The sequence below is a fragment of the Myotis daubentonii genome, chromosome 20 (genome assembly GCF_963259705.1).
Source record: "Myotis daubentonii chromosome 20, mMyoDau2.1, whole genome shotgun sequence".
In the NCBI taxonomy this organism is placed as follows: Eukaryota; Metazoa; Chordata; class Mammalia; order Chiroptera; family Vespertilionidae; genus Myotis; species Myotis daubentonii.
In genome coordinates, this window is record NC_081859.1 from 8,973,422 (window position 1) to 9,117,600 (window position 144,179).

General features: G+C 41.4%; 1 protein-coding gene across 3 annotated transcripts; it reads left to right on the plus strand.

Moving 5' to 3' along the window:
- The first annotated feature begins 7,618 nt into the window (after window positions 1-7,618).
- Window positions 7,619-101,997, plus strand: GPATCH2 (G-patch domain containing 2). Of its 3 annotated transcripts, XM_059677526.1 has the most exons (11): window positions 7,667-7,801; window positions 9,174-9,347; window positions 14,996-15,706; window positions 19,345-19,406; window positions 21,652-21,834; window positions 22,214-22,293; window positions 66,915-66,982; window positions 70,415-70,454; window positions 74,850-74,920; window positions 89,760-89,848; window positions 97,364-101,997. In XM_059677526.1, the coding sequence occupies exons 3-11, from the start codon at window positions 15,012-15,014 to the stop codon at window positions 97,591-97,593; spliced, it is 1,518 nt and encodes a 505-aa protein (XP_059533509.1). In that variant the 5' UTR covers window positions 7,667-7,801; window positions 9,174-9,347; window positions 14,996-15,011; the 3' UTR covers window positions 97,594-101,997. The 3 variants fall into 3 exon arrangements, with proteins under 3 accessions (XP_059533508.1, XP_059533510.1, XP_059533509.1); XM_059677525.1 differs by lacking the exon at window positions 9,174-9,347 and having other exon boundaries at window positions 7,619-7,801; window positions 97,364-101,995; XM_059677527.1 differs by lacking the exons at window positions 9,174-9,347; window positions 66,915-66,982; window positions 70,415-70,454; ... (1 more) ...; window positions 89,760-89,848; window positions 97,364-101,997 and adding an exon at window positions 22,424-24,658 and having other exon boundaries at window positions 7,619-7,801.
- Window positions 101,998-144,179: the final 42,182 nt, after the last annotated feature.

Below are 144,179 nucleotides of genomic sequence, written 5' to 3' on the forward strand. Positions count from 1 at the left end.
GGGTGCTAAGTGTTGACTTATTAACTTATAACTTATTTGGAAGTTCTATAAAGAAGTTTATTTTTAAAATTGGGCATTTTCTCATGTATAGAAGAAACACTTACCTACCTAATGAACAGAAATAAAAATGCCTGTAGAAGCAACCACGTCAATCTCATCAGATAAAGGGGCCTGGGACACAGTGACGGTCATTATGGGAGGGATCTCTTAGCCAAAACTAAAAACAGTGAGCAAGCCCAGCCTGTGTGGATCAGTGGTTGAGCATCGACTTATGAACCAGGAGGTCAGGGTTCAATTCCTGGTCAGGGCACATGCCTGGGTTGTGGGCTTGATCCCCAGTAGGGGGCAGGCAGGAGGCAGCCTATCCATGATTCTCTCTCATCATTGATGTTTCTATCTCTCTCTCTCCCTCTCCCTTCCTCTCTGAGATAAATAAAAACATTTTTTTTAAAAAAAGAAAATTTTAAAAATCAAAAGCAATAGGCATCCAGGAAACAAGAAAGAGACAAAGCACAGAAGAAGATTAGAACTGGGCTGTGAAACTGTGGGTTAATGCGGGCGTGGGAGTGGAGGATGTGCGGCACTTCAGGGCGAGGGAAGCTAGCTGGTGCCACTGTGAGGATGCTGTAGAACAGGGGTCCTCAGGCTTTTTAAACAGGGGGCCAGTTCACTGTCCCTCAGACCATTGGAGGGCCGGACTATAGTTTAAAAAGAAACTATGAACAAATTCCTCTGCACACTGCACATATCTTATTTTGAAGTAAAAAAATCAAAACGGGAACAAATGCAATATTTGTATTTGCATGTGGCCCGCGGGCCGTAGTTTGAGGACCCCTGCTGTAGAAGCTGGAGAGAAATACCCAGATATGGTAGAGTTTGGAGGGGGGCTGTCTAAGGAGACCCAGGACTTCGGTCGTTGCACGGCCCACTGGCTATTTGAGCTTGGCCACATTTGAGAATGTTGACACTCTGCTTTCTAACGGTTTTCACCCCTGATTCCTGTGACATTGTGTCTCTGCTTTCCTATTTATTATCTTCCTCGGATTCTTGCCTCTGCCCAAACCCCACCACTAGGGGCGGGGGGGGGGGGGGGAGAGAAACATCAATGATGAGAGAGAATCACTGATTGCCTCCTGCAGACCCCACACTGGGGATCGAGCCCGCAACTGGGGCATGTGCCCTGACTGGGTATTAAACCGTGACCTCCTGGTTCATAGGCTGATGCTCAATCACTGAGCCACACCACCCAGGCTCAGTTGATGTTTATTGACTGTGTTATGGGCCAGAGATTAGTCTAAATGTTGGTGATCCAAAAATGAACAAGCTAGTGTCTATTCACCATCTAAAAAGTAGAGAAAAATCATCAACAAATAAGCACGTATAGGTATATATTCTGTGAAAGGTTCTTTTACAAAAATAAAGCCTCTGGTGTCATTTGGGTGCAAAGAAACAAGTCATCACTTCTCCACTGGAAAATCAGGAATGGCCTCTCAGAAGAGGACTCACACTAAAAATTAAATCCAATTTTGTTTGTACGTAAATATTGACCACAAATAACTTTGAAATTACCTCTAAATCTGACTGAAGTGAATGAGTTATGGTATATTGCATAATTTTAATGCTACCATATATAAGTTGTGTAATATTTACCTTTATCTTGTGTTGATAACATTTCTTTCCTAAGTAACTTCTCCACCATTTCTGAATAACTGTTACAACTCTGTGTAAATACCTGAGTGAAAAATATACTTATTAATACGCTTTCACTGGAACAAAAATAGCTCTTACAACCTGCTTAGAATATACCTTCCCACAATACAAAAGATCAAATTCAAAGCCAAGTGAATGTGTACTTTCAAAAAGTGGAGAGTTGCCATTCTGGGATATAATTCATAATTTCTAGAAGTAGAAAAAGAAAGGTATAGATAACGACTCTATTTCTTTTGGGGCTGCTGATTAAATAATTTCTTTAAAATTTCAAATTATTCTTCAATATTTTACTCTCTAAAATATTTTTTAATTCTAAGACAATAAAACCAGTCATGGTGACATGTTGAGAGATAAGCCAGGCACTGTTGCTGTGAATCAAAGAATTTAGAAATAATTCTTGAGGTCAGGAAACGGTTCCCCTCTCCATTCTTTCCTTCTATTACTCAGTCTGTCCAGGTGAATGTTGTGTTCGTCTGCTGAATTCAAAAGACTCTTTGCTGCCATGTTTCTAGTTTACTGTGATCAAAGATGAAAACTTCACACTTTAAAATATATTTTTACTGATTTCAGAGAGGAAGTGAGAGGGAGAGAGAGATGGAAGCATCAATGATGAGAGAGAATCATTGATCTACTGCCTCCTGCATGCCCCCTACTGGGGATCCAGCCTGCAACCCAGGCATGTGCCCTGACCTGGAATCGAACCATGACCTCCTGGTTCATGGGGCAATGCTCAACCACTGAGCCACACCGGCCAGGCAAAACATCACACTTTAATTTGCATGTCTGGTTCCTACTAGCTAATAACTTAAGGACATACACAGTATGATCTCCACCTGAATTCTGAATTATTACTGATGAGGCATATTCGTCCTTCACCTTATCCAGGAAAATATTTTTTTTCAGGATGGAAGGGAAGCTGAAGGACAGTTTGAGCACTGAAGAAAAAGTGGACCAGTTAAGGATCAACTTCAATCCCTTTGTAATAGGAATGGTATCGTTCTGGTATCATTTACCAAATGTTGGAAAAAATTGGAATAGCGTTCTTTTTGTTTTGTTTTTCTTCTTTCTTAACCAGTCAATGAATTAATTGCTATTAATACCAGTCATTTGTCACATCCAGTGGAATTTGAAGAAAAGAATTTTGTCAAGTATGTTTACAATATTGAGAATAGTTGCAAGTCAAGAAATGGTCAATATAATTTAGTTTTCTGATATGCAGGAAAAATGACCAAAATATTTATATTTTTAAAAAGGACATTATAGCCCTAACCAGTTTGGCTCAGTGGATAGAGCGTTGGCCTGGGGATGCAAGGGTTCCAGGTTCGATTCCGGTCAAGGGCATGTACCTTGGTTGTGGGCACATCCCCAGTAGGGAGTGTGCAGGAGGCAGCTGATTGATGTTTCTCTCTCATCCATGTTTCTAACTCTCTATCCCTCTCCCTTCCTCTCTGAAGAAAATCAATAAAATATATTTTTAAAAAAGAACATCATATAATTCATTAAGCTTCATTGCAGTAACATAAAAGATTACTTGAAGTGAGCACTACATGCATGTTACATTTTGTAAGGAGTATATTTTTATGGTATATCTGAATTTTCAATGACAAAATCAATATACCTGATATACGTCCGAACTTGACATCCTCGATACCAGCTCTGGATTTTAACTGCTGCCTCATTCTCTTTTTTTCTAAATGCATCCACAACACTTAAAAAAAAAAAAAAAAGAAACTTTTCATTAGTGATAAATATGACTCTAAAGCAAGCCAATCAGTTAAAATTAATATTTAATTTCTTCCAAAATGGTCATGATCATTCAAACGTCATTTTAAATAAAATTAAAAAGGGGGGCGGGGGCATCTGTAATATTTTCAACAATAAAGATAAATTTTAAAAAAACTAAATAGGAAAAAAGCATTTCAGAAATCAAAAGCTACGTTTAGAAAAATGAACCTTTCTCTGAGGGACCATGTGCTTTCAACAGGCTTACTTTTTTAAAAATATATTTTATTGATTTTTTACAGAGAAGGGAGAGAGATAGAGAGTTTAGAAACATCGATGAGAGAGAAACATCGATCAGCCGCCTACTGCACATCTCCTACTGGGGATGTGCCCGCAACCCAGGTACATGCCCTTAACCGGAATCAAACCTGGGACCTTTCAGTCTGCAGGCCGACGCTCTATTCACTGAGCCAAACAGGTTTCGGCAACAGGCTTACTTTTTAAAAATTTTTTATGATCACTTACTTTGCAACTAACTAATTTGCAACTGATGTTATAAGAAAATAAAGAAACGGTGTGGTAGTTTTTATTTTATTTTTTTTTAAACCTATCACGCAGGATTAAAATGTCTGCATATTTCAGTCAATGCATCAGTTACATGAATCGCCTCTAAGTAAAATAAATCTATCACAGAATGCCAATTCTAGATAGAATTCTCAGAAAGTCCATTTCAGTTAAAGGAGGCAGGGGAGAGGGCCATGGGGGTTAAAAAGAGATAAAGAGATACAAAATGCACTCATCAGATCTATTAACTTACAGCCCGAAGAGGTTCAATGAAGACACACTTCCATCTGCATTTTAGCGATCATTACCATTCCCCCTCTCCCCTCTCCATTTGATGCAGTGATATTGCTGAGGGCAACTACTGTGGGCCACAGAGGGATTTCCCTCCCAGAATGCTGCTGGGCACATAATTAGCACTTTATGTTTGCTGAATGAATGAAGAATGGCCAGTCATTTATTTCTTGATTTTAAAAGCAATTCCCTCAGAATTATGTTTTTTGGAGAGAGGTTATTTTTTTGTTGTCATTATAGGTTATGTTAAATATATAGACTTCGTTACGTTTATTCATCATAATTCGAAGAAAAACAGAATAGAAAGTAAAAAGACATGAAACAATAAAAATTCTTAGACAATACTATGATGTTGGCTGTCAGAAAGAAAAATAGGATGAGCTGTTAAGCTGTCAGTGACAAATAGTTGGAGAAACAAGTAGGTGGATGAGAGTTCTAGGTAAGCAGGAGAGTTACTCAGAAAATCTGACTGAAAAGGACCCACAAAAGCAGAGGGAGGGACCAAAATTTGCATCAAAGGTAGTGATCCAGATGTGCAAGAGTGCAGCATGCCGGTGTGGCTCAGTGGTAGAGCGTGAACCTATTAATCAGGTCACGGTTCGATTCCTGGGCAGAACACATACCTGGGTTGTGGGCTCGATCCCCAGTGCAGGGCCTGCAGAAGGCAGCCATGTTTCTATCTCCCCCTCCCCCTCTCTCTCTTTCTCTTTTCTTTCTTTCTTTCTTTCTTTCTTTCTTTCTTTCTTTCTTTCTTTCTTTCTTTCTTTCTTTCTTTCTTTCTTTCTTTCTTCCTTCCTTCCTTCCTTCCTTCCTTCCTTCCTTCCTTCCTTCCTTCCTTCCTTCCTTCCTTCCTTCCTTCCTTCCTTTCTTTCTTTCTTTTTCTTTCTTTCTTCTTTCTTTCTTTCTTTCTTTCTTTCTTTCTTTCTTTCTTTCTTTCTTTCTTTCTTTCTTTCTTTCTCTTTCTTCTTCTTTCTCTCTCCCCCTCCCTCCCTTTCTCTCTCTCTCTTTCCCTCTCTCTCTCTCTCTCTCTCCCCCTCCCTCCCTCCCTCCCTCCCTCCTTCATCAATAAAACCATATTTTAAAAAGACAACAACAAAGAAGAGCATGAGGAAGATAAGGAAAGAATAACTTCACTCAATAGGCTGATGAGAAGTGAAAGTCATGATAACAGGATTAAATGGTTTCTTAAGGTTATTTAACCCACTGTTGCCATCAACATTTAATATCACAGTAGATCTATTTTCCTTCTTCCTAATGGTCTCTATTTAAATGACTGAGCACAGCTGTCTCTTCTTTTCCACCAATAATTAGCACTGACTACCTTTGCAGAAGAGGGTGAAAAAGTATGAATAGGTGTATAGATACAGTTATATGTCCTTTGAACTAATGTGTAGTTTGAACTTATCCTTTACTTATAATTGTTGTTAGACATGCAAAAGATAAGCAATCAAATTATCTACTTTGAGTTTATGTATTCTAATATCTCCTGGTAATAATGTTAACATATAATACATAGTCAAGAGCAAAATTAGTTTCATTTTGGAGTTATAAATAATAATGTATATAAATCCAAGCACAAGTATTGTACTATACTTATTAGAACTATATATCTTAAAGGGCAACATTTAAAAAATATCTAGTAGTTCACTTACTACTAAGTTTTAACTTATGTGCTGAAATTTGACTTCTATACACATTTATCTGTTGCTCCTATTTTAAAAACTGCTTAAAAATGAAATTTACAGATACTTGGATTACCACTGGGCTGCTGAATACTCATACAATATGTCATGAACTGCTAGACATTTTATGTTTAAAATGAAAAATGTGGGTAACACTTTATTTTAATGGTATATTAATTAGTTCCAAATTATGATGAAAATCCTATAGCAGTGAATAAAATATGACATCTGCATGAATTTGAAATAAATTTATTATGATCAGTATTATCACAATGAATACTAAATGAATTATTAATGACGAAAGACCAAAAGTATTAATGGGAATGTAATAAAACATCGAGAAAAAAGCTGGAAGTTCCTAGACACTTCATCATCAACTAGAAATAAGCACTATAACCCTGGATAACACTATATTACCGTGCATCATCAGTGGCCACAAATTAACTGACAATAAATAGGAAATGAAAAAATGTGTGGTTAAATATGTTAATATGCAAAAACTATGCATTTTGCACATTAACATACTGTGCTCACTCTGAATTCCATGTATTAGCTACTGAATAAATACTAGCTTAAAAACCCAATGGTTTTTCCTTCTCATTATCATATACCTTGTAACTATTTTAGATACCGGGAATAAAATTCCAATATTAGCTGTCCTCTATTATAAGATATATTGATGTGTAAAATTATTAGTTTTTGAATATCATTTCACTCTTAGGTCTCAAGGATGTCAACCTCCTTAAAGGCAGACACTATGCCTAATCTATATACTTTGTGCTGTGATGATCGCCCACGTGCCCAGTAAACCCTCTCCTATTAATTAATATACCGATACTAATTATCCCAAATAGTTTAGATACTGTCCACTTACGGAGACAAACGAGTCACAGTACAGAGTTCAATGATGTTTTTGAAATAATGGAGGCACAAATTCCCAGGTATGGGGGACACACTAGCTCACCCAGAGAGGGGAGCCCAGGTGACCTCCATCAGGTTATTAAAGCTCTTTTCATCAAACTGCGGAGTGACGGTGTAAAAAAACACCAACACTCCATTTTACAATTTTATTTACGCCGGGATTTTACTTAAATCATCTCAAGCTGATAATCTACGCCCCCCTCCACTCCCTAAGGATAATCCCCTGTATGGTAATACTACTTTTAAACTTGTGATTATGTTCGCAGCCAACAAATGAAGGGCAGGCTTCTACTTCTTGAAGGAGAAAAGTTGTTGTTAGGAAACCTCTGCTGAAAAACAGCTAAAGTCCAAGCCAGCGCTGAGCGGTCCCCGTGGATGGCTTACCTGTTTCTAAAGTAGTACTGATGTCCCAAGAGCGCGGACCGCGCCTGCAACCGGGCTAGCGAGGCCATCGCCTCTGGCATCGGCTTTCCTACTGATGTTGCTACCGGTATCCAAGGCAACCGGGTCAAACTATCAGGCAGATCCCGGGGGGTCCAACTTTGGTTTACTCCATTTTTCCCCCCCCTATGTGTTTCTAAAATATTAGAAAATAAAACAGTATATTTTGAGTAGAATAAAAATTTACTTTCGTTGCCTCTCTGAGTAAAATCAGGCGATTCCAGGTGAGGCAGATAGCGTGGTGATGGGGGGGAGAGGACGAGTGGTTGCTTCCGACTTCCGGTTTCCGCCTCCATCGGGTTCCCGGAAGCTCCGCTCAAAATGCTGAACCGCTCGGCGCCAGTCGCTGGGGTTGCGCCGATTGGAGTCAGTTCTCGGGCCTGAGCCTCGAGGCCAGGCTCCTGGGTGTCGTTAATGTTCGGGGCCGCCGGGCGCCCACCGATCGGAGCTCCAGCCGCCGGGAACCGCTGGTGAGGCGGGCGGCGCTGGGGAGGAGACCCAGGACGGGGGTGGCGGCCCGAGGCCGCCGTACCTGGCGTGGCAGGGGGCGGGAGCAGGGGCGGGTGAGCCGCAGGCAGGGATGCACGCGGCCCGCGGGGGGTGTACTGGAGCTCGGGGAGGGCATTCGGCAGACTCCGGCTGGTGGCTCGCCTGACACGCCGCGGCATTTTAGGAGCCAAGCTTTCCGTACCCCTGGGCAGGTCACTTCCCAGTGATGGTTGACACGCTTAGGGACCGGAAGCATGGGTCTGAGCCAGGCCCAACGCCCGCATCTCCCTTTTAAAATGGACTAGGTCACAGCAGATCACATTCCAGGGATCTAGAGTTCTGGAAGTTTGGTAGAGGAAGCGACCCCACCCACCCAGCGCCCCGCCCCCCCACCCCCCCTTTTTGGAGTGGGAGTAACCTGTTTCTGTCCCTTGAACATTCTATTCCAGTTCAAATGAGATAGATACGGAGTTCCCTAAGGACATGTACTTGCCAGGATGAAGTCTGGGGCTCGACTACCGCTACAGTCTTGTCAACCCATGTCACTTACAGCGGTTCTCAACCTGTGGGTCGCGACCCCTTTGGCGGTCGAACGACCCTTTCACAGGGGTCGCCTCAGACCATCCTGCCTATCAGATATTTACATGACGATTCATCACAGTAGCCACATGACAGTGATGAAGTAGCCACGAAAATAATGTTATGGTTGGGTCACAGCATGAGGAGCTGTATTGAAAGGGCCGGAAGGTTGAGAACCACTGCGTGATATATTGCTTGGACTCTTCCAAGTGCTCCCACTGTGTCCTTCGGACAGCCCTGTGGTAGGAGGTTATTACTGGCGCAGGATCCTGGAGTGACCTGTCCAACATCGCCCTGCACTTTCCAGTCCTAGAGCTGGGGACTGGGGGCCGGATTTCTAGTTGAAAACGCCAATGCCTGTCCTGTTTCCTCCCGCGATCTTTTCCTCCGAGCGTACCCAAGGCGAGCAGTGAAACAAACAAGCAGATTTCCCACTGACAATTCTCAAACAGGCAGTGTTGAACAACAGGTGAAATGTGGCTAAAAAAAAAATGTATGTCCATTCCTAGATCAGGCAACAATCGAGAGCACAGGGAATCCCAGTAATTTCTCATCTGAAAAGTTAGAAGAATATCTTGTTTGGAAAGTGATCAGATCATCCTGTAGTTCATTTTATAATGAATTATAGATTGTTTATGCTCCTTGTAAATTCTCACATTTCCCATTCAGAAAAGCAGGGAGCACATTTTATTTTATTTTTTTACAATGGTGATGTGATTTAGCTTAGAGTAAGACATATATTTCTTATGTGTTTAGTATTTTTTGTTTTGGCAGTGGATATACTGTGCACACCCCACAAAATATAAGACACTTCCATCACCCGGAATAACATCTCCAGGGTATCTTTCTTAATGTTTCACTATTCAAGCTCTGTGTTAAGGAAGGGAGACAAAATGTGCTGTGTAGACTGGTCTGCTCTTGCTGTGTGAATACTGACTTGTGGGACAGGTGACTATTTAATTGAAAAATATGACTCAATTCCTTCCTCTCCCACCTTCTACCTAAACCCTGGTTAGGCACCTCTTTATAATACAGTTCTCTTTGAAAGAGCCTACCTTGTTTTCATCTGGCAGCATACAACTCACCCTATGACGCCAGAGTATCAAATAGTGCCTAGCACTTAATCGGTGTTTTTGAATGAAATTCTTAAAATCATGCTTGATTTGGCAGAATGAATGTGTTCCAGACAACTGGAACCTTTATTTTCTAGTTTACCTGCACAGCCATCCTGTCATTCATCATTTCTTACTGGACTTTTTTTTTATTCATTGATGGGACATTTACTATACTGTGCATGTAAGTTTCATGCCAGTGATGAGATCCCAGTGCCTGTGGGGATGGTATTACCACGTTGTTACTTGTTGGGAGGTTTTACATACATATCATATCATCTTATGTAAAATCTTTTGAGATTTTATTTTTTTTATTGCATTTTATAGATGGTGAGAGGGGCAAATATAACTTAAGTAACATGCCCAAGTGTCATATTTGCAGTATGATTCCAGTATATTTACAAAAATTCTTAAATAAGCCACATATACTGCCTATGTAATGTATAATACCTTAAGGAATAATGTACAATATCTTAAGGAATATGTGAACTGGAAAGAATATGCCTGGATTTGTTAACCAACCTGGAATTCCTGATGTATTTAACTCTCATTTTGACTACTGCTTTTAGGCACCAATTGGGTAATTTATCTCTTTGTTAACAATTTGCAAAGTAGAATAACTATATTTTATAGTAAAGAAGTCTAAAGAAGAAAAGTTTTATACAATTAAATAATAAAGATCCTGTGACTTTTTATGTGTCGGGAAAGGGATATATACGTTTTGTTCAAGTTAATCTTATAAGTGATTCATATTATGTTTTTATAAAGAAAGTTATAATAGCTTGAGTGTCTACTACTTCCTGCCTCATCACTCACATACATTTTTGAAATTAGGATCCAAAGTATATCTAAATTGGTTAATCTAATGTTAACTTTTTAAAATTTGATTCATTTGGTGGACAAATAACATTTAGTATTAAGATACACTTTTCTTTATTTTTACATTATTAATAATTTATAATTAAAGTCAATTTCTGGAGTTTTGGAGGAAGTATGTTTAAAGATTGAACTAAAATTTTAAAATTAAGTCCTTGATAATTAGCATATTGAACAATACTATCTAACTTGATGTGGCTTTGTTTTTAAAAAACATTAAAGTAAACTGTTGATTCGGTACCTTTGTTTCTATAGTTTCATTCCTATTTGGTATTTTTATTATATATATATATTTTTCGGTCTGCAAAACTGCATACTGAAAAATGTTCATTTTTAAATAACGACTCTTTTTTATTGTCTTTAATTTCATGTTGTCAGGTTTGTTTGAGTCAAGTTTCTATTTCAGCAATTAGAAATCAAAGCAATGGCTGGTATGATTTTGGGCATATGACTCATTGATCTTGCTATAGCTTCTTAGCATCCATATTCATGGAAACCTTTAAACCATCTTCAATAGTATGCCCTTACCTGACACACTTATTAACTAACCACTTAGAGCAGTGGTCGGCAAACTGCGGCTCGCGAGCCACATGTTTCTCTTTGGCCCCTTGAGTGTGGCTCTTCCACAAAATACCACGTGGGTGCACACGTACAGTGCGAAGTTGACTTACAACTTTAAGTAAAGTTTATTAAGTTAATTTTAGGGAACGTTGTGGAGTGAAAGAAGATGTAGCGTCGAGGATGGAGAAGGGCATGTTGAGATGGTTTGGGCATATAGAGAGGATGAACGAAAGGAGATAGACAAAACAAGTATCCAAGACGAGTGTGGATGGGAGAGTTGGAAGGGGTCGACCTCAGCGAACGTACCTCAATCAGATTGAGGACGTTTTTTTTGTTTTGTTTTGTTTTTTTAAATGTATTTTTTTAAAAATATATTTTATTGATTTTTTACAGAGAGGAAGGGAGAGAGATAGAGAGTTAGAAACATCGATGAGAGAGAAACATCGATCAGCTGCCTCCTGCACATCTCCTACTGGGGATGTGCCCGCAACCCAGGTACATGCCCTTGACCGGAATCGAACCTGGGACCTTTCAGTCCGCAGGCCGAAGCTCTATCCACTGAGCCAAACCGGTTCCGGCAGATTGAGGACGTTTTTAGCAAAGGCCAGCTTAGGAGTACTCTAACTAAGTTAATAACAACGTACCTACCTATATAGTTTAAGTTTAAAAAAAATTTGGCTCTCAAAAGGAATTTCAATCGTTTGTACTGTTGATATTTGGCTCTGTTGACTAATGACCACTGACTTAGAGTGTCTCGTTAATGTGGCAGAAGTTTTGAAACCTGGGTTGCTAAATTTGTAGTCAAGTCATATTTTTCCTTGGCTGTTTGTTCATTTATTTGGTCATTCATTAGTTTGCTCACCCAACAGTTTTTGGTTTTTTTCACATCTATGATTTGTCAAGCATCTGTGGTTTGTCAAGCATTGTGTATGCGCTGCCTCATAGGTGGTAGGTCCAGTTGGATCACAAGATGTTTGTTTTTAGGTTCTCATTAAAATGAATAGACAAAGTTGAAAGTTATTATCGGGAACTTGCGAGTGTCTGAAATTATGAACTACAGAGAGTCTTTAAAGCTGGAGTCAGCAAACCATGGCCTGCCATCACCTGGTTTGTAACTAAATTTAATTAGAGCACAGCCACACCCATTCGCTCACGTATGGCCTGAGGTATTTTCCCCCTTATGATGGTGAAGGTTGATAGTTTCGACAGAAACCCACCAACCTTCAGGGCCTAAAAGGTTTACCATCAGGCCCTTTATGGAAAAGTGTGCCGACCCCTCCCTGCTATAGACGGTAGAAATTGTGCAATCTACAATTAGAATATGTTGATCCCTAAGTACTTCTAGAACACTTCCATCTTATATCCTCTTCTGTGGACCTTTCTTAAAATGTTTCACTCTGCAATATCTTGTTAAGGAAGGGAGGCAAAATGTGCTGGGTGTACTGATGTGCTCTTGCTATGTTCATACTAACTTGTGGGACCGGTGACTATTTAATTTTAAAATGTGACTCTTTCAAACTCCTTTTTTCCTCTACCACCTTCTACCTAAATCCTGGTTAGGCACCTCATTGATCTTGCTATAGCGTCTTAGCATCCATATGTATGGAAACCTTTAAACCACCTTCAATAGTATGCCCTTACCTGACACATTCACTTAACTAAATCCTGAGTATCTTGTTAATGTGATTGTTCATGATCTTCGTATTTGCATTACCTGTCATGTTTAAGAAATAAAATCAGAGTCCTGGGCCCTCTGTCACATCGGCTGATCTAGAATCTGCCAGAGTTGGTTCCAGAAGGACCAGTGTAATTTCTAAACATTCCCAAAGAATACAGATGTCTATCCTTGCCGGCTAGTGGATCATTTCCTCACTGATGACACAGTTCAACGGTTTCTGTTTATTTTTATTAAAATAACTAGGGGCCCGGTGCATGAAATTCGTGCACTGGGTGTGTGTGTGGGGGGGGGGGGGAGTGTCCCTCAGCCCAGCCTGCCCCCTCTCACATACTGGGAGCCCTCAGGTGTTGAACCCCATCACCCTCCAATCGCAGGATCGGCCCCTTGCCCAGGCCTGACGCCTCTGACAGAGGCGTCAGGCCTGGGCAGGGGACCCTCATTTCCCCCCCATCACTGGTTCTGCCCCCAGACCAGGCCTGATGCCTCGGCCAGAGGCGTAGACCCCCATCACCCTCCGATCGCCTGATCAGCCCCTTGTCCAGGCCTGACGCCTCCACCAGAGGTGTCAGGCTTGGACAGGGGACCCCCATCTCACCCCGATCACTGGCTCTGGCCCCCGCCCAGGCCTGAGGCCTCTGGCCCAGGAATCATGCCTGGGCAGGGGATCCCCATCTCCCTCTGATCGCTTGCTCCACCCCCCGCCCAAGCCTGATGCCTCTGACCCAGGCTTCAGGCCTGGGCAAGGGGACCATCATATCCCCCCAATCCCCGGCTCCGCCCCCACCCAGGCCTGATGCCTCGGCCAGAGGAGTTGACCCTCATCACCCTCCGATCACCAATCACCAGATCGGCCCCTTGACCAGGCCTGAGGCCTCTGGCAGAGGTGTCAGGCCTGGGCGGGGGGTGCCCAGCTCCCCGCGGTTGCAGGCTCCACCCCTGCCCAGGCCTAACACCTCTGGCTGAGGCATCCGGCCCGGGCAGCGGGAACCCACAGCTGCAGCGGCCCTGCGATCGTGGGCTTCGCTTTAGGCCCAGGCAAGAGACCCCTAGCTCCCGGCACTGCCAGCTTCGACCGGCTGTGCCCAGCTCCCATCGCTGGCTCCACCCCTACTTCCTGCTATCACTGGCCAGGGCGGCAAAGGCACCTGATTCTCCGAACATGGCTGGGGGGCAGGGCAAAGGCGGCCCCAGGGCCGCCTTTGCCCTGCCCCCCAGCTCTTAGCTCCCCCCTGGGTTTCCGATCACTGTCAGTGGCAGGGGGCTTCTTCCTGCTTTCCCTTTCGCCTCCCTGCATTGTGCCTACATATGCAAATTAACCGCCATCTTGTTGGCAGTTAATTTGCATATAGCCCTGATTAGCCAATGAAAAGGGTATCGTCGTACGCCAATTACCATTTTTCTCTTTTATTAGATAGGAGGATAATTTAAAAAGGCCAAGAGACTTTCAGATGAACTCTAAGGAAAATGATGGGCCATTTTAGAACAGCGAGGTTCCCGTTGAATTTGAACATAGTTTCTGTGTCCCTGGGTTCTGAGATGAGTGTGGTGTGAATATATGCCTTGCGTCTGATTAAACTCTTTTCACATATAGTGGGGCCTTGACTTACGAGTGTCTCAACTAAGGAGTTTTTCGAGATACGAGCTGTCTCTCGGCCGATTTTTTTGCTTTGAGTTGCGAGCTAAAATTTGGGTTACGAGCCAGCTTCAGATACCCCACTGCTAGTTGGCGCAGCGAACGTCACAGTGAACGCCACAACATCATCCCAGCATCACGTGTCTCACTCGCTCACTTTTGATTTGACATACGAGTAATTTGAGTTACGAGCTCCATCACGGAACGAATTAAACTCGTAAGTCAAGGCCCCACTGTATTACAAACCTTAAAGGCCCATCAGTCTCTCCATCTCCCTGGCCTGTCCTGGCGGGGACTGTAGGGTGTGTGGGGAGCAGAGGCCTGTGTGGGGTGGGGACTGAGAAAGTTCTCTCTGTTTCCATCCCGGAAAGCTGGCCCTAGGCAAGGCCAGGCATACACTAAAGCTCAGCTTCCGAAGCAGAAGTAACTTCTCCATAGTCACCCAGGAAAGACATACAATTCCTGAGACCTTTCATTGCTGATAGGCTCACTCTGTCTTGACCTAATTCCTGTGTTTAATCAAAGAACTTCTACAAGAAAAAGGAGTTTAACACGAGTCAGTATGTTTAAAACTCTCATACCTTGGAGAGGAACATTCAATCGCTTTTAAACATTCCTTTGTCATAACTATTAATTATGGTCAGATGTAGACCGAGCCGTCAGCGGTCACATGCCAGGTTAACATGGCTCATGCTGACTGTTTTGTTGATCCCTTTTTCTTTCTTGAACAACCCAGGCATTTCAGCCGGACGATGGAAGAACTGGTGCACGACCTGGTGTCGGCCCTGGAGGAGAGCTCAGAGCAGGCCCGCGGCGGCTTTGCGGAGACGGGGGACCACGCCCGGAGCCTGTCCTGCCCCCTGAAACGCCAGGCCCGGAAAAGGAGAGGGAGGAAGCGCAGGTCCTACAACGCGCATCACCCCTGGGAGGCCGGCCACGGCCTGAGCGAGGGCTCCGACTCCAGCTTGGAGGAGCCGAGCAAGGACTACAGGGAGAACCCCGCCAGCCATAAGCAAGATCACAGCGACTCCGACGACCAGATGCTGGTGGCCAAGCGCAGGCCGGCGTCCACCCTGAACAACAGTGTGCGGGGCAAGCGGCCGCTGTGGCACGAGGCGGACTTGGCCTTGGACGGCCTGGGGAGCCGCAGCCTGCGGCGCCGGAGGAAGGTGAAGCGCATGGCCCTGGACCTGCCGCAGGACACGTGCAAGCGCCCCATGACCCAGCCCCCCGACAGCTGCAGGGACCAGGACATGGACCAGGACCGGGCATACCAGTACCCGGAGTTTGCCAAAAGCAAAGTCAAGAAGCGGAAACTGAGGGTCCCCAGGCAGGGACCCAAAACCCAAGACGAAGGCGTGGTTTTAGACAGCGAGGAGCTGAGCCAGACCAAGGACAAGATGGAATACGAAGAGCAGAAGGTGTCCGACGAGCTCATGAGTGAAAGGTGGCTTTCCTGTTTGCTACATAGAAGGGTGGGTGGGTACGGGGTTGTGGTTGGATGTGCTTTGTATTTTAATTCTCTTTTTTTAGAATAATGATAATTTATAATAATGGTAGTGACATTCCTGTTGAACCATGGTCATAGTTGCTTATAATTTATGATGTTCAGCCCAAAGCAGAATTGCTTATTTGATTTTACACGGCCTTTTGATTGTGTCATAATGACTTAATTTTCAGCTACAAAGAGAAAAGGGAATAGATTTTCAATGGGAAAGGATGTACATTTGGATAATAGCACATTGGTAATTCTTAGAATTGGGTTTATAATTATTTAATTAAAGAATTTTAGTATTGGTTCTCTTTAGTTTCACAATTTATCAGCTTATTCTTTTTTTTTTAAGATTTTTTTGTTTTGCTGCTGTTGTTGTTTTGTTTTGGTGGGTTTTTTTAGAGAGAGAGGAAGGGAGAGGAAGAGAGCGAAACATCCATAGGCTGCCTCCTGCCTGCACACCCCCTACCGGGAAGCCAGCCCGAAGCCAGGGCATGTGTCCTGACTGGGAATCAAACCGGCGGCCTTTCAGTGCACAAGACGACGCCCAACCGCCTGAGCCGCACTGGCCAGGGCTTTCAGTTTTTTCTGATTACTGAGAATCAAGAGTTAATAGCACTTCAACCCGTGTGGCTTGGAATTTGAAGTCTAACTTGCTAGGGATTCTGACCACTTGTGAATTGTAAAGCCCACCTCACTGTCTGGAACCCCTGAACTTGTCATTAGACAAAGGAGAAAAGCAGTGATCCTCTGATGGTCAGTCTAACCCAAGCATGTAACCCAGCAAATAAAGAAGGCATGTGGCCCGTGGGCTGCGAGTTTGACATGCTTGGTCTAAACCAGTGGTCGGCAAACTGTGGCTCATAAGCCACATGCGGCTCTTTGGCCCCTTGAGTGTGGCTCTTCCACAAAATATTGACTTCTGTGCATGGGCCAGGAAGTTTCAATCGCACTGTATGTGCGCGCCCGCATGTGGTATTTTGTGGAAGAGCCACATGCAAGGGTCCAAAAAGCCGCATGTGGCTCGCGAGCTGCAGTTTGCCGACTACTGGTCTAAACCATCCGTTCTGGAAAGCAGGTAAAGCACAGCGCTAAGTCCTGTTTTAACAGCATCCAAAGGTAAGTGGTCGTTTTTCTGTGACACAGAACTAATGCTACTTGCAGGAAATGAGAAAGTATTGACACTGTTCACCCTTTCAGTTGTGTCCTTAAAACCAAATGCGGGATTGTGATGCAGAAAAAACATTCCTTACAAGTGGTCTGGGCAAGAGTATTTGATTTTTTAATTTGTAGGACTGGCATTATTATCATGTGGATTGTGAGCTATGGAATATATATTAGTACTGTATTAGCATGTATATAATATATATTTGTCTGTAAATATGATTACGATTGCAGATATGAGTAGGACCTGGTAAAACTTTATAGAATGGGCCTTTTATTACAGATGGTTTGCCATGTATGCAGTTTTTCTAAAGAAGTAAAAATTACTTTAAAAAAATGTTTCAGGAAGGCTTTGAGAAATTTACAGCACCTGCTTTTCTTCCAAGAAAGTTGTCACTTTTATACCAGAGCGAGAATTATTTGTATGCTTTGTATGTCAGCATTGGGCAACTGTGACTGGGGGGGCACTTAGCTTGGCTTGAGAGTAATTATCTTGCTCAATGGCTGGGAGGGAGGGTGTGTGGCAAAGGAGATAAATACTCGGTTCTGGATTATTCATAGATTGCTGGCTTTCTGGATTGATTGTGCAAGCCCCTCCTTTTATTGATGTCCGCCTTCTATTGACAGACATCTACCCTGGGAGAGAAATGAGATGAAACTCTCTTTCTTTTCATTATAAAAAGCATGTGAGTTCCTAAGGTGTGATAAGGCCACCCAGCCATCCACAGTCAAGGTACACATTTTCATGGAGGATGTGCCCACTCTTGAATAAATTAAAACAATTTTTTTCTTTTAATTTGAACTTTCTTCTATAACTGTTTTCTTGTTACTTAAAAGCTAGTTTTTTTCTGAAACTACTTCCAAAGCGTTTCAAGCTGTATATGTCCTTGGAATGAATTTATAAATAAGAATTGAGCCCAGCCTGTGTGACTCAGTGGTTTAGCATCGACCCATGAACCAGGAGGTCACAGTTTGATTCCAGGTCAGGGCACAGGCCCGGGATTGCCGGTTTGATCCCCAGTAGGGGGCGTGTAGGAGGCAGCCGATCAATGATTCTCTCTCATCACTGATGTTTCTATCTCTCTCCCTCTCCCTTCCCCTCTGAATCAGTAAGAATATATTTTAAAAAGAGAGAGAGAGAGAGAGAGAGAGAGAGAGAGAGAAGAGTATATATGTTTGTAAATAAGAAAACATGCATTTGATGCTCTTAGAAAGTCGTATTTTCTTTCATTAAAACTTGTGCAATACAGGGAACTCCATAGATTCTCTTAATTTGAAGAAAGTTAGAAGGAAAGGTACTAATTCAGAGTTCCTTGGGAAAATGTGTCACTTATATATTTTTTATGTTTATTTTTTTAAATCAAAAACTGAAATATTTTCTATTCAGAAAATATATTTGGATGTAAATATCATCTATAATTTTAACCCTAAAATATGAATTTATTTTAAAACTGGTTGGGATGTTTGTTTTTTTAAGTAAGTTAGGTTACTGGAGTTATACATGTTACTGGATCAGCTGAGGTAATTTTCTGATTGGAAAATTAAGAATTATAGTCAGAGGGGAGAACATGAGAGTTTTTAAAGAACATATTCAATTTACTTTAGAAGCTGAACCTCTGTTATCATGTGACTTATTTTGTATGTTTTTTAAACTATAGTATCACATAAGCATTGTTGCTATTGGGACAAACAGTGACAGTTGATTCGGGTCATTTGAATGTCCACTGTCCGTTGTAATTTGTATGTTCGTTTTGACTCTGTCATATGCTCAAACTTCAGTGGAAGTCATGAGCACCTGTTATTTTTGCCTGCTCCCTCCTTTACGTTGGAAATATTCCTTTTTGCTCAGTGTTTGCTCAGAGGGACCTTGACGTTGATATCAGGGATTGTTTCCGTTGTAATTTTTTTCTTCCTTGCCAAGTAAGAGAGTTGTTGTGAACTCTTCAGTGATGCCTTCTCAGGCTATTTGCAGATGTGGCTGCGAAAAGTCATTTCAGCCCCGGCCCTTGCATGTCAGGTGCTGGGGAGAGGCTCGGGCTGCCTTTGAGTGAGACTTGCGCGTTCTGTTGAGCACTGGTGTTCTGGCTCAGGCCGAATCACATGGCGTGAGAAGGCAGTGGTGAGCATTTGATGAAAGCAGATAATAAAACACATCCATTATGTCAGCACCTCGTTGCAGTCACATCTGGCTTACTGACAGGGTCCCATTAGATTCCTGGGGTTTTATGTGCCAAAAATAATATGCCCTGTTGTGAATGGAACCAGGATAGTTGCAGTTGGATATTTTAAAAAACCATCTCGTTTCCTTTCAGATCTTTGTCAGGCTCCATCCAGTTCCACCCCTGAGCTGCCTCGTCTCTTTAAAATGTTACAACGGGGAGATCAATTGTCCTTTTGATCTTTTTTTTTTCTCTCTTTCCTCCTTGCAGCGATTCCAGCAGCCTCAGCAGCACGGATGCCGGCTTGTTTACCAACGATGAGGGAAGGCAAGGTACTGAAATGTCATTTTTTCTCTCGGGGGTGGGGTGGGGTGGAGGGTGGGGGGTGGGGGGGCGGGCGTGGGTGGGGGGACGTCTTCATTGTAAAGTTTCACTTCTTACTAGTCATTTCGTAAGTTGAGGACTGCAATCCTTTTACCTTACACACGCTACTGAGTGGAGTGGGGTTGTTCTCTGGCGTTCGAGGAGAGCATCCTGTCTTCATGACCTGAAGTAATTGATTATCCCCCAAAGCGAGGATGTGGAGCTAATGGCGTTATGGGAGGATTGTCTTCCTTGGGAAGGCCTACAGTCTTTCCGCTGTGTCTCTTGTAGCAAGTTCACAAGACACTGGTCCCCACTCTCCTCCTGATTCAAATGTATTTCGGTCTGTTTAAGCATTTCTGAAGTTGGATGTGCAAGTCATCTGTCATTTTTATTCAGCTGTGACATTTAGGCGTCCTGTCTAGTCTGTGATTAGACAATTTTCATAAGCTCAATATTGTAACCTGTTCAACAGTAATGTTTCACCACTTAGATGGTTTTTATTTTTGAAACTTCCTGGAGATGTTCCTACTTTAGCATAGCCTTATTGTGAAACTACCTGTTCTGGAAGGAAAATATCAGCAGGTGTACATGCAAATACTTAATCATGAATGTTTCATTTCCTGAGAGTCTTTAGAGGAAATTAGTAAGTTCCAAGGAAAACAACGAAATTTATTGCTTTAAATTATTATTACATAATCATGGTTTGCTTACTTATGAACCATTAGTCCTGGATAAATAGATATATAACTGTTTTAAAAACCATAGACTTTTTAAACTTGAGATTCTGCTGAAATATGGTAGGACCTTGGGACTAAGATATACCTAAATTATTATTAAAATACATGTCTCCCCAAAGTTATATTTCAAATGTTGACTTTGGTAATGAAATTAAATTAAAAACTTTTTAAAGTAACATTTTGATAAGCCTACCAATCTTTGAAAAATATTGAGTGGCTTAGAATACTATGCTAGTATTTATTGTCTTTTTATACATCTCTCTATTGTCCTTAAAACACACACACACACAAAATACTGTTGATTCACACCTTTGGCACATTTCAAATTGAATTTTACATTGATCCACCAATATCTTCCCGGATGTTCTCGAATATACTGTGAATAGTGTTGTGTTTTAAAAATCCATCGCTGTAGTCATTTGTAGTTTTATTGTAAACTCTGGGGCATTGTCACTTTTCATTTAAAATCAACTTTTTCACAACCATTTCTTAATGAACTTAATTAGATTAATTTCACTTAGTCACATCTGTTCATGACTGTTTCCCCCTTTTACACTCCATAGAAATCATGAAATTAAGCTAATATATACCATTATCTGCTGCAGAGAACAAACTCTGTAGTCTTACATCTTTTCATTCCCAGCAGGCGATTAAGGCTTGTTTTTCCCTAACGTGGGGAGGGTAGTCACTGCCTTGGATTTCCCTACAGTTTTGCCAAACGATTAGCTTTTCACATTGGTTCTAACACATAACATTTTATCTTTTTGTTAATGGAAATTCTTGTTATAGTGTTAAAGACATTTTTTAAGTAGGGCTGTGGGTAGAATGAAAAGTTTTTTTATGGACTATTTATATGCTTGCCAGTTGAAATACAGGATCTCCGGTTAAATTTGAATTTTAGATAAATAACAAATTATTTTTTTAAATAAGTATGTCCCATGCAGTATTTTGACTAAAAATTCTGTAGAAGTACTATATTCAGGGTGGGCAAAAGTAGGTTTACAGTTTATGTGGACAATAATACACTAATAAATAATAATACAAGAATAAACTGTTTTTGTGTACTCACAACTATAACACTACTTTTGCCACACCCTGTATTTATATTAAAAAGTAATTGTTGTCTGGCCGGCATGGCTCAGTGGTTGAGTGTCGACCTGTGAACCAGGAGGTCAGGGTTCAGGGTTGAATTCCCAGGCAGGGCACATGTCCAGGTTGCAGGATCGATCCCAGTAGCGGAGGTACAGGAGGCAGCCCATCAATGATTCTCTCTCATCATTGATGTTTCTCTCTCTCTCCCTCTCACTAACGCTCTGAAATCAATAAAAAAAACCCCCACATATTTTAAAAAAGTAACCATTTATCTGAAATTCACATTTAATTGATGTCTTGTGCTTTTGAAACATTAACCTGACCCCTGTGCTTGTTGGGATGACACAGCTGAGTCCTGGGGGCATTTCTCGTGTTTGCACAGGGGACGACGAGCAGAGTGACTGGTTTTACGAAAAGGACTCGGGCGGAGCGTGTGGCATCACGGGGGTCATTCCCTGGTGGGAGAAGGAAGATCCCAGCGAGCTGGACAGACACTTGCCAGACCCCGTCTTTGAAAGTATCCTAACGGGTTCCTTCCCCCTCATGTCGCATCCCGCGAGAAGAGGTCAGTAGCATGTCGCATCCGATGGGCTTGATCAGTCTAGGGATAGTCGTTGAGGGAGGACAGGCTGAAATGGGCATGAAAGAACCTCAAGCTACACTTTCATGCTTCCAGAATGTTAGAAAGGCCCATCGTGACCACACTGGGATGACAGAAAGGGGATCGAGGGGAAAGAAATGTAAATAGTCGGTAGTTGTGTGCTGACCACACTGGAACCCGACCCGCCATTCATTCAGATCTTTTAAGTACGAGTTTTGCCTTTTCCCTGCTACCATTCGAGATGTTTTCTCTCCTCCAACTTTCTTACTTCTGTAATTGACAGGATCTTGTCCTATGCTCCCGTGATCATAGGATCTCCTAAATTGGGTCTTTGATTTTCCAGGTTTCCAAGCTAGACTCAGTCGCCTCCGTGGAATGCCTTCCAAGAATATTAAAAAGTCTGGAGGGACCCCACCTTCAATGGTAGGCATGCCTTTCTGTCTGAGTTTTGTTATGTTTGGAAACGTATCCATTTCTGTGGAATAAAAAGCCACATCCTCATCCCCTATTCGTATCCCAATGTTATACTTAAAAACAATCCATTTTCTTGTAGGCTCCAAACTGGACCAGTGAGATTCCCCTATAAACCAAATCTGCTCATGCTCATAAGTTAGTTACGTTTTGAGCATCTGGGGAATGGCACTCGAGGGACCCTGGCTCCTGTCCTCTCCCCTGGAGGAGTTCCAGTGAGTGGGAGCCTCCCTGATGGAAGATGGGCCTGTTTGCTGGAGGCCTGGGATCTTCCTTTAGTCAGAAGCGAACCTGGCTGGGCGGCTTTCTAGGGACCTAGGTGGGCCCGGGGTGGGTAGAAACTACTGTACATTTTATATATTTTTCTCTTTTATGACTTTTAAAATATTGAAACCATTTATGTATCTATCATCTGTTTTGCTAAACTGCTGACAAAAGCTAGAGAATTTAAAATGTCCAGATGTCACATAAGTATTCCTCAATGTTTATATCGTGACCGGTTAAGAGCTCGTTTCTACATTATCTGACTGTTGTAAATAAAAAATGGTGACACATTCACATTTAAGGCTCGTTTTTAGAGAAATCTTCTATAACCAGCATTGTTTAAAGTATTTGCCTTTTACTCAGGGTATTTTAACAAGGGCTAGGATGAGTAGTAGGTGAGGTTGCTTGTTTTTGCCAGAGTTTGTATTTTGTTTAAGTTTGCTGCCTACGTGGATAATGTGCTCTGTATGGAAAACGCATTGTATTTTATACTATGGTATTCATTGTACTGCAAGCATCATCCTAGTGTTAAGCCAGCCGCTGTGATAACTAGTGTGTGCTAGAATTATTTACTATTACCTTTTAAACTATGCGCTTTGCCCAATACTTGAAAGCAATCCCAATGATCCTTTCAGCTTAGAGCATATTGAAATCATGTGAAAGCTGATATTTCAGCAAATGCTGTACGACTCTGAATCATGTTGTCACGCTCAAAAGTGAGAGCTGCGTGCATGCCCTTAGAATGACAGACCACATGTGTCACTGTGTCAGAAGTACTTGCATGAGCTCGCTGTCACCGTGCAGAGGGGCAGTGTCACAGCTCTGCCGATGGTGGAATTTAGAACATTACACAAAATGTTCGGGACATTGCGTTTTTCTGCACGGTTATTAGTAAAATGATGACTATTTTTTGTTACATTCCAATAATTGATGAAAACTGTGATTTAATACATGTATTTTTATATTACTGTGTGGATTGTTAATTCAGCATTTAATGGCTAACTTCAATATGATGATGGAAAAGAAACTGAAAGTTGGCATCTCCTTTACCCAGAGTTGTTACACTCTGAAACGTGTGGCATCTTTTAGATTATTTGTCTAAACTGGGGAGATCGCAAGTGATCAAGTGCACCTTTGCGTCTCTTTACCTTCGCATATTTAATGTGATGTTTTAGGGCAGTGGTTCTCAACCTTGGCTGCACATTAGAATCACCTGGGAATCCTTTTAAAATCCTGATTTTTGGGCCTCATCCTCCGGAAATTCTTTTTCTTTGTTACTAATGTTGTGGCCTCACCCCATAACAAAGAAACAGAATTTCCGGAGGATGGGGCCCAGAAATCAGGATTTTAAGAAGATTCCCAGGTGACTGTAATGTGCAGCCAAGGTTGAGAACCACTATTTTAGAGGGACAATGTTGTGTTTCGTAATTGTAAGTAAGCTTTCTGTGCTATGTCCTGTGCCCTGAGAATTTACGATCCCCCCCGCCCAGAATTACATAAATGCTTTTATTTTGTATAGTGACTGTCTTTTGGATCTGAACACGTCACTTTAAAACCTTGGCCTGTGAACTCTGCCTTCCCAGTCATGAATCGGGATGAATGCTCTCCAGTTCTTGGTTCAGTTTTACCTATTTTTATTTTTGCTTCACTGCCTGCCCGAGCATCGCTGGGATTTGTAGCCCATTTTCTAGGCTTATTGCAGTCTCACTGTGGTATTTTATAGAAGCTATTACAAGTGATAGGCTAGCTTCATGGTATTGATGATACATGGCTTAGCCATAGTAAGAGCGCCTCTCCTCTCTAAATTGTAAAAAGGTGATTGAGTTTCACTTGATGGAGATGTGCTCTGTGTGTGTGTTTATCATGAAACTAGTGCATTCGGCCATAAACTGTTTCCCGGGTCTCCCTTTTTTGTATTCAGAATTTTACTGAAGACAATGGGCTTTTTCAGGTTTTCATTCTCTCAACCCTGAATTGTCCTTGTGTTTGAATTTTTAAGTACTGTAATCTCTCTCTTTTTTTTTTCAATAAAATATCTGACTTGGGCAAGAAAGGTAAGAGTTCCAATTTGTGCTGCTATGTTAAAATTCCTATGCCGCGTTTTTATTGTCATTGCTCGTACTGTCCATGTTATTTTAAACAATGCAGTTTTCAAAAATCATAATCCCACAAAAGAGTCATGTGTAAACAAACAGTGCCCCCTTAGACTTTCACATTGAAAAGCCGATTGCTTTCAAGAGAGATTACTTTTCTGTGCGAAGAGAAACACACGTGGCTGTGACCTGTTAGAGTGGAGGCAAAGGGTTTCTGTCTCAAGCTGCACAAATCTATTGATGATATTTGAAGGAAATGACAGAAGGAAGAGTTTTTTACTGAAACATTAATGCAAACATTTTGATTGGGATTTTTATTATTCACCATAGTTGTGTTCTGCAAAGTTTTTGCAAACACTGAATTAGCGAATGCTGAACTTGCTCCCAAGGGAGAAACAGGCTTAGGTTGCTGCGAGCCTCTGATCGCGACATTTTCATCAGTCCATGGACACATAATCCTGTCTTCTGTACACTTGTGTTTTAAAGCACCTATGTAATCTATATGGTCGATTCATTAACATGGAACTCACGGCCGACACCCTGTAACTCAGGCCTGAACAAAGTGCACCAACACACGTATTTTCGCCATCAGGCACGTCACAGCCCCACATTCTAGGGACCCTAGACCGCACACAGCTCTGTGCTCGGGGGCATGTAGCACAGTGAGTCACCAACAAGAAGTACAACAGTGCCCTGGCTAGTAGCTAAGTGGTTAGAGCAGCGGTTCTCAACCTGTGGGTCGCGACCCCTTTGGGGGTCGAACGACCCTTTCACAGGGGTCGCCTAAGACCCTCGAAAAACACATATATAATTATGTATTGTTTTTGTGATTCATCACTATGCTTTAATTATGTTCAGTTTGTAACAATGAAATTGGGGTCACCACAACATGAGGAACTGTATTAAAGGTTCGCGGCCTTAGGAAGGTTGAGAACCACTGGGTTAGAGCATCGGACTGTGCATGGAGGGGTCTGGGGTTTGATGTCCGTCAAGGGCACTTACCTGGGTTCGCACCCCGCTCCAGTCAGGGCTCCTGTGGGAGGCAACCAGTCGATGTGTCTAACATCCATGTTTCTCTCACTCCCTGTGTCCCTTCTACTAGTACTCTCTCTGAAAAGCAATGGAAAAAAATATTCTTGGATGAGGATAAAAAAGAAAAGCACAAAAGTGTGAAAAACATGGCACTAAATAAACCACAAAAAGGCCACTTGTTTATAACATCAGAGCTAAAGCAAGAAGACAGCTGCCAAATATTTATACAGTGGGGCCTTGACTTACGAGTTTAATTCGTTCCGTGATGGAGCTCATAACTCAAATTACTTGTATGTCAAATCAAAAAGTGAACGAGTGAGACATGTGATGCTGGGCTGATGTGGCGTTCACTGTGACGTTCGCTGCGTCAACTAGCAGTGGGGTATCTGAAGCTGACTCGTAACCCGAATTTTAGCTCGCAACTCAAAGCAAAACATTGGCCGAGAGATGGCTCGGATCTTGAAAAACTTGTTAGTCAGGACACTCGTAAGTCAAGGCCCCACTGTATACTGTTTTGGTTTCCCCCCTTACATTTAATCATAATGTATGTCCCGAAATTAACATTATAATATTGTATTAGTCATCCTGTTTTTGTGGCTACTTCTTGTATAGGGCAACCAGTCTTTCTATTACATTTTTTAAAAATTCATTTTCTTTTTATTTTAATATGGTTTTAAAAAAAGAGACTTTTAGAGAAAGAGGAAGGGAAAGGAAGAGAGAAAGAGAAACGAAACATGGATGTGAGAGAGAAACACCAATCAGCCGCCTCCAGTGAGCACCCTGATCGGGGATCGCACCTGCAACCTGGGCATGCACCCTGACTGGGTATCGAACCAGTGACCTTTCCGTGCAAGAGACTAAGCTCAACCAGCTGAGCCACACCGGTCAGGACTTTATTACATTTTTTAAAATGCATGAAATGCCATGTTTTCTTTTCTTTTTTTTTTACTTTGGTATTTGCATGCAAATTCTTAGGTTATTAGTAAAGAAATGGCTTGTTTTAAGATTTTTTTCTTTTTTAGGAAATAATTTATGGACTTTTAAATGAATCTCTTTAAAAACATTGAATTTGCAAACATTTGAGGTTTTTAAAAAAATATCTCTAATAAAGATTATGCTTATCATTTAAAAACATTTTGCATCCTGCCCTAACCGGTTTGGCTCAGTGGATAGAGCACTGGTCTGTGGACTGAAGGGTCCCAGGTTCGATTCCGGTCAAGGGCATGTATCTTGGTTGCGGGTACATCCCCAGTAGGGAGTGTGCAGGAGGCAGCTGATCGATGTTTCTCTCTCATCGATGTTTCTAACTCTCTATCCCTCTCCCTTCCTCTCTGTAAAAAACCAATAAAATATATTTTAAAAAAAACACATTTTTGCATCCTAAGAAACCTCTGAAATATGTTCTAAAATGCTGTTTTTATTAAGACTGCTCATGGTCACCGTTTGACTCCACCGATGGATACTGAAGATCCCTTTTCCCTTTTGTGTCTTAAAAGGGTGGTGACATCACTAGGGGCCCCATTCTTTTTCTTTCCTTCTTTTTTCTCCCATCAAAATTGAGGAAATGGAAATGCTGCAAACATTTCACTTTTTTCGGAGCCTCGAGTCAGGTTTTCTGCCTTTTATGTTGCTGATGGAATTCTTCTGATGGTCTATAAAACTCAGCTTTCTAATTTGCCTTCAGTTCTGTCAGATAGCGAATATCAGAAAAGTTCAAAATCAATGATGGGTAGCACACTTCCAAATAGTGTTTAACAAGTGCTTTCTATATGGAAGTCACCCGCAAATCCTCCAGCTGAAGGTCAGTTTGAACAACGGAGAATTCACAATCAAGTAAATGGAAGGGGTTCCGTGCGCTACAGGTAGCGAATGCCAACCAGGCGCCTGTTGTCTGTTTGTCCATGACAAACCAGAGATACATGCCAACAGGTATTTATACACATTCGAAGCCAATAAAACTTGTGAAGTTTTTGTTAAGTCTCAGTTGTCTAATATTGACTACCACTTAATGAAGGAGTAGGTAGAAATTTGATGATTTCTTTATATACCAAAGAAGTGATGACTTGTGTTAAATAACAGTATTATATATGGCATCTTGTTCTTAGAACTTCTCATTTAAATCAGACAATTGGTGATAGGCAATTCACCATAATAGTGCTCCAGGTCAGTACAGTGCTGAACTTGTAGGCGTGTTTCTCTCTAAGTTGCAGTATTATCGTGGTAATCGTTAATAGTGTGTACTTGGTGTTTTTGAGGTCTTTCAGATTTGTAGAGATTTTGGTATATGTAATCTACAAATAATCTTTAAAAACGATATAGTACCACTGAGATTTCATCTCATTCCGTGTCATTTACATATATCTCTGATAGACTCTTCTGATGTCTTAGAAGAAATTATTTTAAAGGAGTATTTTACGTCATCTTGTGGGTGGATGAAGGTGACTGCGACATTGATGTCCTGCTTAACTGTGTTTTCAGCCATAGATTTCTCGGGTCAGTTGGACCACACACAGGTAATGATGTTATGATGTCTTCGGTGGGGGAAGAGCTGGGAACACAAACTGAGTACAGTCTGTCTTTGTTCCCCGGTACCTTTCCGTGTGGTTAGTAAAAATTAATTGGGAAAGGGAGCGAGAAAAGAGACTAATAGTTGTGAACTGATCCTAGGAGGATTTCCACTCTTCACTTCTCATGTTAGTTGTCTGTGTTCTCTGTCCTCCGGCACTGAGTCCTGTTTCCTTCCCGATCTGTCGTATGAGCCCCTTCTTTCCAGTTCCATCCATCGCTGCCCTGGAGTAGTTACTCATGAGCTGACTACGCCTCCTGCAGCGGTTCCGTATTTAGCCGTAGTCCTTCCTCCTGTGCCTTTGCTCACAACCTCTTCCTACTGTGCGATTCTTCTCCTTCCAGGAGCAGTTCAAGTTCTGTACCTTTTCTTCAAAACCTTCCCTGACTCCTCACACATCCCCTGAAATTACATCACACCTACCCGCCCTGCCTCTTTGGAACTCATGCATGGGTAACCTTCCTATTTGATACTGTTATTCCTCTGCTCATGTTTATACAGTAACCCCAAGAACATGTCATACCCCGTGGTTCCTAGCACATGGTATGTGCTGAATATTCATTAGCATTATAACTTTTTCCTAATTCTTCTTCCTCATAGAGCTTCTTAAAAACACTGGTGTATGCCCAGCCTTTGGAATTGACTGTTTTAGGAAATACAAATTAATCGAACTCATTCCTTGATTGAACGAAATTTCAGTCATCCTGTTTCTTCAAAAAATTATTGTATGTGTTACATACAGAGTGTCTCCAAAACGTGTATACACACTTTAACTGCTGATAGCTCAATTTTGAAAATGTAATGTATTTCTTCAAATATATTTTTATTGATTTGAGAGAGGAAGGGAAAGGGGGAGAGATAGAAATATCAATGATGAGAGAGAATCATTGATCGGCTGCCTCCCGCATGCCCCACACTGGGGATTGAGACCTCAACCCAGGCATGTGCCCTGACCAGGAATCGAACCGAGACCTCCTGGTTCATAGGTCGACAACGACTGAGCCACGCCAGCTGGGAGAAAATGCAATATATTTTAATAAACACTGTTCTTATAATTATTCACAGTTTGTGTATACATTTTGGGGGGCCCCCTATATGTTACTAGTATACTATGAACACCTTATTGTGTAGTTGTGGCCGATGTTTGCTATTAAAATGTCTTGACTTCCCATTGGAGTGCTTCCTAAAGAGGCTGGCTGTCTAGCTGAGAGGATGAGCGCTTGCTCTTCCTGAGTCTCCCCATATCGTTCTCAGCTCCCAGTGCAGCACTGTGAAGGGCAAAGCAGGCACTTGATTGAAAAGGGGCCTTTACACGCGTGTGCGCGCGCACGCACATACACACACACATCATTTTAGATTGTACGTCTTATTTCTGGTAGGTAATCATTGCATTTAGACGGTATGAGGACCTACACTAATTTTCACAACAGTTGTAATCATAAACTTGATTAAAAGTGAGGATGAAGATACGCATATGTGTGAAGAAATTAGATGTTCTAACCATTAATGTATGGCATCCATGTGTCTTGAGTGAATTACAGACTTTACTCATTTCTCGGCCATTGGTTTTATCTATAGATTAAATATAGGTAATTATTCATTTGACAGGTTACTTTATTACCTTGCTATATCTCAGACTACTGAATGCAGTTATAATGTCATTATTGTAATAATTGGGATTCATTAATAACTAATTAATTAACATTTCATGTACATTAAAATTAAAAAAGAATTGGAATTTGATTTTGTTTGAAGTCCGTTTTCTGGTAGTTATTTTGATTTAATAACAATAGACTTTTTAATTACAGTTATCCTAAGCTCACGTGTAAATAGCAAAATGTTTTACAATTAATCGGAATTATAGTTAGAAATATTAACTTCAGTAGGTTAATCAGTTCATTATATTTGGTGCCTCCCTTTATGAAAAAATTACGAGTTAAATTTGTTTGTTGGGAGCAAGTGTGCATACATGAGGTACTAAACTTAAACTTTATTTTTACATTCATGGAGCACTTAACCAAGTACCTAGTATATTCAGATGTTCAATACTTGTTTTCCTGCATAACTAATTTTTTGCCTTGCAATAGTATGTGATTTCAGTGGATATTAAATGGTTAAACTGCTTAGAAATTTATTTGCACACTTACTAAGATCTGTTACCGGAAGGAATAAAATTAAAAGAGTCTAATCAAGTATCATGTTATAATCCGTATTTTTTATTTATTTATTTCTTTGGGTCTGTTTCTCAATAAGGACTGTTACATTTCCGATTCAAAGTAATTTTTACCTGCCCTTTCAGGTTAATGCCATTCTTTAGAAAAGCCCATCTATTCTGGCAATGTAATGCATTTTATTTAATTTTATAGTTTTTATGATATCATATATTAGAGGTTGCCAAAAATATAGGAAAATTTTAGAGAACATTTTTGGATTTGATGGATTACCACTCTTGAAAGGGAAACAAAACACTAAATATTTCTAATCCGGCATTATTTACCGCATGGGTGGTTAAACGCTACTTTAAGCCTCATAAAATTAAAAGGGAGAAGTCTGCCAAGTGGAGCAGGAATTGGATTTAAGAAGAGTGGTACAGAGCCAAAATATTGCTACAGAATTAAATGTCAAAAATCTTCTTTAATAGTAGATATATAGTTCACAGTGCCTGGTTATGATTACTACATTTAATCTAAATCCCTGAAAGTTGCTCTCTCCTTTTCCATAAAATACAATAGGACACAAATCAGTTTTACTGGAGATGGATAACAATTGGAAAATAATGCATCTTCCCGCCCAATAAATTGTCAGTTATACCTTTTAACTAAAATCAATTCATCTTTCCGAAATTTATTGCAATTCCTAATAATAAATCTCCTCAAATGTTTATTCATTTGGTTTTTGATACATTTGCGCCACTTTCGCTATGGTCGAATGTTTTCTCTCTTGATTCATTGTAAATTAGAAAATCTATTTTGAGTCAGTCTTCTAGTTAAGAAGTTGAAATCTATAACCGAGCACCTTTTTCACTCTCCTCTGTACATTTTAATACCCTTGAACTTAAGTGCAATGCAGTCAGTTCTTTCCAGAAGGAGCTTAAAAGACTTTTCGGCGTCCCTTCTTGAGAAAGGGCCGGATTCATAAAACAAGTACTTAGAGGCTGTTAGGTGATTATTGCCAGAGATACATGGGTAGCGCCATCATTTCATGTGCTTGTTACAAGGTAAGTACTCATTTGAATTAGGATCCGCTATCGATCCTATTGGGAGCCCGCTTTTATTTTCTGTTGATAGTGACATTCAAAGGAAACACAAATATTCCATCCATTCTGTCTTCCACACAGGTCTCTCCCTTATTAATCTCCAGCTCCACTATTAATTTTTAAACCTCTCTCTGTACCTTTGCAGGCTGTTCTTTTCAAATGTATCCTAAGTGTGAAACCAGATGGGCTTTTTACCACACACTATGATATGGAATGCAGTTATTATTTTTTAGTTAAATGAATCACACGTGAGCATTTCTCTGTCTTGGTTCTTAATTATGATCATTAGAATTAAAAGACATTTTTTCAAGTACTGTATGATGAGCACTGACTCTTGTCATTTTCATTTTATACCTTTCTTTACTTATTCCACAGTGAAGTCAGATTGGTATTTTTTCCCCCATCTCCACCTCTACTGTGCCTTTAGGAAATGAACGTGAGAATCAGTTTACTTTCCGACAAATTTAATAAAAATGCGTTTGCAGTCAACACGTGTTAAGACTTGGTTTTAAGTCTACACTTTTTATATTATAGCAACTGAAATTCTAAGATTGATTTTCAGAATGGATACTGTTAGAAATGAAGGTGGCCTTAATTTGAATCAAATCTGTAACTCATGGGCAAATTTGTGTTGCTGCTACTATATAATGCCATATGATTAATTTAGCAGTTAAAAGGGGCAATTTATATAGCTAGAATAGCCAATATGGAATTCATTAATAGGGCTAGCTGCTCAGTGAAGAAAACAGATGTTTTCTAAGGCAAAGATCAGACATGAATTACGGGTCTTACTTGTTCATCTAAAAATAGTGTTTCTTTTTATGAAACTGAACTTAATAATTTTTTTGATCTATGGATTCTTGAATATAAAGTATATTACTCATTTGTACTTAGCAAATTAATTTCTATATTAACAAATTATAGGCTTTAATAAATTTAGCTAGCTGTAAAAACGTTAAAAACAATCTCTGACTTAACGTGTACTTTCTAATTTGGTTTTCCTATCACACTGACTATGAAAGTAAATCAAATCATGCTCTTTTAAATAAATAAAAATGATCAACCACATGCTTATGCCTTTTTTTAAAAATACTGATAAAGCGTTTTAGAAATATTCCTCTAGTGGTTTTGTAAACATTGCTTAGTGATACAGTCAATTTATTACTTAAGTGTTTAGGGTTTTTCTCTATTCCTGTCGGTTAGGAGGCCTTTTTAAAAAATATATTTTTATTGATTTCAGAGAGGAAGGGAGAGGGAGAGAGAGAGAGAAACATCAATGATGAGAATCATTGATCAGCTTCCTCCTGCACACCCCACATTGGGGACTGAGCCCACAAGCTGGGCATGTGCCCTGACCAGGAATCCAACTGTGGCCTCCTGGTTCATAGGTCAATCCTTAACCACTGAGCCACGCTGGCCAGGCTGTTAGGAGGAATTGTAACAATAACTGTATATCACAGTTGTCACCTTGGCCTGGCAGTGTTCAGTTTGGGAAGGACAGCGGGCTTGTCATACCCACCTTTCAAAGGAGGAAATGTGGGTTCTGACAAGATGAGTAACTGACATACCGAGAGGCTGAGGCAGGATCAGGGCCGATCCTGGTCCAGTGTGTCTGTCTGTCCCCCCTGCCTCTCTAATCTTTCTAGTCGAATATTAATTCATTCTAGAGACTGAATCTTTGTTAATGTTTTTAACTAGTTTTAGGGGTTGCCAGGTCAAGTTTACTATTTTTCAATCCAAATGGATATTTTTAAGGAGATCAATTAGTAATCTACATTTCCCTCTCTCCCCCCCCCCCCCCACCCTCAGTGCTCTAAGCCATCAACAAAACCTATTGTTCAGTCTTCCTCTCTCTACTTCCTTTCACACCCTCATCAATTCTAATGTGATTCTCCTCACCCTCTTGACCTCTAACTTTGTCTATTGGTGCCCTTGCTTGGTTCACCAGAGAAGATTCAACCTGTTCTTCCTGCTCCAGGTCTTGCCACTTCCTTCCTCGTGGCCTGGCTCTCACCGGTCCGTGCATCCTGAGTGTGCCTGGCACTCCCAGCCTCTGCCCCGTTGCCCCCACGATTTTCACCTTTGGAAACATCACACTTCATGTCAGTCTGTGGAAACCTTGTCCATTCATCAGAATGCATCTCAGTTAATCCCTTATGTGAAAACCTCCAGGCCCAAAGGCCTCGCTCCCATCACTCCACTCCTCCCAGAACCCTGCTTGAGCCTCTCCCAGTGTTGTGCAAGCAAAAGGCTCCGACCGGAAGTCAGAGCAGCTGGTCACAAAGCCATGACTTCCCAGCGGTGTCCCCTTGGAGGAGTCCCTCACTGAGCTTCCGTTTCCTCATCCCTAAGGCAGGGACAGTGAAGGATGAGGTGGACGAAGGTATGTACTAGGACTTGAGAACTGTAAAGGAACTGTTAGTTCTCATTTGCTTCAGGAACTCAGAGCTCATGACCAAGCTGGTAATGTGTATGCATGCGTGTGTGTGTGTGTGTGTGTGTGTGTGTGTGAGAGAGAGAGAGAGAGAGAGAGAGAGAGAGCGGTATCTTGGTGTTGGGGATGTAGCTGCAAATTAGAGAAGGCATTCCCTAGCTGCAGGCATTCAAATTCAAAACATCTGAAGATCCTATGATGCCCAAATGAAACACTTGGTTACTTCTGGTTTTATACCTTAAAAATGTGTATGTAATAGTAAACTTATTGTAGCAAAAATGATTGAGATATTGTACACTTTGTTTGTACTTAAAGTCTTCTGTGGGTTTTTATACTTTGCATACATCCTAATTTAACACCACATTGGCTGGTGACTACCATGTCGGGTAGCGTCTCCACTGCATGGAAAGGCGCTGAGATGAGGGGTACCTGCATTTCTTTTTCTCATTGCATTTGGGAAGATCACACTTGCTTGCTAGTTGTATATAAAAATAGGACTTTTTATAAACAGCAGGTAGGTGGTGCCCTGGTTGCAGGCTTTGATGGATTCTCAGTGAAATTCAGCTTATGTGGTGCTGAGAAATATTCTTCAGTAAATTTTGTAAAGATGGCCTTACAAGTACCATGAAAAAATTAAAAAAAAAATTGATGAAAATTTAGTATTTGGCATTCCCCTTTAAATGTTGGTTAGCCCCAATATTATGTCTCAACATTCAAACCCTTGATGATTTCTATGTGCTAGGTGCATAGATTTTACAGCTGCAGTCTGAACATTTTTAAATTAAAATATATCTTTCATTCTGATTGTATTGATTTACACGTCTCTGTGTCAATATTAAGTCAAGTGAATTTTTCAATAAGTTGAAAAGATCTGGCAGGGTGAGTTAAATTTATTAGATTTGCTAGAGCTATTTTCTTGTCTGTGTTTGGGCATCTCTCTGCTTTTCTATTGCTGATTAGAATTTTACTTTGAAAATAGCACTACAATTTCAGTAACACATTTTCATACCTCTTAGTGATTTTTTTTCTCTTGAATAAATTGCCATTGGAAACCTTGTCACTACTTATTACATTCTTGGCATCTTTTGCTGTTTTTCAAAACAATGTATTTTTAGTTTTCTTATATTATAAAATATAGTATTGTTTGAATTTTATTTGAATCACAAAACTAAGTCATGTTCCTTTATAAACCTTTTTTTTTGGTAAATTTTAAGTAGAAAAAAAAATATATATATATATATATACATACATACATATATATATCTTTTAAAAAATCAGTCTGTGAAGCTAAGTTAACTCAGTTTATTGGAAATACAAAATTTCATGAGGGTTTAAAAGCTTTAGGCATAATTCACCATAATTTCCAAGTGTGCATATAAAAAAAGCACTTTTTGCTATTATAAGTGAAAACTTAGTACATTTTGACTAACCCAGAATATCAGTTATCATGTACATAGGATGCAGGAGAGGGTCACTCATTCTACATTCACACACGCAGAATACAGAAATTAGTAGCCCCAGGTGAAGCCAATCCAAGTTCATTGATTGTCTCAGTAGATTGTAATTTCACGTAGATATTTTAGGCTGGCATATATATACTCGTGTCAATTATTTATTATCTAAAGTTGACTTTAAAAGACAAAAGCTCTGATGAATATACTTAATATCAAAATATGTGAATTGTGTGATAAGAGGAAGGTGACAGTGTTTTTCAATCAGTGAAACACAATCATTGTGTAAATGGATGAAACTTGGATACAAGAAGAAAATGGCAAAAAATGGTGCTAGAAACTTTAACCAGGATTTAATGAACTAATCAAGCTGTGGAGGAAATATTTCTATTTTTTGTGTCTTGATGGTATTGTGTCATGATGGTAATTCTCCCACTGTTAAATTAAATCTGCTGGATGTTTTGTAATTATTTTTTTCTGGGCAGAGTGGGGCTGTAGTGTAAAGTAAAACCAGCTTTTATGTAGTACTTGGGCACTGATAACTGGTACTTTTATGGGATCCTTAACTTTGACCACTTAGTACCTCCAAATCACCATGAAACAAAACAGTTTTATCTGTAGACAAAATATCTGGCTCACTTCAATAGAAATATAGCACTAATATTTTACAGTAACAAAAACTAATAATTGAATACTATGCTAAGTTTCTTCCACAAGCATTCTCATTTACTCCTCACAATAACCATACGGTGTGGGCATTATATCTCACTTCTATAGATTGGGAATTTAAGACATAAGTTAAGTAATTTCTTCAAGGTCATGGAGCTACATCAAATGGCAGAGCCCAGCCTTGAAAGTAAGTCTCTCTAGAGTCAAAGGTCATGCTCTCAGCTACATCATCATACTGCCTCCTTGAGCAAGAGAAGTCTTTTAGTGTCATGATCAGTCGAGTTTTATTACATTACTTTTTAAGAGAAGATATCGTTTTCAAAATGTAGTTGGGAAATTTTCTGCCTTAAAATATTAACAAAAAACCATTTTATTTAATCTTCCAGGGGAACTTTATTTATAGACAGGTGCAAATTTCTATTAAATCTGTGCTAAGCTGTTGAATATATACTTGTGTAAAGTAGTACGTTATGTGAAAATATGTGTGCATTATCCAATTAGCAAATATATTATTTGTATCTTCTCAGGCATGATATTAATAGTAATTAATCTTCTTTGCACATTTCTATTTTAGAATTTTTTAAAACTGTGTGCGGCATAAAACAAAACAGTGCTAAAACAACCAAGCTCTGATCACCACTGCTTGCGATATATTCAGTCATCTGCTTAATCCTTATCCCCTTCGCATTGTCAATACCCATCTAATTCCACTTTAACAACAGTAATTGGCTGATGGAGTAGAAGATATAGATTTGTTTTCTTGATGACTCCTTGACTTTTTTTCCTCTGGTAATACTAATAGAATTCCAAATCCGTCCTGGTGTGATCATGTCATGAGTAGGTCAACAATCATGTCAAGGTCCTATTGGAAACCTCATAGCCAACATCTTAATTTAGACTTAGCTCTCTTCGTCACCTGTCTGTGCAATTGTAAGCAATTTTTTCGAGTCTCATCTCTCCATTATAACAGAATTCATTTAGTTCACAGGGGTAGAGTTCTGCATCTGAATTATGTGCCTGGTCTCAACGGAGTAAATGGAATATATAAAACTCCGGGAACCCCATTAGCATGGGTATATTTATATATGTGTATGTGTCTTTTTTTAAGTTACAAATGTTGAACAAAACTCAGAAAACTCTTACCCTATTTTTTTTTTTTTGCAATCAGTATATCATCTGTGTTCATGAAATATGAGTGGTTTTGTGGTACTAAGTTCTAGGAAAGTATACTTTCACTTTAAATAGATTATTGAGTTATTACCAGCTGGTTTGTCATCACTGTTCTAATTTTATTTCATTACTGTGACAGGAACAATATGTATTCATAATAAGAAAATGCTCTTTAAAATTATTACGCTACTTTGATTTTAAGTGGATGGGAGATATAGAATACAGGCAAAAGCATTTCAGATGTTGAAGTATGTTATATGAATGTGTATATATATATATATATGTTTATCTATGTGTTATCTATATATTTTTTATACATTTCTATTATCTCTGCTTGATTAATAAACATGTCCCTATCAGCTGTACTATTTTCTATCTATAAAAGAATGCACCGTACTCCCTATGTTTTGGATAGTAATAAATGATAATAACCAGAAGTTCATTAGATTTGGATGTTAAAAAATTGGAATACTGAATAAAAACTTAAATCAAAATAGGAACAATGGGTTAAAAAATAGGAGCTGTCAGCCTTTCAAATGGATAAAAAGAGATTTCTGTAGAGACATAGAGAAACCAAAAGCAATCTGATTATTCTGAAATTCTTTAAAATTTTACATTTTATAATTAATTCAAATGATCTTTTATTGAAATATAAAGTAGATCTTAACAGGGATGTTTGTTTGTTTGTTTGTTTGTTTGTTGGCTCTCCTCCAATCAGAGATTGTACACTTCCAGGAGCAAGCTTTATTATCATACTAATAGGTTTCTGGAACTTCCATTTATTTGTTTGGAGGCCAAAGCAATCAAATTGGAGGCACATAAAGAATCAGTAACAGTTTTCTCATGTCATGATGTATTGATCTTTTATATCAGATATATTTTAAATCTGGGCACCTAGAATTTTTACCAATAAATCCAAATTTTACTTTGCTTAAATAAGCTCACCTAACTTTGTCTTTTCCTTGGAGCCATTTGTTTATTTTTTAAAACAAAACTGGTATAAACTCATACAGTGGCTTTCCCATTTAAGGTGAGATTGAATGTGCTAATATTTGAGAGGATTTTAATGACATTCTCATAGTCGTACAATGTTCTTACGATAACTAATAGTTAACAGCCTTTTCCAGAACCGGGGTGGGGGACCCAGCATTTTGTAATGGAAAGAACAGTAGATCATGGGTCAGATCTTAGGGCAAATGCTGGCTTTGCAGAAATCTCACACTGGGACTTTGGGCAGGACATTTAAGCCTTTTATGTGTTTGGTTCCTCATTTGTAAGAATCAAGAAGCCTTAAAGCTGTTTCTTTTTATAAACCTATAAATGCTAGGGTTGTAAGTGCCAAATCACTCCTCAGGCCTAGAGAAAACATGTATTCACCAGATTCCCAAACCAGAGTGTACATTTATCAGGAACTAAAGGGCACTGAAAGGGACCTCTTACATTTCAAGTCTGAGTGTGTGAGGCTGAATTTTATATTTTTCCTTATCATTGCATTTATCTTGAAGTGTGCCTTTCTGTATAGTTTACTAGATAAGCATGCTCTTTGGAGCCAAAAAGACCCGGATTCAGATCCTGATTGGACCTGCCATTTTCTGACTGAGTGATTTTGGACAATTTACCTAGCCTTTCTGCACCTCCGTTTCTCCTTTTGCAAATGGCAATAGTGTTCACCTGCAAGGGCTTGTGGGAGAAGAGAGGTTGAATGAATATAATATATGGCTCATGTAGGTGCTCAGAAATGTCTGCTTTTCCCCTTCCCTCTTTTCAGGTCTACGATGACTCCATTTACCATCTTGCCTCACTTTGATAAATGACAAGCCAGCCCTCTGCAGGCAGATAAACCATCCAGAAACTACTAGTAGATACAGTCCCTGAATGTCACTCCACATCATGGGCATCAGAAGGCCACTTCCCAGACTTAGACAGTGTTGGAGCTCAGGGGGTTGGCAGTCAGCTGAGCACCAGGCTCTGCCCAGGGCTGGGATGCAGGTTGGGATGTGTTTCTTGTGTGACTACCATGTAGTGAACTTCCAAGGCAGCTGCTGGGGCGAGGTCTGGGGTGGGGCTCGGGGAAGTGGGCTCCCCCCCCCCCCCCAGAAGACAAGACCATCGTAACTGAATATTTAAATATGTTCAAAAGGCACACTACTTTTCAAAAGACTTTTTCTTGGTCACTGTATTTCTCTCATTTGCCCATTTTCTGAGCATCTGGGATGCCCTGTAAGAAATATTTTAGTGTTACATATTTTAGTAGATGTCCTGTATTCGTGTCAAGACTGTACGTATTTCTTCTCTTTTAAAAATCACCTCTTCCGGTATCATTTTTACAAATCATCCTTATGTTCTTTGCAAAATAATTAGGTAAACATATTTAGCTAAGTCATTAATTGAGCCCTCCTTATAACGTGCTCTGTGAGCATCAGAATCGGGCCGTTAACGTAATTCGAACGTATTTCTGTAATCTAATTAACAGCCAGGGTAGGCTGATTCTGAAAAGGACATCTAGCAATTTTGACACTGAGAATTAATTATAAGAGAGAAGACAGATTTGTGCTCGGGCTAGAATTAACTAGCAGTTCAAAACATACGCAGTCACCTTGGGCTCTTGTAACACAAGATGATACTCTTCTTAATATCCAGCTTGTAAAGTTTATTTAGATAACTCATCTACCTGTCAGCTCTGTTGTTGTTGTTTTTTCTGTTTCATTTAATTTAGAAAATAGTTCTTTTCTTCGACCACTCCAAATTCATGTTTGTTGAATTTTTAAAAAGTCACATTTGATGTGAGTCTGTGTTTGAATGGTTCAGATACTTATCAGAGGTCATTCATTCCAGGAGGAAGGAGATGACATTCAACGTCACATTTCCTCCCAATTTCAAAGAATATCTCTTTAATTAAAGAGCTGGAGACGGCCTTAGTTGTTTGCGAGGTATAGCCCCACATAAAAAGCTGGCACTGTATTTTGCGGATTTTCCCCTCCCCCAAGCGACCACAATTATTTTAATGCTTCTGATGCAACTTTTCTCATTTGACAACAACAAAGACCCTCTTCAAAAACCTTTCATTGGTTAATGCAAGAAACACTGCGATAGTGGGTTAATTTTGAGTGCACAAAGGGCTACTGGAGGGTAGAGAGGGCATCTGTGGGATAAGCTTTCAATGTGATGAGGACGATAAGAGATCTGCCACTTGTGCAAAAGACAGCATTTGACTTTAAAAAGTGTCATTTACTTGTCTAAAAAGCATATTTTAGATGAGTGGACGATGAACCTGAGTGTCACACTGCCTTTCTTCTTGCACTTCTAGCGTTTCGGGTCTTGGGGTGTCTGATTTTGTTTGCATGTATCTCAAGTAGGTACAAAATTGCACTTGGGGTTTATTTTCATAGAGATGCTTGGTTCACATTCTATTGACTGAAACATCTTCTTTCTCTTCGCTGTCCCCCATCCCCCAGAAGAGTAGCTTTTCTCTCCTGTGTAGCCATGATTGTACCCCGTTTTGGGGGAAGTCCTATCCAGGTCTTAACAACTGGCCTCATCTCAGACCAATTATATCAGAACAGAACCTCTCGAAGTAGAACCCCGACCAAGGATACTTGGGTGACTTCATGGGCAGCCGGGTGAGGGAATTACAGCAAAAAGGACCAAGCAGACCTGTGATTGAATTCTGCTGCTTAATTTCTTCGCTTTGAGACCCTGGGTGAGTTATTTTAGTGAGTTATTAATGTTCTGTTGTGCAGGTTAAGGGATGATAGAACCCCTGGCATAAGGGTTGTCCAAAACATACAAGGTGCCCATGAAGTCTGGGAACATCAATAACTTGATTTTTCAACTGAAGTTGTTCTTGATAACATTACATATGGCCTGTGTGTCCAGACCTCTGGGAATTCTGAAAATTGTTAAATAAGTTTTTAAGTGGTTGTTTTTTTAATATTTTTTTCTTTCTAATGATCGGAAACCTGGCATCACAGTGCAACTGGCTCTAGTTCTCCCCTGTGAATGACACAGAATACCTCATTTAAGTTCTCATTCTGCTTGCTATTTGTGTTACCTCTCCTGGCCTCACTTTTTTTTTTTCCACCTGTAAAATAGGTATAAAACTATTACGGAAAGGAAAGGAATTAACAATTGCTACATGGTAGTCCCACAAATAATTGGACAGTTTTGGATCTTTTTTATACTAGATCAGCTCATTTCTTTCCAGTTATTTTTCACATTTTCCAAACACCTTTCTGGTTGCTTTTTAAATGTGTCTGTGGATTAGTGTCCTTCAAATATGGTACCCGGAAGTGATTTCTTTTTAGTCAAAGGCTGAATTTCACATTGTTCATGTTTTCTTTTGAATTTTGATTCTGCTACCTAAAGTGGTCTCTGTGTTATTAAGCTTCAGAAGCATACTTTCTGTTTTTTCATTCCAATACTTGATATAATGTTGATTAAACTGAAGGAGCCAAGAATGCCTGCCATTGGAAATTTCTTAGTAAATTGATTTCAGTTTGTTAATGTTCTTTGCCTAAGGTGGCTTTGCTGTCTATAATTCCACCTACCTGAACTCTAGGCCAGCCTTAGTTCACCCTCATCATGGCAAATAATTCTATTATATTGCAGCCTTTGTTAGATACCCTTTTAAGGCTCTAATAGAACGTGTGTTTACCATCTTCCTTTCAGGGTAGTAACCTTGCCAATAAAAGTAAATGCCATTTCTCTGGCAAAACATCCTTAGCGGCTCTGTGCTAGCGCGTAGTGACTGTTGTTTTTCCTCTGGTGCCTGATAAACTCTGTTTAGCAAGTGACACAGAATTTTACCCCCACTTGTCTTCACTGTGTTGTCTATAGTTGTGTAAATCTCCTGGCATTTTATAGGTACAAAGAAAATGCAGTTCCAGGATTACATTTAAAATATCTTTGAATATTTATATAACTCGAGAGATTTAAACTTAAAAACAGTGACTGTTCTCTCTTCTGCGTCTTGGCTGAAGTAGCTAGGGAAGGGCTCGGAGTAGAGGTGGTGTTTGAGCTGGCGAAGGGGACAGGAAGGGACACCCATCCCTTCCAGGTACCTATGCTGAGTGGTATTTTTTTTATCTACGTTATTGCTCAAAATACCTTCTTAAGGTCAGTATTGTTACCTATACATTTATGATTAAGAGTGAGTCCTAGAGAGACTAAATAACTTATTAAAATAACATAACTAAATTTAACACCTAAAATTCTTACCAAATAGTGTTGTGAGTTATTAAGATTCTGGTCCCAGAGATTATGTTCATTCTCCTAGATAATCCTGTTTTGTTTTGTTTTTCTTTATCTATTGTCTCCATACTTTAATTGCATTACTTAGGTATTTAAATATTTAAAGCCAAACATCTTACACCAATTTGTTAGTAGTATCTAAATAAATCTGTTTCATTAGTTCCTCCTAATCATTACACTGGGGCATTTTTAGAGTTGAACATGAAATTTAATGATGTGCCTATTCATCACGTACAGGGGCCCGCCCACCACTTCCTGTTTCCTGTGCCCTTGACCCTGTCATCAGGCTGCTCTTTCTTTCTAAATCTCCTTCAACCATCCCCCCAGTTTCAGGGGGACAGAGTAGCTTTTAAGTCCATGCTAATAAGAACAAGTTTTAGTGTAAAATGTGGAAAGGCAGATCAGCGAGATGAATCTGTTTAGGCTAAGTGTGCTGGCTATAAACACTTAGCATTTGTAGCCAGCACATTTTATTTTTAAAAAATGTTTCTCTCCTAAAATGTCATTTGGAAATAAATTAATAACTTAATATGTGATTGTACCCAGGTTAGGACTTGGCTAGTATTTGTTTTCTTCCTTGATTTTTCTTTCTTTTTTTTTTTAAAATATATTTTATTGATTTTTTACAGAGAGGAAGGGAGAGAGATAGAGAGTTAGAAACATCGATGAGAGAGAAACATCGATCAGCTGCCTCCTGCACATCTCCTACTGGGGATGTGCCCGCAACCCAGGTACATGCCCTTGACCGGAATCGAACCCGGGACCCTTCAGTCCGCAAGCCGACGCTCTATCCACTGAGCCAAACCGGTTTCGGCCCTTGATTTTTCTTTATGAAAGGACACAGTCCTCTGAAATCGATGGGAGGCATAGGGAACTTCATGTCCTTGATTGTTCAACACAGTCACACCCTAAACCAGAGAAAAGTTGTAGCTGAAATGGACAAACGGATGTCGCATCACACTCTGGATGTGCCTTCAGAGTTGCCGGGAGGTAGGCGGTGCCTCCGTGATGCAATATGTGTGGAGTCAAGCTGAGTGTTTGCCATGCTACAGCAAGCGAATGGAGACATTCACTTGGGTTAAGACAAATGGCATTAAACGAGAAAACACACCATGAATTGCAAATGGAGCTGAGTTAATTTGTTGCTACAGTCGTGTTGCCCTACTGTTAAATGAAGGCTGTGTAATTATCTTGCTGGCAGAGATAATGTCAAAACCTCATTTCTCCTTACATGCCTCGTTTTTACATGGGGGCTAATTGAGCTGCAAGGTGACAACTGATTATATATGGCTATCACCGCGTCCTCTTGCTCAATTTGCCAATAACGTTACCTTTTTTTTAAGTGCGGATGCTTGTCAGATGTTAAGGAATTAAAACAACTTTCGGAACTGTTTGAGTCATTTGCAACATTCTTTTCTATCTGTACATTATTTGGGAGGAAATTATCTTTTTCATATCTACTTTAAAACTTTCTCTTCATTCTTCTGACAGTTTATACACTGTAGTTAAAGGAGACAGCAATACCAGTTCACTTCGTATTTTGTAGAACATTTTAGTTGTGTTCAGGTGAAAGGTATTTGTTCTCTATTTTTTCATTTCTGGGAATTTAGGCTTGTTTAGGTATCGAAAATAGATTGTCAGAAGTTCAAATAATAGGAGAAAAGTACTTTGTTCATCAAAGTCAATTAATTAAAATTGAGCTTTCTTTCTTTTAGATATTTAGGACTAAACTCACTATTAGCACTATTAGCCTGTACATCTCTTCTTTTTTTAAAAAAAAATATATTTTATTGATTTTTCACCCAGAGGAAGGGAAAGGGATAGAGAGTTAGAAACATCGATGAGAGAGAAACATCGATCAGCTGCCTCCTGCGCACCCCCTACTGGGGATGTGCCTTCAACCAGGTACATGCCCTCAACCGGAATCGAACCCGGGACCCTTCAGTCCTCAGGCTGACGCTCTATCCACTGAACCAAACCGGTTAGGGCAGCCTGTACATCTCTTCTATCTCACTACCATGACTACCATGGTAGATCTTTTTATTTTTTAGGTGAAAAGACAGTGCTTTGTTTAAATATGTTTTTAATGATTTCGGAGAGGGAGAAAAAGAAAGAGAGAGAGGAACATTAATGATGAGAGAGAATCATGCCTTCTACATGCCCCCCCACTTGGGATTGAGCCCGCAACTCTGGGCATGTGCCCTGACCTGGAATTGAACCATGACCTCCTGGTTCATAGGTTGAGGCTCAACCATTGAGCCACACTGGCTGGGCTGCTGTATCTTTCCAGTGATCAAAGGAAGCAGGTGTGACATGGGTTAAGTTTAAAAGCCTCATCCAGAAGTTTTGGGGTCTGGTATTAGTTTGGGAGTCTTAGGTATAGATTACCTCAGCAATTCTTAACCTTTGGGCGGGGCCTGAGAATTTGCATTTTCTTTCTTTCTTTTCTTCCTTTTTTTTTTTTTTTTTTTTTTTACCTTGGCAGGTCTTCCTGGAAATAAAGATGCTTGTTTAGCTTAGATCCAGTGTCATCAAGTGTGGCTCGGCCCACGAGGAGGCAGCATCTTGTACAGTGACATTTTCTACTTATTAAAAATCTGAAGGATTGACCAGTTTTTCTGGTTGTTGATGTCCCCTGGATACACACTTGACACAATTCGTTATCTCAAGGAAAACACGAATTGATAGTGGCCGGAGAACTGTAGCTCACATGCTGGGGGCAAGCACTGCCCTGTTGGGGAGTCTTGCAGCTGAGTGCTCAAACCCCAAAGCAATGAGGGTTTCTAAAAATGCCTGGGAGGGAAACGAAAAGATGTCTCTCTCTCTGAGAAGATCTCTTCTGCCAGTTCTACCAAAGCACCGAGGTGGTCTGTTACTTCTGTTGGATTTATACTTCACCCGCTTCCCAAACGGACGTGCAGCTACGCAAGTAGACTTCTCAAGATTGGAAGATTGTATCGGATTAAGTAAAAGGAATGAGTCCTGTGAATGGGTTTCCATATTTCTGAATCACACACAGTAACTAGAGCATTGACAATAATAATAATAATAATAATAATAATAATAATAATGCTGCTCAGATGGTGGCAGCTCGAAGAGTTCCGTGATTTCTCTCCTGTAGCTGTCACCTTTCAGTGTTCCCAGAGAGCGGGCTGTACTGTAGATACGGTGCAATCAGTCGCCAGGCATGTGGCTTTATTAACAGGAGCTCACAGATGCTCAAGTGAACACAGGGCCTGGCTCTTTTGTACCAGAGGCTGCTGTGACTTTTGGGGCGCAGGGAAGACTGGGCTGCCCCGGCCGATGACCTCATAATTTCCAGAAGCAGGTGGAGGTGACAATTATAGCCACGGCCACTCTCTTGAACTTTCTGTAGTCAAGTGATGAATTGCAAATGGCTGGACCCTGTGCACAACAATAAACTCAAATAAATCTTCAATGTGTAATAATGACAAGACGGAGAGAGTGGCAGCTATAACAAGGCTTCTGTTGTCACCCACGTTGCTGCAGCCTTGAGATCCATCATTATCGGCCCGGGCTCGCTCCGGAGCTGGACAAGAAGGTCCGAAGAAGGATGAGTTGTTTGCGCTGAAGCGTCCAGTTGGTCCCATCTGGACGAGAGTAAATGGGTTTTTTTTTTGCCTGCTCACTAGGCCAGAGCTGTCCATCATTTCAGGCAGGTATCTGATCACTTCCTGCTGGGGGACAATATGGGTTTGCGCTGCTTGGTTCTCGCCCGGCAGTGCAGTGTAGCATTTGTGAAAGCTTTTGCGTACTTTTCAGTGACATACAAATGCAGTCCTGTCTTACAGAACCCAGCTAGTGATATTTTTCAGTGCGGACGAATGACATCCCAAATGAGAACATAATTTTAATACAGCCTGTGTCAAGTTGAAATCTGTGCCTTGAATCATGACATTATGTTGAATAATAAGGTATATTTTCTTCAGCTTAATATAACCCACTATTAATTTTGAAAAGACATGTAGACAATACAAAAAATTGTAGGACCTTTAAAATTATTTTTAAAGTATTACCTAAATTCCCTGAATACTTTACTATATATATACATATACATATACACACACACACACATACACACATATGTATATACATATATATATATTCTTGATAATAATAATGTGCCCGTGACATTTCTGTTAAAATTAACTGAATACTGTTTGATTTAAAATAAGCCATATTCACTTGAATGGCAGTGATCAGATAAAATACAATATTATTCTTGGATTGATTATTCTCCCCCTTAGAGGCATATCAAGTTTTTAAAAATAGAGTTGGAACATTCACTCATGAAGACCATATATTTCTGTATTTTGTATGTTGTCTCTATTGTGATTATGATGTTTTTAAAATGAATATTTAGTAGCTGACAGGTGACTGACTTCCTTTTCTATTAGCCACAGACATCTTTAATAAATATCATGAACATTAGTGTGTTTAGTATTACTATTTATTTCTATTTATTTTCTATCGTTTAAAGGAGATCCTATAGCACAGAGGTTCTCAACCTGTGGGTTGCGACCCCTTTGGCAGTTGAACGGCCCTTTCACAGGGGTCGCCTAAGACCATCCTGCATATCAGATATTTACATGACGATTCATAACAGTAGCAACATGACAGTGATGAAGCAGCAACGAAAATAATTTTATGGCTGGGTCACCACGTGAGGAACTGTATTTAAAGGGCCAGAAGGTTGAAACCACTGCTATAGCGATTTCCTTACATTTTAGATCTGGTGTTGGTCTTTAAGAAAAGCGCACTCAATAGTAACAGACAGTGGGACCCTTTGGTCCTAGTTGCTTTTGATTTATGAGACTCCTATGGCTATTATCACCTAAATATATATTCTTAGCGAAACCGATAATTCCATCATTCAGATTCACTTGAACTCCCACGATGATGAGAAGGAAAGACCACTGAGGTTTCGCTTTCTCCAAGAGCAGGCTCACCCTCGGTTTAGGCAGCCAATACGCCATCATTCCTCACGTCTTCCCTTCCATCTACACCGTCTGGCCTCCGGGCGTGGGACGCATGGACATGCCCGTGCATTTTGGTGTCTTGATGGAATAACCGCTTCCAGCTTCCAAGCCAAAGCACATTGTTCTCCGTCTCTGCAGACCTCGCATCCCCGTAGTGGCCGCATGTCAAGAACACTGTTCTCTCACGGTGAGATTCAGGCCATTTGTTTTCGACCGTGGGCAGCTTCCACCTATTTTTGGAAACCCCTTTGTGGCCTGACCATCGGCGGTGACATAATTGATGGTGGCGCCGGAACATGGGATGCTCCATCACTGTCCGGCAAAACCCTCGCTGTCCACGGACTCCTCCCCTCGGCCCCCGGGGGCTCCCGTCACTCCCTGCCGGCCTGTGGAACAGGTAAACCATACGAAATTCGTATAAGGCCACGTACACCTTCAGCGAGATGTGTTCCTAAATTCAATGATGTAACTTCGCTTTGAATAGTGTCCGTATGCCTGTGGACTTGTCACATGCAGCTGCTTACGAATCTAACGAATAGCCATCGGTTGAGGTGTCTCCCGCATATGAGAAGGCTGAGGGTTCATTGGGGTTTCAGTAGCTAAAAGTAAGGTATATGAGGTTTTACTCATATACATTAGGTTGAGCTATTAGTACGTCAGTATTTTCTGTAGATATTTCACATCTAGACGTACGACTTGTAGTTATGTTAGAATGAGATATTATTGAAGGATTTATCCGAATCTCTTAATAAAGCTCTTGGCATTTAATGCTGAGAAATAATACTAATGGCATCTAAGACTGTGATGACTGAAAATTTGTTTAAGTGAAAATGGATGATATAAATGATTGTAGTTATTTTGTAGCCTTCAAGCATTCAAGTTATTGTACTTACTCGCCTTTGACCCTGTACAAGTTGAATAACTCCTAACTGAATCCTAGCCTGCCCCTGGTAAAGTGGATTCATAATAGGACTGTTCTTGCAGTATTTTACCGGGTTAATGAGTATAAACTGTTACATGATCTCTGGCACACTGTTTCTAAGAAGTATTAGACATTATTGTTCAAACACAACAGTTGTGTTCCTGTTTCCCACTTTTCAGACCAGATTGCTAATCTGGTTGGCAGAGGGAACTTTTGGGGCACTGTTTTCAGGGTTACAATGGAAAGGAATAGTCTTGAGTCTCTGAATGCAGTGACCTAGAGCAGTGGTCCTCAAAGAACCATCCGCGGGCTTCTTACACTGGAGCAGTGATGGCGAACCTTTTGAGCTCGGTGTGTCAGCATTTTGAAAAACCCTAACTTAACTCTGGTGCTGTGTCACATATAGAAATTTTTTGATATTTGCAACCATAGTAAAACAAAGACGTATATTTTTGATATTTATTTTATATATTTAAATGCCATTTAACAAAGAAGGATCAGCCAAAAAAATGAGTTTGCGTGTCACCTCTGACACGCGTGTCACAGGTTCGCCATCACTGCACTAGAGGTTGCTGGGCTCCCCACTCATTCAGAGGGGCTGGGGTAGGTCTGAGAATGTGCAGTTCTAGCAAGTTCCCGAGTGATGTTAATGCTTCCAGGGACACGGACCAGCGAGACTGCCCTTGGCGGACATGGGAGTGAGATGAACTAGTCTGTGGGACCCCCTGCCACCTGCTGACGGTGACATCGGCGCCAAGTAGAATGCCCATGTGCCTGCAGAGAGCTGAGGCTGTTTACTGCCCAGAATCCCTTCTCTGTTTCTGACCTGTTTATACTCCGGACTGGTCCAGGCATCCCATGTTTTATTTATGATTAATGAAAATGTCAGGTTTTGTTTTCTTAAGAAGTTGGGGGTACTAGAATGATTTTGATGAAAATAAAATGTTATTTCAAATTATGAACTTTTTAGAGATTTGTAATATAGTGTATGTGTGTGAAACATTACCTGTCCATGTAAGCAAAAAATTACCCATAACGTCAATGTATGCTATGTGATTACACTTTCCTAATCATGTAATTGCATATCTTAATTGTCACCTATCTTACTTGCTTCCCTACATGTATTTAAATAATTATACTAATATAACATATCACTATAAAAATGCAGTCCAGCCCTAGCCCGTTTGGCTTAGTGGATAGATCATTGGCCTGCAGACTGAAAGGTCCCAGGTTCGATTCCGGTCTAGGGCACATGCCTGGGTTGTGGGCTCAATCCCCAATAGGGAGTGTGCAGGAGGCAGCCAATCAATGATTCTCACCATTGATGTTTCTCTCTCTCCCTCTCCCTTCCTCTCTGAAATCAATAAAAATATATTTTTAAAAATGCAGTCCATTATCACAGACATCTGATTGCTCATACTGAAAATATTTGTTCATTAAGATTATATAAAGCAAACGGTCATTTTTGACTGGCTAATAGAAGCAAAAAATAGTTTCAAGTCACATTTAAAAAATTATTTCCAGTTCTAAGTCAGCTACTTTATTTTTGGAAATAAATTTAACTCTGTGAGTTTATGTTTCTGAAGCAAGTTATTAAACACTTTTATTTAGCGATAGATTTTTGCTCAGTTTTTTGTTGTTGTTTTTTAAACCAAGAAGGTAACAAGAAGATATGACTTTCAGTTGTGGATGATGATCCATCACAGAAAAACTTAACAATTAATGACGGTAACATTATCAGTGTGTGTTTAACACTGACTTAGATGGTGTTATTTTTTCACTTGGTGATAATTGGTCTTTCTTCATGGAAATCACAACTTTGAGGGCAGTGACTGTCTACTTTATCACGACTGTGTCCCTGCGGTCAAATCACTGGCCAGCCCTGAACAGGTGTCCCTGAGTATTTGGTGAATAAATAACTAATAGCAGTTGTTGTTTTGAGCAGCTAGTATAGGGTAGGTCTTTGGCTAGGTATTTATGTTGTCAATCCTCATCACAGACTATAGAAATATATATTCTTTTTTTATTATTATTAGTTAAGGTATTACAAATGTGTCCTGATCCCCCCCATTAACCCCAACCTCTCCCCCCACCCCGCACACTCATGCTCCCATCCCCCTGTTGTCCATGTCCATTGGTTTGGCTTATAAACATGTATACAAGTCCTTTGGTTGATCTCTTCCCCTTACCCCCGCCCTCCCCTACTTTCCTTCTGGGGATTGATAGCCTGATCGCTGTTTCTCAGTCTTTGGGTCTGTCCTTTTTCATCAGTCTATGTTGTTCTCTATAATCCACAAATGAGTGAGATCATGTGCTATTTATCTATCTCTGACTGGCTTATTTCACTTAGCATAATGCTCTCCAGTTCCATCCATGCTGTTGCAAAAGGCAGAAATATATATTCTTAATCACCGAGGAGCCTGAGGCTTGGGGAGATTAGCCTCGTCACAGCTCACAAACGGGGGGGGGGGGCCCTTGTCGTTGCCACAGACCCTAGGTTCTGGCCACTAAAGCAGGCTGCCTCTGAGTCTCATATTCTGGGGGGTAGGATAGGGACGCTCAAGGGAAGAAGAATGCAGCACTTACGAGACTGGCATTTATGAAGGTAGGAAATGGAATTATGCTACTCAGTTTTGAATTGATTGGTCTTTTGTGCAAAATATGGCTCTGCTAGTGTATATTTGACACAGAAATAAACTATACATCAACTCCAAAAGAGAAGAAAGGAAACTGAAAGTGGGAAGTAGACAGTTATTCCTTGCAGAGCTCTCCTGTTCGAGAAGCAATTAGAAGGGAATGAGGTTTGATTTTGTTTGCACATTTAGAGCAATCGGCATCCAAGTAAAGCGTGATTTTTGCACGCGACTAACCTGTGAACCTAAGTGCAGTGACAGTTTTCAGTCATTAAAGTTTCCTGTTTTCTAGCTGCCATGAATTTGCATAGGACCAGTTAGCTTTTAGATTCACTGGCCGATTCAGAAATCCTCGTGACTTGTATATATCCCTCTCCTTAATGATTTCTCTAAACTGGCTCTTTTTTTATTCTCCTGCCTCGCTCCATCTGCGTAGATGTATCTTCCACAGGAGTGTGAGCGACCAGTAAGTGCTGATTGCATAAAGAATGAACGAACAGATTAATGAACGAATGACTAGAGGCCATGCGCACTTGACGATTTCTCTTTGAGCAGCGCTGTGGGCGCTGTAATTCAGAGGCCAGGGAAGCAGTCCTTTGTATCGTTAGGGCGAAGACAGGAAAGGAAGACATCGAATCAAAATAAACTTCTCGTGGGAGGCGGATCTTTCTTTACTCAGTAGCCGGAATATCGTAAATGCTCCGGGAGCTTTTGCATCCCGAAGGCAGCATCTCCCATCTGCATTTCCCAAATGTTCGCCGTGACTGACAGTCTTTAAGTACCTAGTTTAATATCGGAGGCAAGAGATATGGGATGGGGGGGGGGGGGGAAGGGGGAGGGGAGCCCATAACCTGGAGGGAGATAGAAATGTGTATTAAATTGGAAAAATATCTTGAAGTGTGTATCTGAGTTACCAGCTATCATTTGGTCATTAACTGAGATGGATTAAAACAAACCTCGCACGGTGCCTGGTTCATAATGGGGGCTCAGTAAATGGTGCTGTTAGTGGGACTCACGAGATGGGGGGCCTCAGCCAAACTTAAGGATTTTGAAAAGAAAGTGTGTAGCCGTAGCCGGTTTGGCTCAGTGGATAGAGCGTCAGCCTGCGGACTGAAAGGTCCCAGGTTTGATTCCGGTCAAAGGCATGTACCTGGGTTGCGGGCACATCCCCAGTAGGGGATGTGCAGGAGGCAGCTGATCGATGTTTCTCTCTCATCGATGTTTCTGACTCTCTATCCCTCTCCCTTCCTCTCTGTAAAAAATCAATAAAATATATTTAAAAAATGAAAAAGAAAAAAAGGTGTGTAGATACTATTAGACAGAGCTTGTGCAGAGGGAGAAAAGGAACAGGCCATTGTGTACTTGCTTAGGACAAATGATCAGGAGAGGGTTCTAAGACGAGTAAAGGAAGGGGGCAGCCTGAAGCCATGTCTGCTGCCCACCTGCACCCAGCAGACAGCACAGGGCTGGCCTGGCCGCTGGGCTCTGTGCTTCCTGTGCACCTGTCTGTTTCCTTCCGCTGTTCTGTCCCTCCCCTCCTCCCTCCCTCCTTCCCTCCTCTCCCCTTTCCTTAAATTGCAATTTAAAGCGCTCTGGAACCCTTCTGTGATTGGACCTTAATCATTGTGCTTTCCCTATCAGTCATGCAGTTGAAGTATACTAGTTCTTTTTTAAAGTTTAAACTCCAGAAACTTTTTAATTAAAAAAAACCCAAAACCCTCCAAAGGAATGTAATTTTAATTTTGATATTGAGCAATTTTAGTTTGTATCTGATATGCAAATATTTATCCTAAAGTATTGTTATGTCCAATGTATTAACCAAAACTAGGTGATTATAATAAAAGTAGTGACTATTTAAAAAAACGCAGTCGGCATAGATGTGTCTGCATTTAGTGTTTATAGATAAATTGTGGAAACAATCCCAGAAATCAAGCCTTTCTGGTTATCTATTGCCATTGTTTCCTATGCATTGGAGCCCTCGCCATGGCCATTACTATAAAATGTTCCCTAAGTACATAAAGGCTCTGATCGTTAAGATTTTTATTGCCAGCCACACATACAGAGCTGCAAATTGCCTTGTTTCAGATTTATTATGTATTACTCCAGAAATTCTATAAAGATCAAAAGAACTGATTACAATGTTGACCTTTGCATTAACTCATCTGAATTTAAATTCAAGTGTTTGATTTGGGAAAATAAGTCCATTTATCATAGGTCTGCTACTGAGGGGATTGTGCCGCCCTGATTGGGAGTGCTGAGACCAAATTTATTTATTGAGCGTGGGCCTGAAAATTGTTTGTAGGACAAGAGGAACAGAAGTCTGACCTGCCATTGCAGAGCGCTCAGGGACCAATGGGGACATTGCCCTTTTCAGATTTCAAGTAGTCAGTCTCTTTCAGTCTCGTTAATCTCCGGGTAGTAAATTGAACAAATATATACTCTTTTTCTTTGACTTAAAATTAACGGTCCTCCTTTTATTGAGAAAATAACCATTTTCAACCTAAACTTGACATTTTGGAGGGATATTGCAATGCTTCTCATTCTGAAATTAAATTAGTCTTTGTATTATGAATTTGGTGAATTTGAACTTACATTTGTCAATGTGTGTTTTTTTCTGGATTACTAAGGAAAAACAGTTTGTAGTAACATCTTCCTCTGTAGAATTACAGGTTTAATTAATGTCCACTTATTTAACGCTTCCATTTTCACCACACAAAAATTGAAATGTAAGCCCTTGCACTATACCCACATCCACCCCCCAAATTGCATATCTCGTCCACCCTGATAAACCTTCTCATCTACCTGCAGGTGGGCAGAGAGTTCTAGAAAGTGACTTGATAAAGCAGGGTCCATGGCAGTTAGCACAAGGCACGGATGTATCCCTGAACGGCCATGCCTTTTTAAATTAGGGTCCAACACTGTGGCATGAAGAGATGAGGGGCATATGTTGGCCCGCAGTCACCTGAAGAGCCTGTGGGTGAGAAAGCATGCATCCTGGGCTAGGATTTATGCTCCTCTTAACATGTCAGGTTCAGCGCTTCTCCGTATTGTGATTAACCCTCTAACTCAAGTCCCGGTCTCAGTGGAGAAGCCAGGGAATCACCCATTTGCTGGGTTTCAACAGACAGATTGAAAAATTACCTAGACCAGCTGTGGGCAAACTACGGCCTGCCGGCCGGATCCAGCCCGTTTGAAATGAATAAAACTAAAAAAAAAAAAGACCGTACCCTTTTATGTAATGATGTTTACTTTGAATTTATATTAGTTCACACAAACACTCCATCCATGCTTTTGTTCCGGCCCTCCGGTCCAGTTTAAGAACCCATTGTGGCCCTTGAGTCAAAAAGTTTGCCGACCCCTGACCTAGAAACCCTTGAACAACGGGTTCTAGAAACTTGGCAACGGTTTGTCCGGAGACATGCATTGCTACAAATGGGAAAATGTAACATGTAACAAATGTAACAAATTCTTTACCCCGTGAAATCCGGTAAAATAAAACTAAAAAAATTAAGTAACCCTTTAGGCCATTAGTGAGTGATTCTATGAATACAAGACCAGAGTATTTCTCAAGCTAATAAAGTGAATCCTGCCTCCAAAATAAACTCCAGACCACATAACAACATTATTTTACTAACCCAGATGATGACTATAGGATGAAATTCCTATATTATGGTCCATTGAAATTTTTGGAATAACCCAAATTATTGAGTAGGAAAGTTGTATTTCCCAAATTAATGTAAATATCTCCTTTTTCTCTAATTTGGTGTAAATGTGCATTGAAGTTCTAAATGATTTGGTTGTTCTTTGATGAATTTGATTCTCTTGTGCCTGTACCACCATCCTTAGTATGTAAGTTTGAAGTGGTTTCATTTATTGTAATGATGATTCTTTCACTTCTTGTATTTTAATACTTTGAGTCGCATCAAGATATTATAGTAGTGTCCGGTCGATGTGGCTCCATGGTTGAGTATCGACCTATGTATGAACCAGGAGGACACGGTTCAGTTCCTGGTTGGAGCACATGCCCTGGTTGCAGACTCGGTCTACAGTGTGGGGCATGCAGGAGGCAGCTGATCAATGATTCTCTCTCATCACTGATGTTTCTCTCTCTCTCTCTCTCTCTCTCTCTCTCTCTCTCTCCTTCTCCTTTCCTCTCTGAAATTAATTTAAAAAGTATTTATTTTTTTTAAAAAAGATATTATAGTAGCGAGAGGGTGGGGTGGGTGGCAGTGGATGGAGTTTTGTATAGAGAGTACCCGTGTTCACTTGATAGCCACTGCTTTTGAGGAAACTATGTTCTTAGGGATAAACATGTACATGTAACTATCATAGGACAGTCTGGTATGTGATAGAAGAGAAATACAGGAATTCAAAGTGGAGAGAGAAATTACCTCTGTTGTGTGTGGCCATAGAAGCCTTCAAGGTTTTTAATGTTATTTTGTGTAAAATCAAAGAAAGCAAGTGTGTGTGTGTACATGGGAAGAGGTGCGCTCATTCTCTATATGACTTCAATACCAAGCATTCGCATGGTCTGCTAATTCAAGTTTCTTTTAGGCTCTCAGAATTGGCAAATCAGCTGTAAAACATTCAATTTAGAGACCATTATTACAGATAAGATACTTAACTCTATTTTATTTAAACTCATGACCTTTACACTAATTGAAAAGCATCAGGAAAGCAGCAGCCTGTGTAGTCACTAATAATGTCTTTGTGGAAATTACTGACTTCGGTTTTGTGAGGTAGCCTGGCTACCATGTAGTTTCAACTTAATCTGTAAAGTAACTCTTCTTTGTAATCCAGGGTGTTGCGAATATTAAATATGCATCTGCATTTCTGATATGCGCGTGAGAAGCAACTGCTCAGATTTTTATAAGCCCTAACCAAGACTGTTTCGAGGAATTCACTGCAAGGGTAATAATGGCTCCAGGAATCAACTTTTCCGATGGCTCCATTCCTCCGTTTGCACACCCGCCCAATTTCCAGATTCCACCAACCCTACAAAAGCCCTTATTCCTGCTACATCTACTGTAATAGTTATTCTCATGTCATTACTGAGATTATATCTTGCATCAAACGTTAAGACAATACATACACAACATGATAGTTGACACTGACCTATGTACCTTACAGGTTGTCTCATTTAATTCTCATAGCACCTATAAAATAGGTCTCATTTTTACTCCCATTTTATAGACGAGGCAGTTGAGTTTGCCGTAGGACTAACTGAAGAGTGGACGAATCGTGGTTTGGACTCAGGCGAGCTGGCCCCAGTACCCACACCTTTAACCATTATGCTCTTCTGTGCCTATGAATAACATTATATGGGAGAAAAGGAGAAAATTGAGGAACGTTCTGAGTTCCAGTCTATGTTGTTAAACCTGGGGGATGGTCTCCCCTCTGTGATCACTGGACAGCAGAAATCGCTGCTGGGACTCCTTGTTGATTTGTTTTCTAACCTTAGCAAGACAATGATGTCTTTGTCACAATCGATCTTACAACGTGCAGATTGAAAAACGTGATAGACATTATGCGGAACTTTGCTGTGAAACTGTGGAAAAGCTTAAACTAGTAAAGTTTGGAATGCTTCACTTTTTATTTTGGATCAATTGGAAAGGTGTTTATGTATTCCAAGGGGAGGATAAGTCTTCTGTTTGTGAGTGTCTTCTAAGGGCTGTTGCCATTTCGTAAATGTAGTGAGGCACAAGACAACGTGGCTTCTTTATTTACTATATTTTATATCTCATAAGTTTCCACAATTGGAAAAGCAGGAAAAATAAATATGCAGTTCAGAAAGGTATATGCACAGCTGATAATGCTCTGATAAAGTGTCAAATAATGAATACAGAGAGAAAGGTGTTTTAGCTACTGAAATGTTGATCATGTAATTCCGAGTAATTTAAGCAATTTATCACTAAGTGCTTAGTATTCCTAGTCTGCTTACTTTCTTCAAGTTTTTAATGTACACTATAGAATTTTTGCCCAAGAGCTATGTTAATAAGTTTATGGTATCAGTTGTGATTGCTGAATATCATAATTATCTTCACTGCCATGTAACCCCCTGACCTCTTTGACTACAAAAAAAAAAAAAAAAAAATTCACACGCACCAAGCTTTTCCCTGTGTTGAAATTCTCATTAGGAATGTGAACTGTTGAGTATCTTTTTTGTTTGTTGTTAAGTCCCATCCTTAATAGAACAGATTCTGAATAAGCTGAGCTCCGACAAGAAAACATTTTCTAGATTCTGTTCTATATATGTGACTTTTTTTTTTTTAACTTCTGCAGAATTGTGAAAAATTGGAGGGGAGGCTTCAAAACACTCATTAGAGTTTTTCTTTATTATCTGAAATTCCTTTAAGTAGTTGAACGTTGCCTTTAAAAAACGGTTTGAGTGTCCAGGGAGCTGAGAGGGTTTTTATAAACAAGTTCCCGGCAGTGGCTGCGTCCTGTGCGATACGTTTCAGGCCAGTAACCAGGGCCCCTGCGGGTCAGGGTGGCAGTCCCAGTGGTGTCCCGCGTGCTGGGGGTTATCTAGGATGTCAGCCAGCTCACCCCGGGAACAGTGGTGAGCAGGCGAGATAATGGGACGGAATTCTGAAATGAGGGTTGAAATAGACTGGAAATGGTCACAGGTGAGAACAATAATTTTTAAAAATAAATGTAGTCACCTTTTGACATCATTAGGCATATTTAATAATAACTTTTAATGGGGTATATTTTTTAAGTGGCTAGATTGGGTAGCATACAAAGTGAATCGTATGTAATTTTATGTTGGAATAGATAAACAAGAAGTTACAAATTCTATCACACACACGAGATTTTTATTCATAGAGAGCTACTGAGCAAAAAATGGGAAAAAATTTTTTTTCTCTTCTCTATTATGATTACTGAATAAAGATTACCTAACACTACTAAGGTATCAACTTCTTAAGGTTTGGATATAAAATTACTTCTACCCAAACACAGGTGCAATAATGTAGAAATCTTTAAAAATGCTTTGCTACACTATATATCCAGGATAGTACCTTCATAAACAATTATTCATTCATGCCGTTTTTAAAGTCACGCATGCTTTAAAAGACTTTTTTTAATTCAGTCTTTCTTTGTACTTCTCTGCAGAGTCAGTTTGCCATACCTAACTATACTCTTAATTTGAGAAAAAGTGTGTTTTGTGTGATGAGCCTCCAGAAAGTGTATTTTTAAATATAATTGTGAATTGCTTGATATGAATTAAGATAATTCAACTATCATGGCATATAAATTAGAATTTTGGAAGTGGTGTGGATTTTGAGTGTAAAGAAGTAGGTCGCAGTGGGATGAAATTGTAAAGTATTTCAGACCATCGTTTGCACAGTGTGTTTATTACTTTGCATGGCCTGTGTCCACAGTGGGCTTTATATACATACGTGGACATTCCTTATTTTCCTGAAGCCCACAGCCCTGCGAGCATCATCGATGAGTGAGTTAGGAAACCGTGGTCAGCCAGCAGAGGCCACTCACAGCTCGCTGCTAACGCTGGGAAAGTGAAACTCCTACTTCAGTCACTATGGGCCCTCACTCTGAGCCGGTTCATTTTTACTCTCTTACTCCAGAAGAAATTATGGCATGGGGGCAGTATGACAAAACGGTGTTGCCGTATTTGATTCTGAATTATGTAGATTATTCTTTCCTACGAATGCATTTAGATCATTATTTGTGTATAACGGAAATGAGAATATATGCACTTATTAGAGGTATTATTATCCTAAGAGGCCAATAAATCTAAATTCTTCATTATTAATGCTCACTTATTTTAACTTGGAAAACAGCTGTTTGAAGATTTAAAATAATCACATTGTTTACTCTTAGATGGAAAACACGATTGTTAATGTTATGTTGCATGTATGTGTCTGCATATTTCTCAACCGTCACCAGTTTAGTCCCCTTTGCATTTGGACGATTGTTTGAGAGAGAGAGGTGAGCTACTGTCACGTGAGAATGTCCTAAGGCCACTCCAGATCCCCCAGTCTGTCTTCACTGGCTGCTTCCCGGAGGCCCGCAGCTGCAAGGTTAGCATCTTCCAGGCAGGACTCCTGCTGCGAAGGCTAATCCCCAGGCGACAGGAGAGAGAGCCCTGTGTTCGCTGGGCTCCATTCCCTCTGATTCTTTCTTTTTGGTTCTTTAGGAAACCCTCTGGTATAAGGTGTAATCTCACACTGGCACGGATGCCTGCTTCTGAAGGAAAACATGGCCCTCGTTCTCTAACGTTCAAGTTCCTGCGCGTACTCGCATTAGGAACATGTTGACTCCTCTCTGGCTCCGTTTTTCCGTGTTTCACTGCTTCGGCCTCAATGACGAGTAGCGGCGCCATCGGTCATTCTCGTCAGTGTGTCCCTAACACGGGCTGACAGCCCTGTTTGAGCCACCAGCTCGCTATGCTTACCACCGCCCCGGGCCACCCTAGGGTCACAGGGAAGCAGCAGTGTTCTAGGCTGGAGATCTCCCGGGAGCATAAAGTTGCCCCCCCCCCCCGCCCCTATCCGCAGGGGACATGTTCTAAGACCCCTGGTGGGTGCCTGAACCCGCAGATAGTACCAAACCCAATACATACTGTACATCCCTACCTATGATGAAGTTTAAATTATAAATTAGGCACAGGGCGAGATTGACAACAACCACTAATAGTAAAATTGAGCAATTAAAATACACTGTGATAAAAGTTAATGTGAATGTGGCCTCTTTTTCAATACCTTACTGTCCTGTACTCACCCTTCCTATTGTGATGATGTGAGATGATACATAAGGGCGTGTGATGAGCATAGGGCGGGAAGTGATGTGGGCGTGGTGATGTAGGTGTGGGCATGTAGCTTAGGCTGCTGTAAGAGGGACTGAACACAAGCACTTAGACCCCCTGACAGCCCATCCAAAGGGCAAAGGGATGGTGACTCACATCCACCCTGGACGGGTCAGCCCCAGATTTCCTCCCGCTGCTCAGATCAGGGCGCGATTTAAAACTTATGAATTGCTTATTCCTGGAATTTTCCTGGAATTATTTTTGGTCCACGAGAGTGAAACTATGATAAGGGAGATTCAGCCTGCATCTCCTGTGGCCGGTCCCCAAACACAGAACACATGTGTTCAGGGTAATTGTCTCTGGTGTGTGGTGCCCTGTAGGGGGATGGTAGTGGGCTATGAGCAGGACAACTGAGGTTCAAGTCCAGCTCTGTGCAGTGCTGTGATCCGGGCACGTGCCCTCACTCCAGGGAGCATCAGTTTCTGCATCTAGTATTTGAGAGTCATTGTCTGTGCACTGTAGCCACCTTGCCTGTGAACACTCCTTATAGGTAGGCTAGAGCTATAAAGAATAGCAGCAGTGTCGTTATCATTAATGACAATAATATTTCTACTAACTACATGCACTCTTGATGGCCATAGTGGTCATTATCACACTTTTTGCTGTTGGTTCATTTATGCTTACATCCCTCCACGGAGTGATTAAAGATTGCTTAATAAACATATAACTACACAATTTGGAGCCCTTAACCTTGACTCAGGTTAAAAATCATCAGATTCACCTCCTGTGTTATATCCAATTCAGCATAATTTAGATAACACGAAGGCCATGAATATAAGATGCCGCATAGATCCTAGGAAGAGGTTTCTTCCCTCAAAGTCTTACCAGTGTGAGCTCTGCTGATAAGAGCAAGATTGCTGGTCAATATTGGTATATTAAAAAAAATAGGAATGATGATGGAAACTTTGTATACTTTTCTGTAATGTTATTCAATCTTAGAAAATTCCAAACACTGAGGCATTTTCTTAATTGGAAAACCAACTTACAGGGTATAAATTTAGTCATTTAGTGGGACCGTTTTTGGAATCTCAGGAAATTCACTTGTCCTTAGAAATGATCGTCTTCCTGAATATTCCTTCTCGGAGGACGCTATCTGTCGCCAAAGCTCCTGGTAAGTGAGGCTTTACGGTGGCCCTTCCCTGGCGTCCTGCACCTCACACGCACGCACACCATCACGCTGCAGGCACCTAGGACAGTCTCTTGAAGCTGGTGAGGGGGATTGTCCTGGTGCACTGTGTAAACCCACATTTTACTTTAACAGAGATCTAGACAAAGGAAGTTAAAGTACGAATTTCTACGTGAATTCTTTACTGATATTTTATTCTTAAAAAATACCTTGGAATTAGAGGGGTTCCTTAACATAAAACTTTATCATGACATCAAAAAGTTTAAGCCTGGCTGGTGTGGATCAGTGGGTGAGCATGAACCTATGAACCAGGAGGTCACCATTCGATTCCCGGTCAGGGCACATGCCCGGGTTTTAGGCTCGACCCCCATTAGGGGGCGTGCAGGAGGCAGCCGATCAATGATTCCCCCTCATCATGGATGTTTCTTTCTTTTTAAAAAAAATATATTTTATTGATTTTTTAAAAGAAAGGAAGGGAGAGGGATAGAGAGTTAGAAACATCAATGAGAGAGAAACATCGATCAGCTGCCTCCTGCACACCCCCTACTGGGGATGTGCCCGCAACCAAGGTACATGCCCTTGACCAGAATCAAACCTGGGACCCTTCAGTCCGCAGGCCGACGCTCTATCCACTGAGCCAAACCGGTTAGGGCCATCATGGATGTTTTTATCTCTCCCTCTCCCTTCTTCTCTCTGAAATCAAGAAAAAACATATTTTTAAAAAGAAAGATTAGTTCAATGTAACAGTGTAACTAAGATGAGCCCTATTTACCACATAGTGCTTGTTATATAGTAAATTAGAACGTAATTTTACTCACACAGTAGGTAACTAGTAAGCACCTGCTGAATTGTACCAAGTGGGGCCATTTTGGCTTTAGAACAAGGAGAGTTACTGTCTAAGGAGCTAGAGTAGAGAGAAGGATTGCGTTGGAAAGCAGGGATTCGACTAGGGCAGGGGTGGGCAAACTTTTTGACTCGAGGGCCACAATGGGTTCTTAAACTGGACCGGAGGGCCGGAACAAAAGCATGGATGGAGTGTTTGTGTGAACTAATATAAATTCAAAGTAAACATCATTACATAAAAGGGTACGGTCTTTTTTTTTTTTTTAGTTTTATTCATTTCAAACGGGCCGGATCCGGCCTGCGGGCCGTAGTTTGCCCACGAATGGACTAGGGAGTGCTTTGTGTGCATCTCTCGCTTGTTTTAATTTGACTCCCAGGGTCGAGCCTGGACGGCTCTGGAATGGGAACCCTGTCACGTGGACAGCAGAGTCGGGTTTGGCGAGCTGGTTCCGATGGACTGAGCTGGGAGAGTGCATGCGCCTCCCTGCTCGGAGGGGGTTCTGTCTCCTTGTTCCCCTACATCAGATACCTGCTTCGTTTCCCTGTAATCTCATAAGTGGGACCCCTTTATGCTCCCTGAGTCGTTGGGTTTTTTGCATTTGCCTGAACAGCCATTCTAAAGGAATTTTTACGTTTTTGTATGTTGCTTTAAAGGGAATTCTACTGTTATTTTCTTGAACATCCCCAGAGATTGTGCCTGTTGTGAATTGTGACCATTCTGCAATATTATATGTGCGACTAGACGACATGGGAAATATTTTATTCATTTTCCCAGCTACCACATAACAGAACCTTTTCACCAACTTATAAAACTCAGGGGCCCTCATTTGAAATACTTTAGCGAAATCTTTCTACTTGTGTATGGGGTTAAATAGGTTAACTATTTCACGCCTTCATTTTAGCAGTTATTATCATTTACTGCAAAATATTTATCCGATTACCTTCTCAGGCTTTAATGGCGACCTGTGTGCAGGCAGCCGAGCAACTCCAGTTTCTCTGCCTCTGCTCTCTTCCCCTTGCTCCCAGCCCCGGGGTTGAAAGTCCTATTTTTAAGCCTGTTTCCTTTGAGTTATTTTCCTTCGTATCTGTCACTTGCGTTTGACTGACACGTTTGTCGAAGGCACCAGGGGGCCTTCATTGTGGAGCCCTCTAAACTTTAAAGGCTGGTTTCTCTCTTCAAAGGAATGGAGTCAAATGAATGATGGTCCCCCCAGGAGCCGGGGACTGTGGGGCTTGGCCACCTGGCAGGGCTGGGGCCTGTCTCCCTCTGGCCTGGAGGCCCAGGCCTCTCAAAACTGAAAGCTCCCTGCTGAGTGGCAGCCGCTGCCCCAGTGTTCGTCAGTGTGGACACCGAAGCAGGATGAAATGCAAATGGAAACAAGAACAGTGTTGAAGAAAGGCTTCTGCCAAATATATGGAGACATAGCACTTCATTAGTTTACAGAGGGATTCTTAATTGTCGAGAATATGAGTGGAATATCCCCCATATTGAAGAAGAATATGAGTGAAGTATCCCCATATTGAAGAAGAATATGAGTACAGAATCACCCATATTGAAGAATATGAGTGGAATATCCCCCATATTGAAGAATATGAGTGAAGTATCCCCATATTGAAGAAGAATATGAGTACAGAATCACCCATATTGAAGAATATGAGTGGAATATCCCCCATATTGAAGAAGAATATGAGTGGAGTATCCCCATATTGAAGAAGAATGAGTAGAGTACCCCCCATATTGAAGAAGAATATGAGTGGAATATCCCCCATATTGAAGAAGAATATGAGTGGAGTATCCCCCATATTGAAGAAAAATATGAGTGGAGTACCCCCATACTGAAGAAGAATATGAGTGGAATATCCCCATATTGAGGAAGAATATGAGTGGAGTATCCTCATATTGAAGAATATGAGTAGAGAATCACCCATATTGAAGAATATGAATGGAGTAGCCCCATATTGAAGAAGAATATGAGTACAGAATCACCCATATTGAAGAATATGAGTGGAATATCCCCCATATTGAAGAAGAATATGAGCGGAGTACCCCCATATTGAAGAAGCTTTTTATTAATCCCAGAAGTCCACTGGGGTTCAGTTGCCTGATTTGGGAAGTCAGATATTCAGCTATCTAATTGTAGAAGAATGGGATGGGATGCAGTGGATTCAATAATTATAAAGTGAAAGTGAGATAAAGGCAACTGTTCTGTTTATCTTTTGGTGAAAATCCTGAAATTGGTGTTAATAATTTAGTGCTAGAAAGAATAAGAAATTTCTTTTAATGTCTCTTATAAAATTGAAAAAAGTTATTATTTATATCATATAACTAAATTTCCCACATTGGTACTTATGGACTTTATGAATTTTTATGGTACTTGTACACTGGTTATTACATTTTCATCTATCACTACTACATTCCTACTTTCTAAGGTTGATAACTTGATTGTAAATAACAATAGCAAAAACTTAAGACCCAGATGGTCTTTGAGCATTACAGTTTATTTCACCATCTAAAAAGGCTGGAAGTTGACCTAAACGTTATGTTATCTAGAGACCATCCATCCCTTTCTAGCTTTGAGTTATGTTTGTTTTTCTATTTAATAATTTGTGTAATAAACATAGGTAATGAAAAGAAATAGACCTACTTTATTTAGCATTGTAGTCACTATTGATGTAGCAATATTTAACAAATGAATCATAAGAATTCAGGGCACACAGTGTGGTGTCTAAGATCATCATCAGTAAATATTAGCTAATTATATAAATGATTGTCTCCAGTGTTTTAACAAATAACAAGAATTGGATTGTGGAGAGACTCCTTCTCATGGACAGACTACCTGTTCCCTTCCTAATCTTGTGGGATGAAAGCTACGTTTTCTAACAGATAAACTTTACCATATTGATAATGAAATTGTCATATTGATAATGATAGTGAATATTGGTAATGAAATGTTTACATGTGAATATTGTATTGGCTATTTAAACAGATATGATTTTTATAATTTGTGATTTCTTTCTGAGGCATTTCTGGAATGACTGGAAGGCATATTTGGGGAAAATAAAATAGTGACCATACTGGATTATTTGCTAGAAGTGAACACTTCGATCTGATGTTTAAAATTGTTTCATTGTATTTTTATAAAGATTATTCTCCTACCCTCAATTGTAAATTTTTAGAAAGAATTCTGTAAGTGTGTTTCTTGACATTTTCTAATACTGTGAAATATCCACTAATAAGCCATCACTGTAAGTACATGCTTTCAAGTTTAAAATGTACTGGCACTCCAGCATCGTGCTACTTCCCACAAGCTGAAATCTCTATTAAAGTCATTTGTCAGATTTTCAGAAAGGGCGTCTCATGACTGAAGTGGCACAAGGTTCCCATTGCAAGAACTCTGTACCCCTGAGGCCGGCCAGTGACATTGACCCTGAGAAGACATCATGCATGGATTTCACTGTTGCTTAATTTCACTTAAAAAAAAATGAAACTGTACCTGTTTGCACATCTTTAAAAGTAAAACAAAAATTGGCTTGAAATAATAGGACAGGATATTTGCTTCTTTTTTTTTTTTTTAAAGCACCATGTACTAGGGAGATCATGCAAAGTCATTTAAATATTCACATTGGCAACTATAAATCTTTCGTGAGTTACTTGCAGCAATTGGATTGAGCTTATGCTTTATATATAAGTCTGATTTCTGAGAAATACGTACTCTGATTATTTCTGATCAGGTTGAAAGCTTACATTTGTATCGTGAGGGTAAATTAGTTATAGATTCTGTTTTATTGTGTTCAGTTGCATTGTTTCCATCAGGCAGTTTATCACATGGGTGCATGGGAAATTTCTCCATTTATTAAATTTTAGATTATGTATTTCAAGCCCGTGCAGGACTCTAAACATTTTTTTCCATACGTATAGCTTCAGGTAAACAAGCAATTTTAGCCCCGAAAATAGCTTCTGCTTCTGTCAACACGCTGTTTATTCTTTCTCTGAGATAAAAAGTTCAGTTTTCTGATATTTGTACCAAGATAAAGTCAGTAAACAAGATTAATACAGTGTGGAAAAGGTTGTCAGCAGCCCTGGCAAAGGAAATAAGTTGCCTGTACATAGAACACACTGTAAACTGAATAAAAGTGTCAGGTCCACCAGGAGATAATGTGATCATGAACCCTTAACAAAGCATGACATGGGCCCGGCCGGCTTTTCTGGCAGCCACAGTGCGGAGAATGGATTACGGCATCCCAGGGATACCCGCTGGAGGAGCGTGAAAACCGCATTTGGAGACGACTGCGGGATGGAGCCCTGGAGAGGAGCCACATGTTGACCGGCGGTGCTCGGACCTCAGGGTTGTTAGTGTCCTTGACCGAGCACGTTTGCAATATTTGCATTTCTTGGGATTGCCGATGGTACGCTGGTGTCCTTGTTACCCAAGTGATCCAAGAAGAAGAACATATTTGAAAATGTTAGTGTGCGTTTTTTCCCGCCTCGGCATGCCTTTTTTTTAAGTCTATACTCTAAATGGCACTTCTGTAGTTACAGGGGTATTGCATTTCTATTACCTCGGAGTATAGCAGGGCCTTTTGATGTAAGTTTCTGTCCTGTTGATTGTCATGGGGGGTTCATTCTTGCATGGTGTTGCTGATGCTCTCTTTGAGAGCCTTCTGTCAGGAGAGTTGTGAATTTATTTTTCCATGGGTGTAGGTTTCATTATGAAAATGCTTTTGAACCTTTCATTCTTTATCAGATTTGTCAAGAAAATATTGTTTTTTTAGGCGTACATTTTGTTGTATGTAAATACACAGATAATCCCTAACTTTGTGGGAAAGCTCTAGAAAGTTTTGTATTTAGGAACGAATGACAAAGACATTGGTCTTGGGAATGCCCTTTGCTCTGTGAGATTTTGTTTAGATGTTGAGACTTATTATCAGATTGCCCACTCCAGAGCGGATGTCCTCAGGTGGACTTGTCTCTATACGTCCCTGTCTTTCTAGAAACGCACCTGTGACTGTTTCCTGTTTGAATTCTCCTTGCAGGGGACCGCTCCGGGGCCAGTCAGTAACAAGAGGATGGTTCACTTCTCCCCGGATTCTCACCACCACGAGTGAGTGCCCGCTGACTGTATGCTGAGTGTCATCTCCTTATTGGTGTTCTGCATCTCTCTTTGTGGAAATTGGTAGCCATTGCTGGTGAAGGCGGTTTAATTTGGTTCTATCTTAAGAGTCAATATCATAGACCCATGACAGGGATGCAACAACTATTTCAATGCATCCCATGGAGAAATTTAAATAAAGATGTGTTTTTTTAGTACAGTCCTTCTTTTATTTGTGGTGGAATTGGAAATTCACGTGTTACCTGGAAACATTTAAATTCTGTTACATGAAGTAGCATCAAGCTCTTCTCCTCCATTCTGTCTGACTTGCTAACATGAGGACTAAGTGACTTTTTCTCCTGACTTCTCCACGCTCTGCTCTTGTCCAGCATCAGCTGTGAGGGACCAGAATGTATTTCCATTTAGCAACGAAAGGAAGAGACTCATTCACTACATAATTCAAAAAACTAAGCAATTGAGCTTTGACTGGGATGAATTATTGGGTAAATTTCTAGGTGCTAATTCTTTTTCTAAATACATCTTTGTTGGAAGAGCTTAAATACATTATATACTTTGGCTCAGTCCCATATGTCTCCTGTAGAGTTGGTTGAACTTGAGAAAGGCCATAAAGTATGGAAAGATATGAATTAATTATTGAATTTTTTCTGGCAGCCAATCATATTAGACCCATTGGATTCTATTTTTCAAATCCATTCTTTAATAAATATAAAATTTATAGTTCAGGTATAGCTTATTTTATATAGATTAATATAAGTATAATTTATGTGATGTAAAATGATATTTATATAATTTTATATAGCTATTCATTTTAATAGCTTATTTCCTTCATTTTTATGATTCTACTAGAACAGTGGTTCTCAACCTTCCTAATTCCGCAACACTTTAATACAGTTCCTCATGTTGTGGTGACCCCCAATTTCATTGTTACAAATTGAACATAATTAAAGTATATTGATTAATCACAAAAACAATATGTAATTATATATGTGTTTTCCGATAGTCTTAGGTGACCCCTATGAAAGGGTTGTTCAACCCCCAAAGGGATTGCGACCCACAGGTTGAGAACCACTGTACTAGAGGCTTGGTGCACGAAATTCATGCACTGGAGGTGGGGGGGGCGGCCCTCAGCCGATTGCAAGAGGGCATAGGCCAGGCCAAGGGACCCCACCAGTGTATGTTAAGGGCCGAGGAGAGATGCAGGAAGTTGGCCAGCCAGGGAGGGACCACAGGAGGGTTCCAGGGCGTGTCGGACCCATCTCGCTCAGCCCCAATCGGCCAGACCCCAGCAGCAAGCTAACCTACCACTCGGAGTGTCTGCCCCCTGGTGGTTAGTGCACGTCATAGCAATTGGTCAACTGATCAACTGTCTGCCCCCTGGTGATCAGTGCACGTCATAGTGAGTGGTTGAGCAGCCTTAGCATATCATTAGCCTATTATGCTTTGATTGGTTGAACAGATGACTGGACAATTAGCATATTAGGCTTTTATTATATAGGATAAGACCTTTCTATTATCCCTTGAACAGAAGGGGGGAGGGGAAGCAGAGTAAAGCATTTATTATCTCAGAATGACAACCAAAAGACTCGTACATTTTATCCTTAATTTTCAGTTCTGATATAAACCCAAAACTCTAGCCAGTAGATTTAGAGTTTTTTAAACCACAGATGCCTTTGGTAACGACTGTGAAAACTCTGAGGGCAGACAGGTGCTGTACCTCTCTCTCACCTGTTACCCATGGCACAGTGCCGGGCAGACAGGAAGCATTACTGAGTGAATGGAGAGGTGAAAGTGTGAATGTAAAACAGGACATTGTGTATTTCATTTTAAGGCATTTCTTTGTAAGGTATGGGATATTTACCTGAGGGACTGTATGTACAATGACACTTTAAATGCACATGGATATATCTACTTATAATCCTATGATGAACTCCTTTATAAAGCAAATAGCCTTTATTTTACCTTTTGTATAAATATGGAGTTTGCTTAAAGCCAGATTTGCCTGGATCATAGGTCATGTTCACTGGGAATACTGTTACACTTTGAAATTTAGCATCTACTGCTATATAGCGAGAGTGGCTTGAACTTTATGTTGCGATACATCGATAAACTGGATCAGTTCCTCCTCTGATTGGCTGTGATTCCCTTGGGTGAGTGGTTTAGCTTGCATATGTCTTAATTTTTAGTTAGGGAATAAGGGTAATAACAGTCCTTTCTCCTAGCAGCCATTTTCACAAAATCCTTATGTAAATGCGGAACGGTTATTAAACAAGGTATAAACATTTCAAGATAATGATGACGATGATGCTTTATTTGGATAGCACATTTTACTTTTCGAGTCTTTTCATAAGGGCCACTCTCCTCAGTGTGTTTCCTGCTTCTCTGAGGCAATCACAGCGATACCACATCCCCAATTTATACGTAATGTGATCGTTCTAACGTCAAACACTGTCTTCCACCAAAAGTCAGTTAAAGAAACAAATGTCTTCAGCATCTATTTTATATTTGCTGGAATGTTCGACCTTTCGGTGGGGGGGGGGGGGGGGGGCGAGGGGGTGACTGATAAATATTACCCATGGGCTTTGGTGTCTCTGATGACATTTAGGGATAAAAATTCCCTGAATGAAAGTTCGCCTATTACTCTGCTCACTGTGTACAGTGGGGAAGAAAATTAGTATTTAAACCACTATTCTGTGCCAGACTCTTGGTCCCGTTTAAGCCTCCCTGTACTGTAAGGGAGGCGGGGTGAATTTGATTTCCTGAATGTCAAGCTCTGTCCCTGGACATGCCCACACTGGCCCTGTACCACGGGGGGACCGAGCTTGGGGACCACGGAAGGTGCTGAGGTTGGGATGAGATAACCCATGTATGACCTTGAGCCTGGTACCCAGCGCACAGCTAACATTTCCTGGCGGGTGGTGTCATGAGCCTGGAACGAATGGGTTCAGGTACGTTCAGCTGATGCTCCCAAATCCACATCAAGGGCTTTGTGGAGCATAGCCGGCGATGTCAGATTCTTTTTTATTTTTTAATGTTTTTTAAGACTCCCACCAATCCAGAGGTCATCATTTGTTGTAATGATGCCATAATTAAGTTGTGGTAAATGATAGCATTTGTAGATTTTACAACCAGAATTGATTCATAAAATGAATACAGTCCCAGCAGTTTATGTTAACATAATTAAATGGAAATTTAATTCTAACTGAGTTTGCTTATTAAATTGAAAATTACTGGGTTGTGAGCACTCTTACATTTCTGTCCAAATTGCTGTAAGTCTAGAATTACATGAACTATCCATTAGAATAAAGCCTATTCCAGGCGCCGTGGCTGGCGGCGCATACATTTCCCACAGCCTGCAGCCTGGTGGCGGGGGACCACGCGCTTTGGGTCAGGTTCATGCTAACCCCTCTCCTCTCTCCTCCACAGCCACTGGTTCAGCCCCGGGGCCAGGACCGAGCACGGCCAGGTAAGGACCATTCCCATCCAAAGGACGCTGCTTGGCCTCCTTCAGATACTTAACTGTTTCCCTTCAGGGAGGTAGATCAGCTTTACGAGAAAAAAATATAAATCTCAGCTTAAGAGGAATGAATTGTGTCCTCGCTTAATACACAGACCACATGAACGATCCTCGGTGAGCACTGAGTTCCCCACTGCCACCATCCTCAGTCACACCTGTCTCCTCTGTGAAAAGACTCTGGGGTTCATCTTTGTGTTTTTCTGCAAAGTTAAGGCACCAAATAGTCCATATGTTTAAGTAATTTGAGGTTATTTAAATGAGATCAGCCAGCAAGAGGATATTTTTGTCCCTGCCCTTTAGAAGGTGGCAATAGTTTCCTACACGTTACCTTATATTTCTGGATGTGTGTTTTATTTACTCTCTTATTCGTCCACCTGGCAGTACAGTGATCAGTTGACTTAGCCAGAACTGACGTTCCCTTTAGTTAACTTTACACATAAAGTTAGTTCTCTGCGGCATGCTAAGGTAGTTTAGGGCTTACAGTTTTTATGTGTTTTATAAAGCATATATCTTAGACTTGGCATCGTGGCCAAGCTTTTTCTTTTTTTTTTGTTATTGATGATAAACTTATTATTTAAGTGGGTCAAGAATATGGTATGAAAGGAGTACATGGGAACAATAAACCCCAAATCCACGGAGATCGTTTCTCCTAGGGTTTGGTAAGTAGTAGGGCGGTGGGTAGAGGGGCTGGGCTTGGCAATGATAATTGGAAACATTACTGTATTGACCAGGAAACAATAACCACAGGATGATGATAGATGCTTCAGAAAACCACAGAAGGTGCTGTACACCCTCTAAGGGCCACAGAGGAAAAACGTAGCTTACTGAGTGAGAGCATAGTTTAGAAGTTGCTGAGTTCTCCTTTTTAAGGCTGAGGACAGTGAGATGCCGTCTATGAGGAGGCTTGAGGTTATTTTGCAGACATTTGAGGAGTTACCTGACAAGTGGCTGCCAATATAAACCCCCCAAGCATTCTGAATATCAGGTAGTAAAGAGAGGTTTGCGGTGGAGTAAGAATTCTGCTCTTGGATTCTTCCTTTCCTGTTAGGGATTTGACTCTTTTAAGAATCTTGTAAAAATATCATGAGTAACCACAGCAACTCCTTGCCCCTTGTCTATAAGAGTAACAACCATGATCCCCAAGGAACACGTCTCTTCCTGGTTTTATTCACCAACTTTTAAAATTGTGTTGCTTGCCCAGCCGGTGTGGCTCAGGGGTTGAGAGCTGAGCTATGAACCAGGAGGTCACAGTTTGATTCCCAGTCATGGCACATGCCCAAGTTGCGGGCTCGATCCTCAGCCAATGGATGATTCTTTCTTATCACTGATGTTTCTATCTCTCTCTCCCTCTTCTTTCCTCTCTGAAATCAATAAAATATTTAAAAAATAAGTAAATAAAATTGTATCCCTTTTGTGAACCTCACATTGTACTAGGCTCTGTGCTTATGAATTTTAATGTAATTCTTATGTGAGTCCTTTTTCAATATACACCTGCAGGTCACTAATAAGGGGCTTGTGTCTCCGTTTGGCCTAAGTCCAGCAATCTGAAAGTTGGAAGGTAAGAAGCACTTCGCACCATACTCAGAAATTCTGTTCGTAATCAGAGTTGACACTGTTGAGTCAGAACCTGAAAAGGGACCTCACTTGTGACACGGATAGGAGTTCAAGGAAACCAGACAATTACCAGTAAGAAGGACACGTTTCTCCAGGCGGAATGCCTGCCTAAGCTTGCTCACCAGAGCAGAGCTCAAGGATTCTTGTCTCTGACCCTGAACTCCTGACCTGACCCACCCGCCCCGTTTTTTTTCATTCTGTGGGCGTGGCATACACCTGCTGGGGCTCTTTCAGATACAAATATATGCTTTTTTTACATTCGGGCAATACTCTGGGTTAATTTTTTCACCGTTGCCCCTTAAAAGATCTAAGTTCCCATCTTAATTTGTTACATTCATGACCCAAAGATCCAAGTCTATCTTTTTTACCTGAGTTTGATTGTAAATTTGCAGTTACACCCAGATTTATAATTTTAGTGATAAAGTGAGAGTTTTGTGATGGATGCCTAGTACAGGTGCATTGTATTAAATAATTCCAATATTTGTCCCTTTTTATAACTAAAGCCCGTGGAAGCCAAAGATGTGAGGAAGGAAAGAAATCCCCATATGAATCTAACAGAAGGAGCCCCAATGTTGGAGTTCATAGAGATGCTGTTTCATTTAAGTTCCCCAAGGGGGTCCCTCTGAGCACTAGCCAACCCCGTAGCCAAACCACAATATTTATTTTGGTCACTGTAGTCACATTTTTTAAAAACTAAACTATAGAATTCTCTTCTTCTCTCAGAATATTGTGTTAGGGATTTTGAGTTCTTTGTTTTAACTGATTTAACACAAACCTCAAGTATAGAGTTCATATATCTGTCTTTTATCTTAAAATTAGGAAAGTTAACTACTACCATTAATTTAAGGTGGAGGGAGAGATTTCATCATGCCACCTCTAGCTATCTGTGTCACAAATGTTGGTTTGTATATACACATATATATATTTTTTAAAAGACACTAGACTTAGAAATGCCAAAGTAATTAACTTCTTTTTTTAACTTTCAGAAACAATTTCGTTTCCATGGTACGAAGTGTTTCGAAATGGAAACACTTTCAGATTAATGGACTTAAGATAAATGGTTGCTCTTTTCTCTAAGTAGTAAATGATGAGATGCGGCTTCAGCTACATATCAGATACAGGATCTCCCTCCCTACTTCCCTATCTCATTTATTTATTCATTCAACAAATATATATTGAGCAATAAAAAGAATCCAGACACGTTGCTGGACCTTGGCTATGCAGGCAGCTCGAATAACGGAAGCAAAGGGCGAAAGGGAGCAAGAACGTGATCCACTCCCCAAACTGAATGTTCAGTGTGGCTGGGATATATATTGTAGAAGTAAGGAGGTGAGGTCGGGGGGAGGAGGAAGTGTAATAAATGACGAGTCTAGGAATGTAATTGAATGGTGAAGGGTCGCGAATGCCTTGTACAAGAATGTGGGGCTTATCTGGAGAGACTGTGGAATCAGACCTCAGTTTGGAATTCCTGGCTGCAGAGGGAGAATGGATGAGTTGGGGGCAGGGAGGCGCTTGGGAGGCTGTTACCAGGGAGAGGAAACGGTGTCTGGACCAGGTTGGTGGTTGTGGGCTGGAAGAAGTCGATATTTAAGAGAAATTTAATATGCACTTATTTAGTGAAGATAGTCCTGAAAGAAGGAAAGATGTAACTGTATTCTTGGTGATCTAATTAAGGTCCATACCTTCTCCAAGACGACCAAATGCACTACTAACTGATTCTGAACGATGCCGAGGGACAGTTCAAAGCCGTTCTTCCATTAAGTCATTGATGCTGGTCAGACAATGCCCACTGACAAGCAGGCTCATTAATGATCATCGTAATTGTCGCGTTTGAACCATTTTCTCAGCACGTCTAATGGTCATAGAGTTACGGGTCTCACGTGGTTTATTTAACAGAGCAGCCTTCCAGGTAGATATTGCTGTTATCTCCGTTTTATAGATGGAGACTGGGACTTAGAGAGGTGAAGTCCTCTGCCTGAGGTCAACACAGCCTGTAAGTGGTAGGCCTTTCACTGCCACTCGGAGACGTGTGACAGGCACAACAGGCATTGGAAACCCGCTCTGTCCTGTGTTATTCCACCTAAGATTTCTTTTTGTTGCTGTTGGTTTCTAACAGGGGTACAGCTTCTCTTTAGCTGTATCATCATTTTCTGAGTGAACCCACAGTAAAGAGGATTGACTCTTTTGCTTCTTTTCAAATAGTTAAAGTGTGAGAGGGTAGTGGATGGTGAGGCATTCTGAGATGGCAGTCAAGTATATATTCCTTCTAGTTATCTATTCTAAAGCCAATAATATCTTTGAAAACACAATGTGTTCAGTGTATTTCCTTGTTAGGCCAGTAAATACAGAGAAGACGATATGTCATTTACGTCGGCCTACGTGGCAAAGCCTCAGATAGGTCCGAGTTGGTGCAGCGGTGGAGGCTGTGGGCAGAGGTTCCCCAACTCCCACCAGGACTGCAACCAAGAACGGGGCTGGAACTGAGTCCTAGACCTCCAGCTCGGGGCCCTCAGGGAAGCCCCCGATCGCCAGCTCTGAGGGACATTTCTGCAAGGGTCTTGGTGGCATCTTCAGCCGCAGCAGTAGTTTCTGTTTATGAGAAGTCAGTAAGGAAAAAAAGCGATGCAAGTGAAGGAAGAGTTCCCGGTGAATGAGAACACTTTTCCGCTCACAAAATAGCACAATGAACATGTTTCTGTGTCTACAACTTTGTCTTAATTCTTTGGACAGCATCAGCTTCTGAGAGACAGCCGAGCCGAGAGAGGACACAAAAAAAACTGCTCTGTGAAGACGGCCAGCAGGTAGGCAACTCAAAACCACGCTCGCTCTGATCTCTGACGCGCCTGCCCTTGTTCCCAGGCCAGTGACATGCCCGAGGTGAGGGGGGTCGGCTTGCCTTTGGTTCTAAAGAGCCAACTTAAAATATTTTCTGTGTCGTTTATAAGAATATATTTTAGGATTACTAAAATGCCATGAGTAGAAAGATCCATTTTGTGTTTATTTTTATTTATTTATTATTTATTTATTTATTATTATTTAAAATATATTTTATTGATTTTTTACAGAGAGGAAGGGAAAGGGATAGAGAGTTAGAAACATCTATGAGAGAGAAACATCAATTCAGCTGCCTCCTGCACACTCCCCATTGGGGATGTGCCCGCAGCCAAGGTACATGCCCTTGACTGGAATCGAACCTGGGATCCTTCAGTCTGCAGGCCGATGCTCTATCCACTGAGCCAAACCGGTTAGGGCTTGTGTTTATTTTTAAAAGGTGATGAAAAACAAAGACTAAGATTTAAAAAGAAAGGAAAATTTCTATCTCCCACAACTAATGGATTTTAGATTGGGGTTTAGAATAATTATTTTCTTTTTAATTTTCAAAAGTAGAGTTAACTTGTTTCAAAAAATGTAAATGGTACTTAGACTCCATGAGAAAGCAACATACTTATTTATTCTTATAATATGTAACCGGGTATATAGAAAATATATTCTTTTAAAAAAGTGCTTCTAGGTTCTTGTACATTTTCTATTACCGAGTCGATGTGCTTTTTTTTTCTTTAATGCAAAGAATTTGCCCCAGTTTATTGCTTTAGATGCTATAGCTTCAAAGTTTACATGTGGTGATTCTGAAGACTGAATTTTCATTTAGATAAAAATGGCTGTCATAATCCTGAGCAGAACAAAATAACAGACCTCAGCAGCCACTGTTGCATCCCATAGCTCCCCATGGCTCGTGTATTAGCCACAATGTTCAGATCCCCACGTAGGCACCATCGCTTTCAAACACCATGTTGTACAAGCTAACCCAGCTGAGAACCCATTAGATACCTGTCGAAGCAAAATGTCAATTCTATCTTACAGACCTAATGCTTCAACAGCAAACGGAGTTGGACATCCGGGACAGTCAACATAAAACCAATATATTTACCCCAAAGAATATCAGATCCTTTTGCTCTGCCTTCACCTCATTAGAAATACAATTCAATAATTTCACCTTGTTTCTTGGGTCATAACCTTTGCTGAGACCAGAACGTTCAGTGTGGCCTTCCCCAGTTGGAAGTCAGCACAACATGTACTGAGCGATGCCTAATACCTAAGTGGTGTAATATTCGTAACACATTTTACTGTTTAGTGCCTAATAATTGGCTTTATTGTTCTAAGAATCCACACAGAAAGACTGACAGTTCATAGCAATTGTGCTGAATCACGCAGATCACGTTAGGGCCTTCCTTTTGTGTTGGGTTCTGTTTTGGGGGGTGTTTCTTGGGGGGGGGGGGTTGCCCTTCTTCCTTACTTACATGATTTTTGCCATTTACTGTTGTGAAGCACAGAGGCTAAATCATCTTAGTAAGTAGCCTGATACATAATTTGAAATCAAATAAAAACCTTTTTACATTTTTATTGCCATTATTAATTTCTACTAAACATTTTAAAATGCGTTTTAGAAACCTGTGTTAATTCATTTTACGTTGTTCTTATGAGCATTACATTTTTCATCTACTTAGTGTGAAAAGATTTGATAATCCCTGGAATTATGTGTCTACAGTTTCTTATATACTTTTTCTTTGCTGTCATCATGTCTGACTAGTAGTGAAAAGTCTTCTAAAAATTTTTAAATGACAATAGATTTCATCAGAGAATCAAAACAAATGCCATCACATTCACACACACATATATATATTCACACACACTCATACACATTCACTCAACACATTTACACACACACTCACAGTCACAAACTCACAATCACACACTCTCACACACAATTACACACACACACACACACACACTCAGTTTGGAAAGAACATTTCTGTTCGCACTGACACAGCTCACTCATTTCCATATGATGACACACATCACTGTATTCTGTTGCAGATGTAACAAATACAATTACAGCTGTTCTTTATTTGATCTTCCGAAGACCCAGAGATGCTGGAGGATTCAGTTTGCTCAGTGCTCCCTATAGAGTCATCTGTTATTTGGGAAGGAGACCTAATTTGCAATAGATACAAAACTATTTGTCATTTTGCAGCTTTGCCAAAAATAAATGAAACTATTAATTACTGCATTTTTGAGCAGCTGCTAATAAATTGGGAGAGGATAACTGTTCATTAGAGTTCTGGTTAATGACATGGAGGAATGTGCTCTGTGCTGCTTTTCACAGGCCTATATCAACAGAAGTAACTGATGCATTATTTCTATTATTTAAGATGAGAAGTTAACTATCCTGTGTTAATAAATTTAGAAATTTTAACAAATCCTCCTTTGTTGTACTAAAACTAATGATTCAACACCATATTTTAAAGCATCAACTTTATTTATTTTGTGTATTTTGTGTTTATATGTCCAAAATAATTGTTGAATCTGCTTTTAAATACTAATTTTAAAAATTAAACTTCTACTATTTTATCATTGTTTCTTTCCATACCTAAAATTAGCATTAAATTTCACTGTTCTAAAAAAGTTTACCCAGTCCTTCAGATAGAAAAGCATATTTTAAATTATTTTAATTCACCCATATGTATGCATGAATGAACAAATAGAAAGTCACATACTCCCTCTAATTAGAATGTATACATTCCATATTTTTTTAATTGGAACACATTTAATTGCATATGAGTTCTAATTTTTTTTTAAATTTGAATAGCCTCTAGGTGTAGAGGTACTTAGACTAGAATAATTGGAAACATACCACATATACAACATAAAATGGTTTCTAAGGCATTTGATTCATCTGTTTTACTCTATGTGACCAAATTATCGTTGTAAGAAGGGCACATTCTCCCATTGCCGGCTCTCAGGCCTGCTGTCCGTTTGGCATCCTGAAATTCTAACCTCCCCTGCCGGAACTTTAAACTAATGATTATAGACTTATTTTACATTGTGATTACACTAAATAAAATTAGTGATTAGCCAATTAGAATTCGGCAAGCTTGCCTTCCGTGTGATATGAATAGCCCATACGGAAAAGGGGATTTGCCATTTGGAAACATGTCATGTGTCCGGAGTGTGGTGAATAAAAGAGCAATGGAGCGCTCCCTGGGGGGCACTCTTTTCCGAGACCTGGCAGATGAGCTCGGCTTTTTCAGATGACGAACGTTCGCACAGCTGGGCCCCTCCAGAACAGCAGTTGCATTTGGCCATCGTCGCTAATATGGAACACAGTCAGCGTCTGAAAGGTGTTCCCGTGACCTGTAGCTGCCATAGATTTGTCGTCTGAAGCCCATCTCCGTAAGGACAGGTGTCTGTTCCGCGGTTGGCACGCTCCGAATTGGTGCTGTGATTAAACGGGCGTGCGCACAGAGGTCACCTTTCGTGCCCCCAGACGGATCCCCTGGGACACCAGGAGGTGCACCTGCAGGGCCGGGCACAGCAGGTTGCGGCCCCGCCGCTGCCGGGGTATAACTTCATTACGGGACATCTGGGTCCCTGGTCATCCAGTGGGCGTGCATGCGTGCGTGCCAAATACTCCCCCCAAACAACAAGCATCCTAATCTATTAGTAAAGGGATCGCTGTAAAAATTAATATTTTAAATCGGCCACTCAAGAAGCAGCTGCTGCTACCTGATCATCTGTACCTTAAGGTCCCCGGACTAAATCTAGTAAGTTCATCTACCACATTGTAGACACTTCCAACTTAAAAATAGAATGTTCTGTATCTGTAGAGCAGAACACGTCACCTCCTAGACTCAGAGATGTGTAACTGCTCATAATATAGCAAGAGTCATCCTGCAAACTAAAAAGTTTAACGCAGTAGTGTAATTAGAACCTTTTAATGTTATAGTTCATAATTGAAAAAAATTCAAATATTGAACTTTTAGTTGTCACTTGTTTTAGCTCATTTTCATTATCTTTCAATTAGGAGACAATTTAAAGCTTAACTTAAAAATCACAAAAGAATGTCCCAGAGAGTTAGAAATACGTTTTGAAAAGAATCCATTTTTTATGATCAGTATTTTTCTTGTTCTTTCTCTTTAGAAACATGTTTTCATCACTCTGTAGTGATTTGTCTGTATACCAAGATATTGTTGGGAATTTACTTTTGCTTATTTCATATACTTCTGATCAATTCCAGCTCATGCCCAATTATATTACACTAAATTAACATAATTCAACAGATGTTGATATTTAAATGTTTTCTGGCATTTACATCTTGGACAGCTGTCTTTGAGCTTGGGGAAAAGGCAAACATTTAGAGTTAAATGCTGAACATATGCTTACATTACTAATTAGAAAGATGGAATAAAAACTATGCATTATCCTTTCTAAGGACAATAAAGCTCAGATAGGGATTTCTGTAATCTTTTTACATCAAGTTATAGTCCAGGGTATCTACAGACCAGAAGACGTAGACTTCACGGGTAACTTAATTTCAGTTCTCATCATTCAAAAGTTACTGAGAGCCTCAATAAGACTTGAAAAACCTATAATGACTTTACATTGTCAGTCTTACGAGTTGAAAAGATGCCTTTTCACTTATGATGTCAGGATGATAAAAGCCATTTTTAACAATACTATTAAAATTTTCATCATGCAGAAATAGAGAAAAATAGAAACTCAATGGATACATCCCTGGCTTAGATATTTATCAATGTGTGGCCACTGGTGATTCATTTATATCCCTACCCATTCCTTCCTCTTACCCCGAAGCCCATCTATTATTTCAACTGAAATATATTAGTATGCTTCCATAAAAAGTAGCAACCTCTTTAAAAAAAAAAAAGAAAGGTGCCTCGTTAGCGCAGTAGGTAGCGCGTCAGTCTCATAAAAAAAAAAAAAGAAGCAGCAGCAGCCATGGTACCACTATCATATCTATAAAAGAAAGCAATAATAATTTCTTCATGTATATGAATATATATGTACATACATGTGTGTTTATACAAGTATATACATATATGATATTGGCATTTCCTGATTATTTTAAATTCTCTTATACATTGTTTGAAGTGGAATCCAAATAAAATCTTCCTATTATAACTGATATCTTATCTCTTAAGTTCCCTTTGATTTATAAAGTCTCCGCCCTACCACTCACTCCCCCCTTTATTTCCTCTGAATTTTATAGCTGAAGAAGTCAGGTTTGTCCCGGAACATGTCCCTCATCTCGGGAATGTTGCTGATGTGATCCCCGTGACATCAGTTAACAGGTGCCCCTGGCCCTTGGGTTGCCTGTGATTGGTGTTTGCGTCTGGAGAGCTGATTCGGTTCCATTGGTTTTGTTTTGGTTTGTCCTGCCAGGACTCTCTCAGCGGCGGTCCTGTACACTTCTTTCGCTTCCTGTCTCTGTATCATATATTCGTCATAACCACCATATGATTGCTGTTCAATCATTTGGCATTTTGTTTCCGAAATTTAAAAAATGATATGGGACATGCATGTTTTTCTAAAGAAAAGCATTACATAAATGCAGCAAGGAAAGACTCAGCCTATATTCGAAATTAGTTTCCCTAGGGCATTTCCCCACGGACATTTAAAGGCAACAGACCTTCCGAGTATGGACAGTAACAGGCCTGAATCAACAGGATCATGAAGGCTCTTGATGGCAGAACTGTTCCGGAGTATAAGCTGGTGCCCCCTAACTGTGCCAGCATTTCAGCTGGACGGAGCGAGGAGCGTCTCCAAGTTCTCTTCCTGCTGTTGACCATTAGCGCTCAGGCTATTGTCACAGCCTCCGGGCAGCTCACCTGACTATGACCGTCCATTTCACAGTCTTAACAGGGGTCCTCAAACTTTTTAAATGCGGGGCCAGTTCACAGTCCCTCAGACCGTTGGAGGGCCGGACTATAGTTTAAAAAAAACTATGAACAAATTCCTATGCACACTGCACATATCTTATTTTGAAGTAAAAAAACAAAACGGGAACAAATACAGTATTTGTATTTGCATGTGGCCCGCGGGCCGTAGTTTGAGGACCCCTGGTCTAGGATACACTTGCTAACATGTCCGTGAATATTTTATAGACAGAATGTTCCTTCATCTGCTAAAACATGAGCATGGAAGAGGAGGAACTGAGAGCATTATTTTTATGAAGTTATAGTTAGTGAAATGCAGAATTATATAGGAAGAGGACTAGGGGGCCTGCATAGGCGCCAGACGCTGGCTCACGTACAAGCTTGCTTTTATGGGCACGTATCCCCTGAAGCCCAAGGCATGGACCCAATGTGTTTTGTGGTTTCCTATATCCGTAAGTAAACATTTACTTACAATAGAAATTGGAACCTCAACTAAAATATTGACTATCATAAAAATAAGTTAATATAAAAGCCCTGCCATGCCTTGTTAAGTTTCATTAAATAACTATTTAATGTGTGCCTGTGTCGGTCAGGTTTGTAAATGCTAAGGGGAATTTACTTAAAAAGGTAAGTCAGATGTGGGGCCCACAGCCTTCAGGGAGTGTACGTGCAGCGAGAGTGTTAGTTCATGTACACACAGGGCTGCAGTTGAAGGTAGAAGACACTGTGATGTGAGTGAGAGAGTATTCTGGCAGTGGCAATCAGAGAGGGCTGCCTTGAGGAGGTGACATTTCAACGGGGTCCTGGATTCCCAACTGAACTCCACCGACCAACAATAATTTAACCTACATTCAAGTAGCTGATATGAAATAGGAACGCTGTCTGGCATATTCCAAGGGGAAATAACTCTTCCCCTCTTTCAGAAGTTTCAGACATTCTGGCCTGTGATGAAAATACCCTGTGTTTATTACCTCCTCGACGTGGAGGACAAAGTAGCCATACTCAGCCGATGTACGTTACAGCATATAGAACTATGACTGTAAAATGAGTCCCGGCTCAACAGGGAAAGCCAAGGGACACCTTACAGAAAATCACAGCTGACCCAGCTCAGCCTGGAGCCTGTCGCTGCCAACTGTGTCACAGGGGCCCTTGTAACTCTGCTGATGAGCCGTCTCTCGGCCTCCAGAGCCACCTTGGACAAGAACCCACCCTTGAGTCCATCTCTTCGCTGAGCAGTAACTTTCCCACAGAAGCGGCAACAAAACCCAGAACCAGGTCTACAAAGATCTGAGGACAGGCTTTTCCCACTGGATTCAACTATCTGTTTAGTAAACACACTGATGAACTCAGTTCAGCAGGCAGCTCCACTGTTTGATTTCTGGAGAATTTAAAATAATCGCGAATGAACAGATTGATTGTTTATTACAACGCGATGCGATGCGTGCCAGGAGGAGCCATCTCCTCCCCCGCCTCCCTGTGCCCCAGGTCCCGTCCGATTGAGGTGCTCACACCCCCAAACATGCCACGTCCCGGGCAAGCTACAGGGTGTCTGTGCCCCTGCAGGCGTGTCCTCTCACCTGGGGGCCTAGGACCCCTCACCTGCTGGTTGGGATTCTCTTTGAATACTGAGTTGAAATCTTTTTCCCACATGATCGGTAGACTTTAACCCCAGGAAATGAAAACCGTATCTTTTTTATTTCTCAATCCCGTTTTATGGCAGAGGGCATGGCATGCATTTCATTCTCAGTAGACATTTATTAAATGGAGGGTAATAAACTCAGCTGAATGATGTAGTGAGGAAGAGGGAAAAAGTGATTCTTTTGAGGCAAGCATTTCTTGGCTCAAATACAATCCCTTCATTTTTTGTGTATGTGATTTTTTTTGACAAGTAACAGTTTTCCTGGACTCTGGGTGCCTCAGAACTATGAGGGGTTAGGTTATTGGGAGGATTAAACAAGATAAAGGATGTGAAAATGTTTAGCATCGTAGTCGGCACTCAATGAGCTTGAATGTTCACTGTAAGTCATATGATCAACTCAAAGACTGAAGAAACCGACAATGATGCAAAATAATAATAAAAATAATAAAATATATTTTCTGTTGCTCTTTTCACTCCATCATTCCCTGAAGCTGGTGAAAGGAACTCACCCCCCGCACCCCCGCATTGGTTCTAAGTGAACAGAATTGAACTTGAATCTTGGTTTAGAGTCAAGTATCAGGAGACTAGAATAAAAAACCAATTCAACAAAAATTTTCAAATATATGATACACTGCAATGGATGACATGGATATGAAAATGAGTAATGCAAGGACTTCAGTCAGAAGAGTTAAGAATATTAGGAATATCTATAATGTAATTATAGATATTATAAAGGGCAACCATACCAGGCTAGGGAATTTCTTAGTGCTGTTACCAGAGAGGGAATGTGGGATTATGTCTGATTCTACAGTCTGATTGATTTTTTTAAAATGTAAGGTTCAAGAACCAACATCCCATTTTTAAATGTAGACAGAAATCTTTTTGCATTTAATGGAGATAGCCAAAGAAATTATGTTCATTTTGAGTACTTTTTTTAAATCTCTTCTAAGTCAACACTAGATTCATTTGATCATATTTAAGGAAATTAGAATAAACTTATTCTTAAACTAAACATCAGTGGTATACATATTCCAAAAGTGTATAGTTGTAGCTAGGAGTCAAGGAAAGTAAGTCAGTATCAGTTTACTAAGTGCCTACTACTTCCTAGGTGCCATGGTGTGAAGAATGAAAGAATACCCCAAGATGCCTCAAGTATCTTAGCTCCCGCTTGGAGAGACAAAATCCAAATTTGAACTGGGGGGAAATGAATTTTCCTCAGTTTCCCCCCCAAAAGGTGGTCTGCTCCTCCAATCCTTTAGATTTATTACATTATGTAGTGATTTCTTGTCTGTGTGTGTGTTTCTGGCCTGAGGCTCTGAGCCCTAATGGTCGGAGCTGTCTCACTCTCCTCTGTGTCTCATTTAACGCCTAGCATTTTGCCTGATTCGCAGTCTCGTCTTGTTAATTATTAACTGAACGTTTTTGACTCAGTTTAAATAACATTTCAAGAAAGTAGACGTGCTATTTAAAAAAATGCAGGATTGATTACCAAATGAACAGTTGTTACCGTTCTAGTTCAGTAAGCATGCATTGTGCTCCTAAGAGAAGAGAAGCAAACCTATGTCCTGTGAGTTTGACAGGGTTCTGGGCCTCAAGTTGCCCGCAGTCTGTATTTATATAAACGGGCAGGAATCACCTGGAAGCCACCTACAGGATGGGTGTCCCAGCAGAGAGGTGCACCGAGGGTATGAAGGACAGAGAGAAGTACTTGGACGGGGCGCCAGGTTAGGAAGGTTAAAGGAGAAGAAACACTGAGGTGGGCGTGCGCTGGGAGAAGCTGGGAGGGAGAAAGAGCACTCTGCAAGCGAGGCAGGGCAGGAAACAGAAAGGCGTGTTCTGAAGTCGGTCGAATGTATTGCTCCGGTTCACGCGTGTACGTGGCATTGGTGACTCACAGGTCCTTACAAGACAGCCTGAAGGCGTCGGGCAGATGTGGGGAGCACGCTGTGCGCACCGTGGGAGCTAAGATGTAACAGCAGCTCTTCCAAATAGCTTTCTAGAAACGACTGTGTTGTTTGCTCTATGAAGAGGGGCGCTTCCCTCCAGGTGTGGGACTGTCCTCGTCCACGGACACGCAGCCCGTCCTAACACCTGCCTGAACCGCACAAAACATCCCCACCACCTCCAGGTGCCACTGGTGTCGCCAGTGAAGGGGCACAAAAGGCAGAAGCATTCAAGTGAGCTGTTTGGGGACACACACGTCTGCTTATTGTCACAGGCGAGGAATGACATCGTAGGCCAGCTGACCCTCGGGGCCTCCGATTAAGCTTGGAAGTCAGCCCAGCGGAGAAGCAAGACACCGTTGATGTAGGAAGTACCAAGTGGAGGCCAAGAGAAAACTCGCAGTGATGGACGGACAGAGCCAATCGATGGGTTTCAGAGTTGCGAGCCTCTCTGGGGCTATTACTGGGTTTTTGAAATGAAAGTGAGTGCTTTACTCATATACGCTCTGACACATTTAAAGCAAGCCCAACCGAACATTAAAGAAGAATTTAAAATTTCTACTAGCTACCAAAACATACCTACTTGTGATTTAGAAATGACCCTCATTATAGCCTTATGATAGCATACTGATGGCATTGAAATGTAATGGCTGTGTACTGTCCCGCGTTTATCCGGTGGGTGTTCCGTGACACCCTACACGAGCCGAGCGCCTGCCCTGTTACCCCACCAAGTGCCCTTCATCAGTCCCCTTTAACCGAGGGAGCCTGGGTAAGGGGTTTCACTTCCCTGGGCCCTGGGCTTCTGATCTGTAAAGTGGCGATGGTAACGTTAGTAAGATGTGCAGCTAGTACTGCTTCTGGTGTGCAGATGTTTACACAAATGGTTTCTAAGTAAAATCTTCAGAACGACCTTTGGGATGAGCCCTGGTCTTACCACAGTTCTGGAAGGTAAGGAAACGGAGAGAAAGAGAGTCCCTCGCGCCACTGAGGGGTAAACGTCCTCCCACATGGACAAAAATGGGGACAGGTTGGATTTTTCCGAGACCTGGTTGGGGAAGCAGAAATGGTGGCGGGGTGGGGGGTGGGGTGGTGAGAGGGGGACAAGTTCTGACTCCCTGATTCATCTCACATGCACTTGAGGCCATGGAACCCACAGCTGAACTCACACCCCAGCCTCCACGCGTGGACCATCTGATCGTGCCTTTGACCACAAAATCCCTTCAGTTGCCCTAACCACTTGCTTTTATTACTTCCATTGTGTGCTATTTTCTAATTTACCTCATTTTAACTTGCGTTTTTTGCTGTTTTCTAATTCACCTGGCCATGACTTGTATCTCTTGTTGTTGTTGCTGCATGCTCATGGTAAAATAAAATCCAGTAACAATGGGAGGCATAAAGAACACTCTCACAGAAGGCCACACACAGGAGGGTGTGACAAGAGAGGGTAAGGTCGGAATAGAGCGAGGGGCCCAGTGACGGGCCACCAGGCCCGAGTTCAGTGCCCTTCGTCAAGTCTGGGTCGTTCCGAAGGGACGGGGCATGGGCTGAGGCAGGATGGTTAAGTCCAGTGTCCACAGCCAGAGAGAGAAAAGGCCCCAGGACCCAGACCTGGTCAGGGTGTGACCGACACCACCAAACGCAAAGGGTTCTTCATGCACAAGAAGGGGCTTTGAGAGCAAATTCCAGGAAAGACAAGGACTTGATGCGATCCTAGGAATTAAGAAAGAGAACATCTGCACAGGCTGGATCGCCCAGCCCCCACCCTCCCCTCTACCCCCATGGCCCTGCAGTGACAGGGCCTGGATCGCCCAGCCCCCACCCTCCCCTCTGCCCCCACGGCCCCCGCAGTGACACAGTGGCCCTAGCTCACTTCTGTGCAGCTGGCGCCCTGTCCGGGCTGATATTTTTCTAACTGACAGTGAGTGTTGTTGCCAGATGCCGGGCCCGTAGTCACAGCTGCTTGTCTCTCCTCTGCAGCTTGTCGGGGCTGCTTGGGAACACGTTCTATCCAGGGGGCAGCTTTAACTGGGCCTCATTCCCTGAAAAGCCTCTATTTGTAAACACTGGGCTGGAGAGACACGCTCCGATGGTCTCCTCTTTCATGCGACTGTGTCTGACACGCTGCGTCCGTCCTCGGAGCCCAGGTCAGAAGCCAGGTTCCAGGCGAGGGAGTTCTCCCTGGGATTTTCTCCTTCTGCCTCTTGTTTTTTGAGTTGTTATTATTAATTTTTCTTTTGGACAACACGCCCCGTTTCCCACCACCGCACTATCTGAAGGGATGATGGGATACGTGAGTGAAGTCTGTTTCAAAAGAAAAAAGAGTGACTTCTTTGTGAGCTCTGCTTTTCTACTGTTTAGTAGGAAATTTAACAATCAGTGTATGGGAAACCGTGGTTCAGGTCATAACTACGTGCTAGTGCTTATGAATAACGAGACAGCATTCTTCCTGTAGCCTCTCCGCTTAAATACTGTGTCTGTGACCCCCAGTGTGGAAGGCGTCATTAGATACCGAATCATCAGGCTTTGATTGGTCTACTACCCGCTTCTCCATCGTAAGCCAGTCCTCTGAACAAGTACACGGATAGGGTTGACTGTTCATTTCCATATGGTGTCTTACAAAAGGGTCTTAAACATTATCCTTTAGTAACTTTGGGTCTGTTCGTAGGACAAGGCACTGTCATTTTTCAGAGCACCACAGCCAAACAGAAACACAGAAATGGCCAACTCTCGCCTCCACTCATAACCCAAGTGCTCAGCTTTGCAAAGGCCAATGACTCATTTAGACCAAAGCAACATGGCCGCCTCTGAGACATCCATTGATTTTAAATTAAATAATGACTGCTATGTTTTACATAAAGAGTAAGAACTAAATGACAGGGTAGACCTTCCTTGGTATTGTTTGTAGCAACTCCACTGCACTGTCTAAGGCAGTGGTTCTCAACCTTCTGGCCCTTCAAATACAGTTCCTCATGTTGTGACCCAACCATGAAATTATTTTCGTTGCTACTTCATAACTGTAATGTTGCTACTGTTATGAATCGTAATGTAAATATCTGATATGCAGGATGGTCTTAGGCGACCCCTGTGAAAAGGTCGTTCGACCGCCAAAGGGGTCGTGACCCACAGGTTGAGAACCACTGGAAGGGAAAAGGGGGGGGGGGTGTGCGCGCGGGGAGGGACAAGCCTAAAAGGGGGAATCTTCCCAATCCATAGTCCGGATCCCTCCCCGCCGGAGCAGGGAGTCAGTTCCTGACAATTCCTGGACTACAGCGAGCTGGTCTCATGGCTCAGGTCTTCAGGATCTAGAAAGAATGGATTTCCTTTGCTTTCTGTTTTCTCTAACTTGGAGTTGAGAAGAAATTGCCCATGACTGCAAGGGTATCTTCTAAAAGCATAGTTTTCCATGGAAGCACAGATTTTTCTCCCAACCAAAAGAAAAAAGGCACATTAAATGCAACCTGTTATGTAAAGACTAAAAGTAAAATCTCTGGCAATTGTTAATAATGTTGGTTTTTGCCTGTCACTGCCACCACTGTCCCTAATTACTCCAGACCCTATGACTTTGTCTCCCTGCTCAGACTTGAAACTCTCCCAATAGGACTTGAGCATTTCCTTCTCTGGTATCTCCTGTACCCCCTCTCTCTCCTGCTCTCCGCATTTTCACCACCACTATGGGGTCTTATGCTGAGTCAGGAGTAGATACTAACACTTGCTGAATCAGTGAACTCATTACTTTTGGATAAAAAGGATGTGTCTTTTCTGGTACTTTAATTTTTTATTTCTATGCTTCTCTGATGTTGTAATTTTATTTTAAATTTCTATTTTTTTAATTTTAAAAGTAGATGTGATCATAACTATTGATTTTCCTTGTCTCTGTGAGCCATAGAGCACACCACAAAAGCCAATAAAAATGTTAGTTATGCATGTTAATGAACACTTTGACATATATGTGTGATAAATATATTTCTGCAAAGTTAGTCATTAACTGAATGAACTAATTTTTCAATCTATCCACTGAGCCAAACCAGCTAGGGCTTAAAAATATTTAAATAATTGTAATTAATTATTCTGTAACAGGGAAACACTATGCACTCAAAATAACGGCAAGAGAAACCATTTGCATCCTGTACTGGTGTATTTCTTTGGTTGTGTATAGCCCCTTGAATTAGCCTGATCGTTAATTATACTTTACTTTGTGCCTTATAGATAGAACTTATATTTAATTTTATTCCACAACTCCCAAGGTTTCATAGTATTTAAACACCTGAGTGCATCTGCATAACCACATATTTGGGTTCTTAACTGAATTGATATTTTGCTTTTAAGTTTTTCTCTAATAAGCTGGATGTTTTCAAATTGGGTTCTATAAGACTTGAAGCTACTACTACATATCTCTGTGAATTACTAAAAGAGCGTGCACTCCCATAAATGACACGCTTCGTTTATTTCTGCTTCATGACCACCAGACACGGGCTCAACCGATGTCAGGGACTAAGATCCAGGAGGTGGACAGGGTCCCTCTGTAGCCTGAAGAATCTGAAGACCTTTACGTCCTTTCCATGTTTGTACTACTTTGTCTTGGTTTCCAATGGGCGATTTCTAATTTCCCCAAATCTGTTTAATTCAAGAACCCACGATGAGGCAGAATAATCTAACTGTAACTAGATCCAAGAATAGCAGAAGGTTCTCATATGCTGTGTCTTTACGAATATGATCCAATACCCCATTAGCCTGTTCAGGAGCAGCAGACCGGCATTAATGCATTCCCAGGATGTTGCTTCACCTAACTGGTAATTAACTGAGGAATTCTAATCATATGAATTATAAGGGAGAGCATCGCTGTTTTCTTCTTCCTATTGAAAATGTTTTAAGAGAATTTGCTGCCGCATAATATCCTCAAAGAAATTGATCATACTTTTCCTGTAATAAATGTTGTTCTGACAGTAAAGCATTAGTAACCAATTGATAACCTAGCAACAATATTGTGATCTCTTTAGATAATTAATCTTAGCTATTTTCCTGTCAGAAGCCACAGCGCTTGATTTTATGTTGAGCCAGAAAGATTGCCAGTTTTGAAAATTAAAAAGCATTCCTTTTATATTATTCATTCCAGTAACAATTTATGGTGGCGCATTTAGCTGCTGAACGCTTGTCAACAAACGTAATTATGTTTCGATATAAACAAGATTGGTGGTTTTACGGTGCCGCTCCATCTTGGTTGAGAACCTTTGGATTTAGGTTCAGATTGTACAAGCTGTGTGTTTGTGTATCATGCTTTTCCCCCTTTGTTAATAGTTTGTTTGTTTTTTCTGATAATTGCCCGTAGGCAAACCAGCATGCATTTAGGATCCTTGTGCATGGGAGATGTCAAACGGAGAAGGAAGGCAGCACCCTTGCCTGGACCTCCTACAACAGGTAAAAGGAAGGGGGCAGAGCACACGTGTGAGGTTCATGAGTCAAGAATAAAATAGTGATCGTTCTTCATCACTGCGCCTAAGAAGAGGCACGGTTGCCAGCAACTGTTACATCGTTTGCATTTGGTGTAGAGATGGATGCACGTTGCTTCTGTAGAGGTTTTAGGCAGCCCACCAATGAAGTATTCGCTATCCACCTGCCCCAATGAAGGCTTTGTGAGAGGTATTAAAGGGCACAGAATCTTCAAAGGCTGTGTCTTTGGCCTCAAGAAATGTAGATTTGTGTGTGGGGGGGGGGGGGGGTGGGAGGGGGGTGGAGGCATAAAAGGCAAATAAGCACAGAAGAGATTAATAGTAATAAACGCAAAAGTTTAGGCTCGCCGAGCTGCATGGCTTGGTGGTTGAGCGTTGACCTATGAACCAGAAAGTCACGGTTCGATTCCTCGTCAGGCACATGCCAGGGTTGCTGGCTCAATCCCCAGTGGCGGGTGTGCAGGAGGCAGCTAATCAATGATTCTCTCTTCTCATTGATGTTTCTATCTCTCCTTCCCCTTCATCTCTGAAATAAAATATATATAAGTTTAAGCTCAGCCTCCAAATCAAGTAGATGGGAAGCTGGCCGTGACTGGGGCCGTCTGGTGTCTAGTCCCAGAGTCGTCCTTCCTTATTAGACAACGTTCACATCAGAATAAAACATCCCTCAGCAGTTCCACCTCAAGAGCCATGTCATTGGAAGAGCATGTCATGCTAATGAGTGTGGCACAGGGAGACCACAGGTGCTGACGGAGAGAAGTCACTGGACCAGAGGGGACAGGGAGCCTTTCCAGGGGGCAATGACTCCAGCGTGGTTGAGGGAGATGAATAGATTAGCATGTACCGCAGAAACCTCACGCAAGAGCAATGGTAAGGGAGGCAGAGATGGGGGGACCAGTAATAAGGGGGAGCCCACGGGGCATGAAGAAGTGGACGCCCACATAGGAATAAACAGCAGTTGGCATGCACGTGACGCAGCCAGATGACCATGAGAAAACGTTTTCAGTGCAGATACTCGGTCAGTTACAAAGACTAACAGCCTTGGTCTCTTGCATGGGGTCCTTAACCATCCAGATTTATAAACATTCTTTTAACTTCATCTGGGAAACCCTTTGTAGGAAACGTTATTTTTTTTTCACAGTTATAAACTATGAAAATAATATTCATGTGAATAGCAGAGTAAGCAGTGAGAAGGGGAAATAAATAAAAATATATAATATACATACACATATATGTATACACACACATATATAATCTTAATGTGGGGATTGGGGGCGGGAGGAAAGATGTGAAGCTTAAATTCTATTTAGGGGACCTATCCCATAGGTCAGCACCAAAAAAAAAATGGAAGAGTAATTTAAAATTAGAGCACTCATCCAGTTTCCTCATCCATATAAAAGGCTACATTCTGAAATTATGCCTGTGGTTATAACATCTGATCTTCTAGTTGTATTGAATTTCCAGAAAATGGACAGTAGAAACACGTGTATAGAATGTGTTTCTTTTGATGTAGAATGGTATTTATTACTTACTGGATACCTACTCTGTACCAGAAACTTCATTATTTCATTTTATCTTTACAACCACTTTATGAGCTGGTCATTATCATCACTTTATACCACAAAATTAAAAATCACAGAAGTGTGAGGATCTTCTCTATGTATAATATTGATGGCGAAGGGAGGTTTCGAGCCCACACCTGCATGACCCCTAAACCCATGTTCTTTCTATGACAACTTACTCAAGACCTTTTTGTAAGACGATATCTGTGAAGTCTATCTCATTGCATATGCTTACTTGAACACACTATTACATATCGTAAGTTTCATAGAAGATTCATCTAAATATTGCTATGCAAAGATAGAGAATATTAATTAGAGCACTTGTAATACATCTCTTTATGTGGGAACATATAGCCACTTTCAGATCAAATAACATGTTATAAGTTCTTGAGTCCAAATCTCTCAAAGGCAGGTGTAGGCTTCTTAATGCCCTTGTTCCATTGAATGGTCCCCTGAATTCTCTTGTCTTTCAGTGATTCAGACATTAGTGGCAGAGACAGAACAATCGTAGGAATGGGAGTGCAGCACCTTCATGCCAGCAATCAGGAGCAGACAACAGCTGGATCAGGCCCTCACGCTCTCAACACATGTGCAGGGAGAAGGAAAATACAGAATGGTCGAGGAGGGTGGTATAATTATTTCTGCGAGGTGGTTCTGACGTTACAATTCAATAGTGCCAGAGGGAACCACTTATAAGGAGTATGTGTTGAAAATTGTCAGAAAATTAGGCACTTTCACTTTATAATTCCAAACATTAAACTTTAGCCTAAAACATTTAGAAGCTCACACCAGCATATTGCAGATGTTATACCACTAAAGTGCTGTGATTTTCTTAAGATTCTGGATTTTTATTATATTACTAGATTTTTTTCCTTCAAATTTCCTTCAAGAATAAAACTCATAAAACTTTTTATGATTATTCAAAAAGCAGTGACGTAGGAGAATTGTGTCACTCACATCCAGAACAGTCTCAAATCCATGCACACCAGTTCCTCTCCAAGAGGAGGAGAGTGAGGTCATTTAAAAGATCTCAGTTTCTAAAAGAATTTCTTCCAATATTAATGAATCAACTCCAAGGTGAAGACTATTATTCAAATCAAGTAAGAAATGCTTTTGCATAAATACACTTTGATAATGAGGTCGTGAATTCTAGATTGTCTTGTCTCTGAAATTGTCATTTTCAAATTCTGGAATATAGTTAGTCACATAATAAGGAGTCAGTTATATCTGTCAGCTTCCAAAGTTGAGTTAGCAGGTAGAATTAAAAAGAATTTTTTCACCTTTTTATAGACCCTTTGTAGACCTCTCAAAAAACACACTGAATTGAGACATATTTTCACAATTCCTGCCTTGAGTCAACATTCCATCTGAGCTGGAAAAATGCAGGTGAAGATCACCTCATTTATAATATGGAAGAAGAGCTAAAAGCCTGACGGCTTGCACATTGTTTAATGATCCCCTCTGATTTACATGTGAACTATTATGCAGTCAAACAGCAGGTTAAGAGAAGATTTACCAAAAGAATTGTCAGGAAATTAGGTGCTTTCACTTTATAATTCCAAACTGAGTTAATACAATAATTTAGGACCCTGAATGTAAAGTGGTATGTTATATACATAATAAATATTATTTTTTAAAAAGACTTAACAAGTCTTTTATGAAATTAATAACCCAAAATGTGATCGCCTTTACCTGCTTACTGTGTTGAAAATTGTACCCACCCCATCTTAGCACCAGCATGAAGCGTAAGTTCATCGCTTCATAAGGCTGTGCACTAGCCAGCAGCATTATCGCGTGAACATTTATTAATTGTGACAGGAACACCAAGTTTATTTCAGTGCTTTAGCTTATTTACTGCTCCTTCACCTTTGTAGTTTGTATTGACAAAGTAAAATGAATATTGATAAGGTTGGATATTGATTTTTTTAAATGTATGGCTTGTTCCCTGCCTCATTCAAAGTCACATAGGCAGAGACGGTGGGTGTCGCCACAGCGAGGATGTAGAGTTACTATTCTAAAATTGAGAACTGTTGAAGCAGGAAGGCTTGCCAGCAGAATGCATTTTATTGTTTGAAAAATGTCATCTGTAAAGGTGAAGAAAAGCCGTGAACAAAATGGGAGGAATATTATTAACGCATTTTTAAAAGGCAGTCAGCAATGTTGGTTATGGTCTGTGTTTGTGGTAGATGTCACAGCTTATGGAGGATATGAAAATTAAAAGATGTAAATATGCTTATTACTATTATGGCAATTACCTTTTTTAAATGTTTTGTCCACTATACATTACTAAACTCATTGTTATCCAAAATGAGTTTTTGCTGTTACTATTTTGATTTCTAGTGAAATAATATCATAGGGAAAATAGTCACCAGAGGAGTCAACCTTTTTTCTGTACATTTTAAATTATACAAAATTATATAAATTGCTCCAATGTAACAGTGTTTGTTTTTACTTTCTCCTTATTGTTGAAAGTATTACAGATGTCCCCTTTTCACCCATTCGCCCCCTTGTACCTCACTCTGGGGCCCTCCACAGGCCTCCACCACACTATTGTCTGTGTCCATGGGTTATGCATATATGCATACAAGTTCCCTGTTTAATCTCCTCCCGCCCCCCACTTCCCTCTGAGATTTGTCAGTCTGTTGTATGCCTCCATGTCTCTGGATCTATTTTGTTTGTCAGTTTATTTCATTCTTAGGCCCAGAAATCAGGATTTGAAAAAGATTCCCAGGTAATTCTAATGTGCAGGCAAGGTTGAGAACCACGGTCTTATATAATAAAAGACCAATATGCAAATTGACCGAATGGAGGAACAACCAGTCACTATGATGCGTACTGACCACCAGGGGGCAGACGCTCAACGCAGGAGCTGCCCCCTGGTGGTCATTGCTCTTGCTGAGAAGCAGTGAGCAGGTGGGCAATAAGGAACAAGGGGTCCTGGATGGCAAGAGGATGCAGGCCGAGCTGAAGGAACCCTCCCTGCCCCCCCCGCCCAGTACAAGAAGTTTCGTGCACCAGGCCTTTAGTAACAAAATAACCTCCCTGAATACTTAAGGCACAAAAGGCAGGTTGTAAATTATAGTAATGGCTGAAGATTTTTAAACAGTGCACTTTTTATTAAAAGTCACCCTGAACAGCCCAGCCGGTGTGGGTCAGTGGTTGAGCATCAAACTGTGAACCAGGTTCATAATTTCTTTTTAAATGAAATAATAAAAATATTTGACAGAGAGTAGTAACACCTACCACTTTCTGTACTTAATGCTGCTTCTTTTCTTTCTTAAACAGTAATCAAAACCTATGATCCTAAGTTAGTTACAGAGAACTACAGGCAGTATTATAACTTAATAGTTTAATAACATCAGTAGTAATAACAATAGCCCTGGCCCTGGGCTGGCTAGTCACGTGCGGGGGAAGGATGGGGAGGTAGTGTGTGTGGACCACGGAACACCTTCTGAGCCCAGGGCAGGGACAGAAGCGGGCTCACGAGGCGATGCAGGGAGCAGCATGTCACCTCCCCTTTCCACTGGCTGCTTATCCAACATCAATACAACACTTTAGGAGCCAAATTACTAAACAAGCTGCCAATTAGGCTTGCAGTCAGCTGGACAGATTAGCAGCTAGGAGAGGCCGGTACAAGATTTTCATCTCTTGAGCCAATTACGCAAGTGAATTACCATCCGCAGTGGTTTTTGGAAGATGTGAGGGGAGAGGACCGAATGGGCTATAATAGATACGAGAGCTCCAACATCAGGCGGGTTGGGAGGGAGCATGCGGAGGGTTATTGCTAAAATTGCCCTAGCGGGAGGAGCGCCTTCCAGGGAAGAACTTAAAGGATTTAGCGCTGCCAGGAGCAAAAGACAAGGAAAATTGTGGTGGTGGTGTGCTGAGCAGAGGCTGAGCTGTGCCCTCCCATGCCTTAATCTCATAAAAAGAAAAAGGATGGGAAACCAACAGTATATTTCATTCTAGAATCAAAGTATCTGTCTATTGTTTGGGTGGTTTGTTTGTTTTTTAAGGTTGTATGGAAAAGCCATTGCTTTTTTTGTTTTGTTTTTGCTTTTTTGATGAGTCTGTGTTTCTATGTGGAAAGATTTAGCATTGGAGACATTTAATATTTCTTTTTTGTTTGTTTTTCTTCAAAGTACAAGATGATGCTTTGCTTTATTTTATTTTCATTAAGGAGCAAAACTAGCATTTTTAAAAAGAGAGGGAATGGATTCCTTTCCACCTACATGAAAACACAGCACTCCAGGGCCACTATTCTTGAAATACCAACATTTTAAAATCATGATAGTGAATCAGTTTTCCTTTGCTCTTCACTTGAGAACAGAATGTATCACACTTCAGCAGTTTTTGCAGGGACATTCTGAATTGGCCTTATTTTTTTTCTTAAATATTAAACACATTTTAAATATGAGATTTTGCAAGCTCTTGTATCCAAAATATGATTAAACAGATTTGCAGCCTAGAGCAGCATTAGACCTCGGATCTGATTTTAACTTATCCATTGAAATAAATTAATTCGTAGCAATCACTAAAAACATCAGGGCTATGGGAGAGAATGCTCACGTGCTGTTTAACTGAAAATACTGGTCAGTAGCTGTTCAGTAAAAAATTATCGAGACCTTGGAGGTCTGTCTTGGTTACCACCATAATCATAATTTCAAAATAAAATTGTAGTGGCTTTTAAAATTTTTTTTCTTTTTTATTGAACATATTGCGGTGACATCTATCTATATATATAAAAGGCTAATATGCTAAGTGTCCATCCAACTGGTCACTATGACGCACACTGACCACCAGGGGGCAGACGCTCAATGCAGGAGCTGCCATGATGCCCACTGGTCATTTACAGAGAAACAGCACCACAGACCTGGTGCCCGCAAAGCAACACTCAGCTTTCCCCAAGTGGGACAGAGGCCCTGCCACCACCTCAGAGCAACAGCCCACCAAATCTCAGCCGGCACTACTGAGACCCCATGGCGCAAAATGCGGCCCACAGCCCAGCCCAGCAACGAACAGGGGCTGTGGGTGCCAGGTAATGATGTCACATAGCAACACCCAGCTTCCTCTCCCTAGCGACTAGCCTCCTTGGAGTTTCTTCAGCCCAGGGACATGACTTGCTTTATAGCCAGGTGGAAACATTTTACACTTTAACCAAATGTCTGTGAAGCATTTTCCCATGCCTCATCTCATTTGATCCTCACAGAATTTCTGGAGTAGGTAGATAGAAGACTCGATGGAATCCTATTTTCTTTTCATTAGCCAGAAAATGGAGATTTAGAAAGTTTAGAAACTTGACCTGACTGAAAAGAAGAAATGGTGGACCTTGAAAATGACCAGGTTTTCTCACTGTGCAGGATATAGTCAAACACTGCTGCAGTTAAATATTTTACCCTTTGTTCTCCCTGCATGATCTACAATAATAATCTGCTTAGTGTTGATAGTTTCTGCTGTGTTGCTGACAATTACCTGAAAGAGAAGTTGGGGTGCTTCACTGAGCTGGAAAAAGTTTAGCCAAATCAGAAAGCAGGTCTAATTAAGCAAGTTTATCTATATATATAAAGCTCTTGCTGGTGCCAATTGCATGCATGTGTTTCGATCTGTCATTGTGGATCATGAATTTGGTAGACACTTCTATTATAGAGAAAGGGCGAATAGCAATTAAAATATTTTTCCAATTAATTTCCTTTCAATGTACACAAATCTGTGCACGGGGCCACTAGTTGGTTAATAAAATTACAAGGTTTCAGGTGTATTAAAGAAGTATTTTGACAAGGCATTTGTTTATTTTTTTGTAAGTAAGAGATTCCCTCCCAGGTGCCTCTGTGAAAGAAAACTGAAGAGAACATGGTTTTCTTGGCCCGAGAAGACCTTTGCCTGTGTCAGGACTAACATCTTTTGTCATTTTACATTTTCAGGATTTGTTGGAGAAAACGCCCAGCCCATCTCAGAAAACAACATAGGAAACCGCATGCTCCAGAACATGGGCTGGACACCTGGTTCGGGCCTCGGACGCGATGGCAAGGGGCTGGCCGAGCCCATTCAAGCCATGCAGAGGCCAAAGGGATTGGGACTTGGATTTCCGCTACCAAAAAGCACTCCCGCAGCCCCCAGCACCCCCATCCCCGCCTCGGGGACATCCACCTAAGAAGAAACACTTCACGGTTTTGCTTCGCTTGCTCTGTGTCCCGTTGTTCTGAAATTACAGCACAGCTTCTGTTCGTGGAGCAGAAATCGACAAGGCCTCAGACTTGTCACGCCAGCTTCCTAACCGCATCCAGTCCACGGCGACAGAGATGCGCTTTCATCCCAGCTCATGGTGCTCAAGTTCAAACCGTTCCCTTTAAATGTTGTCAGCAACTTTCGGCTGTTTTTAGATATAAAGAACAGCTCATTTCTCTTATTTATTTTGATGGCAAATGCCGGTAATGTCTAATGCTTTTAAGCTTGATTCATTCACATATGGGTGTGAGCCCGGGCAAATGTGAGTGCACCCAAGGGTTTCTAAAATGAGACAGGCTGGGGAGGTTGAGTCTCGAGTCACCCCGATCGAGGGTGACTCAAAAGACCCATCAGTGAGGTCCTAAGCGAATCTTTGATTGAAAGACGTGTCAGTTCTATATTTGTTGAGTTTGGCGTTTGTAAGTGAGTATGTGTGTGTGTGAGGATTCTCTAATGGGGAGAGGTACCCATTAATCTTCTAACCTTGGACAGTGTAGTGTGAAGTTCACAGTTGACCAACCGCAATTAACGTATCCCTCTGACGTTTTGACAAAAATAAACCTCATCCCTATTATCACCAGAGTGCCCTCAACATTACTTTAGTGCGTGTTTTATAAATTTTACCTCATTTAGAACATAAAGTAATTATTGAAAGAAAAATGTATTTTTTAAATTCATCATGATTGAACTATAAATTCTATTAATCTAGACCAGTGGTTCTCAACCTTCTGGCCCTTTAAATACAGTTCTTCATGTTGTGACCCAACCACAAAATTATTTTTGTTGCTACTTCATAACTGTAATGTTGCTATTGTTATGAATCGTAATGTAAATATCTGATATGCAGGATGGTCTTAGGCGACCCCTGTGAAAGGGCCGTTTGACTGCCAAAGGGGTCGCGACCCACAAGTTGAGAACCGCTGATCTAGACTGACTTCTACCTCTCTCTTCCCAAAGGTTGATTTTTTTTTTTTAAAAAAGATCAACTCAACTATAGTAAACTAATATTGAATTTTAACCATTGATGTACGTTAGAATATTGAACCCATTTATTTGAAGATATAAATGGCTCTCCCAAGAATTCAAATTTCAGGCCATGAGCCAACCCATTTATTTACAAGGTGAACAAAAATGAATGGAACCGACTTGCCCTTTTCACATCTTAGCAGTTTCTTTAAAACCAAGCAAAGCAAGTCATTTTTATTCTGTGCCTAGTATTGTTATGTCTGAATCACCTGCTGCATAATGTTAGAGATTCTAAATTGCTCCCTAGTTTAGAAGATGTTGATTTGTTATCTCCTTCATTAGTAATGACCAATAATAATATTTTATTTGTAATGGCCTTTATTGGTTAAGTAAAGACCAAGATAACACATGTGAATCTCCTTGTTAGAGGTTTTTTCTTTTCTATTTTTTTTTTTTTTAGGCTTTGGTGTTTTTGGAGCAGTTTTAGGTTCACTGCACAATAAGTTGAAGGTATAGAGATTTCTCATAGACCCCCCGCCTCACACATGCACCGCTTCCCCTGTTATCAACATCCCTGACCAAAGCGGTACCTTTGTTACAACAGAGGAACCTATCCTGATACATCACCATCACCCAGTTTACATTACAGTTCACTCCTGGTGCAGCACATTCAATGGACTTGGACAAACGTATAATGACATTATAGCGTTGTACACAGTAGTTTTACTGTCCTAAAATTTCTCTGTGCTCCACTCTAATAGGTCTTTGAAAAATCTGTAAATTCCCAAGAGATTTTTAAAGGGAGGGAGAGGGTTTCTGTTTATGTCAGAGACCTTTCGGGAGTGGTCCCCTAAAGAAAACACTGCCAATTAGGGAGAGGAAGGCCGGCCTGCCCTTGGAAAGCCTGGATGATTTACCAAATGTATGTTTTTTAAGCATTACCTTCTCTCTTAGGGGTACAGTGGTAAGAGGACAGTTTGAGAAAATATGAACTACCAGGGGAGTTGATCTTTGGAAGCTTTCTAATTGGGTGAAGTAACTGCTATTTTGTAGCTTGTTACTTAGAAATCTGTCATTTTAAAAAAGTGCTTTTTGTTACATACTCCTCTTAGATGTAAAGGGGGAAAGCTAGGAAAGATTGTGCAGCCAGCGATCTAAAACCTTTCTGGTAGTTTATAGCAGTGATGGCGAACCTATGAGACGCGTGTCAGAGGTGACACATGAACTCATTTTTGTGGTTGATTTTTCTTTGTTAAATGGCATTTAAATATATAAAATAAATATCAAAAATATAAGTCTTTGTTTTACTATGGTTGCAAATATCAAAAAATTTCTGTATGTGACACGGCTCCAGAGTTAAGTTAGGGTTTTTCAAAATGCTCACACGCCGAGCTCAAATGGTTCGCCATCACTGGTTTATAGTGTTCTAGGTGTGTTCAAAAGACTTTTTCCCCCTTAAATCCCAGTATTTTCTGAAGATCTGAAGCTCTTCTAAAACCCTGGCATTTTGAAAAGCCAAATTTGGAGCCACTGATAAACACACAGTAAGGTTATCGTGCGAATGGCGCCAGACGCCTGCAAACATGGCTGCTCCTTTCACTTCACCGGATTCTAACTCCTGAGGGAAGAGCAGACCATACACAAATGGTAAAGATTGCAGCCTTCTTGCATGCTTCTTAGTATCTTTTCTATCGTCCCAGGCTTCTGAGGCAACACCTCTGGGTGCTCCTGCTCCCTTAACCTGGGTGTGGTCCTCTGACACCCCCCGACCATCAAAATCCATCTTTATTGGTTCAGCTGATAGGAGAAAGGGCTGACTCTTGGCTTCTAGCGCCCTCTACGTGGCTCGCAGAGGACTTAAAATAGTTCCTCTTCTATGGCAGTGCTTCACTATACGGAATCCATGAATCCATACCCCGAGTAGACAAGTGGTGATGTCCAGGCACCAATCCCCCTGCCCGGCTCTGCACAGACATTCACCAGAAGCGCACACGTCCCTGCACCATTCAGTTCTTAAGGAAAAGCAATGCAGACACATGACATCCTGCCTGTTCCTGATCTTAATGGGAGAAATAAGCACAATTTAAAAATGGGACTTTTAATGTAAATCAAGTATCTTTTAAGATATGAATTCCACTAATTTATTTATGTTTTATATATAGTTATAGTTCATTTTTTATCAGTTACTATGTCCATGGAACCCAAAGCGCCCAGAGCAATTTATAATGAAGAATGTGTCATCCTTATCTCCTTAAAAAGGTGGTGAGATTTTTCTCTGCTCCTTCTTAAAGCCACTCATCTACAGTAGCAAAAGCCTCCTATCACACTAATTGGTTGTGCTAAAAATTTTAGGGAGCACATAGGTCTCTTCCATTACTGTCCAAATTGTCTATTCCCCAGCAGTAGCCAAGAGAGGCTGAGCATGAATTAGCAATTCAACTTTTTTTGTCTTTATATACTTCTTATACTTGATACTGGCCAGCCTGTGTATTGGAGTCATTCCCTCCCTCCCTTACTTTTCCTCCTCCTCTCCCTCCTCCCCCTTCCTACCGTCCTTCCCTCCCTCCTTCCTTCTTTTTCTTTCTTCCCTCTTTCCCACTACTCAAATTTACTTGTTAAGACTATATTCCCTAGATTTGTTTGCTTTCATTATTAAATTATATGATACCCTTTTAAAAGAAAGTCCATTGCTAACTAAAATTTAACCAATTAATTAGTCTCAACTTTTCAATACACAGATTTTTATAACTCGTACTGTGGCTATCAAAGAGAAGTTAAGATAATAGGGTTAAAGATAAACATAATGTATACATATGTGCGTGTTGACAGGGCACGTAAGTATGCAACATACAGACATAATTGCAAAACATTGCATTTTATTAATGTCTATTTTAACATTGTGAATTGATATTCTTGGAATTAATTGAACTGACAATTGCTTCTCTTCAATATATTTTCATTTTGAGCAGATGTTTCATAAAAGAGAAAAATCATTGTTGACATGCTTTTAAAAACCATTTCTTCCTGTACTTTTTTTTTTTTTTTAAAGACGATCTAAATTGGTATTGTATAATGGAGTTGTTTAGCAAGGAATATTTTGGATTTTTATTTTATTTTATTTTGTTAGAAAGCTATATTAATAGTACAACAAAGAACCGAAGAATAAACTTAATGTTTAAGAATGTTATTTATAAGAAGTCATTGTTTTTGTGCTTTGTTTCCCTCTAAAATTAATAAAAAATAAAGTTGAAAATACTTTAAATTGTTCTTTAAATTGCTACCCATTTACAATTAACATCCAATGATGCAATTAAATCCATTGTTCATCTTTAAGCCCTGGAAAATGTCTGTTTTCCAAAAAATTTTAGATAAAAACATGGCTGAATAAATGTTTGACTTCCATTTCTCCTCAGCATTTTGGGACCTGTTCTACCATGTATTTTTCCTGTTTTTTGTTTGTTTTCTCTGAAGCTGGGCTAGACTGACGAGCTGGCTTAGGTCTCTTTCCACTCAGAGATTCTAGGATTTCAAATAGCAAGCACAGGTTCCCTCTCTCTGACCAATGGAAACATCACAAGCCACTCCATTTCCTTCTGGAAAATTACATTTCTCATAAACGTGCTTGGATATTTTAAATATTTTGTAACGCTCATCACAGTGTTGAGTTCTGTTTGCTGTAAGAAGCATCTCATTTGTGACGATAACATTTTATCTTTTCTCCCTAAAAAAACGAAGTAGATCTTGTTAGAGTAAGTGGGTTTCTTTGTAATCCAATAGGTATTAAATACTCATTTATTTAACAGGCTTGCAGTAATATATACTCAACTGCCAAGCGGACCATGAAGGCTCCTTCTGCTGGGGCCTACTTAGCGAAGACTCATTACTTGGCTCACCTGACATTTTAAGTAGATCCAGATTTGTCTCCAGCGAGTCAGTGCCACTGCCTGCCAGCAGCATGATGGACTGTTTTCACTTGGGGTTTTATCTGTACATTAGGGCTGTCTTCCGTCTCTGAATTGTCAGACAGTTTAAATCTTTCTCACATTCACAGGCCCCACTCCTGGTGCATCACCCACATGTACTGTGCTTCCTCCTTCGTCTCTCCAGGATGGAGTTAGGGAGCAAGTGAAGGCTCGTTTAGTCTTTAGTTGGGTTTTTTTGTTGTTGTTTTTTTTAGTTTGGATTTTCAGAATAAGTTGCTGGCATTGTAAATGTGTGTATAATACTTGATTTTTCAGCTATATGATGATGGAGTCAGGACAGCATCCTAAGTAAAAAGAACACCCCAAACTATTTTCCACCTGTTTTCACCTTCCTACTACCTTTCAAAGAAATGATCATTTCTTTCTGAGGACAGCATCCTATCCTATATAATAAAAGACTAACATGCAAATTGTCCCCTAGACAAGGAATTCAATGGGGCCGGGGGGGGGGGGGGGGGAAGGCGCGCGCCAGACCCCACCTGTGCACGAATTCGTGCACTGGCCCTCTAGTTCTTTAATAAAAGCAGAAAGGATGAGAAATAGTATATTAACTCCGTATATATTTAAAAATATGCTTTCCAAACACAAACAAATTCTTATGTTCCTTATTGAGGTGAATTTCTTCAAATGCCATAGTTAGATGAGCTGGTAAGTTGTGGGGGCGGGGGGGGGGGGAATGACTTAAGGTTCTGTTAGGAGGCTGCCTGGCTCACCTGTGGTTCTTTGTTGATGGCTGTCATTCACTCTGGAAACGGTGGGTAACCCATGCTCCATGTACGAGGCATGGAATTCACAAAATAACGTTCCGAATGGCTGTGAAGCCCTGGGGAGCACACAGTCAAGGTGTGAAACCTGATTATTTCTAATACAGTGGCTGTGGTGTCTTCAGGAAGTAAGGTGTTCCACATCCTGTAAGGCTTGGCTGTTGACCCTCCTGCATCTTTATACACCCGTCCTTTTCCTGGACCACTTCAACTTCCTCCCCACACATCTTCATCTGCATCATGTTTTAAAAAATATGTATTTTTATTGATTTCAGAGAGGAAACAAAAGGGAGACTCTGATAGAAACATCAATGATGAGAGAATAATTGATTGGCTGCCTCCTGCATGCCCCCTACTGGGGATTGAGCCCGCAACCTGGGCATATGCCCTGACCAGGAACTGAGCTGTGACCTCCTGGTTCCTAAGTCGATGTTCAACCACTGAGCCATGCCGCTGGGCTACGTCACATACGTTTAATATCAGGTGACAGTCTTTCCCAATGAGAGCATTCCCGAGCCCAGGGACACCGGCCTTTCCTGGCTGCATTACTGCCGGGCTCTGCACGCAGCCCCCTATGCAGGCAGCTAGCAGCAGATTTCCCCACTTGGGGAGTAATTGTCGCGCCTCAGTGACAGATGTGCAATAGAGCAGCTTCTTCAGGAAAAAATGAACAGTTTGTCCAGTATGTCAGCTCGCTCTTTTTAGTGCTGGGAGGTCTTGGCCCCATTACGGGTGATTTAGAAATTGAGGCGAGCCGGGCCCCGCTGCCCGCGCTAAAGCCTTGGTTCGGGCCCTCATCTGCATTCTGGGGCTGGCTCCCCTGGAGAGATTGGTGGAGCCCCTCCAGCCAGGAGATGAGTGTGGGCTGACAATGCCTTGATTTGTTGAGAGAGAGAATAAATGGGTTTTTCAGGAGATGAGGAAATATCACCATTACTGGCCAATTTACAGCATTTTATCTGTGCTTCAAACATGTCACTTTTGTTATTGTTGCCTGGTAATTACATAGTGAAACGGAAAGAAAACAAATTCTGGTTACGTATTCCGATGGATTGCAAAATCATATCCTGATAAATGCCCATTTATGATACACACGGATGAAAGGTTCATTTTAATTTTGAATGGCCAGCTCAGCCATAAATAGGATAGAGGATTAAATTTCAGAGAATCTGATTACACAAAAGCAAACAGTCTTTCTCTCCACTTTTTTTCAGATCCCAGAAATTCAGGGAGGTTCGTTCCGTAAGGCATTTTCACAAACAGGATTTTCCTGAGACAAGACAAAAAGCTATTTCAGAACCGTGTCTGAAAAGGAGAACTTTGAGGGAAGCCAGATAGCGGTCTGGTTTTGGAGACCCGTCCGTCTCACATGGTCCTCAAAAAGCAAGTGGGCTTGTGGTAGGTGAAGTATTCCCCGCGTGGTGGAATAGCTCTGTGTTTTGAAGTTTATGTCCCGGGTTACTTCTGCAACCTCGCCAAACCTATGGATGCTAGAGAGCAAATGCTTTTTCTTGCGTTTGCTCCTCTTTCGAAGACGATTTCCCCCCTTCCCTAGTTCCCACTGTTGTAAATGAATGCCGCCTGAGGAGTTTAGCTGCGCACATAGATATCAAATAGCATATTTTTCATGAATCTCTTGTTGCTTATCCCTTCATCCCTTCTTTCTGCACATCCTGGTTTCCCTGTTTCCATTCCTTTGTCTGTTGTCTTCCTCTCACCTGGCCACAAAGATTCCCCAGTAACCGGTGTCCATTTAGAATCAGGTTAAATCTCACTTCCGTCTACCAAGCTTATATATAACTTGTTTATACCTTTCTAAGCACCGATTAGCAGCCTAATAACATTAAACCAGCACAAAAGCAATGTATCCACTTTTAGTTACACCCTGCACAGTGACACTGACCCGCAACTGAAACGTGACTGACTGAAGAAATGAATAATAATAATAACAAAAGAAATTCTGCAGGCCCAAAGGCTGTAACCCCCAAATTAGGAATGTTTAAAATTGCCTCAAATGTTTGAGAATGCCCCAATTGGAATAGCTGCCTGGCCATTTAATTTAAGGGGAAATACTAAAATGCAGTGGGAAGGTTTCACACAGGGCTGCCTCTGGCCCATTTTCTTAACTAAGAGGGTGAGTTTGCAGAGACCTGTGAACGAATTGTCTGTGGGAGGTGCCAGGAGAGCAGGGGGTCACACTCCCTCCCGAGGGCACAATTTCTTCACAGGGCCAGCTGGCATTTCACGATGTCACACCCGCTGGCAGCTGTGTTGTCCCCACGACTTAGAAATAAAGGATCGATTCGGAGGTGTCGCTCCAGTCACCGGCAGGATGATAAATCCCAACTTTAACACCAAAATAAGCGGTGAACCATGAGCTCCGGCTACTGCTTGGACCTCGTGTTTAACTCAATCTCCAGGTTGTCAGTGTGGCCGGGGGAGGTCTCTGGGCAGGCTCAGGATGGGCTTAAGCCACGCAAGGCTACACTGCTGGCTGCCCGCCGGGATGCCCCCATCCCAGGCCCTCAGTCCCCAGAGTGGTTTTTGAAATCTGAATAAGCGCTCAGCGAGCGTCTACAAAACTGTGGCTCGTCGCGCAGGAATTAGGAAGCGATCCCGTGTTTCGCTTTGCGCTACTGGCGAGCAACCTCAGAGACACGGACTCTCGGTAATAAGCTCTCATCGCAGGCAATTGTTCTGGAATGTGGTCTCGGTGTCTGATTGCAGGGTCTGCAGGCTCCAGACAGTAGGGACGCGACGCTTAAGCCTCCTCACTTATTGCCTGCTGATGTGCAAATATAGGATTTGGCCATTTAGCCTCCAGCCGTAGTCTCTCTCGCAAGGTACACCCACTCTGGGAGGTGACGGGGCTGTGGCTCTCGGCAGGCCCGGAGACGAGAGGGGGCCAGGAAAGCCGAAATCACAGCCAGGGTGTGGGTCGGCCGCATGCATAATCAACCCGCAAAATCAGCCGATGGACCCCTTGCAAGAGTTGAACTCTGGACTCCCCACCACGGAAATAAAACAAATAAATGAAAACGAACAGCCAAATCCTCATAAATGCAGCAAGGAAGCAGCTGGTCACCAAACGACCACGTTAATAATAGGAATAAAAATAAAACCAAAGCTGGTACAAAAAGGCTTATAGCTGTTAAGGAAAAAAAAAAAAGAATTAGTGTACAGAAAGGGATCCAAGCCACGCTGGTATCGTGCCAGCCTGCAGCGGAGGAAGGCAGGAGAGAAGAAGAAATTTCCAAGTCAGAAACCATCCTGACACTCCCCAGAGAGCAGCCCGCTGCGTGAACACATTCTGCCGGACTAGGTTTTGAGTTTCAAGTACCTCCTGCAGTGGAACAATCTCTATATTTTGCAAAAATATTGATGAGCAGGGTTCTTCGTACAGGGGCATCCCTGCTGACCCCGCGCTTGGCAGCCGAGTCCTCGTTGAGTTTTGTCAACCAGCGTGCTTCGCTGTTAACTACCTTCCCAAGTACCTTTGTGATGTAGCAGCCTGTCTATGTAATGAGGCCCGGGTCCCTTGGACAGAATATTGATGAATCGTGACAGGATTTGAATGCATGTGTCATGTAAACAATGATGGATAAAATTTAGGGTGTTTAGCATGTGGGGCTCTGTGTCAGTGTCAAACCTGCCCGTCTCTGGGAATTTGGAGCGCAGCCCGTTAACTTTGGTTCCTTCCTGCCCTCATGGGATGTTCATCCTCCTACGGAGGGAGGAAAGGAGACTCGCAGAGGCCGCGTGGGCTGCTAGGAAACGCAGTGGTTCAGGGTTGGAGTCCCGGCCCAGCACACACTGGGTTGGGGCCTGAAACTTTTAAAGCCTCTGTTTTCTCTCTTCTGGTTCTCACTTTCCCATTGGGTTATAATGAAGATCAAATGAAATAACAGCATAGGAAACATTTTTTTAAATATATTTTTATTGATTTCAGAGAGGAAGGGAGAGGGGGAGAGAGATAGAAACATCAATGATGAGAGAGAGTCACTGATCAGCTGTCTCCTGCACGCCCCACACTGTCCCGGGATCGAGCCCGCAAGCCAGTCATGTACCCTGACTGGGAATTGAACCACAACCTCCTGGTTCATTGGGTCAATGCTCAATCACTGAGCCAAGGCAGCCAGGCCATAAAAACATTCTGAAAATTGAAATGCTAAGGAACTGTACAGAAGAGGACCCAAATAAGTTTTATGTAAAGCTATTGATGTTCAAATATTAAAGATACCTGCTTACAGAAGTGATTAAAACAGGACAATGTTTCTTCTGATCTTTAAAGAAAAGCAAGCCTTCCAGACCCACAGGTGGAGGTAGACCTTGTAGACAGAGGGGACAGAGTGTAAAAAATGTATATATGGTCTGTCCAAAATCTAGAAGGTAATCTCATTTGTTGAGCGCATGGGGCATCTAGTATTGAGAAAATTGTCGATATTTCAAATGGCAACATTTTTCATTCTTTCATTTCAAATGGAAGTTACAGCACTACCAACAACTCATATGCCACATGTCACATCCAAATGGGTAAATATTCACAGCTCAAGCTGTGTTTTAGCTTTTTTTGTTTGTTTGTTTACACAATAGTCCCTGCTGTAGATAGTGTTAACATTAACCATAAAATAATTAAAAATAGTTTCCCAATTTCCTATGCTGTTCTTTGCTATCATGGCTGATTTTTTATATTAGCATCTCTATTGTTTTAATATTCCTGCTTTCCTCGAGTGCATTCTAAGAGATTGCTATGAGTGCCAACTCGTTTGATTTATCATTGAGAGAAAGCGCTTGTTCAAAAAGTCGGCACTGGATCTGAGACGATGATCGCCTGCAATGAATCCCTTCTTGACATCTGCAAGACAACTCTCCCTTTTCTTCCTCCACTTAACTCTGAGAGATCTTAAATACACTCAACGCAGCTCCACTCAGCTTACAGAGTATCCTCATAAAAGCTAGGATGTCAAAAACAGTCAAGTTTCCAATGCTTGTCTTTCCTGGTTGAAGTAACACACACACAAAGGTACCAACGTAACATTGAAGAACATCTCTCTCCCTGAAATCCTAGCTAATATTGTATCATTAAAATATTTCTCTTTCTTTTCATAGCATTTTGTTATATTTATCGAGAGCTTTATAATTTACCCACTGCTCTTAATTTAAAAAAAAAATTAATTTCTTCTTAATCATTGAATCATAAAAATACAGGCAGGAAAGAGTGAGGTTGCTATTTTAAAATAAACTTTTTAATGTCCCGGTTGGTGTGGCTCAGTTGGTTAGAATGTCAGGGCACATGCTGAGGTTTTGTGTTCGATCCAGCATCAGAGAGGGTAGGGTGCAAAGGTAGCTGATAGATGTTTCTCTCTCACATCAGTTTCTCTCTCTCTCTCCCCTCCCTCTCTGAAACCAATTTTTTAAAAATGTTTAAAATAGAAAGATATTTGGGCTACTAAGTTTTACCAGCAAAAGAAGTATACACAGTACTTCTACTCAAATGTTTACAACTACTTTCTAACATAGCGTTGTTACTTCTTTTTCATGTTTTTCTTTTTTCTTTTTTAGGTAAACAAATTTTCTTAGTCGATGAAAGACTCTGCTTGGTAAGGGTGTCTCAAACTTACAAGGATGCTGGCAGATGCATTTAGACGGTGTGGGGGGCCTGGGTCCCCAGGGATGCCAGAGGGCCAAGTCCATGGGACCTTCCCCAGACCTATGCCCCGCCTTGGGGCCTGGACAAGAATGCTAGGAGGCTCCATTGACAGTACTCTATTTTGCAGTGGACTTGAGTGAAATGATAATAATTATTGATCCAACGAGCTATAACAGCTTTGCCTAAGTCCTTGGGGACTGTTGTGCCAATGAGTACTTAGGGACCCTTAAATACTGCTTATTAATGTTTGACAGCCTAACAGCTCCAGAGGAGCGATTAGAGACCGCGGTGTAAATCTTTCTGGTTTTTCTCACTTTCCAGGCCCCACCTGTCAGAGACGACCACAGGAGACTGAATGAGACAGTGCAAAGCACAAAACGGTGCTCGCACTTCAGAACGCGGCCATACCATCCAGGGCCAACAGGCCACGTTTTTCTGAAATTCTCCTACTTTTCTCTCTCTTTTTTTTTTTTTTTAAATGTTTTTATTGGTTTTTAGAGAGAAAGATAAAGGGAAAAGGAGAGGGAGAGAGAGAGAGAAACATCCATGATGAGAAAGAATCATGGATTGGCTGCTTCCTGCGCGCCCCACACTGGGGATTGAGCCCACAACCGGTGCATGTGCCCTGACTGGGAATCAAACTGGTGACCTCTTGGCTCAACCACTGGGCCACACCAGCCGGGCTGCTTTTCTCTCTTTAACATCATGCATGTAATTCATTCTCTTAGACACGTCAAGATAATGTGTACAGTTTCTTAGTAGCTTTATCTCTGCTTTTTGTAATCTGTGTCTACAGATTCTAGAGTTATAGTAAAAAGAACGGGCTATGTAGTAGTCTTTACAATGACGACAATAAAGTCTGAAAAAGATGTTCCTACAATTTTTTACATTGTTAAATATTTCATTGTTGATTGCCAGCCTATCCACAGAGCCCAACTAGAAAAAATGGGGACTTTTTTAGTCCTTGTGGCTAACTCTGGAGCAGCAGTTCTCAACCTGTGGGTTGCAACCCCTTTGGGGGTCAAACGACCCTTTCACAGGGGTCGCCTAAGACCATCGGAAAACACATATATAATTACATATTGGTTTTGTGATTAATCACTGTGCTTTAATTATGTTCCATTTGTAACAGTGAAATTGGGGGTCACCACAACATGAGGAACTGTATGAAAGGGTCGCGGCCTTAGGAAGGTTGAGAACCACTGCTCTGGAGGCTTTATGAGCTATGGTATATTTCACGGACACATTTTTAACTACCTTTGAAATAACATTGCAACGGCAGGAACGCTGAGCAAACTTTCCCGGGCGTCTCACTCACTCCCCGGCTCATGTCAGGCATGTTTTTCCTTTCATAACCGAGGTCCGCTGAGACGCTGATGGAGGCGAAGCCAGTGTCTGGCCAGCGCAGATCTCATTCCGGGTTATCCCCTTTGCTTTGCAAACCTAACCTGGAGGACTGAACTTCCGAGGCCCGGGCTCCGTGGCCGCAGGAGCCCACGAGGGTTTACGCTGCGTCTTTTCAATGCATTCTGGCATTGCCGCCTGCAGCCAATAACTTGTTTTTAACTGGCAACCTGCCTCCCACGGACCGAGGCAGCAGATTGCCTCTTTGCCGAGCACTTAGACGAGGTACTGATCTAACGACAGTGGACAAGCAGCTGGGAGCGGGGCTGTCAGCCTGTCACGCGCTGACAAATCTGTTGTTCATATCCAGGCAGGACGTGTGCGCTCGCGCGCCAGCCGCACCATCCATCTCCACGGACTCTGTGCAGTGGCCGCTCCCCCACGCACCCCTGGATCCCCCCTCCGCGCCCCCCCCCCCCCCCCGCCGCCGCTATTGTTACATCCTTCGGAAGGTGCTCATTTGCTTTTTTTGTGATGGGGTCAGGCAAATGAGACAAGTAGGATGGCCAGCCTCCTGTTTGTTTCTCTTTCTTCGTGCAACACACCACGATGGCCTATGGCACTGTCATTTCGAGTCACCTGCATAAAGTCAGAACTCTAAATGGCTCCATAGGGCTTGTCGGAAAATCCACAAGGCAGAAGGGAGAGAGAATGTGAGACATAGTAAAGTGGTGTTTGAAGGGAAAAAATTGGAATAAAATGTGGATTTTCTGTGTTTTTGTTTTGTGTGTTGTTGTGTGTGTGTGTGTGTGTGTGTTTTTAGGGGGGTGTCTTTTATTTTTCAGGCAAGGCCAACTTTCAGTTGATCTCTAGCAAATTTCCCCCAGAGCCACTGAATTTGGGACAGATTCTCACTCTCTGTAGATCCATTTTGGGGGAATGTAAAAGCCGTCTTAGACTAAATTTACAATTCCCCACCCCAACCATATCTACATTTAGGTGGGCCTTTGTAAATCAATGAAACATATTTTCTTTCTAAATGTAGGCATTTGGAGGCATTTACAGGTGATTGAGGCTATATCCCAGCGTTTCTGATAAGACGTCATTTACCGTTTGTTGGTCCTTACCTAGAAAATCTTAAAACAAAAGTCTGGCTATAGATTTGTGAGTTGCATCAGTTAAACTATACACATACATATATAGTAGTATAATCTTGTCTCTTTCCTTTTCTATCCACAGATCACTTTATTGCTCTGAGGGAAAAAAGAGACTAAATTCATCAGAATGAAGACTATGGTGTATTTAGTTGTGTTTTTTTTTAATGTATTTTTATTGATTTCAGAGAGTAAAGGACAGGGAAAGATAGAAACATCAGTGATGAGAGAGAATCATTGATCAGCTGCCTCCTGCACACCCCCACTGGGGACTGAGCCTGCAAGCCCAGGCAATATCATAGTAAAACTTTTAGTTAATTAAATTATCTATCGATAGATAGATAGATATGTGTGTGGAAAAAAACTATATATATATATATATATATATATATATATATATATATATATATATATAATGGTCTGACATTTAGAAAATTCATTTATGGGTCTTTTTTAAAAGTAGCATAATGTGAATGTACTCTTAACTGAGGAAACATCTTTGATTCCTTGAAATATTATTATCCCCTCATTTTACCTTGCTTTAAGCTATAACACAGCTTTAAGCAAGTATTTTACTTTATTACAATATGTTTCCCACATTTTTATGGCTCTGGATGAGAAGGAAAGTGAAAATGCTCTATGTTTAAATCAGTAGTGCAGAAAAATAGGAAAAAAATTGATTCATCCTTTGGAAATGAAGTTGTTCTAATAGAAAATAAACCATAAATATTCAAGAGGACTAAAGAACTCTTGTTGACTCTATTAATATCCACATTAACTCCTCTATATACTCTCTAATTTTAAGACTGTGCCTATGTTTATATATAATGATGAAAATTCCCCCCCATTATAAAATTTCTGGGTGCTCTTCATTCTGCTAAGAGAGTGGTGATTTTTTTAATAATATATTTTATTGATTTTTTACAGAGAGGAAGGGTGAGGGATAGAGAGTTAGAAACATCCATGAGAGAGAAACATCGATCAGCTGCCTCCTGCACACTCCCTACTGGGGATGTGCCTGCAACCAAGGTACATGCCCTTGACCGGACTCGAACCCAGGACCCTTGAGTCCACAGGGCAATGCTCTATCCACTGAGCTGAACCGGTTAGGGCGAGACTGGTGATTTTTGATTGGTAGAAAGACTATCTGATAAATCTTCACTGCACATGAATGACTCTCTGAATACATCACTAAATGGGCAGGCATATGAAAGCCAATGCAATGGGTGTGGAAGATGATTTTTGCATGACCTTTGTGCAAAGCCAGGTACAGAGGTCATTCCTCTTGCCTTCTTCTGTCACAGGACTGGTTCTTATGTACACATGCCCCACCTGGCCCTTGAATTCCCCATCCCCACGCCCGCCTGCCACTCCCTAACTAACATTTAGCTTTTGTGAATAAAACCGGACCAAGAACCCACCATACTTTGTGGAGCTCTGGAATAAGAACACAACAGTGTTGCCCGGCCAGTGTGGCTCACTGGTTGGACATCAATCTATGAACCAGAAGGTCACAGTTTGATTCCTGGTCAAGGCATGTGCCCGGGTTATGGGCCCAATCCCTAGTAGGGGCCATGCAGGAGGCAGCCAATTAATGATTCTCTCTCATCATTGATGTTTCTCTTTCTCTCTCCCTTCCCCTTTCTCTCTGAAATCAATAAAAATATATATTTTTACAAAAAGAACACAACAGAGTTGCCGGTGACAATACAGAGTGTCAACTTCTCTTGTTTCCTCCTAAACCTCCCGCCTGTCTCAGCTTCTCCCACTCTCATTGTCCCTATGACTACAACAGCATCATGGCTCTTTATATGTCTGTGGGTTCCTTACAGGAACATCTTTTATTCATGTCTGTGTCCTCCACACGTGGCATAATAGCTGTCACTCAAGACGTGCGTAATAAATGGGTACCGTCTAGAACAAAAGACAGTGGTTTTCAGTCATCCTTTCCACTTGAAATGATGATTTCAAGTCAAAAGGTATACTGTCAATTCTGGCTGGAAAGACAATGTTCCCTCACAGAATCCAGATCCCTTGTCCACTGTTAAAAAAAAAAAAATTGAAAGAAGAGAAAAAAAGAGGAAAGAAATATCTTGACCATCTTCCTGACCATTAAACCAACTTAATGCAACCCACAGGATCCAACAAGTTGACTGACGTTTGAGACAGTTCATTACACACCAGTCCTGTCCATTTCATCTGTCGCTCTGGTGACATCATCTGTTCTTGGGATTTTCCTTACCTATAGACACATCACCCCCAACGTCTTTCATCGCTTTGAAATCCCACCCATCTCTGGGGTTAAGAGCTCTGTTAACGGGGGAAAAGATTGTCCATACACAGCAGAGGTTCCTTAAATCCTAAGTCCCGGTCCCCTTCCCTTTGTTCTTTGCCTCCAAAGGATGGCTCTGAGGACATCTACCTGTTTGCCACCATCTGCCCCTTCCTGCTCACTCGGACACCCAAAGCAGCCACCTTGTGTGTCAGATGTGTTATCTGATCCAAGTCCTGAGGACATCGGGAACAAGAACGCGTTTTCTAGAGCCTGTGTGTCCTACTGCAACAAGCAGCCTCTCCAGGTTTACCTGGCATTCATCTTCTAACCTCAGCCCTAAAAATGAGCAAAGACAGAAATAAACACGGGACCGTCTAGAGACACACAGCACCAGCAATGTAGGACTTTGGCAGGGCTCTCTCCACCCAGTTCTATCCTGACTTGGCCTCTTCCTGGCTGCCTCCTGGCCTTCCCCACAGTAGCTTTTGTCTGCTGTCCTCGTTCATGGCCGGCTGCCTCTTCCTCCTGGATGACTGGGTCCCGGGATCTGTCTGTCGAGCTCCAAACACAGACATCCTCCCACCAGACAAGCTGTGGCTTCCTGGGATACTAATGAGCCCTGGGCTATTTATTGGGTCTCCCTTTGCCCATCCCCCCTGCTCTGCTCCTTGCATCCCTTCCTGCCCCCACCCCCAGCCTGGGCTCCTTCAGCTCCCTCTCCTCCCTGCCTTTATCCAGAGACTGAGAGGGAGAGAGGAATTATTTATTGTGCGTCTGTTTAAAATGAAAGGCTTTTACATTTTAATGAGCACTAAATAGGTGCGAGGAAATATTGTTCATTAGCCATAATCTGCGGAATTGCTTGAGTGAACTTCCTTTGGAGGCTGCTTTAAACGGTTCACTCAAGTAAAGCCGTTTGTATGGTAATTAAGGGAGCATTTTTCTGTCAACATCTGTGCTGCTATTTATAACAAGGGAGGTAGCTCGCAGCAACTGGGGCGAGCAGGAAGGGGTAGGTCCTGAAGGTGCAGGTGGTGGCAGGGGGTCCCTATTTGGGCCGGTGGTGGCACCGCTATTTCTTCTTGGCACCTTTACAATCATGACAAGCTCCCTTTTCTCCTTTTCTTTCCACTCAACCTCTAATAATCTAAAACCAAACAAACAAAAAAAACGTTTGCCACTCGTCCTGGCTGGGAAGAATTATCTCCCTGACATCTCTTCATTAATCACACCCTTCACTTGGCAGCCCAGGCAGGGAGATGCAAGCTGCTCTGGAGAAGCGAGTGGTCTTCAGCGTTGTCAGATGCTTGCTTTCTGACTGTCATCCTTTTTCCTCTCTCTGGATGAAAACTGGGATTCAGGGCAGGCAAAGATCGCGGGAAACACAGCACTGGATTGGATGCCCAGATTCCTGCTCTTGTAGGGAATTGGCCATCTTTCCCTAATACGTGATGTAGAGTCAGCTCAACTGGTGAGCAGCCCGTGATCTGTAGGACCATTTGCATTCTTCTTAATTAAAGAAAGGCCTGGTCCTACGGTCCCCAGACCAGAGAGACTCAGGACAGGATGCTGATCTGGAAAATTCCAGAGACAGTCAGTCAGGGAAAGGGAGGTTGGTTCATTAGGAAGGCGGCCCGGCTATGCTGACGCCAGAACCAGTAGACACAAGAGCCGGCAATCACCAGATGCAGACAGCCTGGAGGAGGGCTGGCAGGGGGAGCTGGTGATCCCTGTAGTTAGGGCTGGGGCTGGGCGGGGCTCCAACACTAGGAGGGACTGCAGAGCTGCTGGTCAGGCCACAAGTGGATGAGCTACCCTTGAACACCTGGGCGGTCTTTCCAAATCTTTTCTGACTAAAGGCAGAGCTACTCCAAAATTCTCAAGAAGAGCCATTGATTTCCCTAACTGTGAAGGTGATAGCAACACAGGGATAAGGAATCAAGCAGATTTCAACGACTAAAGGAAGACTTGATCATTTACCAACAAGACTGGGATTCTTAAAGGCAAGGAAAATGTTCTCTTCATCCCATCCCTTCCCTTTCCTCCCTCCGTCTCTCCCTCCCTTCCTTTCTTCCTCTTTCTTCCCCTCCCTCCCTCCTTCCTTCCTTCCTCTTTCTTCCCCTCCCTCTCTCCCTCTCCCTCTCCCTCTCTGTGTCCCTCCCTTCCTCCCTTCCTTTTTTCCTTCCTTCCTTGAGTAGGTACTCAAATATCTTTTAAATGAAAAAATACGCAATTGAGAGTCTGTCAATCATGAGAACAAAATAATGGAATAATAGAATAGAAGGGAGAATGATAATTGTCAACTTTCCTTCTCCTGGGGAGCTTCTAGTTAATCAGTGATTAGTAAAGAATCAACAGCCTTAACGTCTTCGAATACTCTTGTTCATCTCACTCAAAATCTTGAATGGAAAATACACTGAGAAGCTCACATCGTGTCTGCTGAGAGAGACCACGTACACACACAAGCTCTACTTACTCCTGACCACAGTTAGCATACTCTATCAGGACCTCCCCTCTTTATTAAATGTCGTCTTCAGTGACAGCACTTACTTTGCACAGTATTTTATTCCTAGGCTAGTTTTTGTCTCCACTATATTTCTACTTGTTTATTAATGAATGTTTGGATTCTGTATCTTGTTCCAAGGCAATTTCACTAAATGACTAATTTTAAAGAGTGAAATAGACATGAACAAATGCAGAAAACTTCCAATGGGTAAAGATAACTCACATCCGGAGATAATGTGAATAACTCCAATCTGCACGTGACCCCCAAATTGCTATCAGATTAAAGTAGCTGCCTGGCCATATTTGATCGGTATCATTGAGCTGGAAAACCCCTCTTAGGTAAATACTGTGTTCCCCCCACCCCCATGATCCAGTTCCCAGTGTGATCTATAAACCAGTATATGCGATATCCTTGCAGGAGGTGACCCAAGAGCTAAACCACTGAGCGAATGGAACTGGAGTGCCTTCTCTCTAAGAGTTCTGAGACTTACTTTTTCCCAGGACCCACTGCCAGCCTGTAGATCCATGTTATGCCTCATCCTGGCCCTCAGTGGGGTTTTAAGTATAGACATGGAGATAGATTTTAAATCAATAAGTATTATAAAGTCTTCTGGATTCCATCACAGGTGTAAGCATCGGGTGGAGTAGGAGCACGAGGAGACAACTGTCAACAATACCTGAGAGAAAGGGCACCAGCACAATATATGGGGAGTGAAGACCTTGGGGGTGAAGGTACAATGAGCTGTGAGGGTCAAGGGTAGGAGTTATGTTGACATTCTGAGGAATTTCCCTCTCAGTATAATTTGTAGGCAATAGAGAATCACTGAAAATTTTAAGAAAGAAAAAACCCCATCTTATTTGAATCTTAGACCCCTGGGCAACAGCAGAGATGGGACTAGAAGAGGAGAAGGCTCCAGTTAGGAAAAACCAATCGGGAGTCTCATTTTAATAGAATTATTTTAAATGTCTTAATATTACAAACTTGGAGAAAAGCACATAGAGAAGACTAGTATAGTAACCCAGGGAGAGAGGATGAGATTCAGAACTAAGGCAACAGCATTGATGATGATAGAGATGAAAATTTGGATTGCCTATAGGTACAGTGTCTGTAGGACTTGGCAATACCTTCCCAGATCACATGCAAACCATAAGCCTACACTACAGGGAGATATGTAGCAGACACCCAGCAATCTAGCCAAAGAGATGCTGAATAAAGGGCGATGATGGGACTCAAGCGAAGAGTCTGGCCAACAAGTAGAGGGCACTAGGTGCAAAGCAAAGATTTTGTGGCTGAAGACATTCTGAATAATGGTTATAACTGCTCTTGTCTGGGGAAGGAGGAACATAAGAATTCCTGAGGTGGGGGTGGGGAGGGGAGAGAGAAGCCCAACACCTTTCTATTAGGAAAGAGTTAATCTTGCTTAGGTCCTGGCAGAGATCCTGCAGGAAAAGCGAAGCATATAATAACCTGCCCTCTAAGATCCACAGATTATTCTATATGACACAACGACTGATATATTCACGAGACAACATATAGAGCAATAAATGGTATATAATTATCATCTCTGACTATTACCTGTCTTATGGCACCCACTTTGGCAAACATCTTGCTCGCTTGAGGGAAGTTACGTGCAAGCTTTTTAAAGTTAACATGTGAACATTCTTTATTCACTCAGACATTTGACTAACTTGTTTAAAAATACCTCTCTCCACACTCTGCTAGGAAGACGTATTCCTGCCCTCAAAAAAGATTACAACTTGATAAATTCACCTGATTTTGCTTAATATTTAATGATTAACATACAGTTTTACTTAATTGTGAAAGTCAAGGCAAATTTAGTATTTTAATTTTGGGGACAACATTCTCTGGGGAAGAGTAATCCTATATAATAAAAGGGTAATATGCAAATTGACGCTAACAGCAGAAAGACTGGGAATGACTGGTCACTATGACACACACTGACCACCAGGGGGGAGACGCTCAATGCGGGATATGCCCCCTGGTGGTCAGTGCGCTCCCACAGGGGGAGCTCTGCTCAGTCACAAGCCAGGCTGCCAGCTGCCAGCACAGTGGTGGTGGAGGGAGATTCTCCCACCTCCTCAGCAGCTCTAAGGATGTCCGACTGCAGCTTAGGCCTGATCCCTGCTGGCAAGTGGACATCCCCTGAGGGCTGCCAGGCTGCCAGAGGGATGTCTGATTGCCAGTTTAGGCCCATTCCCCTGAGGAGCGGGCCTAAGCCAACAGGTAGACATCCCCTGAGGGGTCCCAGACTGCGAGAGGGCACAGGCTGAGCTGAGAGACCACCCCACCCCCCGAGTGCACAAATTTTTGTGCACTGGGCCTCTAGTCCTTAATATTTACCAAGTCATTTACTATATAGCATTAACTAGATCAGATAAATGCCCAATTTAAACATGTTAAACGGCATGTCCTATAATATTAATATAATTACATTAATATAAAATACATTGATAATCAATATGTGATATGTTTATTTTAAAGTTATGTGCATACAATGTTTATATTCTTTGGTCTATCACAAACACAGCTTTTCAGGGCAAAGTTTTTTTTTATAATGTTAACTACATCATTACAGAACGAATACATCCTCATTAACAAAAGCCACAAACAAACTCTTTATTTTGCTTACGTATAGGACCATGTGGATTTAAAATATTCAAAGCACCTTAACTGGGTGATGAAATATCTTCATTTTATAGAAATGTAATTAATTTCCTACCTCAAACCTCTACGTGCTTATAATCCTATCTTGCAACAGAATTTCATCTCATTAAAGAAGTGGTAGAAAAAAAGTGGTTTTAGGCGATGGAATAAAAAAGAAAGTGTCAGAATGTAGTATGGTGTTTACTGAACAATAAAAATAAAATTGGTGCTTTTTCAAATGGCATGCTGCAAGCCGAGGAGATGGCGACGCAGAACAGGTATGAGAGGCATAAAACCTAAAGGAAGCACAGTCCCCGTGCCCTTTATAAAGCTCTTTTCAAACACGGGTGCATCAAGGATCATAGTGTTCGCATTAACTACTCCGCTAACTGTAATTCAGAGCAGCTTGGCTATGCTGGGACCCATAATGTTCCAGCAGATGTTAACAGTGAGGGAATTGGGAGATTACGGAGGTCCATGGGTGCAGTAAAGCTGCACTGGGAATGGAAATATTGCCGTGGCTGTTATGTTCTGAGTGCATCACATTTACTGACAAGGAATACATGAGTGATAGTGGGGGCCCAGGGAATGGAACTTCATACTTACTGGTCAGCAGCATATAAATTCCATAAATTAAACAAAGTTTTATGTATTCTTCATTTCTTTGCAGACTGATCTTACTCAGAGGGCCTTTGTTTCATGTTAATTCCACCATCAACGCTTTGTTCGACCACACTATCCTCTTTAGGAGTGTATATCCTCACCCGGGGTTTTCTGCCTCATACGCAACCCCATTATTTTAAAATCTTGCCATGATCTCCATGTGGACCTTCAGGCAACCTCACCATTTATTTATTTATTTATTTATTTATTTATTTATTTATTTATTTATTTATTTTATCATGGGCTCTATCCATCTTCCACTCCTTACAGAAACTCCATCCTTGTCTATTTAAAAAAGATCATGTTCAGCTTATTTCTCCCCTCCATGATCTAACAGGAACAAGGCAATAGGAGAAAATTTGGTTAAGGGCATTATCTTCCCTTATGGGAAGGTCTGCTCCACTCAAGGGGGACCAATGGGGAATGGGCATAGTGGTTCACATATGCCTTGGTGTGACCTCCAGCTTTTTAAATGGGGCTAGACCAGGGGTGGGCAAACTTTTTGACTCGAGGGCCACAATGGGTTCTTAAATTGGACCGGAGGGCCGGAACAAAAGCATGGATGGAGTGTTTGTGTGAACTAATATAAATTCAAAGTAAACATCATTACATAAAAGGGTACAGTCTTTTTTTTTTTTTTTAGTTTTATTCATTTCAAACGGGCCGGATCCGGCCCGCAGGCCGTAGTTTGCCCACGGCTGGGCTAGACAATAGGCTGAATAGGTTGTATCCTACTAACCTCATTGGACCTTAGGACAAAGTTAGAATGTGAGAGGCAAGAGTGAAGTTATTCTATATAATAAAAGCCTAATATGCCAAGTGTCTTGTCATCCATTCAACCAATCAAAGTATAATATGCTAATGATATGCTAAGGCAGTTCAACCGCTTGCTATGATGTGCACTGACCACCAGGGGGCAGACAGTCAACCTGTCGACAAGTCGCTATGACGTGCACTGACCACTAGGGGGCAGTCACTTGCTGGTGGGTTAGCTTGCTGCTGGGGTCCGGCCAATTGGGACTGAGTGAGATGGGCTGGACACGCCCTGGAGCCCTCCCACAGTCCCTCCCCAGCTGGCCAACCTCCCGCACCCCTCCCCAGCCCCAATCGTGCACCGGTGGGGTCCCTCAGCCTGGCCTGCATTCTCTCACAATCCGGCTGAGGAATTCCTTACCTCCCTCAAGGAATGTTGGAGAGCCGGTTTTGGCCCAATCCCGCAGGCCAGGCCGAGTGACCCCACTGGTACAGGAATTCGTGCACCGGGCCTCTAGTACTTTTATAATACAACCAAGTCAGCAACCATTTTCATGTTGGAAGTTATAAGAGTAAGACAAATAGTTATGGGCTGCATGCGAGGTAAGATGGCAGCAGAGCTCCCTGTATCTAGTCACTCCTGTGTACACTCTTAGTTCAGATCTTCTTTCAAACAAATTCTTCGTCCATCACAGGATGTCAGGGATAGAAGTTGTGCACTCTTGAAATATGAGTGGTGAGAGCAGTTTTCATCGTCTTGCTGGCGCTATTATCTTTTAAGTCCTAATGATCTCTTGTGTGCACAGGCGTTGTGCCTATAAATCAGCGGAAGTTCAATTAGCAACATGGTGGGAACCCTTCAACAGTGTGAGGCACTGATAAAGCAAACAAGGCCACGCTGGCGCGCTGCTCGTGAAGAGGGGAGACGCCCACGCAGCCCACGCGAGGAGGGACAGAAAGCCTTTCTAGGCTGATGGTCCTATGTCACTGTCTATCATAAACTTAGCCAGGCAGGCTCTCCCTCTCCTGCTCCCCTCTTATCGGATGTAAATCACCCCTGACAGGAAGTTTTATGCCGAAGTCCGTTTACTGTCCTTGTTGGTAGTGCCTAAATTAATATTTATAAGCTGGAAGAGGCCTAAAAGGATGCGGCAGTAAAACAGCTAAATGCTCCAGCTGGGCTTGAACTGGCTCCCGCCTCCTTGACCATTGACACTGTTTCATTACCCCAGGCCTGGCGTCCACTGCCAATGTCATGTTTGCTCCTGCAAATCACTGGGTATTAACCACAGAATCTTCAAGACATATTGCCATATGTTTATACAGTGTTTTATCAGTTCCCTGCATTGCCACTCTCCTCCCCGCTTTCCTTGTTGTTAATCTCTTTCTCGGTAAACGTTCTTTATGTGTCATGTGATCTCTTAGCTAGCTACCTGTTTATATGTCAGAATGAGTCACTAGGAAGCTCACTGGAAGCCTTGTGGGCTTGCTAACTGACAGTTTGACCATAAGGTGAAGTGGGGACTAGCCCATTTCACTGGGGATCCTCCATGACAGAATCTTGTTTTATTCCTGTCTTTTCCCTCGGATTACTCATATTCCTCAGTCTCCCGCCTGGCAGACCGAAGTCTGCATTTTTGTCATTAAGTGAAAAGGAGCTGGGGGTCTCAGTGGTCAGCATCCTTTCACTTAATGACCCATTTATTTATTTATTTCTAAAAATATTTTTTTTTTTATTGATTTCAGAGAGGAAGGGAGAGGTACTGAGAGATAAGAACATCAATGATGAGAGAGAATCATTGATCGGCTGCCTCCTGCACGCCCCACAGTGGGGATCCAGCCCACAACCTGAGCATGTGCCTTAACCGGGAATCCAATGGTGACCTCCTGGTTCATAGGTCAATGCTCAACCACTGAGCCACACTGGCCAGGCCTTAATGACCCATTTAGTAAGGATTTCCATCCTTGCTTTGCAAATGTGTAGTCTAGAATGCAGAGTCTCTCTGGATGGGGATCTCAGAGAGTGACCCTCACGTCTTCTTCTGGGGTTAGGGAAGAGCTGTTGCCTGGCGGGGCAGAGGGATCTGCGGGGTTAAATTGCTCCTAAAAGACATTTTCAAAAAATCCTCTTTCTATCACCCCCACCCAGCAGCCCTGACTCTTAGGTGCCTCCTTCCTGAGACCAGGCTCTCAGGTAAAACCAGCCTCTCCCCTTGCTTCCCTCAAGACAGGCCCAGGTTTCAGCTTTCTGGGGTCTGCCAAGTCCAAGGCCACTTCTCTACCCACTTTTCAGTTTGCAAAGGATTGATTCCTGTTTCGGTCCTGCACCTCCTCTCTCACTTTCTGCTTCCTGGCAGATTTATGCGTTTCCTGTCTTCATTGTCACTGCAGTGCTGCTTCCGAAGGAGGCTGACATAGACAGGTGTGTTTATGTAATAGATCTTCTTTTATTACGTATTTGACTTGGAAAACATAGGAACTAAATCTGCGAAGTAATATGCATCATCCTTCTGGGTAATGCTGTGTTTTGTCAAATGCAAACTGTGATGTGAAATAATGAGATTGGCTTTCTGACGTGGCTCATAATCCACCTCCAAAGGCAATTTGAAACGATCAGTGTCAGAATGTTGTGGGCAACAGCTGCCTGCTTAAGATAAGTGGCTCACCTCCAAGGGGCGCTTCCTTCGTCAGGGACAACACTCCTCTCGCTTTTTTAATTCTGCTTTTGTATAAAAGTCCATTTTTCACTTCGCTCAGATAATGACTGAAAATTGCTCTTTGGTGCATGTTGTCAGTGAAATCATTGACTCCACCAAGGAGCTCCGTGACACCCCGAGAGGTGGCCATTGAACCACTCCATCCATAAAGACCCTTGGGGATTGAGTAAAAAATGCACTTTCTTGAGCCCTAACTCAGGCCAAGTGAACCTGAATATCTGGAGGGTTTTGGGCCTGGAATTAGATTTTTAACAAGCAGACGGGTGACTCTTATGCGCCAAGTCTGCACGCACTGCTTTAGCTTTCTATGTGATTTGTCTTCACGTGTCTCCCCTGTACACTGGTTGTGCCAGGAGTAAGGATACGAATGGAAGCTCACAATCCCTATTTAAAAACCAATCAATGAAAGCTTATAAATCAACCGAGAGATTGTTTAAAATAATACATTGCATTCTCTTACTTTCACGGGTATCCCTTCGTAACGAAGTGGAAGAACAATAGCAAACGTAGCAGTCCCAGGCTTCCTGAAGTTCCAGGTAAAACGGGGACACAGGAAGAGAGCCTGCCCCAGCCCTGGGCCCCCAGCCTGGGGCCTGCCCCCTTCTCCTCCCACCCCAGCTCCGAGTCCCGCTGTGACCAGCCCAGGAACACGCGCAGGGACAGCCCTCCCTCCACCGGAGCTCTGGGTGCAGCTCATTCACAAGCAGCATTGCTGGGGCCCAGGGGTGAGCACATCATGTTACAGTCACGCTCAGGAGGCTGGACCCTGGGAAAAGCCCGGGCAGGTCCAGGCAGGTCTGGAAAGTTGACTCAGGACCATGTTGGTGGACAATGCTGGATTCTTCCGTTTGAAACGGTCTAGAGCAGCGGTTCTCAACCTGTGGGTCGAGACCCCTTTGGGGGTCGAATGACCCTTTCACAGGGGTTGCCTAAGACCATCAGAAAACACATATATAATTACATATTGTTTTTGTGATTCATCACTATGCTTTAATTATGTTCAATTTGTAACAATGAAAATACATCCTGCATATCAGATATTTACATTATGATCCATAACAGTAGCAAAATTACAGTTAGGAAGTAGCAACGAAAATAATTTTATGGTTGGGGGTCACCACAACATGAGGAACTGTATTAAAGGGTCGCGGCATTAGGAAGGTTGAGAACCACTGGTCTAGAGGGAGGAGCATGGTCTCTGGGGACCTCCTAGGCTCCTCAACCAGGCAGGTGTGGCCAAGCAGGAGCCTGTTACCTAAACCCTCCCACCTGGTGCAGTGGGTACTAGAACTAAGTGTTTAATTGGATGCAGTAAAAAGAAGATACAATCTGAATGTTTTTATCTTTTGAGAACTCAGAAGCTTTTTCAGACTTCAGGGTGTTGCATTTCTGCAGCACATGAATTTCAGTGTTAAGCAAGGCTGGCCTCCTGGGGTGAAAGCCGATTAGAAGAGTCTGCTTAGCCCCTGAATGGACTACAAGGCCTCTGAGTGAGAACAGACACATTTTTGCCCGGTGGTGGCCTGGAGGCCACTTGGGCAGTGGCCACTGGACTGTGCCTGGGGCTCTGGCTCCTTTGTTGTCCATCTGGGTGGTGACAGAGCCCAAGAGGGAAAGAAGGGCCTCTTGTTATTGTCCAATTCAGCTCACAGAGGGGAAATTCTCTAACCGGCAACCACAAAACACCTACTCGGCGCAACAAGGAGACAGAACGGCGGGGACATGGCCACCCCTCTGGACCCACTATGTTCTCATGATTGAGTGCCCACTCACTCCCAGGCCAAAGCAGCGAGAGGTTGGGGTCTTGGATGGAAGCAACTTGGGTACATGACTCAAGGTGCTTTAGTTTCCTGGTCCAAAATTGTTATTTTTCCCCCTCATTTAAGAAATTTAGAAACTGGGGGGACAGGGAGGATGAATCGGTTGCCCAATGTCCTATGGTGTCTACATGCTGACTTTAAATTCAGTTTGCGAATTGTCATGGCCTCACGCTGGGAAGCAAGAGAGTCCCTATTGGGTATAGAGTGAAGAGCAGTAAATATAAATAAATACTGAACCCTTAGACTTACTGTTTTCTCTTTGAAGCAGGAGCTCTGATTTCTGTACCTGAGCTAAGCACGACCAGAATCCTGTCACTGGCTATGTTTACCTGCAAATCTCTGCCATGACTATGAATGAGATCACTCAGTCTTAACTTCCTCCTCAGTCTCCAACCTCTCCCCCAGATTTCCCAATTTTTTAGTAAACACAACTTGGAATGTTTCCTATGATAAATGCTTTTGAGCAACGTATTCTATTTCTTGTATGAACCCATTTCTATTCCTGTTCTTCCTTTCATTTAAGGGACCTACACACTGGATTGCTCACAATGCTTTCTATTCCGGTACGAGTTTGATAATGATATTTTATTTTCATTTCTGTGTTGTACTTGGCGACGCCAAAAACACACAAAGACGAAGGCCAGACTGTAACACCCATTAGCATTAATACTAACACTGGGCCAATAGGGGAGTCAGTAAATGAATGTCAGGGAGCGATAAAATGCATGATGGAGAAACGCTATTTCAGCCACCTCTCATAGACAGAAGCTGGCCTCCAGAAGATGTATGGGCCTAATAAATCAATGGGAAGGAATTCCAAAATGGATAAATCAATACTCAAGCAGTCCCAGAATCCTACAGGTATGTGACAATGACCCATCGGGGCCTTTAAAATTCAGCCAGGAGGTGTAGCCAGGATCGTCTACAATGACAGATGAGCCGAAATGATGAATATCTCTGTGGGGGATGCTGGCATTGTTTGCATTTTTCTCCCCACCAGCCTTTGCACAATGGCAGTGGAAACTGACTTTAAATACTAAAGAACAGTTTCCTATGGAGGCTCCATTGCAAAGCCATACACCAGGGAAGATTCCCCAAGGAATTAGTTCATGTTCATAAGAAATGTTAATATGTATATAGGTAAGATGTATGGTTAAATAAAAGCAATGATATGCAAAAATGTTTATATTACAGATTTAAAAGCAGGCTACAAAACTACATTTATATCTACAATCTGAGTTGGATTATAGTTTAAATAAATTTAAACACTATTAAATCAAAAGATGCAAACTTCCAGTTATAAAATAAGTAAGTCATGGGAGGTAATAGAAAGTATGGTGGTTATAGTCCATAATACTGTATTGAGTATTTGAAATAAATATTAGGAAATATACCAATTAAAATATGCCTTAGTGTCTTTTTGCATATTTTTCTATATTTTTTCACATTTTCTAAAAGCATCCGAATTATTTTTATAGTAATCAGAAAAAAACTCTTATTTTACTTTTTTTCCATTGACCTCTTAATTTCACTTCAGAGACTCTCTCTTAAAGATATACTCCAAAATATATTTAAAAAATATTCACAATGGCTAATGTGAAAAAATAAAAACTTGCTAAATGTCTGACACTAGATTGAGTAAGAAATTATAATACATAATAAAATATTTAGGCAGCCATTAAAATTACAATTTTGTGAACTTTTAACAATATGAACAATATATATTAATGTTAAGTAAACAATTACTGTATGATATTGTGCATAAGGTATAAATATTCATAACTATAATAACAAATGCTCTAAAATGCTAACTACGGTTTAACCTTTGGATGGTAAGTCATTCAATGAACATTTACTCTTATTACTTTATTTTTCTAATATTCTATCTCAAACATAGTTAACATTTATAACTGGGTACTAACAAGTGAACTTTACCATTTTTAAACCTTTCTTTGGATGTCAGTCCACTATTCAATAGTGCTTTTTCCTGCATAAATCACATCCATAATGTCCTCCCCAAAACTATGTTTCATTAAAACGCTACAAAAACTTAGAGACGTAATCTGAGTGCAGGCAACTTCTCCATGTTTGTCATTTCGCCCAGTCTTTTTATGTTATCTTCCCTCCCTTTTATTTTACAACATGTTGAGTGACTCGTCTTCATTAAGTTTTCCAAAGAATTAATCGATTTTTCTTAGAAAGAGCTCTTTGCCTCACAAATATTTAGTTAGTTTTCATAATATTTAATGAACTTATTTTCAACTATCAAGTACAACTTGGCATAACATAGGTTTGGGAGCAGACACAGCTAACTGTGGATATGCCTTGGGCTCAGCTGGGTGGGTCAAGGACTCTGAGGCATAAGCAGCCCAGGCCTTTCGGAGATCACGTGGAGTGGGCAACTGTCAGCGTGTTTACAGGGAAATGAGGAGCACAAATTACTTTGGCCACTGAAGTGGCGGTGTGCTCATCGAGTGTTTAGCCCCCTTGCTAGATGGTAGGGACATAAAGAAGCGGAAGACTCACGCAGTGACACAGGAGACCAGGCTCAAGTCCTTTCATCTGCTCACTCCTATGACTGAGCAACATCTACTCCAGCCGCCTCTGAGAACATTTTACATTGACTTTTCTGTAACTTGCCCATGCCTGTCATTAGACTAAGTTTGAGTGAGTTCTTTGTTTTTTTATTGCTTCATAAGAATTCTTTTCATATTTTGGATATTATTGCTCTTTACTCTGTATATGTTGTAAATAATGTTTCCCCTGGTTTGGGCTTTTGCTATGATTTCTTTTGACACAGTGGTTATACATTTTGATTTGGTCATATTTATCCAGTTCTGTTTTATGTCTTGCTTAAGGAAGTTATCTGTATATTCTGCTCTTTAAATACCTCCAACACTTGTATTTTTAACTGTCAGTGTTTTAATTTATCTGTAATTTATTATTGTGAATTGTGTGAGTCGGTCATCTAACTTTTTATGTTTAAAATGGATAGTTAATCTCCCAACACAATTTGTTGATCCATTCTTTCCACATGATCTAAATTTCCACAGTTATTTTTTAAGTAATTTCCATGCATACACGAGTCTGTTTCTCAATTCTCTCCACTGTTTCACTGATCCATTCTTTCCTGAAACTATCCCATGGTGTTTTAATTATTAAGATTTGAAAAAATATTCTGACATCTGGTAGCAGAAGCTGCTGTCCTTACTCCCAAAGTCTTCTACTTAAAAATAAAAAAAATCTTGGTTTTTCTTTTACATCTTTCTTTTAGATGAATTATAGAGTTAGCTTATTGAATATCATTTTACAAACCCTATTAACATATTATTAATTAGTGTTGCCTTGAATTTAAGGAAAATTTGGAGAGTACTGTCAGCATTTAAACAGCAAATTATTCCATGTAATCATAATTTTTAAGAGTATAGATAAACAATTTCCATATTAGTTAAAGACTATATTTGATCAGGTTTATATTTGTATTCTTCTACTTTGTACTCCACCTTTCGGTACATTTTTCAACACAGTTCTACAAGCTTATCGCCCATAATATCCTCACGTAGGAATTAATTAGAATGAAACTTCACTTATAAAGGGAAGGCCAAGTCAGCTTCAAAACTCATCTACTTTCTGTTGTTGGCCCAATGCTTAACAAACTATCTGTACTCTCAGCTTATTGGGTGCTAACCTCATAGACATATGTTTACCAGCCCGTATGGGCAAAATATATTCGCCTAGACTTCACTCTCTTAGGATTTTGTGATGCTGGACTAATGATTCACTTTTGCCTTCCTTCCTTAAAAATAAAGGTTTACTTAGCAAATTTATGATGTAAATAGGCGGTGAGTACCTCTAAGCTCCTTTGAACACCTTTTCTAAAGGGGTTTCAGCAAATTAATCATATGCAAATGGTGATGCTGATGCTTGTGCTGCTAATCCGTTCATTAAAGGGAGAGGGAGCAAACTTTATTTTGGCAATTAGTTGGCGTGGCTATGTGTAGTATTAAAATGCACTAAACTGCATTTCTTGTCAAGTGTGCTACCAGTATAAACCTAGACTTTTCACCAATTCAGGCTTTTCCCCGTTCTCTAGTATGAGGTCACAACCTTCCACTTTTGCCTTTGGTAGTTGGGGGGAGGTTGCGTGGCTGGGAACCACTCACAGAAAGTACCACTGGTTCTTTGACCTCAGGGACTATATACTTGGGCAGCTCGTACCTGAACCTGAATATGTACTTGGTCAGCTCAGACCTCACCTGGGAGGAAGAGCACTGCAGCCCTTCTGACAGAGGGACACAGGGAGATTGCACCAGTCTGTCTTGCAATGACAGAGAAGAATTGCCATTACTTAACAGGACGGTGACGGGCCCTGATCCGTTATGGAGTGTCAGGCTGCCATGGCACTCAACTTCTTCCCCTGCTCCAGAAATGCCACGTTGTCTGATCGTGTTTGCAACCAGAGACAGAGCAGGTGGCAACTATCGATGTGACCTTTCAGGTTATCTCCAGGACACTGAGTGCATTTAGAGGGACCAAACTGACATCTGTGCTTATGATCATTCATATTCTCGTCATCTGCCCATTGATCTACGACACTGGTCACATCAATATCTAGAAGCCCAGTGACAAATGTGACATCTGAATGATAGGCAAAAGCGCAAGTGGATTTGCCATTTATTATTATAATTATTGTTGAGTCAATTTTCCTTTTCCCAATTATGGGGGCGGCGTTAGGGTAGTGAGCTGTCAAAAGGAAAGCTATGGCTGCCTAATGTCACGGCGAGCTGTAGGAAATATTTTGATGTAGAAAAGGTTGCCTTTCAGCATCCATATCTGCCTCCTTCTCTACTATTCCCTCCGTAACCTACTTTTTAAAATGACTAAACCTATATCTTTGGAGGTGTTGGTCACATTGGACCAGATGCTTCATATACTTGATTACTTTTTATGCCCAGGTGTATTTGTCATCTATTGCTGTGTAACAAATGACCCCCAATGAAATGGCTTTAACCCACACACCTTCATTATTAATCAGCATCTGGGGTTCAGAAATCCTGATACAACTGACTTTCCAGGATTTCTCAAAAGGTTGCAGTCAAGATGTCAGCCCTGGGTCTCTCCCAAGGCTACACTCAAGGAAACGACTTGGGGCAGATTTGCTCCCAAGAAAACTCACATGGGTGTTGGCTGGTCTCAGATCCCTACTGGCTGTTGGCTGGAGACTTGGGTTCCTCTTTCCGTGGGCCTCTCCATGGGGCAGCTCACAGCTTGACACTTGGTTTCCCTTAGAATAGTGAGCTAGCAAGAGAATGAAGAGAGAGCTCTTGAGATGGAAGCAATGGTATTTGTGCTCTGCTCTCAGAGTGACATCTCATAACTTTGCTAAAAGTAAATCATTAGGTCCAGCCCACACCGAAGGGGAGGGGATTACACCCAAATTGAATACCACGAGGCAAAGATCATTCTGGACCATCTGAAAGGCTGCTGGCTACCCCAGGGCAAATGGAGGGGATATGTATCCCATTCCTTACCTGTTTCGGAGACAAGGCAACTGAGATGTACAGTTACTTGTATAAGAACACAGTGTTACTACGGTAGAACAGACATCTGAATCACATCATTCTGCTGCTCCCCATGCCTTTAGCCAATCATAATACTGCCTCTCCAGATCAGGGGCGCATTATGTAGCCTCAGGTATGCCAGAAGACAAGTTCTACTGTCTCAGGTACAAACCTGCACCTGAACATGGACTTGGTCAGCTCAGAACTCATCTGAGGTAAAAATAAATACATTCTGGCTGCTAAGATTTATTCCCAGGACTAAAGCACTAAAGTTTTTAAATAAACCCTTTAGGGTCTGACATAGCTGGTTTTGCCTAACTACTGGCTTTATTAATTATTTCTGTGAATTTATTCATAATTTTTAATATCATTGAACTTCTTTTCTAATTTATCAAACTGGAATAAAATCACCTATTTCATAGAACTCATTAAGATCAAGAGAGAAAATAAGTATAATATACCTAACCTATATCTAATATACATACTATGTATATAGTATGTGATATATATATATGGGTTTGGGGTATATATAGTTACTCCAAACCTTCACTCATAGAGACATAAGCTAGGGTACCAGCCAAGGAGAGAGTAGAAGTCTATGGTAGGATCAGTTGAGCCATGTATAAGGGTTGGTACCTGAGGATGATAAACATGCTTTGGATGGGAAATTAATTTTAATATTAGATTGTTTCTGTCTCCCTCTCTTCTATTTATAGCTCTGAATTGAATAGCGTGGCTTGAACACTATTGGAGTTAAGACAGAAACAGTCCTATCCCACCATACTTTCCCCATGTCTTCCTCAGACTCCTTTTATCCTGAATTCAATTCTTCTGGTCCTTACTGAACCCATAAAACCCTGTTCTTTGTGGTGCAATTTTGCTGTCCCCAATGTCATAACTCACTCCAGAGGCCAGACTTACACCGTAAGGGGTGAAGGTGAATGGATGCAGAGGACAATTGCTGTTTCCTCTCTGTAGAAAGTTTTTGTAAGCACAGACATTTCTTGGAGATAGTCTGTTACAGAAAAACCTCAGCCAAACTTTTGATAAAATGTATTTTGTTCTGCAGCTTATCTAAAAATGTGAATGTTGTTGGTATTGGATGGTTTCTCACACTGAAGGGTTAAGAGATTAGCTGCTATGTATCCTTGGGCAGATTATGATCATTGATTTTTTCCCCTTAAGCTGGTTTTTCAAGAGGAATGGTGGCAGGCTCCATTGCACCCACGGACTTATGGACAAAAGACACCCTGTGCGTGACTGAATAGAACTTGAGTACTAACTCCCGTCTTTAAACTCTCATGAATACAATGCTAATTAGATTAGATTATCTGAACTTTATAAAGTGACCACTATGTGAAAGAACTTAGGTAAATACTTCCATCTCTATTATTTAATACTCATATCATCGCTACAAATCATTATTAATCATTATCATTTGCTAAATTCAGTGGATAAACTTAAGAAGGCTAAGTGATTTCCCCAAGATTATATAGATAGTAATTCAAAGAGCCAAGATTAGCACTCATATCTTCTCACTCCAAGTAAAAAGCTCTTTTGGTTCTATGTCAAACATGGGTAGAAAGTGTGGCCACATGTTTTAATGTCTGCCATTAATTACCTAGGATAATTATAGTTCTGATGACATTGGTTCTTCATTCATATTCCAAGGAAGTACTTTCATGGGTCTTACTGTTCTGCAGGAGAGCAGCAGGAATTTCTGTTTTAACCATTTGTACGCCATACGTGTCTATAGACACAAGCGGAGGACCTTTTTAAATGACATTCAAAATATCGTGGCAGTTAATTGGTTACATTTCAAATACTCTGCCAATTTCCTTACCCAAATTTCCTGCCATTAGAACCACAAGATTAGCATTTGAGGATGAGGTGTTCTTTAGCATTGAAACCGGTCATGGCTGGGAAAAAGAAAGCACAGGCAACTCTTGACTAACTAAGGTAACAGGGGACAGGAATTGGGTGCATACCTGAGGTCTGCAGTGAAGCCTTGTTCTGAATTCTAGCCTGTAGTTTCAAACTTTTTCTAAAAAAAAAAAAAAAAAAAAAAAAAGTTAATCTAATATTTCCTGAGTTCCACTAGGAAGAAGCAAAATTAAACTTTGTATCAGGTAGAATTAGAGTCATCTGTGATAAAGGATAATCCCCAAATGGTAAGTCAAATGAATAAATGCTCTGCCATGTAAAATCAAGGTGGAGCCCGGAAGGCACTACATTCTCTATACTACTCAAGAGTGGAAAGAAATTACTCCATGATTTGACTTACATAGAGTCAATTCTCAATTAGCTAAACCAGGGAGGTATAAGGGCATGGACAACCACAGATTACATTAATTAAAAACCTCTCATATTTAGTTTTGACACTATTGCACATTTTGTGCAATACTGATTTCTGCATAATTATGTATTTTCCTGTTAAAAATGACACGTCTGTATATTCTGGTGATTCATATTCCATCCGAAGAAAAAAGCTCAATCTGGAGAAACCAGCTTAGAAATGGTGGCAGGTAACCCACATGCAGATAATTGAGAATGTCATTTTGTCTACCACCTTTTTTTTTTTTTAAAAGATTTTTTAAAAACTGATTTTAGAGAGAGAGGATGAGAGAGAGATAGAAACAGCAAACGGCTGCCTCCTGCATGCTCTCTGCTAGGGACTGAGCATGCATGTGCCTTGACTGGGAATCCCATCATTGACCTCTTAGTGCATGGGTCCACGCTCAACCACTGAGCCACACTAGCCACGCTGTCTACCATCTTTTATCAAAAAGGACTTGCAGCCATTTACGAAAGTATATATGACACCATGTAATTTAGCATTTATCATATTCATTCCATCAAAACCTCATGCTAGGGCAGCTTACACATTCAATTAGGGGTATTTGTCTTTGGAAAGTTTGTGGCTATCCTATATAATAAAAGCCTAATATGCAAATAGACCGAACGGCGGAACGACTGGTCACTATGACATGCACTGACCACCAGGGGGCAGACCCTTAAGGCAGGAGCTGCCCCCAGCCCGCAGGCCCCAGGCCAACCAAGGTGGGTAACAGTGGGGGCCCCCGATTGCTCCGCTGGTTGCTCCATAGATGGGCCCTGATCGCTGGCCATGCCTAAGGACCCTACCTGTGCCTAATTTCATGCACCAGGCCTCTAGTTCAAGATAAGCTCCTAGTATGTGTAAAGGAAATAACAGCTCCCCCATGTTTTCCATAAATCACCACAGTTCCTGTGTAAGAGACTGACAGCAGCTGTCAGAACACAGTTTCTTTGAAATGCTTTATAAATATCATCAAAAGAGCTAGATTGTTCTTTAATAGCCTTGTTATCCTAATGAAATCACTCAGCATCCTACTCTTTGCTCCAGACACCAGCAAGGTTGGGCAAAGGAAGCCCCATCTCCCCAAATGACGCTAAACACCAAGTTTGGATGACAGATTAATGATTGGATCTGCCTCCCCATTAATTTATTTGCAGGAGACACCTGTGCCAATAACCTCGTTAGGGTTTGGAGCTTGTCCCTAGAAAGGCATGCTTTTCCTCTCTCCGAATCTGCTTCCCATAATTCTTAATTACTTTCTCTTGCCTGGTGGGGGAAAGGCACATGACATGGAAAATTTTATAGGGTCTAATCATTAACCAACTCTGTTCTTGAGGGGAGTTAGAGTATCAGAGAAAACGGCCTGTCTCAATCCCCCTGGCTACTAAACCCATTGGCCAGAGGAATTTTCCATGGGCATTTTCTGCTTGAGAGCCATTCCGTCGAAGATAGCAGCAAACACTTTCAGAACATTTAGCTTGTGTCAGGCACTGCTCTGGGCCCTTTATGCAGAATTCATTTACTCCCTCAGCAACTCCATGAGGAAAGTTATTGTCATTCTTGTAATTTTACAGATGAGACCCCTGAGGCACGGAGAGATGTCGCTTGCCCCAACGGTGGAGCCAGGATTCAAAGCGAAGGTGTCCGGCTCTTACAACCATGCCCTCCCTCCTCTAGAAAAGGTACATCGTGGAAGAGAAGCACAACTTTTGAACTTAACCTTTTTGCTTTTGAACATTTATCCAAACTGTATTGGAGTTAAAGGGAGTCTGATCTATCTCTTGAGCAACACACACACAAAAAACTTGATCAGTGGTAAATATTCCAATGTCATTCCAGCAGCTGACAGTCTGTGTATTTAGCTCTCTCTCACCTTCTAGTCCTGTGAATCTAAATCTTGGCTGCACACTGCAATTACCTGGAGAGTGTTATAGAATCCTGATGCTTGCTTTCTTTTTCTTTCTTTCTTCCTTTCTCTTTCTTTCTTTCTTTCTTTCTTTCTTTCTTTCTTTCTTTCTTTCTTTCTTTCTTTCTTTCTTTCTCTTTCCTCCCTTTCTCTCTCTCTCTCTCTCTCTCTCTCTCTCTCTCTCTCTCTCTCTCTCTCTCTCTCTCTCTCTCTTCCCCCCTCTCTTTCTCGCTCCCTCACTATTATCTATATCTATTATGAATTCCTATCTGTCCATCCACTCATCCCTCTATCCACCCTATCATATACTATCTCTATCCCTATTATCTATCTCTATGTATCCTATCCATCTGTCTGACTGTGAGTCTATCTATCTATCATTATGATACAATCATGATATAATGGCAGATAATGCTAATGCGATGAAGAATGCTAAGAGCAGGAATAAGAGTCGGGGTTGTTGGAGAGAACGTTGTTTTAAAGAGGGTGTCCCTTCTCTGGAGATGACATTTGAGCAGACCCTTCACTGAAGCAAGGGAGCAAGCCTCGCTGGCACCTGGACGAGTGCTTCAGGCAGAAGAAACTGCAAGTGCAAAGGCCTGGAGATGGGGCAAGGCCTGCTCACTTTGGAGAGCCAGGAGCTCAGGGCTGGAGAGCCTTGGTGAGGTGGAGCAGGTGAGGTTGTAGAGGTGGTCAGGCACCAGGTGGTGTGAGGCCTTGCAGATCACGGGGAGGAGTCTGGACTATATTCTGAGTGTACAGAAAAGCCCTTGGACTATACTGAGCATTAGAGTGATCTGAACTTACTTATATTTTTAAAAGGTCACCCTGCCCATATGTGGACAGTGACGTGGAAGGAACACGTGTGGAAGATTGCGGATTAGTCAGGAGCTGTATGTAGTCTTCTGTGAGGAAGAGGCCATTGCCTTAGGCTGCGGAGTGAGCAGGGGAGGAAGGAGAAAGATATGGGACTTGTTGATAGACTGGACTTGGAGCAAGAGGGAAAATGAGGGGTCATGAATGATTCCCAGATTTCATGCCAGAAAAATTGGATAATACCATTCACAGAGGTTAAAAAATAAAGAAGACTAGAGAGCAGGATGATTCTGGAGTTGGAACAGAAATCAAGAGTTCTCTTTAAGACAGAGTAAGTTTGATTTTCCTTTTCCACATCCATATGGGACTGTCAAGTGGAGAGTTTAGAAATCAATGGGGGGTTATTTTTCTTTCTTTCTTGTGTGTGTACACTTGAAACAGTGTCAATAAATGAGTCTCCTTAAAAAAATTAAGCCTGGAGCTCATGAAAGAAGTCAAGCATAGAGATATAAATCTGGAATTCACCAGCATACAAACAAGTGATTTCTGAATTCTTTAAAAACCACTCAAATAATATTTTCAAAAATACATTAACTGCTTAACTATTTTGCTTATGTGCCTTAATCAAACTTAAATGTGACCAAAAACATTGTGAATCATTTGTAGGCACCTAGATTCTCCTTGGCCCATACCAGGGGTCCTCAAATACGGCCCGTGGGCCACATGCAAATACAAATATTGTATTTGTTCCTGTTTTGTCTTTTTACTTCAAAATAAGATATGTGCAGTGTGCATAGGAATTTGTTCATAGTTTTCTTTTAAACTGTAGTCCGAGCCTCCAACGGTCTGAGGGACAGTGAACTGGCCCCCTGTTTAAAAAGTTTGAGGACCCCTGGCCCATACCAACATTGAAGCAAATAGATTTATTTCCCATTCAAGTCCCCACCCATTTTTTTCCCCATTTCAAATTCAAATTATTTCCCCATCTCCTCTTAGCTTTACTAGACTATTCCCACTCCCTACCAGCCAAATAATTTCATAAGGGGATTTTCTTTTACAAAGACACTAAAATCCTTCAGTGTGAGTTGAGCTATGAATGCCTAGGGATCGGGGTGGTTCAGTGAGCTAATGACTGCCTCCTCACCTCTGGGATCCATGTTCTAATATAGCCTTTGATTAAAGTGGCTCTAAATCTTCCTGATGATCCTTGCCCTTAATATAAAGTGTGCGCCACACTAATTTGTGTGCAGATACTTGAAGAAGTTTTTTTATCTTTCATGCAACTGCCTGCCCATGGAACTCTCATTAGTCTCGAGCTTCCTTACAGCTTCTACATGTGAGTGCATATGTGAGAAAGGCTTGATGAGAAACAGAGATCTGGCAATCATGTGTTTAATGTAAGCCTTGCAGGTGGAAATGTACCTGCTTCTCAAAATTTTCAAGCACCATCTTGGCTTCACTCCTCCTTCTTCTCCTCCATCTTCAGAAAATGGTTGTATAATTTTTTAAATATATTTTTATTGATTTCAGAGAAGAAGGGAGAGGGAGAGAGAGAGAAACATCAATGATGAGAGACTCATTGATTGGCTGCCTCCTGCACGTCCCCCTACTGGGGATGGAGTCTGCAACCCAGGCATGTGCCCTGACCAGGAATTGAGCCATGACCTCCTGGTTCATAGGTTGGCGCTCAACCACTGAGCCACACTGTCTGGATTAGGCCTTTACATTTTTTCAACCTTTAGACTGATCCTAACCAAAAGAAATGATCAGATTCTTTAGTCATTTTTTGTCAGCTCAGAACCAAAAAGATTTCCTCACCATGTCTATTTTCTCTTCTCTGATTTGTTAAAAATTCTTCCTTTTCCCCACAAATACAAATCCCACCCAATTTTTAAGATTCAACTCAATGAATCTTTCCTCATGGAATTTTTTCTGGAAAACTCCAGAATTTGCTAATCTTTTCTCTGAACTCCTGCAATATTTATATTCTAATCCCACCAAATGTCATCAAACTGTGCTAGCCTCTGAGAATATGGTGTGTGTTACACTGCTTGGTATTCTCTGGTGTTTTGACCTGGATTGCACACAGAAAACACATGCTTGTGGATTTCATGTAAAACTAAGTGCATCAATCTGGTTATACTGAAAAAGTACCTGCCATTAGAATTTCTTTGATAATTTCTACATAAAGAGAACCAAAATCCAACTTTCTGAGTTATATACAGCTTCAGAGAGTTGTGTGTGTGTGTGTGTGTGTGTGTGTGTGTGCGCGCGCGCATCTATGCTGTAGTTATGCCCAGATGACCCTGCCTTCCAGAAAATTCCATGTCCAATTGTGACTCATCTCCATCCCCACCACAGGCCCCACTCTCACCCAAGGCGTAGAGGACGATGAAGTCCAACTTGTCAGGGTTTGTTACTTGCTAGCAACAGACTTACATTTGACAGAGCTGTCAGATTTTTGTCCCCAAACCAAATGAGCACACAGACTGATTTTCCTCCTTCCAGACTGGAGGGCAGTGCTTGTATCAACTCTCACAAACAGTTCACATTAGTCGCTCTGCACCAGCACAAGCCAAACGAGAGGGTGCCTCTTCATCCGAGGTTCATCACACTCCTAGCAAAGGTGTTGTGTCACACACACACACACACACACACACACACACACACACACACACAGCGTGATTCGCTAGAGGGGGCCGTGGAGGTGGTACAGAGAGGTTGGAAGCCAGACCATGTACATGTGTAAACTCTTAATAAACGACTAAGCATCCAAGTCTGTGTTTCTACAATGAATGAGGCAGCTAGGTTAGTAAATTTGCTAAAGAAACACCCTCTGAGACTTGCAGGGACCAGCTTTGTAAAAGACCAAGTGAGAAGAGATTAGTCATTTTATTAGGTTAGTGATTAATCTCTTATAATGTCAATAGATGCTCTAAATGAGACAAGATGAGTTGAAAATAATAAACAATAAAAGGTGCACAAAGGTAAGGGGTCAAGAGTGGAGGAAAGGGAATTCCCAAGTGGAGCCTGGCTCAGATCAGGGCTTCCCACTTTTAAAATGTCAAAGAAAACATCACTTGTCATGGTTGTTATTACTAACAACTACAGGGTAAATCAGGGGTCCTCAAACTTTTTAAACAGGGGGCCAGTTCACTGTCCCTCAGACCGTTGGAGGGCCGGACTATAGTTTAAAAAAAAACTATGAACAAATTCCTATGCACACTGCATATATCTTATTTTGAAGTAAAAAAACAAAACGGGAACAAATACAATATTTGTATTTGCATGTGAGGACCCCTGGGGTAAATGATACCAGGGAAATCTCATTTTATTTAAGAAAAATTTTAAGGGAGTAATTCTGGGAATAGAGAGTATCCTTGATACGTCCACCCTTCCCAGTCATCTTCAAACCAAACATTCTTTTCCCCACCAAAAGTAACAACACCCCCGCCCCCAGTTTTGAGTAACAACTGACATACATCACTGTGTATGTTAAAGGGGTACAGCATGATGGTTTGATTTACATATATTGTGAAATGATTACTACAATGTTTAGTTAACATCCATTATCTCATGTGGATACAATTTTTTTTAAAAAGGAAAAAAATGCTCGGTATGATGAGAATTCTTAGGATTTACTCTCTTAACAACTTTCCCATATAGCACATAGCAGTCTGGTTCTCTCTCATGATCCTGTGTATTTGCGTGGTATCAACTGTAATGTTCCCTCCATTTTTGATTTTTTAAAAAATTTCTTTCTCTTCTTTCCTCAGGCTAAAGGTTTGTCAATTTTGTTTATCTTTTAAAAAAAAATAGCTCTTAGATTTATTGATTTTTTTGGTCTTTATTCCATTTATTTCTGCTCTGATCTTCATTTCCTCTTTTTTTCTGCTAACTTTGGGCTTAGTTTATTCTTCTTTTTCTACTTCATTGATGTGTAAAGTTATATTGTCCATTTGAGATCTTTCTTTTTTTTTAAATATATTTTTTATTGATTTTTTACAGAGAGGAAGGGAGAGGGATAGAGAGTTAGAAACATCGATGAGAGAGAAACATCCATCAGCTGCCTCCTGCACACCCCCTACTGGGGATGTGCCCGCAAACAAGGTACATGCCCTTGACCGGAATCGAACCTGGGACCCTTGAGTCTGTAGGCCGACGCTCTATCCACTGAGCCAAACCGGTTAGGGCAACCTTTCTTTTTTTAAAATGTAGGCATTTATCACTATAAATTTCCCTCTTGCCACATCCCATAAGTTTTGGTATGTTGCATTTCCATTTTCATCTGTTTCAAGTTGTTGTTGTTTTAAATTTCCCTTTTGAGGGCTTTCCCCCCCCCCCTCCATAGTTTGTTCAGGAGCATCTTGTTTAACTTACAATTACTTTGAATTTTCCAGTCTTGTTCTTGCCAATGATTTGTAGTTTCATAGCATCGTGGTAAAAAAAAGATACTTGGGATGCCTTCGATCATCTTAAATTTGCTAAGACCTGTTTTGTGACGTATTGTCTGCACTGGAGACTGTTCTGTGTGCCCTTGAGAAGAATGAGTCTCCTGCTGCTGTGGGAGGCCAAGTCCTGTTCCTGTCTTCTAGGCTCATTTGGTCGAACATGGTAGTTCAAGTCCAGGAGTCCAGTGTCTCCTCATTGATTTTCTGTCTGGATGATCTATCCATTTTCTTTTTTGTAAATCTTTATTGTTGAAAGTATTACATAGACTCCCTTTTTCTCCCCATTGACCCTATATAGCCCGTCCCCACCCCTGCCCCAGGCCTTCACCACTCTGTCCTCTGTGGGTTAAACATAGATGCATACAAGTTCTTTGCTTCTCCCCCACCCACCCTCCCCCACCATCCCTCTGAGTGATCTACCCATTGTTGAAAGTGGAGTACGGAGTCCCTTACTATCAATGTCTTGTTCTGTATTTCTCTCTTTAGATCTGGTCATATTTGTTGAATAATGTCCTTTACGATTCAAGTCTAGTTTCAGTTTCCCTACCCAGCCTCAAGCATGTGCTCAAACACAATCCACCAAACAGGACACTTGCCTGCTGCCGGCTGCCAGACCCCAGGACACAGATGTCCTACCCATGTGCCTGGTGTGTCCTACTTTGGTTTGCCTCCCAAGGAAAACAAAATATGCCGCATACTCGGGGGAAGGAAGTCAGGGATTCACGCTGGCTATGTTTCTACTTAGACCTCTGTCTGGCTGTGGGTGATTCGAGCACAAGCCGCTTTGTGTCCATGAGGCTTGCTTTAGCCCACCCCACCCCCACCCCGGGACCCCCTCCCCGGGACCACGTTCATCACCTGGAGTGAAAGCCGACAGGAATGAGCAGCGGACACGCACGCATTGTCATGCATGACCGGCCAGCAGCCATCAACGGCAATTAAACATGGCGAGCGGGGATCTCTTTGGACAGGTTCAAGTTCCCTGGCACTGCTGTGATTAGATGTTTGTGCTGTTTCCCTGTAGTCAGGATGTGACAGACTCCCTTCCTCTTGCTCTTTTCTCCTCCCTTGGGTGCCATCCTGGCGCTGCCTGACCACCCAGCGCAGACGTTTAGATAACTTCCTTTCAACGAGAGAGGGGTCCGAGCGGATGCAAGAGGAACCAGGCCAGAAGAGGTCCTGTTTCAAGGGAAATCGGGTTTTAAAAATCTGACATTCTTTTCCAGATGCACAAATTTACCTTCGTAGGTAGAATAACCTCCCTTCCAAGAGAGAGTTGCTGCCGCTACTTCCTTTTCCTGTGTGGTAACTTATATCATGAAGTGGGTTTTACAATTTGGCTGCTTTAGAATGCTGCTGTTTTCAGGGGGACGCAGAGAATGCTCAGTTGGGCTTTTTAAAAATATATATTTTTATTGATTTTTTTTTTTACAGAGAGGAAGGGAGAGGGATAGAGAGTTAGAAACATCGATGAGAGAGAAACATCGATCAGCTGCCTCCTGCACACCCCCACTGGGGATGTGCCTGCAACCAAGGTACATGCCCTTGATTAGAATCGAACCTGGGACCCTTCAGTCCGCAGGCCAACACTCTATCCACTGAGCCAAACCGGTTAGGGCTCAGTTGGGCTTTTTAGGTGTCTTTGGTATCTTAATTCTCACAATGTTTGAGGTAGATAGGTTGCTGTTAATTCTTTTTTAAAATATATTTTTACTAATTTCAGAAAGGAAGGGAGAGGGAGAGATAGAAACATCAATGATGAAAGAGAATCACCAATCAGCTGTCTCCTGCATGCCCCACACTGGGGATTGAGCCTGAAACCTGGGCCTGTGTCCTGACCGGGAATCGAACCGTGATCTCCTGGTTCATAGGCCGATGTTCAACCACTGAGCCATGCCAGCTGTCACCGTAATTCTTAGAATCGCTGGTATGTAAATTAGCAGAATTATATTTAAGAAACTCGTTTTCCATGGAAAAGAAACTGCTCATTCTAACAGAGTTTCCTAGGGAGTATTGGTGGAAAGGAATTGATAAAGGACAGGAACCCTGTTTCTACAAATAAAAGCAGAGGGGGGAATTGTCATTGATCTCCTGCCCCTAAGATCTGCCTACAATCACGACTAACTTCCCTTTGTCTGATCATGCCTGTGGTCCCCGCATTCACTGAGTGATTCACAAATATGTAGAGAATTCCTTCTATGTGAAAGGAAGGGGCGTTTGTAGAGTAGGGATACAGAAAGTATAGTTCAATGTGACAAATACTTACTAAGCCCTGTGTGTATCAGGAACTGTCCTAGGCACTGAGCTACAGTGAGGACTAAGGTCAGGTGCCCCATGTCATGGAGAACATGCACACATATCGAAACATAAGAGTAAATGTGAGGACCTGAGAGGCAGGGTCCACGGGGTGAGACTCTGAAGTCACAAAATCATAAGGGCATCTGGATACGCAGCAGACAGAAAAGAATACCCCCCATTTGCTTTGATAAAGTGATACGCTTTTATAAACCTGTAATGAAGGGAAAGGGAGACCCTCTAATGTTACTCACAGGTAAGAGATTATCAATTAAATTACATTAAATTAAAAGCAAAGTGCCCGTGCTCGCCACGTTCAGATGTATCGAATGTCCCGAATGGAACTCAGTGGGCTGTGTGTGGCTTTCTTACTGGGAACACACAACAGCTCTATACAGGCTGCTCGCTGCTTCAAGGTGGACTGCTTTTACCTTTTAAAATATTGAGGTCTCCTTTGGGAGGTTTTAGGAACTTAACTCAGGAGCTTGGAAAGGCATAGCTACTCGATGTGGCTCTGAGTTAGGAAGAAGTGAGTATAGCAGAAGCTCGTGACTTAACTGATTCCCCCCTCACCTTCCCAGATCCTGGGATGAAAAGTTAGTACGGGAGACAAACAGAAGGCAGTTCCAGGGGATGCCAAGGATAAGAGACTTGGATTGTTTAAAAGTGAATTCCTTACGTTTAAAAATATATATATTTTATTGATTTTTTTATGGAGAGGAAGAGAGAGGGATAGAGTGTTAGAAACATCGATGAGAGAGAAACATCAATCAGCTGCCTCCTGCACACCCCCCTACTGGGTATGTGCCCACAACCAAGGTACATGCCCTTGACCGGGATCAAACCTGGGACCCTTCAGTTGGCAGGCCGGAGCTCTATCCACTGAGCCAAACTGGCTAGGGCAAGTCCTTATGCTTTGATACACGATGGATGCTGCTTTCTCACTAAGGAACAGTCCCTGCAGACACCCTTGGGTGTGGGCTCATGACCTGCATCAGACTGGCAAAAATCTTTTTGATGTGGCACAGAATTTTAGTCATTAGTTTATGTGTAATCAGCCATGAGATTAAAAAAAAAAAAAAAGGTGGGAAATTGCTGATACTAGATCCTGTTCCCCGGAAAAGGTATTTCTCAGGTCTGGTTTTACCTCCAGGTTGATGGGGTTAGTGGGGACAACGCGCTGAGTTATAAGGGTCCTGTGATCCTGAAGTTTGTGACAGTGGATGGCTGGTAGGTTGGCTCAGCCCGCCCCAGGAGCACCTGCTCACAGGGCTGGAGCTATCGGGACCCCCCGAAGATAAACATCTTAATAGAATAGGCATGTCAGATCTCCACTATCTCGCCAGAGGAAAACACTCCTGGGTAATCCGAAATGTTTGGCTCATCTCCCCAAATCCCTCTCTAAAGCATAACACTATCCCCCGACAGTGAGATAAGTCTGTAAGGGGGAAAACGTTCCATTGCAGATGGGCAATGGAGAAGAGGCGGGCATTTCTTGTTAATGTGATAGTTATTTCTTAAACAAACAACTCACAGGCGTAGGAAATGAGTTATTTATTTTTGCCTTTGGTGCCCCATCTCAGAAAGAAGCAAATGTACTATTAATTCTCATTTGCAACACTAGTTTAATTTCCATCTCAATTTACTTGGTGGTGGTGTGGATATGTGCTTAGGATCTATGGATGTTACCATGGAAAGATTGGATTTTCTTAAAACAAATGTTTATGGGATTTTTTTGTTTTGTTTTTAGAGTTTACCTGCCTTGTGGTAAGCTTTCCCCCCTAACCTGCAAGATCACGGATTTGGTGATATCTATTTTTTGAAAGTGACCCCCCCCCTTTTTTTTTAAGAACATCTGAGTATTTCATTAACTGCTAGATTGGTTC

Excerpts from the sequence above, each read along its gene's own strand:
- GPATCH2 (XM_059677525.1), top strand. The coding sequence starts at position 7,746 with ATGTTCGGGGCCGCCGGGCGCCCACCGATCGGAGCTCCAGCCGCCGGG. Across the intron at positions 19,407-21,651 it reads CAACGATGAGGGAAGGCAAG|GGGACGACGAGCAGAGTGAC; the intron begins GTACTGAAATGT and ends GTGTTTGCACAG. Across the intron at positions 89,849-97,363 it reads GCCTGGACCTCCTACAACAG|GATTTGTTGGAGAAAACGCC; the intron begins GTAAAAGGAAGG and ends TTACATTTTCAG.